The sequence below is a fragment of the Ziziphus jujuba genome, chromosome 8 (genome assembly GCF_031755915.1).
Source record: "Ziziphus jujuba cultivar Dongzao chromosome 8, ASM3175591v1".
Lineage (NCBI taxonomy): Eukaryota > Viridiplantae > Streptophyta > Magnoliopsida > Rosales > Rhamnaceae > Ziziphus > Ziziphus jujuba.
In genome coordinates, this window is record NC_083386.1 from 28,661,641 (window position 1) to 28,800,387 (window position 138,747).

Genomic DNA, 138,747 nt, shown 5'->3' on the forward strand with positions numbered 1-138,747 from the left:
CTTATTGTTACAAATTGTTTTAATATCTAATTGATTAGAGTAATGTTGATTGATGAGAAGACAACAATTAAGTAGACAAAATTATTACCAATTTATTTAGTCAAATTGAAGGTAAAATTACTCCCTATCAAATTTAAAAAATTTAGAATGTAAATTGCCACTTTGAAAATTAAAGAGCTAAATAACAAAACCCTACAAATCAAATATATTAAAATGCGGCCAATTAATCCTTTGTTAATTAACATACACGCTAGAATGTATATATAAGCAGATTTTTTACTGTGATTATTTTAATCTGTTGTTAATTTATGGAACAATATTCAGTACAATTATAGTTTATATTTTCCTATATAGCAAGTTATTGTTTTATACATAGCTTGAATCTAAAAGTATTGAAAGTTCCTTATGGCAGCTGTTAGTGTCCCTAAACCAGCATATACATTGAATCCAATAATAAATGAATATAGGGTTTGGTTACCTATATGTATAACTTTCCCAAATACGGAGCCTAAAAACATATTCTTGTCAACCTTAATGAGGAAATAGTTAATATTGCTTAACCTAACCCTTTTTCTTTTCTTGTCACAAAACATCAAGAAACAAAAGAAGAAAAAAAAAAAGAAAAAAAAGAAAAAAAAGAAAAAGAAAAAGAGAAAAAAAAAAAGAAGGTAATTTATATATATATATATATATATATATATATATATATATATATATATATACATACCTATCTCAAAAGACGACACCGAATTTGCACAACACGTGTTGGTTAATAAATCGTCATGCATGAGCAAATTACATAAAAAGTTGCATATACTTGAAGCTATTCAATTAATATTTCTACATAAAACAAAGTGGTTTATAATAGAAAACATTCCCATTTGCATCATCCATGCAATCATGCATATACATATTTAGAAACTTTTGAGTGATTCAATTTTAATTTGGATTGGATAATTTCCTATTTTCTAGCTTCTTCACATGCATGGGGTCAAGCACACATGAATTGCCATGTGGTTTACATAATATATAATGTATATATACACACTGAGATACATATATATAATGGCAAAAAATAATTGGTATAGCAATCATGCATATCAAAAACTGGCTAGACACGAACCAATTAAATAAGTGTATGTATCTAATTCAAATAATATATATTCAATATATATGTATATACGATGCCATTTGTATGATGGGGATTAATTAGCCGTAAATAGAAGCCAATAAACGACATTAATTACTTTAATTTTGTATGAGAATAATATGATATTCATTGGGTATGTAGCTAAAATGCCTGCTTCTTAAGCAACAAATCATTCTCTGGAGTAGTACTCCGACGCCCACTCAAGATTGTTGCCTTTCTCATGGTCCATTGTTTAGCATGGTGGTTTGCTCATCTTCTATCTAGATTCTGATAATTAACTGCACCAAATTCTCTCAACAGTTGACCTACACAAATATATATATTATATATATTTTATCTTAATTTCCTTTTTACTTCTTTATATATATATATATATATATATATATAAATGTAGTTTTCACACTGCACGATTTTTACTGTATGAATCCCTGGCATGGTCCACACCATTCTTGTTATTTTTGTCAACCTTTATATATATATATATATAAACATATATTATTATATATCTTTACCTTTCCCCAAAAATATATATGCACAAAAATCAAAAAGAAAAAAGTTAAGAAGAGATATTTGAGGGCAAGGTTGATGGATGAGAATGTAGATGACGGGAAATTTTTTTTTAGTCCTTTTTAACTATTTTTATTTTGTTCGATTAATAATTTATTTTAACTTGAAAAATTATTATCATCATTATTATTATTATTTTCTTAATTTATTTTATTTTTCATTAATGTTTTTGAATAAATTAACATTATATTATTTTTTGATGAGACAATTAAGTTTATATTATTGATAACAAGAATAAAAACAAATGAAAATGGACAGAAAATATAGATCCCGAATGTGGATGGGAATGAAGCATCCAAAGCACCTCGGCTTTTGGATATAAATGCATAGATTTTTGAAAACTGAGTGTTTTAGAGAGAAGATGGTGTTTGGGCGGTGGTGATGGTGGTGGTGGTAGTGGTGGTGGTGGGGATCTTTGATGGCTGCATTTCTCTGCATGTTGTTTTTTAATTGCGATGGCTAGCCACTACCCACTTTGTCTTTTACCATTTCCCTTTTTTCCACTTTTCCTCACTGCCTATATCTTCTTCTTCTTCCAATTTTATTTATTTATTTTTTTCAATCACATTTTCACAAAAATAAATAAATAAACTTCAAACATTTTTTTAAAAAAAAAAATAAAGAAAAAAAATTCAATTTTTATGATTCTTGGTATCTAGTAATTAAAGACAATTCTGATAATGTTTCAAACATACATGTATCATCGATGATGTCCATTGTCCTTTTCTTTCATCAAAATTTTTTTTTTTAAAAAAAAGAAAAAAGAAAGAAAAAAATGAATGGAGTAAATAGGAATTGCATTATAGCAACAACCCAATGAGAAAAAAATGTGAGGCATTGAATTTTGGAATGGTGAGTACGTATAAACGTACAACAATATATATGACTTTTTGATAACTTGAATATGTCCATATATAACAAGATAAAAGGGCTTTTTAAAACCTATTTATATTTTTCTTGGGATTGGAGTTTTTCTGATAAAAAATCTCTGGTAGCAGATATTACATGCTAATACCATTACCAGATGCTACCATTGCTTCCTGTTCCTGAACATAGACTGAACATAGACCTGGACCTGGACCTCCTAACACCCAAAGAAAAGTACATCATTTTTTTTTTCTTTATTTATTTTTTTACCATGGTTTTCAAAATATTGGACCACACCATTGTTGTGTATAGGGTGCATCTGATCAAAATCTGATGGCATTGGTGTTTTATTTTTATTTTTATTTGGTTTTTATATTGTGGGACCACAGTGAGGGGTGCATTTGATTCAAATCATATGGCAGCCCACCCAGAAGCCCCACTAATTTTAATTGCTTTTTTGACAGCTACTTCGGGGTTAATATAGCCCCCTATTTTTGGACCACTCTATCTATAAATATATTTTTCTAGATTTATTTTTATCATTTATTGATTTTTTCTGAAAGATTGTAGGGTGGTCCAATATTAATCATGAGGGTGGCAAGAGAAGTGTGTTGTGTACTGACTGTCCTTTACCTGCAAAATTTTGTACAACTTAGTATGTGTCATTTGAACTCCAATCAATTTTGTTTTCGCCCCATTCTCAATAACCCACATTGTGATGCGAGCTCAGAATCCCCTTATTTTCAACCATTTACTTCCTCTCCAATTGGAACCTTATTATTGGACATTTCGATTATTATTTATTTATTTATTTATCTCACCAATTTTTTTTTTTCATAATTTCATATTCAAACTAATGATACAAACTAAAAATTCTTGTTATTATTTTTATTCAGATTCGATGCCTGCCAACACATACACCCCCACGTCTTTAACCTCCATTATGTACTTTTTGGGGCATTTTCCTAAGTGGACCTGCATAAATTTCTATGATTATTGAGAAACATATATATATATATATAATTGTTATTATTAAATATGTTAATTTTTTATTTTTTTTCTATATATATAATTGTTATTATTAAATATGTTAATTTTTTATTTTTTATTTTTCCCTTGCAGAAGCTACTTATACCGAATTGTGGGTAGAACATGACAATTATTATTAAGAGAATTATTGCTCAAATGATTATATTCCTTTTAGGTAACTTACTTCTTCAAATGGATCATGCCTTTTTTTGCTCATAATTTAAGGACACAAGGAGCTTCTAATTTACGGAAAAATAATCAAAAGTCTTTTTCAATAAAATAAAATTAGGGAATTTTAGTCAATATCTGGCCCAATATATAATATTAGACCTAAGATCAAAATAAGCCCAAGGCCCAAAATCCTGATATGGGCCATCACAACGTACCTAATCTTCGGAAGAACACGAAAAGTACGAAACTTGTCGAATGCCTACACATTAGAAGCCAGGGGAAAAAAACCGAAAGAGACAATTTGCAAAAGCTATTTTTCATCCAATTTAGGATTTTCAAATAATCAGAAATACCCTTATTCACTAAAGGGGCTAACAACCACCATCTCTCTCCAATCCGCGTCATGAACCATTAACAAGAGGAGTTTCAAGACATCAAAAAGCCAAACAGAAATGGAAATAGAAAAAGAGGGCAATAATTTCAGAACAGAAGAAATTATCTTTAATTAAACTTTTCAATCTCCAGGTTTAAAATGGTTGCAGTTGGTTCAAAACCTTAAAGACTCCTCAAGCTTAAACCTCAAACTCGAGCACATTTTCAATTCGAGTATGAACTTAAACCAGAAATTCATCCACTTCAAAGCTATAGCAATATTTGCTAAGAGTCCTTCAAAACACCTTAGTCGTCAAGAGGCAGCAGAAATTGTTGGCATTTAATTTTCACATCATGCTAGAGGAGACCATACTAAGATCATTTTAAGATAGTATTTCTTTTTTTTTTTTTTTTTTTTTGGGAAATATATTTGCTGCAAAATCAAAACTTGCCAGAGAGACAGTCAAACATCTAATTTTCACATCAGAAAGCTAAAAATAACGGGGGGCATTTGGTGCCTAACCATTTCTCAAATATCAACTCTCAAAACAAAATGAACATTAGATATAAAATTTTTCCAAGTCTCAAAATTTAAAAACTGAACAAATCCTCTTAACAACTCGATTTCTAAGTGGTTACATATAACACTCAGCAATAAGCAGGCAGTACTCATTTCTTTTTCTCACCAGCTCCACCAGCTCTGCCAAAAAAAAAAAGGCATTTTGAGCATACAAAAGAATTGAATTTTTGGTTAATACTAATAAGAGAAAAAGATTGTCTGCAAGATTACCTCATCTTGCGGAGAACATTAGACATCTCCTCACGCTTCTTCTTTGCCCTCTTATGGGTTCCTAATTTCCTTTTAGCAACTTTCAATGCACGCTTATCCTTACCGACTTTAAGAAGCTCAGTAATTCTCTTCTCATATGGTGCAAATCCAGCAACTTCACGGATCAAGTTCCTCACAAAATGTACCCTCTTGCTGGTTTTCTACATCATAAATAAAACAACATTCAAGCACTCTGAGAGGATGCCTACCAACTAAAACAACTAAACTTTTAAAACTGTCCAAAACTATAAGAGTTACAATTTCTGCCTTCATGATCTAAATGTATCTCCTAGCAAAATGCCCAATGTTTGAGAGTAAATTAGAATGTTGGATTTTCTAAGTACTGAAGATCTAGAACTATTACAATATACAGCACTCTGAAAGGATGCCTAGCAGCTGAAAGAACTAAGAGTTTAAAATTGTCTAAAACAATAAAGAGTTACAATTTCTGCGTTTAAAATTGTCTAAAACAATAAAGAGTTACAATTTCTGCGTTCATGAGCTAAATATCCCTTAAAGAAAAATGCCCAATGTTTAAGAGTAGATCAAAATGATGGATTTCTATTACAATATGGTATGATTGGGATGGTTCAAACTTACCCCTTTCCTATCGGAGGGTTTTGGTGCTAGCTCTTTCTTGGTTACTATATGGCCTTTTTGTAATCCCACAAAGAGGCCACTATTTGGCTGTTTTGGTGCCATTGCGCCTGCTTCACCAACGCAAGATTTTTAGCTTTTCATTTCCATTTACAGAAAAAAAAAATGTACCAAAAAAAAACCCATAATTAAATCATATAATACAACATTATATCTGAACCGATTTAAAAATAAAAAACGCTAACGAAATTTGTTGCATTTTTAGCTCTTGTCACTGTGTAAAGAATATGTAAATCCTAAATCATATAGCAATTCTTTCATTCACAGATATATATTATGCATTCATTAAACTACAACGACGAATTAAAGATGCACAAGGTCAAAATTATCAATTTTTTTTTTCTTTCTTGAAGCACAATCAAAAGATAAACTAAATAAAATGGAACTCAGAAAATTAAACCTTTTTATCAGTCAAAGATTTTCTTTTCCTTTCTTCTATGGAGTGTAGGGTTGGAGGTTTTTTTTTTTTTTTTTTCTCCTTACCTTTAGATCAGGCACAGGTACGAAATACTTCAGGTCTGTCGACAGCAAGCAAGTATTAGGGTTTTACGGTTTGGGACTGAGTTTCGTATTTATATGAAGAAGCTTGGGAAGGAGAGGATGGAGTTGTAACGACAACGTTTCGGCCATAACAGGTAAGCGTCGTTATTGGGCTTTTAACCATCTGAGGTCCAATGGCTGAAGAATATTGCCCTTAACCCAAATCGCCATGATCGCAATTTAAGGCCCAAGTCCAAATCAAGATAAATAAATTTAAAATAAAACTTACGGAGAAGCCATAATGATGCAGCCAGCTCGGTTGAGAAAAACATGCATGGACTTTCTTGGACAAAACCATAAAAGTTCTACACAGAAAATTGAAAATTTTCAATTTTGCATAGAGAGAATGAACTTCAGAAACTGTGATGGACTACTCGTTTATCTATATATAATCAAATTTTTAAAGTACTTTCTTATTTAGTAATCTATCATAGAAATTTAATCTTACGGATATTATTTATTTATTTAGTTTAAAGGGTATTATTTCTTATTTCTAAACCAAAGGAAATTAGAATTGACCTCAAATTTAATTTGCTTTCTTGTTGTATTTTGGCTTAAGAAAGCAGAACCACAGATGCTCTTTTTTACCTCTTTAGACCTGAAGCCCCACACTTTTTGGCAGGTTTGATCTGCTAAGCCAAATTTAAACTAATGATAATTTTCAAAGTTTTTTTGTTATTATTAATTTAACCAAAATAAGATAAATAGATTTTTTGTTTTGCTTTTTTTTTTTGCCGAGAACTGGTCATTTATTCCTTAAACAACCCATCTGAGACGCAATCTATATCACTGCAAAGAAAGAGTATAGAGACATTTGCGGACAGCTTTTTTGGTGAGCTGCATTAGAGGATATCTCACAGAATAGCTGACAATCAAAAAGTTTTCATATGCCAGCAAGAGATACGACTAGAAGAGCAAAAAGATTCTTTATACTTCAAATCAAAGCAAAAAGATTCTTTAAACTTCAAATCAAACTTTCACCACTGATTTACACATTTGCAAAACACATCTCAGAGCAGATATTCTCAGGAATCTAGGCACACTACATTTAAACGATTTTGCAATCTAAAACTTGTCGAAAGAGATTAGCATTTGAAATGTTGCTTTCAAAAATTGGAAGTTGAATCAATTAAATAACAGTTGGGGTTAGACATAATCATGTCTATAAATTAGCTTGGCTAACAATGATCGACTTCTTTTCGTTGACTTCTCCTGGGGGTATGAGAACTGTAAAAATAAAATAAAAGAAAAGAAAAGGAAAAAAGGCCTAGACAAAGTGCTCGGTTGGGTATTCATGCTCTAATCCATTGTAATCATAATACAATCTCTCTCCTTTTGGTATATCTCTGTTGGCAATTAGTAAAACCCGACACTCACCGTTCACATTGTATCTTACACATTTTAAGTTCTGCTTCTTTTTCCCATCCCTGCATGGAGAACACGCATATGGCTTTGATTAGAACAAGCAAGGACCAAAATTTCATGGCTTTGATTAGAACAAGCAAGGAACAAAATTTTCTGTCAAAATAATTCTTAAGCTTGAAAAGGATGTGCTGTAATGCCTAATTATTATAGTGAGGAGAAAAATCCATGTCTCATACAAATGAACATAGTTACCATGGCTAAGCGTTAAAAAAATCTTAATTATATCTCAGCATTCCAATACCCTCATTCCTTTGCCAAGTTTATATTAACATCTATGTTAATTTTCTATAGCAAAATATTCAATTTGCACGGGACAACAAAGCACCTAAGCTAATCAGTAATGGCTATAACTGGCACAAATGGCCTTTCGAAAACAGCAGATCTATGCTATAGCAGTCCTAATTTGACATGGTAGACAATACTATCATTGCTATGAAAAGAAGACGCAAAAAATGAAGCGGAGAGTCAAAAATGGAATTGGAAAAGAGCTTACGGTGTGTGATTGTTAATGCCATTAATGAAGCGGGCAATATTACCACGCTTATCAGGACAAATGACAAGACATTTTGAAGGATTAGCAGCAGAAAGCAGTGTCATCATGCTATCCCCATCATCATTTTCACGATTTTTTAAGTAGTCAACATCTCCAGTATACTCTGTTATAATTGTCAGATCCTTTATAAATCTGTCAGCCTCAACAGTGAAACTGTTCACATCAAGAAAAACACACAATCAAGGGAAATGAATGATTAAATATGAAAAAATAGTAATCAATGTTGCAAAATTGTACTTACCCCTCGTGAGGATCAAAAACAACCAAGAGGGGTGGCCATTCTCCTCTCTCCATCATAGACTTGCACAAATTTAAAGTTTCAGTATCCTCTTTTGATAGTACCTGAAATGAAGTCGAGCTATCTATTTGTTAGATTACAGGAAATCAATTAATAAAAACAAAACTTCATTACCATATCCATACAATCAAGTCATCCGAACTTCTAAGCACTTTGGACACATTTTTAAGTAAAATTCCCATGAGGCTTAATCAACTGCATTTATTCCAATATGAAGTTAAAGCATATATAATTTGTTCACTAAAGAATCCTGGGAATATTGTTGCTTTCTAAACTCATCTTGCAACTTTATCAAAACACTTGAAACACTCTCAACATGCCAAGTTTTTCATATGAAATTGTATTGCAAAAGTCGTCTGTTTTCCAATTTACCTGCATTCCTCCACGCTCAAGAGCTGAACAATTGGCTGACCTAGGTGCCATGCCTGGCTTGTAAGTGAGCTCATTGCTAAACTCTGTGCGAGTTGCTGTCAATGCTGTTGCTAGGGATGCCATTTGTTCCAATCTCCTGGTAGTATCCTCAGTTGGAATGAATGGCAGTAATTTCCTTCTCTTCTTTGACACAACCAAGCTATTGGCGCGCTTTCGCCTCTTTCTTATGTCTAAAAATATGAACAAATATAACCAAAAACAAAACAAGTTTTTCAATTGAAACCATCATTGACCACCAAAATGAAAAGAAAAAAAGAAAGAAACACCAATCAACCAATTAATTTTTTATTCCTTTTTACCTTGAGTTAGTTTCTGTGTTGAATCTGTAGACCTTCGTATCCGAAAAAAATCAACAATTTTGGTTTGGACAAGAGGGAAAGCTGCATCAACCAGCAACTAATGTGAAATCCCAAAACTTATTCAATAAGAACATAACAAGTAGAAGATTATCATTTCAAAGTGCACCAACTGATATTGTAACAACAATTTGTTCATCCCTTTAAATCCATAGAACAACACCCATAAAGTCATTGATGTGCTTGAAGCAGTGCACCAAAATAATAAATCAATAAAATTTTGATTACGAAGAAAATGAGTCCTATTAGTAAAACCCAATGTTTATCCAACACATACGAACTAATAACTTCCCTACAAAATTAGTCAACAACCCAAAAAAAGTAAAAAGGAATTGTAAGGAAAAAAAGAATAAAACCCGAAAACCCATGAATCAAAAGCCGTAATATCGAGGAACATTAAACGAATACCCATCTTGAAGTCAACAAAACTGGACACAAATGGAAGCCCAAACCCAATGCATGTGTCATTGTCCCGAAAATCAGAAAAATAGAAAAAAAAATGAAAAATGAAAAATGAAAAGGAAGCCATGAATGTACCTTTGAGCTTCTTGTGCTTAGAGCAGGTGGGACAAAACCAAGACTCTTTGGGGACAGAAACAAGAATGGGTCTGAGGCAAAACAAATGATAACCTCTATCACACTTGTCACAGAGAAGAAGCTCCGCCGAAGAGTCCCCAGATCCACATTCCTCGCAGCAAAGGTCATCGTATTCGGAATCGGAGGAACCCGAATCGCCATCGCCGTCTCCAATCGGAGGCCGAGCTATGGGTTTCGGAGCTTGCATTCTTCTCTGTCGCTGTACCATTCTCGTTGCTTTCCTTGTGGAAGCCATAAGCTCCTAATTAGCTAATAGAGAGAGACAGAGAGAGAACACATACAAATGAAGAAGATTGGGGAGGTGGATTTTATTTTATTTTATTTCTTATATATATATATATATATATATATATGTACTTTTATTTTTAATTTTAATTTTATTATTATTTTCGTAGAAAGTGTCAGAAGTGGATGCGTTTTATGCCATTTATTTTAACGACGGACGGATTTTCGCGCGCTAATTAGGTACACTCGCGGGAAAATGAATTATGGCGCCATATCGCTTTTTTTATTTTTTTATTTTTATTTTATTCTCCTTCTTCTTTTTGTTATTTTTTTATTATTATTTTTAATTTAATTCCTTGGCGCCAAGTTCGATTGGTCTAAATTGTGATTTTGAGTCCCATCCATTAGGAGAAAAAATTGGTTGGATTCTAATGTAAATATGAATATGGTTATCCAAAACATGAATAATGAATGTTTTATAATTTGTTAGAGTTTTAATAATCCTAAAATGGCATATTCTTTGTATTTGGCTCAATAGATTTAATACCATACAACAAATAGTCCAGCAGGTTGTTTCTATAATTTGTGTATTCGTAAAATTCTTAGCCAGCCAAAAAGAACAAAATATTTATCCATTAAAAAAAATTAATAATAACAAAACATTTCATTTTTGGCGTGGTTCTAAATACACCTGAAATCGTAGTACATACACTTGCTTCGTTCGGCTTTCCATTTTGGTTTAATTTATAGAAGGGTTTTTCCCATAAATAGCCACCTTACAACTCCATTTTAGAAAAATAGCAAAATTTTTTTTTTTTTAAAAACTAGCCACTTTGGGACAAAAATATACTTGATAAAATTGAAAATTACACAAAAGGTTTTTTTTACACCCTTTCCTTTCTTCTACACAGCCGTTCGTTCGTGGGGGTGGGGTTTCTACAAAACTGTTCGTGGGGTTTCTCTAAACTCTTTGCATCTCATCGCCTCTCACTCTCATTTTTTTGTATTTTCTCATATCTCAAACTAAAATCAGGTAAAAATTTTATCTTTTTTCTTATTAGATGAAAGTAAGGAAATATGTGTTTTTTTTGTTTTTTCTCTTTCTCTTTTTCTTGTAAGTTTTATTAGTTTAGGGTTTTTTAAGCTTTTTATTTGATATGGGTATGCAAGAAATTGATTTATGAGATGTTCTATGTAATTTTAAAGATACTTTAGGTGGCATATGGTTTGAAAATGGGAGAAATTTTGTGTAAAACTGAAAAATCACGAAAAACAGTAAAAACGGAGGAAATTTGGCGAAAAAGATGAATTTCCGCCAGTTTTTCGCCAGTAGGAAAAAGCTATATTTGGCCCCAAAAAAAAAAACAGAATCAACTTTTTTAATACAGTTAATATGTTTGTTTAATATTATTCAAAATTTTATATATTTATTGATTTAGTTTAACATTATTCATTTAATTTTGTAGTAAAATGGAAGATGATGACATTGTAATTGCGGTTTTATACAATGGAACATTGGTACAAAATGATAGTGGTGATTGGGAATATCGAAATGGTAAAAATGTAATGGTTTCCGTCGGCAAGAGATGCACAAAATCAGAGTTAGAGGATGAGATTTTCAATTCTATTGAGATAGATCGAAATGAATATTTGCTAAAGCTAAAATGGATATATGGACGATGTGCAGAAAAGTTGGATCCTACAGAAATACGATGTGATAGGGATGTGAAATGCTTTCTTCAAGAAGTGAGGAATGGAGGGATGACAATGATGCGGCCTCCATTGTATGTTGAGGTGATTTCAAAAGTTGAACATGTATGTAGAAATGTTCATCAAACAGCATTTGCTTCGGATAGTGGGAGTAATCTTCATTCTTTTTCTTGTCCTCCAATTGGCGGTCGTCTACCACAAGCTTCCGGTACTGAACCAATTCAGGCTACATCTCAGGAAATTATGGTTCAAGAAACTCAGTTTAGAGATCAAGTTGATGTTCGTGGGGCTTGGACATCATTTAACATTCACGAAGGAGTTGATGTTGGAGGTGACTATGCTGAACGGTTTCCTAACGACGAGGAGTATGAGCAATTGCATCATATTGATCATGATGAGAATTACAATGCAGTAGGGGATGATGTTGGTCATAATGATGTAGATTTTGATCATGAGTTGCCGGACAATGATAATGATATGCATCCTGAAATGAACAATGAAGGAGTTGATGATGTTAGGGTTCATCGTGCTACAAGTGATCACATATCATCGAGCAACAGAAGTGGTTCTATGGCCATATTTTCGTCAAAGTTCACTGGCTGTGAGAGCATAGTAGTTGGACAATTATTTCGCAATAAACGTGACCTACAGAATAAACTGAGTATCTATTGCATGCGAGAAAATAAGGAGTTCAAGGTGACACGGTCAACTACACAACGGTATGAGGTTGTATGCTTGGAAAATACTTGTAAATGGCGACTACGTGCAACCACATTTAAAAATGGAGAAATATTTGTTGTGAGAATTTTTGATAATGTACACAGTTGCTCGTTAGATATCGTGCATCGAGAACACAAGCAAGCCAGTAGCCGGGTTATCGGGCAATGTATCAAATCTAAATATGAAGGTATTGCACGTGTTTACAAACCCAAAGAAATTCAACATGATTTTTTGCAGAAATATGGGGTGAATATAAGCTACAACAAAGCATGGAGAGGTAAAGAGTATGCACTTAACAGTGTTAGGGGATCTCTAGAGGAGAATTTTGCTAAGTTACCTGCCTACTGTTTTGAGTTAGTGTCGAAGAACCCTGGGACTGTTACACGTATCAAAACAGACGATAATAACAATTTTGTATATTTCTTTATGGCGATTGGAGCAAGCATTAGGGGATTTAAATCCCACATAAGACCCGTATTGGCTGTTGATGCAACTACATTGAAAGGGAAATACAAAGGGTACATGTATATTGCATCGGGCATGGATGGCAATAAGCAAATATATCCTTTGGCTTTCGGCATTGGAGATGGAGAGAACGAGCAAGCATATACATGGTTTTTCCAAAACTTGAAGGATGCCATCGGAGATTTTCCAGATTTGGTGTTTGTGAGTGATAGACACCCCACTATTGAAAGGGCATTACGCAAAGTTTTTCCCAATGCATACCATGCGTTGTGCACGTACCATATAAGCAGAAATATTAAAGCAAATGGACATGCGAAAGATGAATCAATAATACAATGTTTCATGCTCACAGCTAGTGCATATTTGGTTGAAGATTTTGAGTTTTATATGGGGCAAATTGAGGCAAAAAACAGTAGGGCTGCCCAGTACATTCGATCATGTGACCCTACAAGGTGGGCACGTTCTCTTTGTCCATGTAGAAGGTACACTATCATGACCACCAATATTGCAGAAAGCTTGAATGGCATTCTGCTAGATGCTAGAGAGATGACAATAGTAGCATTAATAGAGCACATACGGGATTTACTGCAAAGGTGGTTTTATGAGCGACGTACTGCAGGTGCAAAATTGACAAAGCCTGTGACTGACCATATGGAAGAGCAACTCAAACTACGAAATTTGGAGTCCATCGGACTACGTGTGAAAGCCATTAATATGCATGAATTTCTTGTGGAAGGTGAGAGTTTGAGGGGTACAGTTAATCTCCAATCAAAAACATGCTCATGCAAAGTCTTCGATCTTGATCAATATCCTTGTGATCATTGTATTGCCGCTTGCAGAGACCGAAAAATTGCTCCTTATGGCATGTGTTCTCATTACTACACCGCGGATGCATATCGTGCAGCTTATGCTGAGTCCATTTATCCTTTGTTAGATGAAAAACAATGGCATGTCCCGGATGACGTGGCAAGTCGCATTGTTCTTCCACCAAGATGGACATGTAGGCGAGCCGGTAGACCGAGGATGCAACGCATACCATTCGAAGGTGAAGATGTTATTGGACGTAGATGTAGCCGATGCGGTGGTGTTGGACATTATAGGCAGAGATGTACGAATCCATTGTCTTATGCTTCGAATTAGAAAGTTTTAATTTAGTGTTATGGTTTAATATGTTTTGATAATTATTTCATATATATATATATTTTTTGAATTTAATCCTAAATGAAAAGATGCTTTCTGGAATTGATTTTCAATCTTTAGTTTACATATCATTTTATGAAATGTCCAAATGATTTTGAAAATAAAAACAAACATATATCAATTTTATTTTTATTTAAAATGGTTATTGATTTTAAATGTCACTACATTTTTTGTTAATTCCATCTTCATCTTATATAATATTTGTCTCCACTCCCAATTTTTTTTACCCTACTATTAACTTATATAATCTATTAGAAATTGATTTTCCAAGTGGAGAAAATTAGTTTCTAATAGGAGTAAAAATTATTCAACGATTTCCGCTTGGAGAAAATGTTTTCCAACAGGAGGAAAACTATTTCCGCTTGGAGGAAAATTCTTCCACCTGGCGCAAATTTATCAAGAGGCTTCAATTTTTCTTCATATGGGATTTTCGACTGGATAAACGTTTTTCCTCCATTTTTCCTCCAGTAGGAAAATTTTTCCGCCTATAGGAAATATTTCCGACAAGCGGAAAATTTTTTAAAATTTGCAATTGAGCTCTTAAGGCGTTTGTGCATAACGGAATTCTAATAAATAAACATGACACATTTCCTATAAGGTCAATTACTTATCCTTACATCAATACCACATTGTTATCTTTGTTAAATGAACATTATAAGCCACCATTATATTTACAATTAAAAGTCAAATATAATAAATAATATGCATCTATAAACATGACAAAAGGAAAGAAAAAAGCATCACCACGCAGCTCATATGCTAAGTTCTTTGTTGTAAACCTCATATGCATACTTCTTCCTAAAGAACTCCATGTTATCTTGTGTGAATGTCAATGGTAATCTAGCATGTAAGAATTCGATGGTCTTGAGTGTAAATATGCCACAGTCACCACTACAAAAACAAACGATTATTATAACATATATTAGTATTATTAAAACCATATTCAATAGTTAATATTTATTCAACAAACATGTAAGTATTAAGAGGTTTTACCCGTTACTTTGCTGAGGGGTATTTTGTGCCAATTCACATGTAAACTCGTCAACGGAGTCTACAAGATCCGGCCGCTACTCATAAAAGGATGCAGACCGCAGTAAATATGGTAACATTATGCATAATTTCTGGAAATAAATTTGTCCCTTGTATCGGTTACCAGCCTTATCTGAATCATATACAATCATGCGATGCTCTTTTAAGTCCACGTGCCCTACCACCCAATGTATGTTGCGCTTGTTTAGTAGAATCAACAACTGTCAATACATTACAGAATTTCAGTTAGCACAATAAATAAAGGAAGGCACATGAATAAATGAATAGTTAACATTACACAATTTGGACATGTATATATTACATGATTTACGTATTTCCATGGCTTGGACTCCTTCATTCGAATACCCAGCACATATTCTTGCATTGCGTATGAGAATAGGAACTTAGATGGATTGTCGATGAACTTTCCATGACATTGCTCAATGTATACCTACAACAGAATAATTTATTAGTTATCTAAAATCACAATAGCCACATATAGGACACCTGGCCGTTACTTACCCAAAATCCTCCATCTAGCACCTCAAAACCAGGATAAAAAATATCAGGAAATTGATTGGCACGTACACGAAATAGGTAAGGCAGGACTTCCATATGCTGCATTGAAAGACGAGTTAATTTTAAATTACATCCATGCAGTTGAACAACTATCTATGGAATTTATCAAATTATAAAATAAAAATCTTGATCGAAAAATACTTACATCGTGATTCAGCTACTTCTCACTGTTTATAAGCAACTGGAAAAAGTCTTTACCCGCAGTCAAAATGTCCATATCAACCTTTGCTGCCCAACCAGACTTCATAAATTTGTCAAAATTTTTTACAAGTCGCGTGGGTACTGGTTTGTATGGGTCGAACTTCAAAGTAGAAGATGCACCAGGTAAAGTGCGCTGTAGTTTTTTCCGCAAGCCTCCGACACTATAAGGAGTTGTAATAGCTGCTGCCGCCTTCCTATCCCTCCTCCCAATATCTATGTTTTGCTTAGCACCTGCTACCTTTCTTGCACGTCTCCCGGCAGGAAACTTTGATGGAGACACTTTCTCAATAATCGTAACACTTGGTCCTGCATCGTCGTCAACATATGGCTGTGACTGTCTATCAACGGGGGTCGCATCGGGACCATACTCTTCTTTATTTTCATCCCCTTCAACGTCCATCCTATCTCCCAACCCTTCAGCACTAACTCCCACTCCTTGGTGCTTCATTAACTTATCAAGCTTGGTGTCCAAACTTGCAAACTCTCTAAGCATGGCGATTCGTAAATCCTTAACGTCTTGCCGTACACTAGCCACTTCGCCTTCAAGGATTGTTAATCTCTCTCTCAAAGGTACCTAAAAGAAATAATAATTATTAATACTTGCAATAATGAAAAAAAGATAAACATTCATACAATTTATTCAAACCTCATCATGGGATGGAGTCGTTGGAGGTTGGGATGGAGTCGATGGTTCAACATGAACATGAGTAGCAACTCCTGCAGTTGATGAAGAAGGCTGGTCTGTCGGCTTATGTCCCTTTCGCCGCCTCCCTCCTTTTCCCATAATTTCCACAGACGCCTCTTTCCGTTTCTTACTTATTCCACTTCTTGTAAGTGGAATACCTTCATCTTTTTCATCATGACTTGCCTGTGGTGGCTTGTCTCGAACAGCAGGTGCAACATTGTATGGAGTACTGTCATGATGTACATCCAATGCCAAGTTGCCGATATATGCATGCTCAACTTCAGTCACATTCATTAAGCCATGAACGGGATACTGCAAAAGACAAAAGGGATTATAATCAAGTGATTAGCAAGTAATACTAATATTCATACAAATACTGCAAAAGTGTATAAATAATATTATTATGTTGGAATGTATATTTATATATATATATATATATATATATATATATATATATATATATATATATATATATTTGTACATATAAGTGGAAGAACTCATAGACTTACATCACGATGATCGAAGAGTTCAATGGCCTTCTCAAATCTTGGCACTTGTGGAAAATGCCAATTAAGAATTCGAGGGAATGCCATGTCCGGCAACTTCTTTCCGAATGCTTGACCCAACGAAGGAATTGTCTCAAAACCCCAAATCTGTCAAACAATTAATTAGTAATGAATAAGTAACAAAATACACACCATAAATACAAGTGTAACAAACTTTAAATAATAGTGTAACAAACTTACCATGAAAGCCAAAGGAAACCCACAAAGACTATAACTCTTTGACTTGTTTAAAGCCATGGACTCTCTATGCTCAAAAGCACTATTCAACGATCTAATGGTGGTAGTATACGATAAAGTACCCCATGGATAGTTATTGAAGTACTCTAAATCGTCCACCATCTCCAAGTGATTATGAGGTGCGGTGGCCATGCTTTCTTTGCCTAGAAGAACCGTCTCTAGGAAATATAATAAAGCCAACCTCAATCTATCATCGTCGGCTTCATCATTGTCTTGACACTGTGCAGTCATGAAAGCTTCGGTTATCTCCGAATTAGTGACCTTTCGCTTTCCGCCAAAATACGTGTCACTAATACGAGTAGAGATGTTAACCTGCCTATTGGGTTCGTAACCAAACTGTAGACCTGTAATTATGGTGAATTCTCTCTGTGTAAATCTAGCACCACGCCCTCCAAAATTGAATACCATAGAGTCCTTGTCGTCACAAACACATTGCCTATACAGCATGCTGTTGACGATGTGGCCACTAAATTGTATCTCGTTGGCTTTCAAAAAGTGGCCAAAACAGCTATCCTCAAACTTCTTTATTTGGGCTGGAGTCAGTTTGAACTTAATATCTAACACGGCTTTCCAGAAGTTCGATCTACAATTAACCTTTGCCCTCGATATCTCCGAGTCCCAAAACCTTTGTTGGTAATCTGAATCCATTTATCTGCAAATCAAATACAACAAAACATAACAGATGGAGGAAACGTTTTTTCCGACACGAGAAAAGCCTGAAGGACAATTTTTCCGCCTGGAGGAAAAGATTTTCCGCCTGGAGGAAAAAATTTCCTCCAGGAGGAAAACATTTTCCGCCTGGAGGAAATTTTTTCCTCCAGGAGTAAAAAAATTACCGCCAGGAGGAAAAAAAGAGAAAATATTTTCCTCGGGGTGGAAAATTTTCCAGAACCAAAATAACATACACCTAACGGGATTTTCAAACCAGCGCATAATACATTATACATTAGTAGTGTACATTATACATTGCTTCGTAAAGATAACCTATAGATATATTATGGTTTCACATTCAAACCTCCCATTAAATTCAAACAAAAACACAACTTCACAATAGTTTTAATTTCACATTTCACATTCTAACCATGCAACACAAACATTTCTGTCACACCAAATCAAACAATATTATAAGCATAGCGCATAATGACAAGGTTCAAAATTGTAAAACTCATTCAATACAGCACAACTAAAGGTTTTCAGATAAGTTCGTTACATTAAAGCGAAATTAGTTTGCAAAATATTTTCTATGTTGTACAGAGAAGCAACTTACATTAATGGGGGACAAACCACTACCAATGCTTCTCTATCTATTTATATATATCTCTCTCTCTTTATCTATATCTGTGAGTGTATGTGTAATTTTATCAGCTTGCACTTGTAACTCCATGATCGCAAATTTTGTGCTTCAATTTTCTGCTCAGTCCATTAGTTGCTCCTCCAATGCTGAAAGAAATAGAAAATCAATATTAGTAACCATGCAGCAATCAAATTTAGCATATTATATGTGTAAGATGTGCATATGAACAAGAGCATATGAGAAATTTGGAAATTTTCCACCAACAGAAAAAAACCACAAAAAGCATAAACCCTTTTAAACAAATATAATCCATACAATTAGTTATGTCTAACCAGTCATAAGCCATATCTCAACATGAAAACCAAGAAAAACAACTAACACTCCAGTTAAAATCTCTGTTCTGGTTGCCTAATCAATTCACTCAAGTCAAAACACTCCATATCAGCAAAGATATTAGCCCATCATTGCATGAGATGTGGTATGCGATTTCAATTTGTGATAAATCCTATGATTCAAATTAACCATTTAGTGACACTTGGTTCTATCCTTTAGAACCACATTCTCATGTCAGCTAAAACTTCTGAAATGCTCAATAAGTTTGGCTGTAAAAGTATGGTTACTGCTAGAGCAGTTAATTCATAATGCATTCACTATAATTTTAGCGGGCAATGTCCTGTAACCAAATAGAAACGCAGACTTCCATAGTTAACCATTGGAATAAAAAATTACTTGATAAACTGATTTGGGGTGGTTGAGACTGAAGGCTCCCTCTCATGGCATCACATTGTCCATGAAAACAAATATTGTTATAATTATAGCTTCACAATAAAGAACTGAGCACATAGCCTAAGAACTGAAAACAAGGCTTTAATTTAGTAATGCTGGTTTAAAGCACACGTATATGGCATGGACTAGTTGCTCTAGATGTTCATGTTATTTCTACCCAAAAAATAAAAATAAAAAAATTAAACTCCACACCTCATAAAATTTGACTAGAAAGCTAGTTTCATCATCAGAAGATAAAAGAGGAAGAGAAGTTTACTTGCCAAATCTGTTCAAGCTGAAATGCAAGAAATCCAAACTTAAAAAGCTTCAAAACTCAACAATGACATCTCACCAAACACCCATCTAAAACCACATGCAAGGTTCCCATCGGATAGAGAAGCCAACAAAGAGTGATATTGATTTGGGGAAAGTAAACATGACAACTCCAGTACTCAAGTATTCTAGGAAACTAAAACTCTTTCAATCTGACATGAAGGCATATAAAAGGTCTATATACCATCCACAAACAAGCCTTTCATTGTCCTCTCAGCAAAATTCTTAAACCCCACATATTAGTAAGAATATCAAACACCTTTGATGAATATTCCTACTCATAAAAATGATTCAATTATACACATTTCCTACTTCTTTTTGAAATATTTTCCTATTTTCCAAACAATGACAGTTCTTCCTTTTATGCTTCCAGCTTCATTTGCCCAACTCTCAAATTTAGATTCTATAGTAGTAGTGGTAGTAATAGTAGTAGAAGTAAAATCCACTGCCAGTGGAAACTCAAGTGAGAGCATTGAACATGGTGATAATGGGTTAACTAGTTTTCATGAAAATCCCACCTCCTAGACCTCATAGGATAATACTGGTTTCACATGGTCAGAGTGAAGGAAACCTATATAAGATGGCTTATAGATGAGTTGCTGATCCAAAAATTGCACTGACAAAGAAAGGAAAAGCTGAAGCTGAATAATGTGGGAAAAGAATCAAAGAGATGATTGAGAAAGACAATCTTCTCTATATATCTCCCTATAGAAAAGCACATGGAACATTTGAAAAGTCCTGTTCGAGAGCACTCAAGAATTGCTAGTCTGAGAGAAGATCCTCTTCTAAGATAGCATGATTTTGGTACATAGAAGAGCCTATTCTAAGAGAGCAAGATTTTGGTACATACTACACAGATTAACAAAACCCACTTAGTTTTTTTAAAATCTTTATGTGATCCTTTGAACTGGGTTTGATTTAGATTTTTCTTTTGGGAAAAGGGAATTTTCATGATGAGGAGCACTGAGAGTAGACATTGATATTGGAAGTTTTCAGCAACTAGTTGATAGAAACCCAAAAATGAACAAGGTGATTGCCTCACATAGTCTACCCCTTTGGACTGTTTATAATGGGGTGGTACAAATAACAAATGGACGGCTGAACAGTTTGTGAGACTTAGAAACTTGGGTAATGGAAACACGGTTGTTATGGAGAAAGGTTATAGTGGAAGGTAATTTTCTTCTTCATCTTGATACTGAGTTATCAGGTACAGGGCAAAAGCATGCATTATATCTTAATTGGTACAAAATCTTCAAATAATCATACAAACTATATGTATAATGTTCTGTACACCAAAACTAGGTGAAAACAATTTATGTGGTAAATCAGACAAGTAGACATGATGAATTATCTCCTATATCTGTTATTTTTTTTCTCGGACCTTAGGAAATATGATTTCAGAGGGTGCGTTTGGCATATATAATGGACTCTCTGTATGATAGAAATATGAAATTATGCCCTAACTCTCTCTCTCTCTCTCTGTATTTCTCTTTCTGTTTTGGAAAATTATATGAAAGCTGAGGACAGTGGGGGAAGTTGCACGCACCCAAAAAGAATGCTCTGCTATTTGACTCGGAATGCAAGCAATAGTGAGCTATGGCACACTTTCTGTGTACTTGAAGATTTTAAGCAAACAAGAAGAAGAAAAAAAATGTTAAAGTTGTTGGAAGCACCGGTGCTTTCAGAGAAAGGTTACCTTGCAGCTATGGCAACGGCTAGCCCCTGGTGGGAGGACGATGACGGCGAACGGCACTATAGTGGTGCGAGGACGATTACGGCGGCAAACGGTATGGAAGGCGTTGCCTTTTATGTGTCTCCTCTGTCTCTGGTAGTTCTCAATCGAACGACTCTTGCCCACACAACAATGGACGAGGACGATGCCGGCAAATGGGAGACGAATGTCGATGAAAATGGTGGCCGGGATGGTAATTTTTGAAATTCCCTAGCTGCGTTTTCAAAGGGAAAGTAAAAAAAACAAAACTGAAATCAAAAAGGCATTTTGATAGAGAAAAGAACAAAAATATATATATATATATATATATATATATATATAGATAAGGGTACTTTAGTCCAAACGGGTAAAATATTGGTTAGTTTTAAAAAAAATAAAAAAATTTACTATTTTTCTAAAATGTAGTTGTATGATAGCTATTTATCGAAAAAAATCCTTTATAGAATTGTGGGTGTATATAGTTTAGAACTACGCTTATAAAAATAGGTTTAGCCCAAGAAATTGGGTCCGACCCAAAAAAGACCGTTCCCTATTAAAGTGCCGAAGAATGAAAACCGTGGCTTTTTCTTCATGGATCCTCTCAGTCTAAAGGCCTCCAAAATCTATGAGGTCTCCTCTACCGACTCGCTCGAGTTCGCTCGCCTGACTCGGGCACTGACTCGTTCATCACTCATTGGACTCGACGCCGAATGGAAGCCCATCCAGAACGCTACGCAGAAGTCCACTTTCCCAAACGTATCCCTTCTTCAACTTGCGTGTCGACTCGCCGGTCGACTCGATGATGACTCGGACGAGAAGGACGGTGACGACGACGAGTCGGTGGTTTTCTTGCTGGACCTGTTTTCGATTCCTCTAACAGCAATATGGGAATTGCTGAGGGACGTGTTTGTTTCCCCTGATATTCTGAAACTGGGTTTTAGATTTAAGCAGGATTTGATATACCTGTCATCCACTTTCAGCTCACATGGCTGTGCTCCTGGGTTTGACAAGGTAAGTCCTTGCTTTTTCCTAGTATGGTTTGTTTGGTTGCCGGGAAAATGTTGAAAATTTTGGTCATATATATGATTGTAATAATACGAAATTTAATTATCAAAAATAGTTAAAATTTTAAAGCTTTAATGAAAGGTTGTAGTTGTTGTTCTCCAGCTGTATGGAAATATGACGATTTTATAATTTTGTTTGTTTAACCGCTTGAATTAAGTTCTAGAGTTTTCAGTTCCGAAAATGTATGCTATATGAGATAAGGCTAGGTAATTGAAAAAGAAATTAACCCATTAGTAAAGATTCAAGCTTTCTTCATTTCTGCTAGAAAAGGTTGAATCTTGAATTGATATTTGGTTTAAATAAATGATCATAGGTGGAACCCTTCTTGGATATTACAAGCATATACAATCATCTACAACATAAGGAACCTGGAAGGAAAATGCCAAAGGATATCAAGAGTTTGGCCACTATCTGCAAAGAAGCGTTGGGATTTTCTCTTTCAAAGGTTTGGTTTCTACGTCTATGTTATGCTTGGCACTTATCTTCTCTCAGTGTTTTTTGCAGTACCTTTATTTTCTGCACTGGATTGTTTTAATTTCAAAATTGACTGGAGAAAAAAATAAAGGCAGTATTAGCTTGAATCTGCAATATAAAAAGTATCTTCACTCTAGTGACGATGTGTTACTTGGGTTCTTTAATAAGAGCTCAGTTTTCTTGTAAATGTTGTTGAACACGCTCACTGAGTGTAGAAATAGTTTATTTTTCTATTATTTTATTTATGTTGGTAATAGATTTAGTTGATTTTGATGCATTAGTAATATGCATTCTCTTGGACATTGATTGTCGAATCGTCCAAGTTATTAGAGTTACTTCCTTGGAATTTAGATCTCATTATGCTAATTGTTTGACATTTTTAGTTCCTGTGGCTATTTTTTGATGTCATTTTCCTTTTTTTAGGAACTTCAATGCAGTGATTGGTCACGTCGTCCTCTTACTGAAGCACAGAAAGCATATGCAGCTCTGGATGCACATTGCTTGCTTGATATATTTAAAGTCTTCCAAACCAAAGTCATCACAGAAGGTATGCCATATTTTATTTTCAAATTTTGAATACTAAATTAGTTTTCTCTTTCACCTTATATCTTGTGACAGCAAACTAAATAGAATTATGATGAATACATAAATCTTTGCTCTTTGGATCATGCATTACTTTTATATAACCAGAGTTTCTTTGGTATTTGTTCATTTGCATATTATATATATATATAGAGAGAGAGAGAGATTTGATCCCTTTTCTTATCTCTCAGTGGTTTAAATGCATTGGATTCATGATTGCAGGGAATTTAAATCATGAGCTTAGTGAGACGCATCCGTCTAATGTGAATATTGGGTTGAAAGAAATTCTCGAGAAGGATGATGGCTGTGATAAAATTTCAAGGCTAAAATTTTCTGAAGCATTGCATATAGTTAGAGCTACTGCTTCTTCTGATGTTTTTCAAAAGATAGCTACAGTTGATGGACTGGTCCTGAAGTCTCGACAAAGGAGTACCTTGCCTATGGATGAATCCCTGTTGAAGATTGTAAAAAAATATGGTGAAAAAATTTTGCTGAAAGAATCTGACAAGAAGCCAAAAATTACCAAAAGGAAAGGCAAAAAACGATCGTCAGTGGGTTTGATTTGCAAAGAAAAGCGACCAGAAGCTTGTGATGAACGGCAAGGACCTCCACCATGGGATTTGACCTTGGGGGGTAATGGATGCCCAAAATTTTTATGTGATGTGATGGTATGATATATCAACTTTTCTGCATATATTCTGCTTTCTTTGATGCTAAAATGTTTTAAGTTTCCATGTTTTAATGCATGGCTGAATCTGAGCTTTCCAAACAAAATATTTATCCAAAGCAGATGTAAGTCCTAGTGACCAAAACCGAATACCCTCCTTATTCTACAAGTATATCGTACTGTGCTGAAATGTCATATGGGTTTGAATGCTCATTTCTTTTTCTCTTAAATGTTGAGGCTAATGGAACATTTACTCAGGTTGAAGGCTTGGCGAAACATTTAAGATGTGTTGGAATTGATGCTGCAATCCCACACTCAAAAAAGCCCGATTCCAGGTGTTTCTCTCATGAATGTAACAAATAATCAATGCTCCTAGAGGTTTAACTTCTCCACAAAGTTTTAATGTGTTTTTCTATCCAAACTGTTGGCTTTTATTTCATGTAGAGAGTTAATAGATCATGCGAAGAGAGAGAATAGAGTGCTCTTGACACGGGATGCAAAGCTGCTGAGACATGAATATATAATTAAAAATCAAATATATAGGGTGAAGAGTCTTCTGAAAAATGAGCAGCTACTTGAGGTATGATCTACTCTTTTTACTACGAATAGCGTACTATTTTGGTTTGTTAGACTAAGCAGTACAATGTTTTTGTGGACGCTGAAATTGAAGTAAAAGCTGTTATTATCAAATCAAAGGGATATGTGGTGCTGTCCTGGCTGAAATTGCAGTTTTCTTGTAGGTGATAGAAACTTTTCAACTGACAATTAGTGAAGATCAGTTGATGTCAAGGTGCACCAAATGCAATGGTAGATTTATTCAAAAGCCCTTGTCAACTGAAGAAGCAATCGAAGCGGCAAAAGGTTTCCAAAGAATTCCTAGCTGCTTGTTTGACAAGAATTTAGAATTTTGGCAGTGCATGGATTGCAACCAGCTCTATTGGGAGGTAAAAATAATCGACTTTCTCTTTTCTTTCCTATTTCTCATTCTGTTGATGGTCTAAAGAAGCCGGGTTTGAGTATTTGAGCACAAAAATGTATAGAACTTCTCCTTTTATCTCTTAATTGATCCACCATTTTAGGGTCTAGCTCAAGTACTTATTCTTCCCCACAAAAAGATTGTTTGCTTCTGCATTATCCGCTTGTTTTATTATAGTTTGCATCTTATAATTCTGAATGGTTGTTCTACTGACATAAATACCCTTCAAGTATTCACGAAAAAAATAAAAATAAAAAAATACGCTTCAAATTACACCTCAAATAGATCCATCTATAGTTTCCAAAATATAGACAGGAGGCCCCTTTAATGCATCACTATTTTGTAACAGTAAATTTGCTTCTGAAAATGTATTCATCTGCTAAGCCAATGTATCTCGACTGAATCCTGATTTGACTTGTTTCTCCTGTTCGTTATGTGGAAAACCCCCAAAAAAACAAAAAAAGACCCATCATTTTGAAGTTGTCAGAACGTTTGACACAATATGACACGTGTATGGTGGATGCTGTAGGTAGTCAACTTTGATTATATGCTGTATAACGTGCATGTTGTCATTACAGGGAACCCAATACCACAATGCAGTCCAGAAGTTCATCAATGTTTGCAAGTTGAATGAGTGACTTAAAGTTCATAATCATTGTTGTGAACTATCAACTGTGTAACTATCCAATTTCTGCCACACAAAATTGGGCAAAAGTCTCTTTCAGTCATGTTTTGTAATATATATCATTCATTATATTAAAGTAATATATTTTTTTCGTCTTCACAAAACCAGTCCACTCACTGCATGCCCCCTATTCTGTTTTGGTGGTGCTGCCTGTTAAATTATAGTAAACAATTCGATCTTGAATTTTATTGTGGAAGAAAGCTGTGTGCGAAGTTTTGGAGAATAAAAAGAAAAACAAAGTCGCTGAGAGATACAAGTTGAGGAATATAAATGGGCTTGTGGTTTAATATATGTTTTTTCTACTTTTTGTTGCCTAAACCATATTTTTCCCTGTTAGTCAATGTTATAATCTTTTAATATAAACAATCTTTTAGATAGATCTGGGGCAATGAATATGCTACTTTGAATCTTATTGATAAAGAAGACATACCTACTATTTACCCAAAAAAAAAAAAAAAAAAAAGGACACACCTACTCATCTGCAGAGAAACTTCTTGTTTAGAGAATTGCGCTTGGAGTCCCACAAACAAACAGTTAGTCAGCAAGATATTAGAATCAAAAGTCAATAATCTATACATGTTTTTTGCCTACAATATGCTGCATAAAATATTCCAATATAGTTAGAAGGAACAAATACCCCTGAGCTTTCGGCTTTAGTGTTGTGGTATTTATCATTTTTAAGTAGGGAATGTCGAAGGAGATTACTGCCTTGACTCAAAAAGAAAAGTTGTTGGAACTGTAGCATGCAAGGCTTAGGCAAACTTTTTTATTCTTTCCAAATTTCTTAGGTTCACATTTAGAATAATGTGAAACACTTTTTCTTTTGCTAATAGAATAATGTAAAACTCTTGAAACTTTTGGTCCATCAACCATGTTAACTTGTTAGTTTGGTAATGTTTAATTTATATTTAGATGTTGAAGTTTCTTTATAAAATAAGAATTAATGTAGCTTTTGAGTTGGGTCATCAATGCACCAAGAGGAACCATAATTGGTTTAGTGATTTAAAAACTAGTTTAATCAAAATACCAGTTGTTAGGCAAAAGCATGATATTTGGTGAAGATATGTTAACCTTATAACAACAAAATAGTACTTAGCGAAGAGGAAGCTTCAAGCTCAGACTTTTTAATTAATGGATTGGATAGGCCATGGTTACTGTTTGTTTTGGGGGAGTGTCAAATGGGTCCCACATGTTGATTCTGCTCAGTGGGTTGGTGGGTCCACCTAAGTTTTGGACCACACCCCCACCCCCTCCACCTCCTACTAGGGTCTTTTTCTTGCAAAATCAGTGAGGCCCAAAAGAGGAATGTCTTCTCGATTGAGTTAGAGAGGACTGAGAATTGTTGTGCTTTTTTTTGACAAGGAAATTTTTATGGATGGGTGACAAATGACAATATTTATATGCTTTTGTTTTGGTTTGGTTTTGGGAAGGATTTCTGAGTCTGAAGTTTAACCTAATCCGATAGTTACAATGACCCAATTTTGAAATAGGTGCCTATCTACACGTTATATGGCGTAGCCTACACACCATTAGCATTTACACATCTTTTTGCCTATATTAACTTTTTTTTTCCCCCCCTTAATTTCACTAGGTTCTTTTCTATTCAATACAAATTAAATGCAAATTTCTAACTTTTTTTTTTTTCCTTAAAATATATTAGAGTAGGAGGATTCAACTTTGAAATATTAAACTAAAAGGTATTCTTGCAATTTCATGATGACTATTATTATTATTATTATTATTATTCTTTGGTTTTATACTAGCAGTCTTAATTTATGCAATTTCTTAACAAAAAAGATAAAAGAAAAACGACCCTTAGAGTTCATTTAGAGTAGTTTTTATAAATCACTTTAACTGATTTGTGTTTTGTTCATAACCATACATTTTCCAATAATAAAGTCACTATAAAATGATTTTATACAAAGTACTTTTATCTAGTTGGAAGTTATTTTAAACTTTTCAAAATCCCTTCTAACTAGACACTTTAAATTCTTTTGAATGGAGAAAGCATATCACATGTTTTTTTTTTCTTTTTTCTTCACAAAAAAAAATATATATATATATATATATGCATGTTATTGGTTGGGGGGTGGGGGGCCCAAAGTGACGTGGGAGAAGAAGACATGGCCACGTCTCAAAGCAACAGAGTAATTTGACGTAGTTTGACCTGAAGATATGTCAGATAATCAGACGGTAAGGGACAGATCCATTGAACTCCAAAACCCCATGGCATACGGCCAACGGGCATATCGAGCACGCTCCGGCTGGTGGGACCCACAGATATGTATCAGCTCACGTACGTACCAAAATATTCCTCCTTCAGTCTCACGTCACCGACACGTTTCGCGAGCAAAGAAGCTCCACTGGATGGGACATTCTCATTGCCCCCACTGTTCGCCACGTGTCACTGCCTGCTTCGTGCTGCATGTAGCTAAGCTCGATAGCTGGTTTGGAGTTCGAGCCGCCGCCGTCTCTGCCGCCCAAGATCCTGCTGTGCTAATCTTCTCAGCCGCTGAACCGCTTTTATTGATTATTATTATTTTAAAGAAACAAAAAATCTTTGTGGGAAACATGCTTTAAAAAGAAATAAAGAAAAAAAAAATATATATATATATATATATATATATATGTATTGGTAGTGCTGTTTTTTTGGTGTATAAATATATGGGGTATGGATTTGGAGTTTTGTTTTAGATTTTTTCTTGTTTTTTGGTGCTAAGATTGGAGTTCTACCAGGTTATACATAAAGTTGGTGAGTGATGTTTGGAAAAGAGTCATATATATATATATATATATAGAATTTAGATTTATATTGCTATATTCTTGTAGCTTTTTTTTTTTTTTTTTTTTTTGGCCGAAAGCTATATTCTTGTAGCTTTTAGTACTGAATAATATGGATCATTTATTTTTTATTGGAGAATTTGAATTTGGATTATGTATGAGGAAAGAATGGCTCACTATTGGAATGACTCTACACCGCATGGACTGCTTTAGTGAACAGATCTATAATCTACGTTTGTGTACGTGCTAATTAATTTTGTGTCAAAATTTAAGTTTTTCTTCTTTTTTCTTTCTTTTTTTTTTTTTTGAAAATAAAAATTTTGGTTACTCATTCATTATGATTCATATATATATATGATCAATAAGTCTCTTATGAGATCATAAACCAAGTTAGTGGTTGATTATGTTATTATAGTTTTAAAATCATTGAATTATAAAGATTGTCATAGGTTTTAAAGAATAATTGCACTTTAGTACTTTTGATATCAGGATGCTGTAATTAATGTAATTACTTTTAAAATCCACCATATTGAACATTATAATTTTGATTAGGTACATCAGTCCAATTATTTCAAAAATTTTCAATATCAAGTAACAAAAAATAATATTCCATATAACTCAGTAAAATGTAAAACATCCAATTCAATTTGAAAAGAATGGAACTTATTATACTCCACAATCCCATTAGGGATTAAAAACCATAATTATGAAGTTTATAAAATGATTAATTAACACCATATTAAAAATTGGAATGTTCAATATAATAGATTTTAAAATTATGGTTTAAATTAAAATATCATAAAATTAGATGGTAAGTACTGAAATGTAATTAATCCTTATTTCATTTGTTTTCATTTGGAACATATGTAATTGGAGCAAAGTTAACCTATTCGAATTCTATTTGGATATATAGGAGCTGCTCAATGCTGATCGATAGTCAAAACGCCATTGGTACAAGGAGCCCACGAAATTCCTTTTTCTCTTTTTCTATATGCTTTTGATGGCTAAAAAAAATATATATATATATATATATATATATATATGTATATACATACTCCATCCTCTCCTGAACAGTGCAAAATATAACTGGAAAATAATCAGAAAAAAGGAACAAGTAAAAAAGAGAGTTTATATATATGAAGGAAGCAAAAGCCACTAAATTTGCACAGTACATGAATATGGACAGCCAAAAGGTATATATATTATACGAAAGATCTTCGACTGACTAAATACATATATATATATATATATGTATATGATATTGTCCAAATTATCTTAAAAAATTATACGCAAATGTAAAAAGTATTCCCATATATAGGAGTGTAGAATGGTAATAATGGAAACACACAACTGAAAGACAAGACTACCCTCTTTATCTATCTCTTTCTTTTATCATTCTTTATCTCTCTTCTCTCTCTCTCTCTCATATAGTTGGCCAACACATGGAACCACCACACATTACCCTTTCTTTAGTGTTCCAAACTAGCTTTTAAGACCATCTGCTACACAAAAAGTGGGGTGATTTTCCTCTCCTTGAAGACTCCATAACCCTTTTATTTTTTTTTTCTCTTTTATTTTTTATTTTTTCCTTTTCTCTAGTCCACTCTCTCTCTCTCTCTCTCTCTTTTTCTCCCTCTCTTAATCCATGGATACAGCTCAGTGGCCTCAGGTAAAGTGATACCTTTTTTCTTTTTTCTTTTCCTCCAAAAAATCATGAAAATTATCACCTGAATTTTGGAGTTTACAAAACTTTCTTCTTCTGGGCTTCCCAGTTTTCAATGTTTTTTTTCTTCTTCTGAATTCTTGCTGTTTCTTTCTAGGATCTTTCATTTTATCTTAAAGTAGTAGTAGAAAGTACTGCACTTTTGTTTTTTAAAAGAATAAAATTCTCTTTTATTTTTTTCGATCAATATCTCTGATAAAGGAAAAATCCAAGCTTAAAAAAAAAAATTAAAAAAGTTATACAACATGTTGTTTTTGTTGTTGTTGTTGTTGCTGTTGTAATCTTTCAAAGTTTATTAAAAAGCAGTTTCTTTGTTTGTTTCCTTTTAACTTCCTTTTCTCCATCTGTGTCTTTAAATTTTTTTTTTTTTTGAATGACAATTACTTTTCTTTTTGATTATGATGAGGTTTTATATGTCCCTTTTTTTTCTTTTTTTTCCCTTTTCTTGTTTAGCTTTATTTTTTTGTTTTTTTAACTTTTTATATATCTTTTTTTCAGGGAATTGGAGTAATTAAGCCTATGGAGGGTTCAAGACCTATGTTAGAAAGAAGAACAAGACCACAAAAAGATCAAGCTTTAAACTGTCCAAGGTGCAATTCAACCAACACAAAATTCTGCTACTACAACAATTATAGTCTATCTCAGCCAAGGTACTTCTGCAAGACTTGTAGAAGGTATTGGACTGAAGGTGGGTCTTTGAGAAATGTTCCAGTGGGTGGAGGTTCAAGGAAGAACAAAAGATCATCAACTACATCAACATCAACATCATCACCATCTTCAGCAGCAAAGAAGCTAGCTCATCATCTTCATGATCATGATCATATTCATCATCATCTGAACACACCAAGTAGCACCTTCCCCCAATCTGCTTCTCAAAACCCTAAGATCCACCATGGTCAAGATCTCAACCTAGCTTACCCACCAAGTGATCAGGACTATGATGGTATTTCTAGATTTGTTGAAGTACCTTATACTACTACTACTACTACTACTCATGATCAAAATAAAAGCCAAAGCCACCATCATCAAAACCCTAACTCTTCAATATCATCAACTTCATCACCTTTCTCTGCTATGGAGCTTCTCAAGACTGGGATTATTGCTTCAAGGGGTTTGAACTCATTCATTAATCCTATGTCTGTGGTACCGAATTCGAATACAATGTTTCCAACTGGTTTTCCTATGCAAGAATTTAAACCGAGTTTAAATTTCGGTCTTGATGGGTTTGAAAATGGGTATGGAGGTCTAAATGGGGTGCAAGAGACAAGTGCAAGGCTTTTGTTTCCTAATGAGGAATTGAAGCAGGTTTCAGGAAATGCTACGACTACTGCTACTACTACTGAGTTTGATCAGCAAAATAGAGGGCAAGGAGATTCTGGTGGGTATTGGACTGGAATGTTAGGAGGAGGATCATGGTAAATAAAATCCCACCCCCCAAAAAAAAAAAAAAAATGAAAAAAATAAAAAGAGCAACTGAAGGTCAAGAATTAATGGTGTTTTGGTTTTTGCTGTTCCTTTTTTCACTTTGTTTTGGTGTCTTTGATGATCAAACTAACAAATAGGGTACATGGGGTTTCTTTCTTTCTTTGCTTCTCGTTTCTTTCATGGTTGTACTTTTTCATCGATCTTTTTTTTTTTTTTTTTTTTGAAAGGGAATTCTCTTAATTTCTTTTCCGTCCTCTTTTTTTTTTTTTTTTAATTAAATTTTTCTTTAATCTTTTGGAAAAATATGGATGTGTTTGAAGCTTTATTTTTAGGTTGGGCTTCAAAAGGATTTTTCTTGCAATGCTGTGTAAAAGGATAAGAACAAGAGGCCAAGGGAAAGTCTTAATTTCCATAATGTAAAATTTCTTCATTTATAGAGCTTTGATCGTCTAGAAGAAATTATACAGAAAGACTCCTTCTTGGGCTTGCACGCCACGGCCTTTTCGCTCTCTTGTTATATGTTTCATATCTACCACAGCAACTAGCAGCAAAAGAGAGTTTTCATGAATCAGAAGAAGTACAACTACTAGTACTGCTTTTTATGTTTTCCATATCTCTGCTACCAAAATAATTAATCTTCCATATATGTTTAATTATTTTTATGTACGCATTTTAATTAGTCAACAGAACAAACTTAATTGACTTATTTTATTATTATTTTTTGTAGTTGTTGTTGTTTAATTAGCGCACTGGGATCTGTGGGCTTGATTATTGGCAATTTATTTTGGATTTTTTATTATTATTATTATTTTTTTTCTTTTACAACTTTCAAAGTGAATATAAGTGGAATGATGGCTGTCAATCTCTTTACAGCAAAAGTTCTCTCTCCCTTTTTCTTTTTCTTTCTTTTTGGCTTGGCAAACAGGTCAGAAATGTCAGGTCTTTTCAGCACCAATCTGGGTCTTTGAGATTCTTCTTCCTTCAATTCCCTCCCATTAAAATAACCACCTTGATCAACAAGTCACAATAGGTATCTCTGAAGAAAGAATAACCAGAAGCAAAAAAGCTAGGTCATAGGTATGACTAGGTATGACCCATCAAACTATACTTTCACATGCTCTCTATACATACATATTATATGTATGATAACATTTTGAAAATATTAATTAAGCTTTTTAGGCACTAGAAAATAAGAAAGAGATTAATTGAGAAATTTTTTTCTGGGTTTGATGAGGAAATTGGGTTTATAAATTATAATGATTTCCTTTAATGGGCACTCAAATTGGCAGTCTCAGTCATGGCATTGTGCTCCATTTTCTGGAAATGATAATTACTACTCTCCATCATCATCATCATCATCATCATCATCTCCTCCATATTCCATTCTTTCTTATATTTAAAGACAAAGAAGCCCTAGCTTGACTGGCATTTCTCCCTTCTTTGTCTTTCATGTGGGACCCACAAACATTCTCCTCGGTAACCATGCCCGGGGGGTGAAGAGAATAATCTAGCTATATAGCTACTACTACTACTATCACCTTCTCTCTCTGCAAAACCATGCATCCAGATGTAGACCCCTCCCCCATTTCCCATTTTTTCTTTTTTAATTTAAATTTTTATTATTATATTAATTATTACATATGGACCTCCTTATATATAATATTTTTAATCTATTTAATCTAAGGTGTCTAGCACTAGGGTTTTCCTCCTTAGGTGGAGATGCACCACCCCCACCACACCCATCATAGATGATGATCTTTTTTCTTGCTAAACTTGGCCATCTACTCCAAATTCTCTTTTCTTTTGCTCACACAAATTTGTCAATGATTTGAATATTTTGTACCTCGAAAATTTCTAGCTATAGCTTAGCCATAATATGTCGGTGGGAAATTTAGGTTTACTATTCTTTGGGCTACCATAAAGGCAAAAGAAACTAAAACTATAGTAATGATCAATATTTAATTAAGAGATCCCAATATTAAATTACCTACTATATAACTAGTTATAATGATTTCTCATTATTTTTTATTTTACCATTATATGTGTGTATATATATATATATATCCAATTATCATGACGTTCATTTTTATCATTCTATAGCAGGTTCTTAATTTAGATATGTACACGTTCATATAGATTAGTCACTCATCAAACCACTATATACACACACACACATATATATATATATATATATATATATATATAATAGACTAATTGGCATTTGTCTTGCTTAATGTCAAAGTGATACATATATCATTGGTATTGCTGCAAAGGAGACTTGTAGAAAGCCTAGATAGGAAATTAAATAGGTAATGGCAATTAATTGGAAAACGATATTAAACTTCTCTTTTTTGATGAAATTAAAATCCACCCTTTTTCTTGCTTGATAATAATAATCGAATGTCTGTCTACGTTTTTGATCATATATAAACATTTTCTAATTGTCTATACGGTACCTAAAATGATGAACGGCAGGTCACTTTCTAGAACCCTAACTATATAATAGTAGCCATGGCAATGCCAAACTTCGTTTAGACTATGATGGACTAATAGGAAATTAATATTTATAACATGTACAAGATGAGACGGTTATACATCTATTATATTCATATATATTCTTTTCTTTTTTTTTATATATAAATATATATTCTTAAAAGTCAATTTTTTTTTTCTTTTTCTTCTTCAAATGGTGGTAGTTGATTAATTTGTTCGTACTTTATAAATCATCAATTTAACAAATTATAGGAGGAAAAGAAGAAAACCATCATTGTTGTTTCTGGATTTAAGAAATTTTTTTGTTTGCAAGACTTCTAAAGTGATTTAGGAACATAGTATTTCTTTCTTTATTATTTTCCTCGAAGGAACCGCCGGTTTGGGATAACGTGATTAAGAATGAGATGTTGCAATTTCGCATTTGTTTGGTTAAACTAAAAGATACGTTTTATCTCCTTTTAAGTTGCATAAAATTAAAAAAAAAAAAAAAATGGAAGAAAGAAAAAACACATGAAAAGGTTCTTCTTTTAAGAACGTTGTTTTGCATAAAAGTCAATGGTTATAAATATGTTGGATCTGTCCATTACCTTTCAAAAAGAAAGATGCTAAATTAGTTGGAAAAATGTTTATATTTTATAATTATCTTTTTGTACTTGGAATCTATAACCATTTTGCTTTTACTATAGGAGCGTTGCTTTATTCTGCTCCAAACGGAAAAAAAAAAAAAAAGAATGTTACTTTGTTTTTTTTGGGAGCTTTACTTAAGTTATTAAACATTCTTTCTTTTTATCCAAAAAAAAAAAAAAAGAAAAAAAGAAAAAAGGAAAAAAACTCACGGGTAATAAGAATATGATTCATGAGTGACTAATTTTTGAAAGTTTATCCTTTTCCCTTTCTTCTGTTGACTTTGAAAATATGTCCTTTATAAATTAATTCCGACAAAGTTATAAACCTAACATATACCTCATAAAACAGAAAAGAAAAGGAAAAATAATAACGGGTAAATTGCAGAAACTTATCCTTCTAGTTTCATTATTATTTGTTCATTTATAATACCATTCATTTTTCAATTTTGGCAGATACTTTCCTTTGAATTTCAAAATGATCATTGCATGCCGTGACTACCCCTCTTAAGTTAACTGAGCCGGTTGGTGTTAAAATTATAACTTTAAAAGACTAAAGGGCCTCTTACTAAGTGGAAAGACAGACTTTTTTTTTTTTAAAATGAAAAATAAATACTGAAAAATAAAAAAAATAATTAATAATTTTTATTTTTATTTTTTTTTAAAAGTATTGCGGCCAAAACCCTTTGTGCTAATCTTTGACTCCTTGAATTTGGTATTGACAATGATGAAGAACTAACGAGCATCTTGGATTTTGTAATTTTAATTTAAGATATATCAAATGCAACGCAATTTATTAGAGTACAAATTCAACCCATTTTAGGTCATCCACGTTTACTAGAACAGCCAAAATTGAAATTTATTAAACTAGCTTTGTGGGTTATTACTACTAATTCATCATCCATCTTCACATTCATTTTGAAGCCACCTTCTCATCCACCATTTGAGCAAAAAAAAAAACTTTAAGGCTCCGGGTTTATATACACACTCTCATTTATAGAGAATATCTCACTCAATTAAGATGTATATACATATGATGTACTGAAGCTTCTCTCCTGTTTAAGAGCATTGGAAACTCTTCAAATTTATCCATAACTTATTTTTTCATATATAATCACCTTTAATATACTTTATTATAGTCCATATGAAAGTTTTCTTTATTTTCATGTGTTAAACCTAAAATTAGTGGTGAGCTTTTTTTGAATGATAGTTTTAATTTTCAACTAACTTTTGTGTTGAACCATCGGCGAGCTTTATTTTGTTAACTACTCATAAGGAGTATTGTTTGCCTAGTAAGATAATCAAGGTGTTTTTTTTTTTTTAATTTTTTTAAATGAGGTTAATTATTCTTGTCTTTTTTTAAAAAAAGTAGACCTAGTTAGTTAATAATGTATTTTATTTACATTAGAGATTGATAGGAAGATAGTCATTGCAATGATTTTAAAACTCAAATGGAAGTATATGCAAAAATTTAAAAATAAATGGTATATGTGAAAAGAAAAAAAGAAAAAAAGAAAGAAACTAGATGGTTAAGTTTTTGTAATTTATCCAAAGAATAACCATCTACCCTTTAAATATACAAATAATTAATATTGTTCAAAGTCAAAGAAAATTGCTCGAAATATACAAATAATTAATATTGTTCAAAGTCAAAGAAAATTGCTCGATTAACAACAAAAAAAGGGTTTTTTTTTTTTCTTCAATAATGTGGAAAAAAAAGGAAGAAATTTAATGTAAAAAAGTAAAAACAAATAAATGGTTAAAAAATTTTTTTGCAAAAAAAAAAAAAGAAGAGGCTATATTCGCTTTTCTAGCCCAACCATATAGTTGTGTGAAGGTAACAGTGTGCTACTTGCTATGGTGGTTTGGGTTCGAAACATGCACATGCACGAATCAATATGATATTGACGCATGGTTTGCTTTCCTCATAATTTTGGCTATGGCTTCAAATTTTCATGTAGATTAAGCTACAGCATAGTGATTGATGTTGGATTCACAGACAAAGATGTCTGCCCAACTCGTTAAACCCATCACTCACCATCAGCTGCCAACTTCTTCACAACTGAACCGTGGTTCCAAGAATCCCCTTTCTCACAAGCCCACTGGCATTTCGTTTCATAGACGAGAGCCGACCAGCCAAACCATGCTCATTTCTCTGCAAACAGATACCCATGCCTTCATATTTGATAAACCAGTAAATTCTACTTCATATGCTACGGTTCTCGAATCCTGTAAATGCCCACATTTGGGAAAACAGATTCATGCCCACACCATCAAAACTGGGTTTCACGGAGTCGAGTTTGTGGGTACCAAACTGCTCCAGATGTATTCGAGATGTGGTTGTTTGGAGGATGCAGTTGTTTTGTTTGATGGTTTGCCCCTAAGAAACTTGTACTCTTGGACTGCTATTCTTGGTGTTCATGTTGATCATGGCTTCTTTGACGAAGCGCTTTTTCTGTTTTTAGAGTTGCAATTGGAAGGTATTGGGTTGGAATTTTTCGTGTTTCCATTACTGTTTAAGATTTGTAGTGGACTGGGGGGACTAGAACTGGGGAGACAATTCCATGCGATTGCGATAAAGTTTCAATTTTTTGCGAATAAATATGTGGGTAATGCTCTGGTAGATATGTATGGCAAATGCGGAAGCTTAGATGATGCCAAAAAAGTTATAACGAAGATGGTGGAGAAGGACCATGTTTCATGGAATTCTATTATCACAGCATGTGCCACCAATGGGAGGGTGTATGAGGCATTGGATTACTTGAATAGAATGCATTCGGATAAGTTGACGTCCAATCTTGTTTCTTGGAGTGCAGTTCTGGGAGGCTTCTCACAGAATGGTTATGATGAGGAAGCCATAGAGTTGTTGTTCAGAATGCAAGCAGCAGGATTCAGGCCAAATGCACAAACCTTGGCGAGTGTTCTTCCGGTTTGTGCTAGACTTCGAAGACTAGGTATGGGGAAAGAAATCCATGGATATATCACCAGACATGGTTTTTTGTCCAACCCTTTTCTTTTAAATGGTTTGGTCGACATGTACAGGAAATGTGCTGATATGAGAAGTGGTTTCAAGATATTTTCCAATTTTTTGATCAAAAGCACACTCTCATACAATACCATGGTTGTTGGGTATTTTGAGAATGGTGACATCTCCAAAGCCAAGGAGTTATTTGATCAGATGGAATCAACAGGCGCCGAGAGGAACTTAGTTTCCTGGAACTCAATGATTTCAGGGTATACAGACAATTTTTTGTTTGATGAAGCGTTAGGAACGTTTCAAGAATTACTGTCAGAGGGGATTGAACCTGATTCGTTTACTCTAGGAAGTGTTCTTACTGCTTGTGCTGGTATGCCATCCTTTAGACTAGGGAAGGAGATACATTCCCAAGCTATTTTAAGGGGTCTGCAGTCTAACTCCTTTGTTGGTGGAGCTCTAGTAGAGATGTATACTAGATTTGAAGATCTACCGGCTGCTCAGATGGCTTTTGATGAAGTAAGTGAAAGGGATATGGCTACTTGGAACATTTTGATCTCTGGCTATGCCCGTTGCAATCAAATAGAAAAAATCCAAAATTGTCTTCAAAAGATGAGAGAAGATGGTTTTGAACCGAATATATATACTTGGAATGGCATACTAGCTGGTTATGTGGGAAACAACCATTTTGACTCGGCAATGGAGCTGTTCTCTGAAATGCAAACTTCAAATCTAAGGCCTGATATATACACAGTTGGAATCATGTTACCAGCGTGTTCAAGGTTGGCCACAATCGAGAGAGGTAAGCAGCTTCATGCACATTCAATTAGATGCGGGTATGACTGGGACGTTTACATAGGAGCAGCTCTTGTAGATATGTATGCAAAATGTGGAAGCTTGAAACATGCATTGCAGGCTTATAACAGGATTACAAACCCTAATTTGGTCTCCCATAATGCCATGCTGACTGCATATGCCATGCATGGATATGGGGAGGAGGGAATTACTTTCTTCTTCAGAATGTTGGAAGATGGGTTTAGACCGGACTACATAACTTTCTTATCTGTTCTTTCATCTTGTGTTCATGCTGGATCAGTCGAAACAGGTTATGAATTCTTTGCTTCGATGCAGTATTACAATTTGAAACCCACACTAAAGCATTACACATGCATGGTTGATCTTCTAAGCCGTGCAGGTCAGCTTAATGAGGCTTACAAATTCGCCAAGAAACTTCCCATGGAACCCGACTCGGTTCTGTGGGGTGCTCTGCTTGGAGGCTGTGTTGTCCATGGTAATGTTGAGTTGGGAGAAACGGTGGCGAAGAAGCTAACGGAGTTGGAACCTAATAATACAGGGAACTACGTTTTGTTGGCTAACTTGTATGCTTACAAAAGAAGATGGAATGATTTAGCCAGAATAAGACAGTTAATGAAGGATAAAGGAATGCATAAGGACCCCGGATGCAGTTGGATTGAAGATAGAGATGAAATCCACGTGTTCCGTGCTTGTGATAAATCTCACAGGAGAGCAACAGAGATATATGACACCGTGAATAATCTAATTTCCCATATAAAAACAGCTAATTTGTAAATTGTAATTACAACAGATGAGAAAAGAAAATACGGAAAAATTGTTTCTCTCTGTTTCTCTCTGTTTCTCTTGTAGTTGTAGAGAATATATACGTGCACAGTTGCAACTCATCTCTTAAAAATTCTCCCTTAGTTATTAACCGTTACTGGAAACTAACATACAAACTAATGGACAAAATATGCCTTCTAAGGCACCTTCTATAGAAAACAATGGAAAAATATTTGTTGATTGTCCTAAATGCTGACTCAGTACAGGTCCAAGGACTCAAGCACTCGGCGTGCTTGGATGTGCAGTGCCGTTAGTCTTTGTTCTGGATCAAGGGTTGAGCCAAATTGACTAGCTGCCCATATCAAGGAGGCAGATTTCTCACCCAGAAGCCGCCTTATGTCTTCATGTATGGTTGCAAGGGGAGGCCTATCTCTTCCATTTACATGCCCAATGAGCAGAAGCAAGAACTCTCCACATTTCAACCTAATCAGAAGAGAAAGACAAACACTTATCACCGTGAATGAAATACAGATAACATTATTAAAGTTGGTCCTAAAATAAGGGAGAGGATCCACATGCACTGGCTGAAAAATAAAACCTGAGATTTTCATCCACTTGTTTGTCCCTTATGAGTTCTGCAACTTTTTCAATGCCATTGCATGCTTCAAAATCCTGAAAATAGACATACAAACATGTTATATATTGATAACAAAAACCTGAAAGACTCCATCACCGATGAAATATTGAATTATTGGCTAACTTTGATCATCTGGAACTAAAAACACTGGCATAGAGAGCACAGTACCAACATATTAATTTTATTTATTTCTTTGCATAAAACACACCATTAACAAACTAGTAGAAGCCAAATATATATAAATCCTTTTTTATCTAACAAATATATACGTGTTCATATATATATATATATATATATATATAATTGGTCAGCAGTTGTATAAGCTAATAGCTGTATAAGTGTCAATATACCACTTGATTGGCTGATGAATCCAACATTATCGAAATTAAAGCATCTAGGCATGCACCTTGCTCAAGAGCTCCCCGGAATGATAATATGTTCATCAATACCTACACCAAATAAGAAAGCTTTCAGTCTAAAAATGCAGAACCTGCACACAAGAAAACTTGTTGGTTCTTGCCCTGCATATTCAATGGCAAATCTTATTTCCATTCATATCATCCAATATTGGAAAGCTATGGCCTACATTGCAACTGAGATTCCATTAAACATGCTAAAAACGCTAGATATTTATCAGGAGATTCTGAAATAATCAAGTTATAGAAGATCATAAAATGTTGAACCATTCAGGTACCTGAATAGCTTTATACTGATGAGTCAACACAGTACTCTCTCTATGGAGCAGACAGCAACCCTCTAGAACTCGCAAAGCAAGTGAAACTTCAGCATCAGTTGAAGGACTGGTGAGCTTCATGGGTTGGACACCAAAAATATGATCCAAATTTGTAACAGTGTCATCCACTGAATCTTTCAATGAATGTTGAAACAGAACCGGAACCACTGCACATCGCAAAAAAATTGCCTTTGATAAAAAATACCAACTTTACTTATTCTTTTTCTAAAAAATTTTCTTTGAACAAAAAGTTTATTCTTTGTTATGCACATTTTTTTTTTTTTAATTTCTTTCTCCGTATTCTTCATATTCTTAGACAACAATTGCGACCATTATGGCTCAGTTAAGCTGTCACTGTTTGAAAACTAAGTTGCATTAATTGTGAAAAAAAAAAAAAGTGAAAAAAAATCGTGTTTACTTTTTCGCTTTCAATACATTATCTCGCCAAATTATACCAAAATCCACACTTTTCTCGTTTAATGGATAATCGGCCATTCACAAATTTCTTTCTAACACATTTTCTCGGCAAAAGATCACAGATCAAAAATAAATCGCTAGCACCAGAAAATCTCTCTCCAGCATTTCAACTCTAAGACCTTAAATTAAAGTAAAAAAGGTAAAAAAATTCTCCTTCCATTCGACGAATTTTCTCAAACAGCAAAAAATTGAAACACGAATAATAAAGGAGGTGGAAACCTTGAAGCTCAGGGACAGATTGTGTCTGGGAGAAGAGGTGAATGGTGGAGTCGGACTCGGCAACGGATCGGAGGAATTTGAGAAGACTCTTGAGGCCGCGAACTCGGAGGAATGAGAATTCGGCACGCGCGTCCCTCAGACCGCTTCGGAGAGCGAGTGTCACCTCTCGATAAACTCTCTGCTCCATCAACGAGCTCACTAGCTCTCCCACCGCCGTCGCCGGGTGCTCAGCCTCATTTTCCGGCGATCCCTTCTCCGGTTTAATTGCCTCGCTCCACAGCGCCTTCTTCAAGTACATCTCTCTCAGTCTAACTAATCCTTCTCACTCTGAAAGATGTCGTCTTTTACCTCCGAAACGAGCACAGCTCAGATGCCGTTTCTTTTATTTGGGCCTCACCGTTTTAGTTTGGGCCCAAACAGAAAGCCCACATTTGGGTCGGTCCATTAATGAACGAAGGGGAAGGAAACTAGGAACAGAAAAGATTGGAAGGGAATAGATACCTACTCTTATTATGGAAATACCAACAATTATGAATTATGAGATTGGTTGAAACATGCTTTTCTCAATCATGCAATTCTGCAAAGATTTATTTTTTTATTTTTTATTTTTTCTAATTATTCTCAAGTTATAAAAGAACTGATTTGACCAATCACCAAATTTTCAATGATAAAATAGATGAATTAAAAACAATACTATATTAGTCAACAGGCTGCATTCTTAGCCAAATGTGATTTGTCCTAGCATTATTATATGCACAACCAGTTTTCAGTCAGCATAAGCCTTTCAAATCCCAAACCACTGCTGGTACTCTTTTTTCAGCTCACAACAAAATCATATTTAAAAGAAAGAAGTAGAGGAAGAGGAAGAGGAAGAGAATTGCTAAGCTCTCAATAACTTCAATCCCAAAAAAGTCTTACCAGTTTCTAAACAATCAAAGAGAACATGATATAAAGTTCTCTAATCTAAAATATGAATAAGAAATTTGGGATGTTTTGAGAAACTCCAAAATGTTATTAACACATGAATTTGATAATCCAATTTACAGCTTCCAAACATAGTTCCCAACCAGAATGAACAACCAACAAACAAATGAAAGATTTTCAAATAGGTGAGTAGTAGTTCCTGTACAAAAGTGAAAAAGATTGCAAAACCAAATTACACTTGCTTAAAGTTGTTGGAAAATGAAGACGGATCGAGAAATCTTCTGCTACCAATTCTCTTTCACAATTTTGGACTTCTCAAGTATGAATTTGCCTTCCTTGTATTTCTGTGATGCCTCATAAGCACGTTCATACTTCCAACCCAACACTTCACGACAATCAGAACAATAGATGTCGGCAACCGTATGCAGACCAGTCAAGAGATGTCTGTCTTCTTTTGGCCCTACAACAATGTTCATAGCATGCGAGAACAGAAAAGCTCGGCCATTTCTTCCCTAAGAATAAACAAAATTATGGAGAAAAGTTGACATTTTTGGAGCAATACTAGCTTTTTCCACAGCAAATCTGACTGAAATATAATCAATTATGCAGATTTTTATAACACAGACACGAGAATTAGAGATTAAAGATCAGGTCTAGTTTAAAATTCAGCTCAATCCAGTTCATATACTATAATTGTCTGATCCGGTATGAAGCATGAAAAATATATGAAATTGTTTCTCATATTGATCAATGAGACAAAGGACCTCAATCCAATCACTGGCATACAAAAATTTCAAGTTTTTCAAACATGGGTCGTCTCTATTCATTTCTTTAAGAATTCTCACCCCTTTTCTGGAAAACCAATTGATTCCCCCATATGGGTATCTCCCACAACAATATTACCTTTTCAAAAAGAGTGACAGTCTGTGAAGAACTCAAAAAGGGGGCAACAAAAAAAAAAAAAAAATAGAGAAAGAAGAAAAAGAAAGAAACAGTTTTTCTCAGACTATTAGAGGTTTCTCACCTGAAAAGCCTTAGAAATTATATCGTCATGAAGGGAAACAGGGTTTCTGCAATTACAACAGCTGTACAATCTAGGCCCTACCAATTCCGCCATTAATCAATCAATTCAGCTCTATAAACCTCACCGCTCACCGACTCAGAGAAAGACGGAAAAACTATTATCACAAAGAGGAAAGGTCAAGAAGTAGGAAAAAAACCCATTTTACAGAACAAGAAGAAGGTGAAATTAAAAAAAAAAAAAAAAAAAAAAAAAAATTACGAACTGAAAGGGAAAGAGAGAAAACTAATATTTCTTTACCTAAAAAGAGATCAATGATGACCCAAATGCCTGCAGCAAAAGATAAGAATAACTCAAAAGGGTTAGCGTGCAGAATTAGACCAAAGTGGATTATAAGATTGTGCAAAGATTCCAAAATCGGATATTAAAGTTTCAAAGAAAGGACTATAGGCTTGATAGAGACAAGATTGTAAATGAAAGAGTAACCACAAGAACATTAAAAAAAAAAAAGAAAAAAAAAAAAAAACTAAAAGCCAATAAAATTGAAAAGAAAAAAAAACCAGTTTTAAAAATTAACAAAAAACCCACTAAAGGAGATGAAGAAAATTGGAAAAAAGTTCGATTCTTTAAAATAAAACTCACGGTAAAATCAAAAGGGAAAGAAGACAGGAAAAAAAAAAAAATTCAACTAAATTGAGTATTATAATGGGTGTGGATGAGGATGTAACCTGTATTACAAAAATCAATTTTTTAGACAATAAAAGGGTTATTAATAATAAAATTGTAGGAATTCGAGAAATTTGCTTTTATTCTTTACTTGGAGACTGGAGAATTAAAGAATTTATGTTGTGAAAATTGCTTACCAATTAACCTCTACAATCAAAATGAATAAATTGATTTACCAAAAAAAAAAAAAAAAAAGTAAATTGACAGAGAAATCAAATTACAAGAATGTAATAAGTTCCTTCTTTTTATTTTATTTATTTTATTTTTTTTTAATGCTTTCTTGCGTGTTTTGTTTTTCTTTTTCTTCCTTAAAACTAACCTGACCAGTGACCACTGTTAGTAGCTGTACATGATTGCTTCAAACTATAGCACAGAGTTTAAGAGAGAGATTATAGAAAGAGAAAGAGTGTAAGAAAAGGAAGAGGATTTTACGCGCGCAAGGAGGTTCCGCCGTACCACGCGCAGGTTGACGTTGAAAGTTGATGGTGGAACAAGCCTGTTGCCAAATTTTGCTTAGTGGGTGTGACTGACTTTCTCGCAAGGTTGAGTCTTGAGTGGGAATGGATCAAGTTTTAAGCTTTCTCAAGGATTCTATACGGTCATCAATGGTGGAGATATTCACCAAAAGCAGGGGATCAACAAAATTGGTTTCTTGGAATATGTTTGATTTGTTTTGAATGAGGTTCCAAAGATAGACTCATGGAGATCAAATGCCCAGATGTTGAAGAAAATGCCAAAACAGGGGAGGAAAACAGAGGCTTTGTTTTGGGGATATGATTGTCTTTTCATGGTATTAATAGGTTATGCTTCACTTATTATTATTATTAATTTTTTATTTACATTTTTTTTAATTGAGATAATGAATTTCTTTACCTAATCACCATTCATATCATGGAGTGAAGACATATGGATAGTCACTTCCGTGCTCTCATTTGTGTTTGACTAGTTTTTATTCGTTCCTAATAGTCAATTAAGGTGATAGAATGTTTTTTCTTTTTCTCTTTTTTTTTTTTTCTATATTTGTTCAAAATATTTATTAAATTTTTTAAAAATAATTTTCTTTGTTTATGGTATTTTATCCAACGTTAATCCATGATGGAAAAAACCCATCTAAATGCTTTGCAAGTCCTTGTTTTTTAACCCTGCCTTTATTTGCATATCCTTAGGTGTGTAAAAATTATATGCTTTACTCGAATAAAATTCTTACTCATGCATTTCAATTTTCAAATACTGTGCTACCAAACCGACAACTTGAATTCGAAGCATAATTGCATTTAACTGCCTTTAAAAAAATGGATATTCACCAACCTGGTAAAAAGTCTAAAGGGATATTCACGAACCTGGTAATAGAAATTTTGGATCTTTAGCTTCACTACTTTGGAAGTGAGTCTTTGAGACACTGTTGAAAGCCTAGAGGAGAAAAAGGTTTCATATACATTTTAGATTGTCATTCAAATATATAAATATATAGTATTGATTCTTAAAGGATAAGTGTTTCCTAAACATTTAGATTTGATTAAGATAAATATTTAAAATTTAGATATGATGGAAATAATTACAATAAACCATATATATATATATATATATGTCTACTTTTCCATTTCACTATCCCAATCTTATGTAGTTAGTCAATTAGATCTGAACCTGTTCTCGTGATGCATCAGTACGAGTTTTAAGGTAGTGGTTTTCGTACACTTGTTTAACAATGTGGTATGTTGTTAATTTTTTTTTGTTTTTTTGTTTTTTTCATAAACTAACTAGGAAATTAGACCCTGTTCTTCATTTCTGGCACACACTAATGTTGATAATACATAATTTACTACATGTATGCCATAATAAAGCTTTCATCAATCTCTTTCAACTTTTTTGGACAAATTAAGAGTAACATAATATGTAATTAGTTCTCCAGCACAATAAGTATGAAAAAGACCAAATCACCCCAGTATTACAGTGTTTTATTGTTAATATATATGGTGGGGGTAGATTAGTCAGTAAAGCTAGTACTCTTTGGCAATCATGGCTCTCTCGAGGATGAATTTCCCTTCTTTGTACTTCTGTCTGATATCATAAGCTCGTATGTATTTCCAACCCAGTACCTCTCCACAGTTGCTGCAAGATATATCAGCGATGGTATGAACACCAGAAAGCAGATTCCTCTCCTCACTTATTCCCACTATGATGTTCCTTGCATAAGAGAACAAATAGGCTGGTCCTGATTTTGCCTGATTAATATAAAATAACCCATAGTTTATATGCCAAAGTGATTGATCTATATGTTCAAATATGTATGTAGCAGATATAATCCATCACTTAATTCACAAGGAAATTGGTCAAATGTACATAGCAGGGTTCTGAAAAGGGTATGCACCAGGAAAGGTGCTCAAATTACAGATTTCTGCAATTTCCTTGCATTTTCAGAATCTCTGGTTTTCAAATTAAACATTAAGATTTTCTACTTGGATCTGATAAAGATTTTATAAATTAGAAACCCAAAAAAAAAAAAAAAAAAAGTAAAAAGTACTCATGAATTTTTTTTTTAAATTTTTTTTTATTTTTTTGATGAATAAGTAATCATGAAAGTTTAGTTTTTTTTCCATAATATGGCTATTTTTTACTAGTCAACGTATTGATCATGTATAGCAAACAACTTTAGCAGATCATAGATTAAGATTTAATAGAAGCATATCATAATATGCAAACAACTATAGAAGATTATGGATTAAGATTTAATAGAAGCATATCGAAGATTATAGATTAAGATTTAATAGAAGCGTATCATAATATGCAACCAAATCACCCCAGATTATAGATTAAGATTTAATAGAAGCATATCATAATTTGCACTTATTTCATGTGTGTGTGTATTTCACCAGAAAGTCTTTTGAAAGAAGGTCAAAACGCAGGGCAACAGGGTTTCGACAATTTATGCAGCTGTAGTAGGAATGACAATCAATTTCCGCCATTGATGAACTGAGCTAAGAAAAATGGAAGTTGTAGAGCAGACTTTGGCAGCAGATCCGATCTCCGAAAAGCTGACTTTGAGGACTTAATAATGGCTGTAGATATATATATAGTAGCTTGGGGAGAAAGTAATGATATGGATATAATATTGTAAGAAAACAATAGAGCTTGAGAGCTTGACAAAGACAAGGTTAGGTGGAGTGAGAAAGAATACTGAATACATATCTCTCTTTAGGGGAGAAAAAATAAATAAATAAAAGAATTCGAGAGTGACATGCGCCGATTTTATTATATTTTTAATTTCCTTTTTTATTGTTTTGTGAGACAACTTCTTCTCCAAGAAAATTAGCTTAGTCACTTCGTAAAATTTTCACCATAATTTAATGGAAATTCGTAGTAATGGTTGATCTAATTTCTCGACCTGTAACTTGAATTTAGGATGAAAAATATCATTTTGTAGGATACTTCAGGTGTGATTTTCTTGCCACATTGAGTGGGATCAAGTTTGAATGTTATTTAATTATTTTGTGATGAAGGGTGCATGATGTTATCAATGGTACAAATATTCAGCAAAGCAGATAAACAGACAAGGTTGTGGGTGTGTTTTCTTTGATTTGAATAAGATATTAAAGATGGATTCATGGAGAATATGTGAGGGCAAAAAATGCCAAAACAGATTTTTTTTTTCCTCCGAGGGCGAGTCTTTTCTTGTTTAACAAGGTCAAGGTGGTATTTGTTATTATTTATTTATTTTTATCATAAACTAACTAGGGAGTTTTCTTGTTTAACAAGTTTAAGGTGGTATTTGTTATTATTTATTTATTTTTATCATCAACAAACTAGGGAGTACAATTTCATGTGTATGTATACATATACATACATACATTTGCATATATATTTTTATATATATGTCACCTTATATTCTTTTGAGACAAGATCAAAACGCAAAGCAAATTTATGCAGCTGTAGTAGAGACGAGGATGAGCATTAAAGTGCAGAGCAACAGGGTTGCAATAGCAGGACCAAACTTTGTTGCTCTTTTCTTTTCTCTTCTTTGAAGTATCTTGTGCACTTTTCAAAACAATTTTTGATGTTGCTGCATTCGTAGCTGATTGGTAGACTACATTCCTTATGCTCTCTTCCCTCTTTCTATAGGCAAACACTTCATAAATAGAAGGAAGAGGTTCTTTGCCACGAACACTCACCCTAGCTTCATCTAATTCCGAGGTAAGACCTGCAAGGAACTCGAAAAACCCTCTCTTTTTCGACCATCTTGTTGTACCGAAAGCTGCCATTAACACAGTCCCATTCAGCAGCATGATAATATAGGTCTAGTTCCTGCCATATTCTGAAATTTGTGGTCACATCTTGGTGGTTCCTTGTTTCGTCTCACGGATTCGAGTCTTAATCTCAAATATTTAAGATGAGTTTGCCCAATTCGAATAGGTTGCAGCAACAGCATCCCACATCTCTTTTGCCGCGGTTAAGAAAAGATATGTTTGACCAATATCAGGTTCCATGGAGATAACCAACCATGCCATAACCATGGAGTTATCTGCTTCACATGTGTGAAATGCTATCTCGTCCTCCGGTTTGGGTGGATGGATGGAACCAGTAAGGTATCCTAGCTTCCCTTTTTCGCGAATTAACATCTTCACGGATTGGGACCATACTACATAATTTTGACCATTCAGCCTGTGTGTTGTTATTTGAAGTGATGGAGTTTCATCAACAGCTTGTTGAGTTGAATTGTTTCTAGATGATTCTCTCACATACATGATAATTACACAGCAAGTGACAGATGCTTAAGATTAGACTAAAATGGAGAAAATTCACTTTCTATTAACTCATCTCTTTGAGTATTCCTGGTACAAAATGTATAAATATACATACATATCTAGATCCCGTTACAAGTTGGATTTGAATTTCATTCAAAACAGTAGAGATAATAACTAAATCTCCTAGATAATTGTTTGTTTAAATTTAATAATGTTGACAAAAGAAAAAAAAAAATTCAAAAGTGGCAGGTCCTGATTTATGATCCTTTTATTATGAATATTGCTAGGTACCAAATAATCTACCATGATAAATTATATTTAAATTAAACTTATGTTTTGAATGGTTAACTTGTCTTGATAGATTAGTTAATAATACCTCTAGTAATACTCTTATTATTTTATATTCAAATTACACTTATTTTATAACTGGTTAGCTTATATTGATAGATTAGTACTTAATAACTCTAGCAGTACTCTTTTATTATTTTTTTAATCATGCGCTTAAGCTCATGCATAGTTACTTTGTAAAATATTTGTTGAAATTTGTGAACATGACATAGTGGCAGTTCATGGTAATTCTGGATAATCCTGTTTATTTCTACACTGTTAGGATTTGAGTTTATTATACATATTAAGCTATTTGTTATGTATATAAAGCTATGTCTAACACTAGGACACATTAAGTGTCACTTTTTTGCAAGCTGTATGCTATCATCAATGGTGGAAACATTCAGCAAAGCAGAGATACACAAAAATGGTTTCTTGGAAAATGTTTTCTTTTGTTTGAATAAGGTTCCAAAGATGGATTCATGGAAAATATAAGAGGGGAGAAATTCCCAAACAGGGGAGGGGAAAGAAAGAAGCTTTTTACTAACTTATATTTATCTATTTCTTATCATAAATTTCCATTTTTCCACCTTTGCGTGCTGTTTTGGTTTTTTGTTATTCATTTATTTATTATAACTCCACATTATTCTTTACATATTCACTATTTATGATGGAGTGATGCGAATAGAAAGTTCTTCCTGTTCTTACTAGTGGCCAATTCAGGCTATAAAATGTTTATTTTATATTTTCTAACATCTTAATTAAATTAGAAAGAAAAATAACTTTTTGTTTATGGCATTTATCCAATTTTAATGCATGAGAAAACGACCTATCTAATACTTTTCAGTCCTTTTCTTACCCTGACATCATAATTTTACGTAGTCTAAAGTTTCTTATACTTTTTTGGCTTTTGATTTTATTGTCCCTCATGGTGACAAAATTATGATCATTTCTTTACTTAAATAAACAATACATTTCAAATTCCACGAGTTACCTATTCTCTTTACGGATTACTTGAATTCAAAGCAACCTTGCAATTGCACTGCCTTTGAAAAATGGATGTGCAATGATCCTGCATAACTATAGACTTACTTAATAATTAAGGTAATTGGGTCTAATTACATTTATGATTTTAAAAAGAGAAACCAGTGATCCAACTGGCTTTCAGGTCATGTATATATATATATATATATATTTTTTTTTTTTTTACCTTATCTTCATCTTCTCTCTCCCAAATTACAGAATATACATAGGTCTGAGTTTTAGCATAAAGAGCTGGATTATTTGCTATATGGATTTGTTCAATTTGTTGGAAAGAAAGCTTTCAGCTTGACAAATCGATACTGGTATTGTTAGCCCCTTCAACTTTTGGTAATAAAACTTGCCTAATAACAACACATTACCTGAACAAAATCACGCCAAAGCCCCAACTAGTTAAAGCTATAGCTAGGCTTCTACTAAGGAAAGCAAAATTTAGAATGCCAACCAAATCACCGTATTAAAAAGAAAACAATGATCATATTCCAGAACTTGAGAAATTGATGAGGAAGAGTTAAGCTTTTTAAAGACACATTCACTCTCCTTTTCAACTTTTTAGGACAAATTATAACAGGGATTAACATAAAAACATAATTAGTTCTGCAATACCATAAGTTTGAAAATGATATAAACATCCAACACAGTTTGCAAACATTTGCATAGAGATGTATACATATACATATTAGCTACAACTATATTTATTGGAGATCCAAGAAAAGGAATTATTATTGTGATATGTAGGGTAGGGGTATTAATTTGTAAAAGCTAGTATTCCAAGCTCTCAATGATGAACCTTCCTTCTTTGAACTTCTGTTTGACCTCATAAGCTCTGATGAACTTCCAGCCCAGTGCCTCTCCACAGTTGCTGCAATAGATATCGGCAACTGTATAGACTCCTGTGATGAGCTTCCTGTCCTCCCTTTTCCCCACTAAGATATTCATTGCATGAGAGAAGAAATATGCCGGTCCGGATTTTCCCTAATAATTACATACTCAATGTTAGTTACACAAAAATTTGGTCATTCATATATGGTACATATCAGACTCTGATCCATATTAAGAAACTGACCATCGTTTTCATTCTAAATAACAGCTTCAGCTTTATAAATAGGCTCTCTCTCTATATATATAAAACTCAACTACCTGATTAGAGACAAAAGCATCATATATATCACATATAGGAGCAGAAAAAAGAGAAAGCAGTGGAAGTTTCATTTCACCAGGAAGTTTTTGGAAAGAAGATCAACATGCGGAGCAATAGGGTTTCTACAATTTATGCAACTGTAGTAGGGATGACCATCAAGTTCAGCCATTGAGAAACATCAGAAAAGCTCTAATTGAGAAAATACTATATATGGCTTCAGACCCAATTGGCTAAGGATATGTATAAACAGAACAACAGAGTTAAGGAAATGAAAATAATGAAACAATGGGTGTTATCCATGACTTGACTATCAATCTGAATAATAGAGGTTGATAATGACAAGGTGAGGTGGTGAGAAAATGCCTACCGCTATGACTGGAAAAAGATAATAATAATAATAGTAATAGTAATAATAATAATAACAAAAGAAAAAAGTGCCAAAAAAACCATTAATTTACTATGACTATTGTTATTGTTAATGGTATGGTATGATTTTCATATATATTGAGATTCTTTTTTGGACTAACAACATAGCGATTTAGGAACTCCAAAATACAGTTTTCAACAAATCTCATTCTCTTCTAAAACTTATCGTTCTATCATATGATTCATTCATCCGGTTTGGGTGGCTGGATGGAACCAGCAATGGCGGAAATATTCGGCAAAGCAGATAAACAAAGATGGTTTCTTGGAAAATGTTTTCTCTGATTTTAATACGGTTACAAAGATGGATTCAATATTGGAGTGTATATGTGGGGAAAAAATCTCAAAACGGGGGAGGTTAAAGAGCGAGGCCTTGTGCAGGTGTATATGTTTGTTTTTTTCATATTAATATGGATTTTCATTTTTCTCGTTTTGTCTTGTTTTGTTTTGTACTTTGTTTTTTTTTTAATTTATTATAACTCCACGTTATCCTTCACATATTCACTATTTAAATATTTATGATGTAAGTGAATGCAAATAGAAATTACTTCCTGCTCTTACTAATGGTCAATTCAGGCTACAAAATGCTTATTTTATATTCTCTACATATTTATTAAATTTCAAAGAAATAGAAGTCTTTGTCTATGGCATTTATCCAGTATAAGAAAGGAACAAAATGCAGAATCGCAAGAATTTATGTATATTAATTCACTTATGCTATGTGTATTTGTTCACTTTGTTGAAAAGAAAGCTTTCAGCTTGACAAATATAAACTGGTATTGTTAGCTCCTTGAGCTTTTCTTAATGAAACTTACCTAACAAAGACAAAACTGAGCTAAACAAAACCAAGCCAAAGCCCCATCTGGTTAAAGCCATAGCCAAGCTTTCACTAAGTATAGAATGGAGTTAGAATATTTAGAATGCCAACCAAATCAACATATCATCATTTTCTAGGAATTGAGAAATTGATTAGGAAGAATTGAGCTTTAAAAGACACATTATCAAATCTCCTTCCAATTTTTTAGGACAAAATAAGGGGCATTAACATAAAAACATAATTTGTTCTGCAATGCCATAATTTCAAAGCGATATAAACATCCGACAAAGTTTGCAGACATTTGCATATAGAAGGAATACATATAAGCTACAATTATATTTATAGAAGCTCACATAAAAGGAATTGTTATTGAAACATGTAGGATGGGGGGCTTAAATAGTAAAAGCTAGTATTCCTTGACAATCTTGGCTCTCTCAATGATGAACCTTCCTTCTTTGAACTTCTGTTTGATCTCATAAGCTCTGATGTACTTCCAACCGAGTACCTCTCCACAGTTGCTGCAATAGATATCGGCAACCGTATAAGCTCCCGTGATGAGCTTCCTCTCCTCCTTTCTCCCCACTGTGATGTTCATTGCACGAGAGAAGAAATATGCCGGTCCGGTTTTTCCCTAATCATTACACGAAATTTGTTATGAATATATGATTCGGACATCTCATATATAAATACTCTCTGATCCATATTAAGAAAATGACCATCTTTTTTCCATCTAAATTAAAGCTTCAACTTTATAAACGGAGTCTATATATAGAACCCAGATACCCGATTAGAGACAAAAGCATCATATATATGACATATTTTGCATAAAAGGGGTGGAAAAAGAAAATAGTAACAGCAGAGGAAGTTTCAATTTACATGAAAGCTTTTGGAAAGAAGATCAAAACGCAAAGCAACAGGGTTTCTACAATTTATGCAGCTGTAATAGGGATGACCATCAAATTCAGCCATTAATAAACAGCAAAAAAAGCTCTAATTGAGAAAATACTACACATGGCTTTCAGACTTAGTTGGCTAAGGATATATATAAACAGAACAACAGCAGGGTAAGGAGAGGAAAGTAATGAAACATTGGGGGTTATCCATTACTTGACTATTCTAAGTAATTGAGGTTGATAAAGACAGGTTAGGTGGGGAGACAATGCCTACTGCTATGACTGGAAAAAAGTAAAATAGAGTAAAAGAATAAATAAAAATAATAGTGATAAAAGAATATAAAAGTGCCAAAAAAATCCTTTATTTTTTATTCTTGATGGTATGATTTTCATATACATTGTGATTTTTATTAGGACTAGTGACAACATGGCTTTTCAGGAACTCCAAAAGAGGGTTTACGACAAATCTCATTCTCTTCTAAAAATTATCAGTCTGTCATGATTTATCCATGCTTATTAAACAAAAGCAAAAGCTAAAAAAAAAAAAAAAAAAAAAAAAAAAAGAACTTTTAAAAATAATGAATAAATAACAAAAGCAAATAGGGTCTTAAAAGGTGCTATCAACGACTTTTAAAACATGCATAAATCTTATTTTTAGATACAATTGCCGGTTACAGATTTATTTAAATACTCTGTTTTTGTGGTCGCTAAAGTCAATTTTGGCTACCAGCCATTAATGTTTTTCTGGGACAGAGCATTTTTTTTTTAATCTAATTTAAATAAAAATATATTAAAACAGATTTGATTATTCATAATATGCAATATGCATACACGGATTCGACAAGGATTTGACATATTGCATTTGCATTAGGACATCAATCCCTAATTTTACACTAAAAACCTGGATAACTTTTCAGATCAAATTTATTTCATCAAAAAATTAAAAAAAAACTTTTTTAGAACAAATTTTAAAAGATATGCCTCATCCAATTGCATGTAATAAGCGATTTTAAAATTGAATACCTGCATTTTAAAACTTTTTTAAAATCCATGCAACTCTAAATTCTTAGATAAGATTTAAAAAAAAAAATTGTTATTTTTAATCAATGATATAGAGCACAGTTTACCTCCCAGTGCTCCGCTCAGTATCTAGTCAAAATCCATATAAAAAATTCCAAATGAAAAAACCATATGATAAAATTTAATTAATCTACATAAAAAGGTGGACATAATGTACATATATGAGACTTTGGTTGACAAATTCACCCTAATAATAGTAATAATAATAATAATGACAAGACGTTGGTTGACAAGAACAGCACAAACATGAAAAAGGATATATGGTAAGAAAATTCCAACTAAAGAATAATGGGTATCGCAAAAGGGGTGGAGAAGAAAAATTGGAATGAAAACCATAGGCTTACCGTTAACCCATTTGAATTTAGGCCATGAAAGCGAAGCACATTAAACAAAACATATATATACAAGCAAAGTAGGCCAAAAAATTAAAAAATTAAAAAAATAAAAGCATGCGTGACAAAAAACACTTTGTCGATTCCATTATAGTACATTTAATAAACAACGAAGGTTTTTGTGTTTGTTTCCTGCTTGACGAAATGACTCACCAAATACCTCATCCATTTATTGCTTTAATGCAAATTCGTAAAAACCACTTAATATGTGTGCCGTGTACGTTTGGCGTTTGATCAGGAGCCCTTCTTCTAGGCCAACAATGGTGGGGGTCAATGTAATACGTATTTCCGACAAGCACAGCTTTGGGCACAGTTCACGAAAATGTTTAAAAGGTTTCAATTTCACTCAAATTGGTCCGGTTGTTTCTCCTTCTACCCACTGGAACTAAGCAATTAATTAGCCTGTTCCTCTCTCTCTCTCTCTCTCTCTATATATATATATATATATATATATATATACATATTCAAGAAGTGGGAATTGTATTAACATATTAAAGTTTCATTTATATATGATATTGCAGACTTTAATTCAAGAGGCATAGATTTGCTGGTGGTGAACGAGCTTATGAAACGTTGTTCCTTTATCGGCCTGTGAATTAATCAAACTACTATATATATATATATATATAGTTTTATTGTAGAGAAAATTATGTTTTTTTGATAAAGTGAAAATCTAATATTAAATATTATTTTGGAATGGTTAGTTTTACAGAAATGTAAATAGATTAGCTCTGTAAGTATGTTTCGTGAAAGAATGTGTGGGGATCCAGTCTTTTATCTTCTAAAATTCTAGCCTATTAGGGTTTTACCCTTAGAAACCATAGAGAAAGCATTATAAATAGTTGCTCATTTTTTATTTTTGTATCACATAACATACAGTATAGAAAATACAGATTTTGAGAGAGGCGTATAAATTTTATAGTTATAATGCATCTTTTTTCTCCATTTTCGTGCCTTTTGTCTCTCTTTATTTTTCTGTATTAATTTTGTATTTTTAGTATTAAAGGATCACAATAATTGGTAGCAGAGCCCAGATTTAGATATAGGGTTCACCGTCAAAACGATCAAAAAAAAGTATTTGCGTATACCAGAAGGTCGATCTCGTCGAGACAAAGAGAATGAGCCCAACTGGACCTCCATCCACCGTTGAACGCGCCCTTACGCGCCGGTCAAAGTTTTTATGCAGGTTTTCACTCACTGGTCAACGACCACATGCCCTACATGCACCCAGGCAGAGCTGAGCCGAGCCAAGCCGCAACCAAGCCTAGAAGAGCCGCAATCGAGTTTAGTTCTGAGACGAGCCGCGTCGAGTCCGAGCCGATCCATTACACGTGTTCTGCCAGCTCGCTGTCACGTGGTGCCATGTCATCCGATCTGCCACATCATCCGACACGTTAGCACTGGTCCAAGACTTTTATGAAATTATAGAAATACCTCTATATTTTTTATATTTGCAGGTTTTCCCATAAGTTTTGATATTTGCAGTTTGACCCAGAACTTTTGGAAATTGCACTTTGGCTCCAATTTTTAAAGATTCAGATTTTGACCCAAGAAGAGTCAAACCCAACGTTTTTTACCATTCCGGACGCATTGGTGGACTCTATTTTTCTGAATTCAGCCCCAGTTTTTTACAAGACAAGATGTCAGTGGATGAGTTATATTCGGGAGCGATGATCAAGCTTACTGCCACCAACTATGCACTTTGAAGACCTCGGATGGAAGATTTTCTAAATTGCAAGGACTTGTTTGACCCTTTAGATGCCAAAGGAAAGAATCCTGATCCCACCAAAGAAGCAGAATGGAAGAAGATGTACAGGAAAATGATGGTCAAATCCGCCAATGGATCGACCACAGTGTCTTCTATCATGTTGCACAAGAGACAGACACATACACCCTCTCGAAGAAGTTGGAGGACATGTACCAAGCCAAGACTGCTCAGAATAAAGCCTTGTTCATGAGGCATTTGGTGAATTTGAAGTTTAAGAATGGAACTTCTGTAGCCGAGCACACCAGTATATTTCAGAACTTGGTAAACTAATTGTCTGCGGTGGAGTTACAACTAGGGGATGAAAAATAAGCATTTTTACTTCTTAGCTCTCTTCTAGACAGCTGGGAGACACTAGTAGTCTCTCTCAGTAATTCGGCCTCTAATGGCAAACTTACCATTACTATGGTGACTGATGCCCTATTCAACGAGGAGGCCAGAAGAAAGGACATTGGCAATGATCAAACACATGCCCTTGTCACAAAGAAATGGGGGAGACAGCAAGAAGGTACTCATGACAGGAGGAGAGGCAGGAGTCAGAGTAGAGGCACATCCACAGATGGAAGGAGGCCAACATACAAGTATCATTATTGTGGTCGAGAAGGACACTTAAAGAAGTATTGCAAGAAGATGTTGCAAGAGCAGGGGCAAAAAAACAATCAGCCGAAGAAGGATGGTGAAACTTTAGTTACCGTCAGAGGAGAAGTGGCATATTGTTCCACACATGAAGAATCGTGCCTTCACATTTCAAGCCAAGAAGTCAAATGGGTAGTTGATACTGAAGCATCCTACCACGTAACTCCACATATAGAGTTTTTCAAAATGTATAAAGGAGGAGACTTTGGCACAGTGAAGATGGGAAATAACAACTTCGCTAAGATCGCTGGAACTGGTGATATTTAGATAAAGACCAAATTCGGACATATAATTACTTTGAAGGATGTCCAACATGTTTCAGACCTTCGGCTCAATCTGCTCTCATGAATAGCCTTTGACAAGGAAGGCTTCGACAACCACTTTTACAACGGCATATGGAAAATGACAAAAGGTGCTATGGTTGTCACTCAAGGACATATTTATGGAATACTTTACAAGACTCATGTGAAGATTTGTGCAGATAACCTCAATATTACAGAAAGAGAGGTATATCAAAATCTGTGGCACTAGAGACTTGGTCACATGAGCGAGAAAGGGTTGTCTACCTTGACAAATAAGAAACTTATCATTATTTCCAAGGATGCCGTGTTAGATCCTTGTAATCATTGTTTATATGGTAAGCAACACAGAATCTCATTTAAGTCCTCTTCAACGAGAATATCAGAGTTGCTTTGTCTGGTGCACTCTGACGTTTGTGGTCTTTTGAAGGAGGAATCTCTAGGTGGCAACATATATTTCATAGCCTTTATAGATGATGCTTCTCGGAAGGTGTGGGTTTATTTCTTGATGATGAAGGATCAAGTTTTAGATCACTTCAAAGAGTTCCATGCCATGGTAGAGCATGAGACAGGAAAGAAGCTGAATTGTTTTCACTCAGACTGTAGAGGACATGGCATTCGGCATGAGAAGACGGTCTTTCGCACCCCACAACACAATGGTGTAGCCTAGAGAATGAATCGGACGATTATGGAGAAGGTCAAAAGTATGATTAGTATGGCTAAGTTGATAAAGTCATTTTGGGGAGAAGCTGTTTTTGCCACCTGCTATTTGATTAACAAATCGCCATCAGTACCACTAAATTTTGAAATTCCGAAAAAAAGTGTGGTCTGATAAGAATCCCTCATACTCTCATTTAAAAGTATTTGGATGTTTAGTCTTTGCACATATATCCAAGGAGCTTAGACAGAAGCTCAATGCAAGGACTACTCCATACATCTTTATTGGATATGGAGATGAAAAATTTGGATATAGATTATGGGATCCAAAATCAAAGAAGGTTATCAGAAGTAGGGATGTAGTATTGCATGAAAACCAGACTATAGAAGGCATTGAGAAGCTAATGAAGTCTTCTAGTACCAGTGCCCATGATTTTGATCCTGATCCAGCACCAGCACAACTAGCCATAGATGACGATGAGGTGCATAGAAAATTACCAGAAGCAGATAATGAGAGAGAAGAGGATATTGAGCAGGGAGATGCTCAAACATCAGGAGCTGCAGGACCATCACACTTGTCAAATGATGGTACACCTCTCCGAAGATCTGAACGAGGCCATATTCCGTCAAAGAGATATCCAAAATCTCAATATATTTTGCTTACTGAAGAGGGGGAGCTAGAGAATTTGCAGGAAGCTAATTCCTATCAAGATAAAGAAAAATGGCTGCATGCAATATAAGATGAGATGGAGTCTTTGCAGAAAAACCATACTTATGAGTTGGTTGAGCTTCCAAAAAGATAGAAGGCATTGAAGAACAAATGGGTATTCAAGCTCAAGAAAGATGGCAACGGATGGGTGGTAAAGCACAAAGCCTGATTGGTCGTCAAAGGTTTCCTTCAGAAGAAAGGAATTGATTTTGATGAGATTTTCTCACCAGTGGTGAAGATGACTTTGATACGAATTATTCTCGGTTTAGTAGCCTGTTTAGACCTAGAGCTTGAGCATATGGATGTGAAAACAAGGTTCCTTCATGGTGATCTACATGAGGAGATTTATATGGAGCAGCCAGAAGGTTTTGAGGTTTCAGGAAAAAAGAACCTCGTTTGCAAGCTACCGAGGAGCTTGTATGGCCTCAAGCAAGCACCTAGACAATGATACAAGAAGTTTGACTCTTTTATGGTGAATCAAGGATACAAGAAGACTGATGCAGACCAGTGTGTTTATATTCAGAGATTTCCAGATGGAAATTTCATTGCACTTTTGCTGTATGTCGATGACATATTGATCGTCGGACAAGATGCAATGAAAATTAGCCAGCTGAAGAAGGAACTTTCTAAGTCATTTGATATGAAGGACTTGTGACCAGCTCAACAGATTTTAGGAATGCAAATAGCTCGAGATAGAAAGAATCATAAGTTATCTCTATCTCAAGAGAAGTATGTTGAACGAGTGATAAAGAGATTTGACATGGAGAAGGCCAAACTAGTCAGCATTCCGTTAGCAAACCATTTCAAGTTGAGCAAGAGATCGTGTCCTTTATCCAAAGTAGAGATGAGGAGATGGCTTCAAAGCCTTATTCTTCAGCGGTGGGAAGTCTAATGTATGCAATGGTGTGTACTAGACCAGACATTGCTCATGCAGCTGATACCGTGAGCAGATTTCTTTCAAATCCTGGAAAAGAACACTGGGAAGCAGTCAAGTGGATTCTCAGGTACCTTAAGTGATGTGATTCCGCCCGAGCCCGCTCCACCGATAACCCGCTGGGGTGCTGACTCGACACGGATGAAGACTAGGCCAATCACAAGAGCTCAAATTAAGAGATTTAAGGGCAACCTGGGAGTATTTATACAGAGGGTAATCAATCTCAACAGAGCTTATCCATAATTGAAGACACAAAGCCTATTCTAAGCATCCAAATGGTGGAAGCCGATACGGACCCGGGTGACGGTTTTGGTACATTTTTGGAGTCCGAGAAGCATGAAATGGTTCCAATGCTTTATGGGTTTAATACATATGCCTAAGAGGTCATGGAATCAAGTTAAAGCAGCCTCAAATACAATCAAAAAGGGCTTGTATGGACAGCTTCAACAATTTGGCCGAATTTGCTGTATTGCTTGCTGGCTTTACTGTATTTTACTGTATTAGCCTTTTTCTTATTTTTCCAAGCATGGGCAACGTGTGGGCCTTCATATTCAGTTTATTTGGCATCCTAAAAAGCATCTAGAAGCTGATTTGGAGCTCAATTTGGTCAAAGATTGGTCAAAGTCAACTTAGTCAAAAAGCTAGTATTATAGTTTCCTAATTTGATTCTACTTTTTGTTTTAGGAAATTACCATAACTTTTTAGTTTTTATTTCTGGAAAAATAAGTTTAGGAAAGTTATTATTTTATTATTTTCATTGTAAATTAATTAATTCCTAATTCAAAATAAAGGAATTAATTAATCCAAATTAGATTAGGAAAGGAGTGAGAATTTCGGCCACCATAGAACTCTTTATTGTGTGGCCTGTTTTACCTAGGGTTTTTAGGGTTTACTTTGTTTCTTTCAAAGCCTATTTAAAGGCTTATTTTTCAATATGAAAAAACTTTGATTTGATTGAGAAAATACTTGTGAGATTAATTATCTCTTTGTTCTTTGAGAACACTTAAAACACCATTAGAGAATTGGTTGTTTTAGCTTGACTTATCAATAGGTTTTCCATCCCCTATTGTGGCGTCTACATTATACCAAGGTTTCTAACCACAGGTTGGTTAGGGGTTGAGGTCCATTCCATTAGAACTTGAACTTAATTGAGATCCGGGCTAATATAATACGGGTTTAGGAACAGGTCGTCCTAGGTTCGTATCATTTGGTATCAGAGCTAAATTTTGTTCAGGTTTGATCTATCTTTATTTGCTTTATTTGTTTTTGTGTTATTCTGCAATTTTAGCATTAGGTTAAGGTTGCATCCATCCTATACACGTTCAGCATCTTAAAAAAAAAAAAAAAAAATTCATTCCTAGTTGAATTAGGATTTCCTAGTTTTATCGTATTTTTGTTTCCTAGTTTGTTGGTTGTCTTTTATCATTGTTCTTGTTAATTTGGTTTTTGTTGATTTTTCTTTGCTGTTTTAGTCTTAAATATTTGCATTCATATATTCAAAAAAAAAAAAAAGAAAACAAGAAAAAAAAAAAAGAAGTTTGCGGCAACATTTAAAAAAAAAAAAAAACTGCACATTTTGTTTATTTGGAGGTCACGGGTTTGGTGTTTGTTTTGGAGTTGGAATTGCAGTTTTGGTAATTATTCTTGCTACTACAGTTGTTTATGTTCTGTGAGTGAAAAAAAAAAAAAAGGTAAAGCCGAATAAAAAAGAAAAAAAAAAAGAAGAAAAAAAAATATTTCGGTTTGTTGGAGTTTGATTTGTTTGCTGAAAATTTGTTGGAGCTGCTAGTTTTTTATTATTTATTCAATATTTGAGTTGCTGGAGAATTATTTTTGCTGCTGGATATTTGGATTTTGGGTGCTTAAATTATTTGGATTAAAATTAGATAAAGGAATTGATACAAAACTTGAATTACAAGAACAACAACCAACAACACTTTTCTATATTTTTGTTCTCTTTGATTCTTGTTCGTATTTGAATTTCTTTTTCTGGAATTTTATTCTTGAACTCATAATCTACTACCATCTGGTGCAGTTTTCAAAAATTCCAACGTTTCCCCATTATTTTGTGATTTCTTGTCTAGAAAGCCGAAAAAAATTAGGATTTGTTGGATTCTTTCGGTATTGCTTACTTTTTGCTACTGTCTTGTTGATAAATTTAATTAAAACATACTAGGGATCTAATTGCTGTTTTGTAGGTGTTTTAATTAGAACTTTGAGATAATTCATTGAGTGGAAAAAGGCAAGAGTGTGTGAGCTTAAAAGAGGGTAAAAGCCGAAACTAGTGTGCAAACACGAGTGTCGAGACCTTGTTTGAGTGAAACACATGAGGGAGTGAATATTGTGAGGATTTATTTTATTTTTGCAATATTTTACTAACATGGCAGATTCTAGAATAAGAAGAGGGGATCCACCCTTGAGGATCAATGAGGAAGAGTCCGTAGCATTCCATGGCGATGACCGAGCTACCGGGAGTGGAGACCAAGTGGATATGAGAGTTGTCTTGGAATCAATACAGCGGGTTAATGCTCAAGTTGAGCATGTGAATCAAAGAGTGGGAAGACTAGAAGCCTCATAAGGAAGGCCGAATACAAGAAATAGGCAAGAATTCCATGGAGGACGAAGCCGAGGACGAGGAGGTCGCGAGAGGCCGAGAGAGGAATTTGATGAGGAGTCATTCGACGGCGACTTTAAGGAAGGTATGGACGAAACCTTTGCTGTCCAAGATAGAGCTGGCCATGGGAGATATAGGAGGGAAGATACAGATGATGATTTGGGAAATATCAAGGTTAACATCCCACCTTTTATGGGTAAAAGTGATCCCGAAGCTTATTTGGAGTGGGAAGAAAAGATGGAGATGATATTTGACCGCCATAATTATTCAGAGGCTAAGAAGGTGAAATTGGCAGCAATGGAGTTTGGCCATTATGCACTCCAATGGTGGACCAATGAGCAAAACACCCGAAGGAGAGTTGGTGATGACTTGATCACTACATGGCGCCAAATGAAGGGAGCTATGAGGAAGCGGTTCGTGCCATCACATTATCATAGGTTGCTGCATCAAAGGCTTCAATCCCTATCTCAAGGAAGTATGTCCATGGAGGATTAATACAAGGAGATGGAGATGCTTATGATGAGGTTAAACATGAATGAGGATAGAGAAGCAACCATGGCAAGATTTCTTGGTGGTTTGAATCGTGAGATAGCCAACCAACTAGATTTGCAACAATACTTGGAGTTGGAGGAGATGTTGCATGTTGCCATTAAGCTTGAGCATCAATTCAAGAGGAGGGGTGTAAGATCATGGTTTGGAGGTGTTTCCAACAGTGGAAGGTCCAATTCAAGTGACTGGAGGAACAATCCCATCTATGAAAGCAAGCTAAAGCCAAAAGTCAAAGAAGAAAGTTCAAACTGGCCAAGGAAGGATACTAGAACCAAATCTGTCCAAGCACCAAAGAATGAGGTAAAATTAGATCCTAAACCTTCTAGAACTCATGATGTTATGTGTTTTAAGTGCCAGGGAGGAGGACACATTGATATCCAATGCCCGAATAGAAGAATCATGGTGTTAAAGGGCAATGACGAGCTAGAATCGGAAAGTGAAGAAAGTGAGGATGAAGCCAAGCAAGAGGAGGAGGACTTGGAGGATGAACCCAAAACCTTGCAAGCATCCAATGCTGAATTAAACTTGCTTTCTAGGAGAGTACTTGCTGCATACAAAGATGAGGATGAAATTCAAAGAGAGAACATCTTCCACACCCGATGTGAAATTCAAGGTAAGATTTGTAGTATGATTATTGATAGTGGAAGTTGTACAAATGTAATTAGTAACATTGTAGTTGATAAATTAGGCTTAATAACTATTAAACATCCAGAACCTTATAGATTACAATGGCTTAATGATGGTGGTGAAATAAAAGTGAATAAACAAGCCAAAGTAAAATTTAATATAGGTAGATATGAGGATGTAGTTTTATGTGATATTGTACCCATGATTGCTGGACATATACTATTAGGTAGGCCATGGCAATTTGATAAAGATGCTACTCATTTTGGTCGAGAAAATAGTATTGTTTTTAGGTTTAAAGGGAAGAAGGTCAAGCTGGAACCATTATCTCCTAAAGAGGTTTACAAAGACCAATTACAAATGCAACAAAGGAGAGAAGCCGAAAAGCTTAAGGAAAAAGCAAGTATGGCACCAACGGCTTCACCATCCTTTCGAGAAGGTAAGAATGAGGTTGCTGATCAAGATAAGGTTTCTAAGACTCATATTGAGTGGAAAGATCAAGGAAAAGCCGAAAGAGAGGGGAAAGAAAGTGGCAAACCCGAGACCTTGGAGAAGGAAGAGAAATCTGAAGGTTTGCGCCAATCCAAGGGGAAAAAAGAAAAAGAAAGAAAAGAAAGGTTAAGTAGCAACTTTTATTTGAGTTTAGGGGATATTAATAAGGTTATTGGGTGTAAGAAACCTTTGCTGGTCATCATTTATAAAGAAAATTATTTTAATGATCAAACTAACTTTGAAGAACTTGAATTGCCAAGTTCAATGATTTCTTTTTTGAAGGAATTTGGAGATATCTTCCCAAATGAAATTCCAAGTGGACTACCATCCAATCAAGAGGGACAAGGTGAGCTTGCTGTCCAAGGTAAGTCTTCTAATACTCAGGTTGTGTGAAAAAATTTTAATAAAACCAAGAGTGAGAATTTTGGTGTAAAAGCCGAGAGTGAGGAAGGTGAGATGGCCGTGAGTGAGAAAGGAAAAGGAAGACAAGAAAGGAAAAATACAAATTTTTATCTTAGCTTTGGTGATGTTAATAAAGTAATTATGAATAAGAAATCATTGCTGACCATGAATTTTAAAGATACTTATTTAAAGATGTCTTTATTGCATAGAACTTTATCTGCATTGTTGAGAGCTTTACTTAGTGGCAATTTGAAAATTTGGAAAATATTGTTCGCTAACTTTAAAAAGTGTAATTTTTACCATAATGAGCATGTATTTCTAGATTTTGTTGTAATAGTATTTGACCTAGGAGAATTGTTTTGGTTGCACTTACAAAATGAAAGGTTTCCTAATCAAAGAAAGTCAAAGCTCATGCCGCCTATGGATGGACCTTTTCAAGTTTTGGAGCCCAATAACAAGAATGCCTACAAGCTTGATTTACTAGGTGAGTATAACATGAGTGCTGCATTTAATGTTGCTGATTTAACTCCTTTTGCTGCAGGTGATGATCTTGATTTGAGGACAAATCCTTTTCAAGAGGAGGGGAATGATGTGATTCCGCCCGAGCCCGCTCCACCGATAACCCGCTGGGGTGCTGACTCGACACGGATGAAGACTAGGCCAATCACAAGAGCTCAAATTAAGAGATTTAAGGGCAACCTGGGAGTATTTATACAGAGGGTAATCAATCTCAACAGAGCTTATCCATACTTGAAGACACAAAGCCTATTCTAAGCATCCAAATGGTGGAAGCCGATACGGACCCGGGTGACGGTTTTGGTACATTTTTGGAGTCCGAGAAGCATGAAATGGTTCCAATACAGATGCCTAAGAGGTCATGGAATCAAGTTAAAGCAGCCTCAAATACAATCAAAAAGGGCTTGTACGGACAGCTTCAACAATTTGGCCGAATTTGCTGTATTGCTTGCTGGCTTTACTGTATTTTACTGTATTAGCCTTTTTCTTATTTTTCCAAGCATGGGCAACGTGTGGGCCTTCATATTCAGTTTATTTGGCATCCTAAAAAGCATCTAGAAGCTGATTTGGAGCTCAATTTGGTCAAAGATTGGTCAAAGTCAACTTAGTCAAAAAGCTAGTATTATAGTTTCCTAATTTGATTCTACTTTTTGTTTTAGGAAATTACCATAACTTTTTAGTTTTTATTTCTGGAAAAATAAGTTTAGGAAAGTTATTATTTTATTATTTTCATTGTAAATTAATTAATTTCTAATTCAAAATAAAGGAATTAATTAATCCAAATTAGATTAGGAAAGGAGTGAGAATTTCGGCCACCATAGAACTCTTTATTGTGTGGCCTGTTTTACCTAGGGTTTTTAGGGTTTACTTTGTTTCTTTCAAAGCCTATTTAAAGGCTTATTTTTCAATATGAAAAAACTTTGATTTGATTGAGAAAATACTTGTGAGATTAATTATCTCTTTGTTCTTTGAGAACACCTAAAACACCATTAGAGAATTGGTTGTTTTAGCTTGACTTATCAATAGGTTTTCCATCCCCTATTGTGGCGTCTACATTATACCAAGGTTTCTAACCACAGGTTGGTTAGGGGTTGAGGTCCATTCCATTAGAACTTGAACTTAATTGAGATCCGGGCTAATATAATACGGGTTTAGGAGCAGGTCGTCCTAGGTTCGTATCATTAAGGGTACATCTAAAGTATGCTCATGTTACGAAGAAGATGGTCCAGTTCTACATGGCTATACATATGCAGATATGGTCGGAAATCTTGATAGTAGGAAATCTACTTCAGGTTATATTTTACACTTTTGCTAGAGAAGCTGTGTCATGGCAGTCAAGATTGCAAAAGTGTGTAGCTTTATCCACAATAGAAGCAGAATATATTGCCACAGCAAAAGCCAGTAAAGAAATGTTGTGGTTAAAGCGTTTGCTCCATGAACTGGGCATAAAGCAGAACGACGATAACATACATTGTGACAGGCAGAGTGCTATGGATTTAAGCAAGAATTCAATGTATCATTCTCGGACAAAACATATTGATATCCGCTATCATTGGATACACTATGTGACTGAGTATAAACTGTTCAGGTTTGTGAAGATTCACACAAAGGAGAATCTAGCAGATATGTTTACAAAGGTGGTCACACCAGAGAAGTTGAAGCTGTGTAGAGACATAGCTGGTTTAGATGGTGGGTGACCATCAAGTTTTTGAAATGCGGCTGGAGGTGAAAAATTGTTATGGTCCAGCCTTTTATCTCTTAAAGCCCAAGCCCATTAGGGTTTCACCCTTAGAAATCCTAGAGAGAGCATTATAAATAGATGCTCATTTTTCATTCTTGTATCACATAACACATAGTATAGAAAATACAGATTTTGAGAGAGGCTGAGAGAAGTTTTTTGTTGTATAAATTCTATAGTTATAATACATCTTTTTCTTCTTAATTTTCGTGCATTTTATCTCTCTTTATTTTTCTGTATTAGTTTTATGTTTTTGATGATCAAAGGATCACAACAGAACATGCATGACTGTACAAAATTGACCATTCCAAAATAATATTTAACATGAGATTCTCACCTTAGGGAGATAACATGATTCTTTTTATAGCAAAATTGTATATATGTGTTGATATATATATATATATATATATATATATATATATATATATATATATATATATATATCCCTCCTATATACTGCTGCATTGAAACGTTGTTGCCCATCACCTCTTTGCAACAAACGGCTTGTTCTACTCCGTTTGACGTCCTAATTACAATTATAATTATAATATGGTTATAACCATATATTACTAGCTACATGGAATTAAATAAATACATATTGAATCTAAATTTTTTTCATATATATATATATATATATATATATATGTGGCCTATAAAATCATTATTGAGTAGAAACTTCAGGTTGTTTTTTTTGTTGGGTGCTGGGTAAAATGTCGCTTCCGCCAGCCTTTCAGCTCGTAATGTTTGCACTCTTTGATTGAGCCTCTCCACCATAGTGTGAATTGGGAGCGGCTCCGAAAAGCGAGGACTACTTAAAAGCTTTCAACAACGTCAAAAACAGCACCAAAAAAGTAAACTATATATGGTTGCCCACTGATCTGGTCATAGGTGAAATCCAATCCCTTCACTTCTCCGAAGTGAGAAAACGAGCGGCAAGCTGAAAAAGCCATTTCGTTGCACCCTTTTATAATAATAAGGTAAGCCTGATAGCTCCAGCTTAAATGTATAAGCGGCCAGTTTTTCGGTTGCAAATATGTGATAAAGAAGAAAGTTTGAATCCAACAGCAGCAGGAATGAAAGAAGGTTTCTGAACCTCTTTGCAACTGCAGTAGCATGCCACATCTCATCTGTGTTTATTTAATTAATTTATTCCAACTATTATTGCCATTTTGCTAGTAAAATGACTATATAATTATAATTCTTATTAGGACATCGAGCTGAACCCAAGTTGTTTGTTGCAATGAGGTGATACGCAACGTTCATATCCACCAGGATTGCATGTGTAAGAATTTTTCATAATCAGAATCTTCTTGACAGCCAAAAAAAAAAGGAGGAAGGTTTAATTCTGAACCTCTGGGTCTGTCACCCAGCTTATCCATGCCTTTTGTATTAAAACCTGCAATATTTACATATGCAAATATATAAATCAAACATTAATATATTTTAATACAATTTCAACTTCTTCTTCAAAATGTTTATAGAGCGAGAGGCATGCTAGTTACTTGTTCCAGCACGTAGAAGGAGAAACAAGCAGAGACTTGTTTGAGTGAAACTGAAACCTTCCAACATTTTCAAAACTATGAGTGATGTGGTTTAAATCTGGAGCTACCATATAAATAGGGAATTATGGAGCATTTGAGTACTATAATTATCCATCATTTATAGATTAAATATGAAGGCATCTTTTTATTTAATTTTATTTTACTTTTTTTCTGAATAACGTGGGTTCTATTAAAACAAAAAAGGCACCAAAAAATACATATAGCCAGAATCAGGACTACCCGTACAGCCTCTCTTCTGAATCCTGATTCATTATTATACAAAAACATAAGGAAACCAACCTGAAAAGGATCCAAAGATCCCACAAAACACACTTAGAAGCAACTAGGCCATTGACAGTGTCGATGAAGCAAGCTTATTCACTTTCCTAGGAATCCAAATAAAGGAAACAAAAGAAAGGGAACAAGGCAATTTCAGAATACACTTCAAAAAATGTTCTGCACACCAGGGAATAGATGAACTCCCTCCCTGGCCTATTTAAACTGGATATGAATAACTGGACTGGCGTTGCTCTCCACACACACATTCTGCCACACCCTTGGTTGATAATATATGAAGGCGTTTTATTTGCATGGGGCAACTACTTAAGATCAAAAAAATGTGGTACAACTCAACGTCACCTAATTGCAAACATTTCACATCTCACATTAATGTTCCAATATTTCACGTTAATCTTTCCAACCAACTAAATATCAACCAATCTGCAAACACATCAAATATTTCGCATTAATATTAAAAGAAAAAGAAAAAAGAAATGATACTTTGATTGCTCAAAAATAAGGTTGTATTACTGATGTGTAATTTTTCCAACAACACCTATTAGCCTTTTTAGATTTAACAGCAGAAATCCCTGATGGAGAAAATGCTTTACATGGCTCCAGATAGCCCCCTTTTTTTTTCAGCCAAAAAAAAAAAAAAAAAAAAAAAACAAGGAAACAAAAAAACAAAAAACTCAAAGGTGGTTTTTTAACTTTGGATAAGGAAAGGAAATTTGCATGCCAATCTTATGATTTTCGTTTAAGCCATTTTTAATTGGAATTAAAACAAAACGTTTAAATGGATTGAGAACTAGGACTACATTTGGTATACAGAATACATATTCTTTTAAAAATAAAAATAGTTATTCATAGAAATAAAAAATAAAAAAAAATTGATAATTTTTATTTATATGTTTGGTAAAATATTAATTTAAAATTAGGTTTAAGCTTTATAAATTTTTTTTTTCAAAAAATTCAAATTTGTAAAAATTGATTCAAAATTAAATTTTATATTTATTTATATATTTTTAGTATGTGATAATTAATTTAAATTTAAATGTAATAAATATATTTTAAAATTTATCCAAATTAAAATATAGAAATATGGATTCTGATGTGTTAATAAGGAATTATTATTCTTTTAAATGGAAGCATATTTATTCCTATAAAATAACTATTATCAAATTTAAAAACTTACCAAATATAAAAAAAACAAAATCTATAGAATAGAAATTCTATTACTATCTCTATTCTATAAACCAAACATATTCTAAATTGGAAACGGAAATTAAAAGTAAAATTAATTAATTATTTTTATTAAGTAATTACTTATGTACCAAAAAAAAAAAAAAAACTAATTACTTGTTATTTTCCTTTTTAGCCCTCTTTTTGTTTGGAAATGAAAAATTCTTTACTGCATTTTTCTTTTATAATACTTTTCCTTTCTTTCTTTTTTTATTTGTAATTTTTTTTCTTGTTCGGCTTTTTTGTGGCTTTGCCTTTTGTTACCTTTCTTTTTTTTTTTTTTTTATGTCATTTTTATTTGTAATTTTTTTCTTGTTCTGCTTTTTTGTGGCTTTGCCTTTTGTTATATATATATATATATATATATATATATATATATATATATATATATATATATATATATATATAATTTCTGTTGCCACTCATTTTATTGTCAATTAAATCCCAATTATTCCAAAATATACAATCAATTTTATTTAGTCTAATTGGTAAAAGCTAGTATTCCTTGACAATCTAGGCTTTCTCAATTATGAACCTTCCTTCTTTGAACTTTTGTTTGATCTCATGAGCTCTGAGGTACTTCCATCTCTGTGCCGCTACACAGTTGCTGCAATGCAATAGATATCAGCAACTGTATAAGCTCCTGTGATGAGCTTCCTTTGCTCCCTTTTCCCCCATTGTGATGTTCATTTCACGAGAGAAGGGATACGCCAGTTCGGAATATATACTCAATGTTAATCACACGAAAATGGTTATAAAGTAAAATAATAATTTATAATTTCATAGTAAAATCGGTAACTTAAGAACATTATGGAAGTGAATGCTTCACTTGGAAGAAAGCTCATCATCGGCTAAAAATGGTTGGCACGTTGCCAAATGTTAGCTGGACTTTATATGTATTTTTATGTATTGAGTGGGGAGTTGACATGTGTATTGCAATTAATGTAATGATATCAAATGGTTTATTTAAAAGCACAGAAAGTTCACCTGCAAAAGTTTTAAAACATGGGCCTGGGCTTGTTTTCTAACTTGGACAAGAATGGCGGTCGCGAACCTTTTCTATATGAGCTTGTGCCAACTTGTTTTGTAATAATTTGAGAGAGCAATAATAACGTGCATCTATTTTTCCTTTAGCTATTCCTTCCAATGGAAATCAGTCTATTCCACTCATTTTTCTTTCACAAAATATATAATTGTTTGGCCTCTTCCACTATTTTACAAATATACTAGCCTCCATAACTTTCCTTATATTATCCAACAAAAATTTGGTCATTAATATATGATCTAGACATCTCATAAATATCATACTCTGATCCATATTTTTAAGAAAATGACCATCTTTTTCCTTCTAAATTACTGCTTCAACTTATAAATAGGCTCTATATGTAGAACTCGGATACCAGATTAGAGACAAAAGCATCATATATATGACATTATTTTCATTAAAGGAAAAAAGAAAAAAAATAGGGATAGCAGTGGAAGTTTCATTTTTACCAGGAAGTTTTTGGAAAGAATATCAAAACGCAAAGCAACTTGGTTTCTACAATTTATGTAGAGCTTTGATTGTCCTAATATTTGGGCAACAAAGTATTACACGTCTGCATAATCTTATTTTTGGGCAATCAAATATCAGACCTAAGTTGCTCCATATGCATTTTAACAAAAATAAAGTTGCTCCATGCAGATGAAATTGTAGATTCCATGTAAATATTGCAGGTTTGAGTTCACAAGAAGGCGAATGCATGGGGAAGTGTTGCAATTATGGGGCTGCAGTTACAAAGAGGTTCAGAAACCTTCTTCCGTACCTCCTGCTGCTGCTGGATTCAAACCTTCTTCTGTATTCAAACCTTGCAACCGAAAAACTGGGCTATGCATGCATTTGATGTCTTTTAAACCAAAAAAACATATGTGAGTGGTTGATTACTGTTAGATATTTAGCCGTTTGCTTCTTTGTTAATAATGTCCTATTTGTTATGGATTATGTTAGTGTTTGACATCAATATATATATTTATATATAAAATAAAATGATAGTGGTTGGTAACAACTCTCCTTGTACACATGAATGAGAATTTACAAGCAGTTGATTTCCAAGGATTTAATTAACTGGTTTACTTTCCCTATAAATAAGTGTGCAGAAAACAAATTCCGGGAAGCTTTTTGGTTAAATTAAAAAAAAAAAAAAAAAAGAAGTGAAGAAAGATATTCCATAAGCGTTGATTTTTTTCTATTTAAATCCTATAATTAAAAAAAAAATAAAATTGGTACGTGATTTTCTTTAAGCCTAAAATACTGGTGGGAATTCTTTTGTGTTTTTCTTTTGTTGAATAATTACATCTCTTTATTAGTTTCTAAATGTTAAAGAGGTCGTTTAAATGGATTTGATTTGAAATTTTCTCTAAGCCGAAGATGCTGACGATAATTTATTTTCTAATGTTATTTACCAAATACTTCAAACTTGAAGTGATCCTATAAAAGTTATTTCTCTGTCTAGATGCAAAATTAAAATGAACCAAATTAAACCTCAAATAGTTCATTTTTCTCCATAGTCGATAACTGTCAAGATCTAAAGAAATATTATTTCCAAATTTTTATATAAAGAGATGTAATAAGTGCATCTTATTAGAGAGAATGGCAATCTAGATTATGATATGGTAACACGACTTAAAAACGATACGGAATAAATGGATTTGGATCATAATTGGATCAATCCGTTTAACACGATTATTAATTGTATCATTTTCGGATTAACCTGTTTAATTTGAAATTGAACTGGTATGACTTATTTATTAAACGTATCAATTTCAACCCGATACAATTATATATTTATATACCTATTACAACCTATTTAAATTATAATTTTATCCATAATATAATATTTAATAATTAAAAAATATTTTAAATTAAAAACTTTATAAAAATAATTTTCTATTATTAATTTTTTAAAGACAAAAATAAATTTTTAATAAACAAAAATAAATAGATTAATTTTCAGGTTAACGAGTCAATTTTAGTTTAACAGATCAATAGGTCAATACGATCCATTAAAGTAATCGTGTTAAACGGATCGTGTCATGTTGACCTGTTTATAAACAGATCAGGTTAATATTTTAGATACCTGACATGATTAATAAATGGATCGTATTCAAATTAGATATTTTTGACACGATTATTAAACAGATTAACACAAACATGATTTATAAATACGATCCATGAATACGAATTGTCAGGTCTACATCTTATGGTTCCTTAAACTATAATATTTTCTTAAAAAAAAAGAAAAATAAAAAGGAAAAAAAGATTTATATTTTTTTTGAGTGGAAAAAAACCGTTAACTTTGAAAGTAATATTTATTGCCTAACAATTATATCCTAATTATATAAAGATCCTCGGAACGTCAGCAATAATAGACAAAATGACAAAAATAAAATAGAGTTTTTGCAGAGACAAAAACATGCACAAAACAAAAGCTATTACAATTTTATTTTATTTTTATCAATAACTTTGGGGATCGACAAATTGACAAATATAAAATAATCATTCACCCTCAATCTCCAAAAAGATCACCCAACTTTCTGCAATACCTGAAATATAAAGGGGATATATAAAAAAAAAGAAAAAAAAAAGAAAAAGGAAAAACACAGACACAAAAATGATTAAAGAAAAATTAAAAACACTCGAAAAGAGGTAATAATTATAATAATAAAAAAGGAGGAAAAAAAAAAAAAAAAAAAGGGGTGGAAAACATACCAGAAAGCCGAAGACCTTGCTGCTCTGCACGCACGGCTTTACTTATCACTCAGATTCTCTCGGGGCTTTGTCAGCTCCTCCATACCAATTTCTTCGTTTTACATCCCAAACTCTTAGCTCCCTTATCTCTCTCCCTCTCTCTTTCTCTCAATTTTTCAGTAAAAACCCATAAAAAAACCTTGCTTTTTTACTTTATTTAACGCATGGCCGACTCTTATTGGAGGTACAGCGATGCAAGGCAGCCGCCGTCCTCGGGGATCACACCCATGGTCGGGAAGCGGCCTCGTTCCGACTATGGTATGTCAAATTTCTACCCTAGTTGTTCAATTTCTGCAGATTGGTCTTCAATTTTGTGTTTGCCAAAGCTAGGGTTTGTTAAGATTTTGCCCTTTATTTGGGTTGTTGGAAAAAAGCGTATGTAATGCTTGTTTTGTTAAGAAAATTGAATTAAGCTTGAGAAAGTTTAACCGGGTTTTGTTGGTTTGGTAAAAAAGGGGTATCTTATACCACAGTATTGTTGTTATCTAGGCAACCCAATTGAGTTTTGATGTATTTCCTTGTGGGTTAGTCCTTATTAAGATTTTCTGGGAATCATCTATTATCATTCTGTCGGCTCTGTCATTTCTGATGGGAAAATGAGCTCGGGCTTAAAGCGTTATTAGACTTTTGAGATGCGTAGTTAGTGCATGCATGATATTTCTGAGAGGTAATTTGCCTGAGTTTTTGGACAATTTACATTATCCATTTATTTGATGCGTAATAATATAATGCCTCTGTGTTACGTTATACATGAAACAAAAGCGTGGGAGCCTGATTTTTTGCTTGTGTATGAGATTTGCATTTCAATTGTTGGGGGGAAGGTTGTGATGTCTCAATTGATAATTTATTATCTGGTAATTGTAGAGGATTTATGATAGTTGTCTAGTTGTGGGTTTTTTTTTTAATGAATTCTTAGCATATTGAAATGCCAGTTTGATGGAAGTTGTCATTATGGACAGCCTGCATTCCAAATTTGAAGTGGCCCAGCTAGGCGTATTCCTTAAAAAAGAAGGAAGTTTTAGCATGTTACGCTTTTCCATTAACAGGCTAGGAATTGCTACTTATGTCGCAGCTGATATAAGGCAGGGAAAGGTTTTAAGAACAGTGCATTTTTGTGCCTATTGTTTATGGAAACCAGGGTGTTTACTTGGTTTGGCAGATCCCACTTGTATGGGGTTGGTTTGGCAGTTCCCACTTGTATGGGGTTCTTTTAGAGTGGCATGATATACTTCTTTGTGTTAGTAGTCATTTGAGTATACACCAAATTCAATTGGAAAACATTCTTTTGCCTATTATGTGATTGTTTGTATTTAAATTATTCTTGAATTCACTCGTATGATCTTTTCTTGTAGAAAGTTATGATTTTTCAAATGATTTTTTCGCTACTTAAATCTCAAAAGTGAATTCCAATATTTGGTTAACAGTACCAAATATTTCCTTTCCTTATGGATTTCCAATTAGTCTGTTACAAGCTTGATTATTTTGCATTATGATATGTTGGTTCCTGACATGAAGTAAAGTGGCTTCTGCTATTTTGTTAATATACTGCATCGTTCTTACTCATTTTAGCTCATTACTAAAGTATGCCCTTGATCTTGTAGATGCCAGTAGCCATGACCTGCCCAGTTATTTTCCCCATGATGATGACAGAGGCGCACTTCGTGGAGTTAGGGATACTGAGTCCATTAATGCATCATATGACCGTTACTTACGCAGCTCGGTACTTTAATGTTAACTTTTGGATCTTGGATACCATTCAGTGTGGGTGTATAAATGGTTTAATTGCTAATTTAACAATATGTTTCAGCAAATTTCTTCTTATGGTGGTGGGCAGTCTGCAAGAACCTTAGGTGGGGCAATACCTAGTCGTTCTGTTGATGATCCACGTATTGTGGGCATTGGGGGTGTTGACCCAGGGGCAACTGTAAAAGACAGGAACCTGGGATTTGGAAGTGCAAGGCCCGAGGTTCCCCTCCCTCCTGATGCTACCAGTACACTATTTGTGGAGGGATTGCCTGCCAACTGTACGAGACGTGAAGTAGCTCGTATCCTTTTAGTAGCTGCCATATTTTTCTTCTATCATCATTTGTGTCTCTTTCTCTTATCACCTCTTGCACTTTCGCACTGGTATTCGCCCTTCACTTGAGGTTCACAGATATTTTTCGCCCTTTTGTTGGCTACAAAGAAGTGAGACTTGTAAGCAAGGAATCAAGACATGTAAGTTTGTGTTTCTATTTTTATGGCAGAATCAATACTTATTTGGTGATGGATTCACTAATTATGGAATTTTTCAGCCTGGAGGAGATCCTCTGGTACTTTGTTTTGTTGACTTTGTAAGTCCAGCCCATGCAGCAACTGCTATGGATGCATTGCAAGGTAAGAATGCATTTTCTATATCTGTTGTAGTGATTCTGGAACGGTATGTTCGAATCCAAACGAATTTAATATTTAGTTCTGATGTCATTTCTGTTATGCCATCAGTGGAGTTGTCTATTTGTTTAGAAAGTTTACTTCTTTACTTCATTTCAAGAAGAGGAGCTGGCAGATTATGCATGATATTGGTTCTTTTTGAAGCCAAAACAAGATTTTCTTTTATTTTATTTTTAAAATTTCAAGATGGAGCTTTAAGTATGTTGTCAAAAACTAAATTATTATTAGCTCTTTTGATTAATCCAAAAATTTGCTGTTGTAAAATTTGCCCTGGCTTTGCTGGTAAATGTTGGTGGGGTAGGGTTTCTCAAATTCATTGCTAGTGATACTTGGCATATAGTGATAAATATGTGTTAGGAAACAAACATTCCTACAATTATTTAACTATAGGAGACAGATAAGTTTGGATTAGCAGTCTATAAACTGTGAAAAGCCTACCATATGGGTCTGTTGCACTATAATGCGGTTATAACATGATTTCTAGATTAAAGACAAGAAGTTGGCAATTATATTTAATATGTTTACTGGAGTTCAACATATGCCAGTTTCATCTAGTAGTTTACAGAGACTGGTAAGGTTGTCCGACCATCTAGAACGACCGTGGTTTGTCAGTATATTTTAGTTTTTATTGCCTTCTCATTTACGGCTTCAAACTTTCACACTGCTTCTGCATGTTATATATTTACCTTTAAAGGTGAGGTTCCCCCATTGATTCTATGCATTAGATTGAGGTAAAACCAGGTAAACTTTACACTGATGAAGTTAAGTGACCTGTTTTGCCTGTCCTTTCTTGGGCATACCTTTTTTCTCGCCATAAAAGGATATGAGGATAATAAAGTGATTATGCACTTTGCAACGACTCTTTCACGTTTATTTAAGTATTAAATTGAGGTAATGATTACACGTCTTCATCATCTGTCTGCTCATGCCCTGGTTCATCGTTCAAAACGTGGCTAGTTGTTACAGCGTAAATTGGTCCAGCTCGATTTTGCAGGTTATAAATTCGATGAGCATGACCGCGACTCGGTTAACTTAAGGTTGCAATTTGCTCGCTATCCTGGTGCGAGGTCAGGTGGCGGGCACCGTGGCAAACGTTGAAACTATGCGGTTTTTCAGGTGACTTGCGCAATTTTTTGATCGGCTTGACCCTTAACTTTTACATAGCCTTAGGTGCTGAGTTTGCTGATGGACAAACTTAATTTTAGAGGATGAATCACGCTAAACCATGGAACGAATGTTCTCTGTAGGATTCACTTGATTTGGAAAGGTTGTGATAATGAGGGGCGAAACAGCAGTTGCAGTCAACAATTACCGGCACATAGTTAGGACCAATTTGAATCATGTGGTTTTCGTTTTAAGTTTGGAGCGATATTTCTAGAAACGGAGTGTGCTTTTCTGTTAGACAACAGCAAACTATATATTCCTGTTAATTTTGTTCTGTCTGCATAGTCGTAATAACAACTTCATAGTTGTCGTTAGATACTGCTCAATTTTTATTAGAACTGAACACGATGAAACTGCATTTGTCTATGCTTGGGACCACAGAGTGTGCGAGTAGGTGCTGTAAGCATTGTAATCACAAAAAGTAGGTATCACAAAGTTAGCAGTATGTTTTAATTTATGTGTTTCCACGTTCCTCTCCAAATTATTCAACATTTTATTCAATAAAGGAATATGATTCCATGTGCCTGATTTCTTGTACTACAGTTCCCCCCCCCCCCCCCCAAGTCGACAGGAGGATTCAGGTTCTGCTTTGTGCACTGTTGAAGTATATTGTTCAAAGGTTTTTTTACCGTTCATGAAATTTTCAAAGCCTAACATTGCCTGTGCAGTAAGCAAAAGGCATAATTCCGATGAATTTTGACTGTGCATGTTCTGGATACGGTAAAGTTTTCATGCTTGTCTACTACTAGTTTTCTTTAGCCATGGTGATGTGCTGGTTGGATGTCTCTTTTCCCACAGACCGTTTGGGTAAATAGAATTATTGAGAGTTTATATTTCATGCCTGCTAATTCCATACAAAAACTGTATTTTCTGTATGCTTGATCAGTTTGGTTTAGATTCATAGTTCTAGACATTGATAGGGCATATGTACTTACTACTAGCGGGTTCGTTATTAGAGCTGCTTGGAAAAAGATGGTTTGTAGTCTGCATATAGCATATGGGGCATTGCAGGTTTGCCAACTTCCAAATTGTTTAGGGGTTGGAGTTGAAAATTATGCGTGGCAGTGGGTGGTGGTTTGGTGCTTGTAAAAAGATGCGTTGACTAGTTTCAAAGCCACTATTTTCTTTGGCAAAAGGTTTAGAATTTTATCCTCCAACCCTAATATAACAATAAATAAATAATAATAAAAGATGCATTTCCATTTTCCACCATGCAACTTGTTTAGGGTTTGGAGTTGAAAACTAGGCGTGGCTTTAGGTGGTTTGGTGCATCTAAAAAGATGCATTTACTACTGGCGAAGCCACTATTTTCTTTGGCAAAAGGTGTAGAATTTTATCCCCCAACCCTAATATAAAAATAAATAAATAAATAATAACAATAAAAGATGCGTTTCCATTTTCAATCATTTTGGCTTTGGCAAGATGATTTTCCACAAGTCATGCTGTCTCCCTGATTATTTCCACAGCTGGTAGTTAACGAATAACTACCATGGACAATGATTATAAGCACTATTTAGAGGTTCCAACTATTTGAGAAGAGTTGTGGAGCACTTGTTTTAAGAAGGCAGTGAGAAAGGCTAGAGGTTGAATAATGATGAGAGGAGTTTTGTTATGGTGGAAATGGGTATTGAATGGCAAAATAAAACATTAAATGGGTTTGAAGTGGGAACAGGATTTGCAGTTTTTAATATTGAATGGGATCATATTGGCTCTTTTTCCTCATAGCTCATTGAAAAGCTCCATGTGCTTTTTGTCTTTTATAATAATTAATAATTAGTTGGATTTGCTTATCACAGAAGTGGCTGTGGGTTTCTATTTTCCAAGCATATAAGTTTATGGTTGTAGACTACCAAGTCTTCTAGAATCGGATAGCACACGAGCTTGACCTCTTTTTATGTTTTTGTAAAATTTTCCATGCATTTAAACTTAGCTGCTGGAACGGTAGGGATATTTTTGGCAATTTGGATGGATGAGACTGCCTCTTTCTTTTGGGTAGGTATTTGATTAAAATGTGGGATGGATATTCTTATCCACACAAGTACAATCTTATTTGAATGATATTTTGTCGTTTAACTGGATTTTAATGGGTGGAAAATTATGTATGTGTACGACTAGCCATTACTGCTGTCAAATCGTTAGCCTGTCGAGTCATTCACCTATCACTCCTTTAAAACGACCGCAAAAAAACAAAAAAAAAAAAAAAAAAATGTTTGCTCGGTTATTGCTTTCATTATAAGGACTTGAACAAATAATTTATAAAATAGAATTTTATATGGGATAGAAATTTGAGTAGGAACATTTTGGTGTCAACGATTGCGTTTTAGTTTCTTTCAACGGCAAGAAAATAATAGAAGTTATAAATCAGTATAACCATGATGATATTCCTTTTTCGCTGAGATACCTTGGGAAATTAAATGGTTTTGATTTTGGAGAAATAAAAGTAACTATTTAAATATTAGAAAAAAGAAAAAAATAATAAAATAAAGTAATTATATATGTGGGACTTGGAAAGAGAAGGACGTCGTCGTTTCCTCGTTACGCATAACGTATTTTCTTTTTCCAATGATGAAAGCCTAAACAGTTGACCCCCTTTTTTTTTTTGTGTTTTTCTAAAGAATAATTGACGTAAATGAGGATTATCAAAATATTTAATTTTCTTTTACAGATTGTATAACAACGGGAGAATTATTAAAATATTTATTAAATAAATGATGTGAAAATATTTATTTTTTATTCATAAAAATGATTTATTAATATTTAAATTATATTAACATTTTATGAATAATATATTAATATATATTATTTTATCAATATTTTGATATACAATTTGGTATCTATAACATTATTAATTTTATAATATAGTAATTTTAAAATGAGATGTGAAAATCGATACAAATCAACAAAATAATAACATGTTATTATCAAGTTTTAAATTTTGATATTAATGAAAATATTAAAAAGTTCAAAATATAAAACTATCTATAAAAATATTAAAAATTATCAAATATCAATTAAAAATTAAAAAATAATGAAAATTTTTAATTTAGAAAATGAAATTTTTTTTGGAAACTTAAAGATTAGTTTATTTAATCAATTAATTATTAAATTGATTATATAAATTATAAAAAATATTGAATGGATATTATATTTTTTTTAAATCAATTTATTTATGTTAAGAGTTAATGATTATAAATATATAACTATTAATGAAAAATTAAAAAATATACATTTGATAAAATTATTTATTAATTAAAATATAATAAAATATCTAGTATAATTCCATTAGATATCCTTATTTTTTAATAATTGCATATTCACTTTATATCTTTCAATTTTTATGTACATTTTAATTTTTATTTATTTTATAATATTTATACAAATATTAAATTTATTATTACAAAAAAATGTCTAATAATGGATAAGTAGACTTGTGATTTGTAATATTAGTTTTTCTCAAACAATGAAATATGTAAATTCATTTGACGAAATTTTGGACAATATTTATTAAATATTTTTTTTATTTGCTTAAATTTTGTAAGACAATTAAAATATAAAAAAAAAAAAAAAACTATCAATAAAGTTAATTGAGTAAAATATCTTACAAAACATCAATAATATTTATAAATTTTTTAATAAAAAATTATAAAATATTTTATAAATTTTCATGAAAATTTTTTAAATTTGTACAAAAATTATGAATTTTTTAACGAAGTAAATGAATTAATATGGATATTTTAACGGAAATATTTATAAAAATTATAAAAAAAATTGAAATTTTTTGTAGATTTTTAAAAAATTTATCCATTTTTATTTAAAATCTAAATTTTCTTTTTATATGCTGAAAAAAAAAATTCTTTTTTGTATTTTTCAAACTTTGATATCACCAGCTAAACAATTTGATGCCCGCAATAATATTATTTTATAGCAACTTCCTATGTTTTAAAAGACAGAAAAAAGAAAACAAAACAAAAATAAGGGGAATATGGATGTTATTTTTTTCTTGATCAGAAATACAGTAAGGAAAAAGAGGTTTTCCATTTTTGTTAGATCGTAGAAGGAGGAGCTTCGATTCTCTTGTTGGCTGTCTATCATTTGCCGCTAAATTGTCACTAATTTTGTGATTTTGAGTGGTGGAGCTACGTGGGTGAAAAGAAAAGCAGCGTACCAAAATTCTATAATGTCCATTGAAATAAAACATGATTGATTACCTGTTCGTCTCCATCTATATCCATCTAGCAACAAAAAGATTCACTCAACAAAGTGAAATCTATCCCTACTATCCTACCTACCAAGAACCAACCCAAAAACACAAAAAACTTTAATACAAACAATATATATATATATATATATATATATATAAACCTACTTAGCACACTTTTTCTTTAGTATGAAAGTACGGTCATTTAGTGCCCAGCACAACTAAATGGCCAAAATCCCATGTGAATGCAACTTCATATCACTCAACCCACCCATAAGGCAACCACTTATTTACCAAAAAAAAAAAAAACTTTGTTAGTACTCGTGTATATAAAATGTTTATTTTTTATTCGTTTTCAAATTTCATAATTATCTTTCAGGATTCTGGCTGAGAGTTTATTGGTTGAAACAGTTGGGACCCTCCTTAAAAGTCTGCCAGCATTTCAGAATCGCACGTGGCTAGGAATCTGCATTCAGTTGTAATCCTACTTATACTCAACCTCTTGCTACTAAGTAGCAAAGTATATACTCTTTCCAGTTAATTAGGACTCTTTTTGAACTCATTCACAATTATAGCAATGACTCCTTTTTGTTTTTGTTTTTGATCCTTCCCTGCCTTGTTCTTTTTTTTTTTTGAGGCTGCAAAGGATGTGCACAGTCTTTACATCTTAATTTTGGACCTTTTGTATCTTTTTTTTTGTAATTTGATCAACTTTGGAGATAGGTTATTGAACTTTGGTTAATGACCAATGGCTGCTTTATCTGAAACTGCAACTGTTGGGGGTTCTTCTGTGGAGGGGGAAGATGAGGAATGCCCAATTAAACAAGTGGCTTTGACAGTGCCTAAGACTGATGATCCAACCATCCCTGTGCTCACTTTCAGAATGTGGGTTCTGGGTTTGTGTTCTTGTGTTTTGCTGTCGTTCGTGAACCAGTTCTTTTGGTATAGAAAAATGCCACTGTCCATCTCCTCCATTTCTGCTCAGATTGCTGTGGTACCTATTGGCCATTTGATGGCCAGGACTTTGCCAACAAGACCCTTTTTCAAGGGTACAAAATGGGAGTTCACCATGAATCCTGGACCTTTTAATATTAAGGAACATGTTTTGATTACTATATTTGCCAATTCTGGTTCTGGAAGTGTTTATGCTGTACATATTTTGACTGCTGTTAAGCTCTTCTATAAGAGGAAATTATCCTTCTTTCCTGCCTTCCTTCTTATGCTTACTACTCAGGTTTGTTTCTCTCGTTTGTCTCGTTCTTCTATTTCATTTCTTGTTTTTGATTTTATATTACAGGTGTACATTTCCATTTTCATTTATGTCATTGTCGAAAATGAAGAAATATTTTGGAGAAGTCTGTCATGCTTTTGGCTTAACGTAACCTAGTGATTTTATCCCCTAGAATAAAGTTCATGTTTTTGAGATCCATTGTTGCTGATACATATGTACATATATATATATATATATATATGATAAGGTGAGGATGCTAACACAAGTTAGTATCCACACCTGAGCCGGACTGTATATTTATATCACTGTGCCTGCTGCCAATTCAGCAATTATTTATATGTATATATCACAGAGGTTATAATCTTGTAGTTGGTATTCAATATTCATGCTGTATTAATTACACAGGTATTAGGATTTGGATGGGCTGGAATTTTCAGGAAACACCTGGTTGAGCCAGGGGAGATGTGGTGGCCCTCTAATTTGGTTCAGGTTTCTTTGTTCAGGTAAATTGTGACTTGTACCAAAATATTCCAACAATCTAATATCTTGGTTTTCCTAGAATCCTATATATATATATATATATATGTATCTTTTTTTTTCTTTTCCCCCTTATTTTAGTAAAATTCTCAACTTTGCAGAGCTCTACATGAGAAAGAAAAGAGACCAAAAGGTTACACGACTCGCACCCAGTTCTTCATCCTAGTCTTGGTCTGTAGTTTTGCTTACTATATCATTCCAGGCTATCTCCTCGTAATGATAACATCTATATCTTGGGTCTGTTGGCTTGCTCCTAAATCTGTCCTGGTCCAACAAATTGGTTCTGGATTAAATGGTCTTGGTGTTGGTTCTTTTGGGATTGATTGGGCTACAATTTCTGCGTACCTTGGTAGTCCATTAGCCAGCCCATGGTTTGCCACTGCCAATATTGCTGTTGGATTCTTTTTTGTGATGTATGTTATGACACCCCTCTGTTACTGGAAAGATGTTTACAATGCCAAGACTTTCCCAATATACTCTTCTAATCTTTTCACCACTAATGGTTCGAACTATGACATTTTGAGCATCATTAATTCCAATTTCCATCTCGACCGGGATATGTATGCTAAGGCAGGACCTATACATATGAGCACCTTCTTTACCATGACTTATGGTCTTGGATTTGCTGCACTTTCTTCTACAGTGGTCCATGTTCTTCTTTTTAATGGAAGGTAACGGCTCATGTATCATTTTGTGAAACTTCATTCTCCCCACAAACCAACCCCCCTCACTTTTTTTTTTTGTTTTTTTTGTTTTTTTTGTTTTTAATACAACTGAAGCATGAAAAAAAGTAGTGATTGAAATCGTAGCTATTTTCTCATGGAAGCGAAAAAAACCAAACTTATATTCAACCTTAAACTTGAATCCAAAACTCAAATCGTTTGCGCACATGTTGTCATACAGTGACATATGGAGGGAAAGCGTAAAGGCCTTTGGGGGGGAAAAGAAAATGGATATACACACAAGGCTTATGAAGAAGTACAGATCAGTGCCCACTTGGTGGTTTCTTATCGTCCTTGTGTCGAACATTGCTCTTATCCTCTTTGCTTGTCAGTACTACAATGAATCACTCCAATTGCCTTGGTGGGGTGTATTGCTTGCTTGTGCCATTGCTATTGGGTTCACTCTTCCAATCGGTGTCATCAGTGCCACAACAAATCAGGTAATAATAATAATATCAAACTATACTTTTAAGCTCAGTTTCAAAACCACTTGTCCAAAATCGATATTATACGTCAGTTTATAACTCTTTAATTAATGGGTTTTGTGCATGTTTTCTGGTAAAAATAAAAACAAAAAAAACAGTCACCAGGTTTGAACATCATCACAGAATATGTTATTGGATACCTGTATCCGGGACGCCCTGTTGCCAATATGTGCTTCAAAGTATATGGCTATATCAGCATGGTTCAAGCTCTTACTTTTATACAAGATTTTAAGCTGGGACACTACATGAAGATTCCGCCGAGATCAATGTTTATGGCACAGGTAATTTTTGTTATTTTCCTCAGGATCTCAAATCTGTATTGCAGGGACAAATTTTTTTTTTTTTTTTTTTTTTGGTCATATAAAAACTAAAATTGTTGTATGATTATATTACAGGTTGTAGGAACAGTCGTGGCAGTAATTGTATACCTGCTAACTGCATGGTGGCTGATGGAAGAAATAACCAATCTCTGTGATGTCTCCATGCTGCCACCTGACAGTCCTTGGACCTGTCCAATGGACCGCGTGTTCTTTGATGCATCTGTCATCTGGGGACTCGTCGGGCCACGTAGAATCTTTGGAAACCTTGGCGAATATGCGCTGGTGAATTGGTTCTTCCTTGGTGGAGCTGTTGCTCCTTTCCTTGCTTGGCTTGCACACAAGGCTTTTCCAAAACAAAATTGGATTCGTCTCATCAACATGCCAGTCCTTTTGGGTTCCACATCCATGATGCCACCAGCTAGTGCTGTCAACTACACTAGTTGGCTCATTGTAGGATTTATTTCGGGGTTCATTTTCTTCCGTTATAAACCGGGCTTGTGGAAGCGCTATAACTATATTCTTTCTGGTGGACTTGATGCTGGAACTGCTTTTATGTCAGTATTGATATTCCTTTCTGTGGGATCTAAGAACATTGCTATTAACTGGTGGGGAAACAATCCAGAGGGCTGTCCTTTGGTTTCTTGTCCAACTGCTAAAGGAATCGTTGTGGATGGCTGCCCTGTCTTCTGATTGAAGATTTTAATAAATCTATGGCTCTATAATTTTTCGATCTTTGCTTCTTCTGTAAATAGTTTCTTAGGATTTTTATGTGGCCATCATTAAGAAGAATTGATAAAGGCATTTAGTTATAGGGTTTGTTTTTTAAATCTTTTGGACAGTAGGCAGGTTAAGGGAACATTGTTCTCTCTTTTGAAATGATTTATTGTTCTTTTTTCAATCTCATTAAGTAATTCAGAAGTTGCATTAAAAAAAATAAATAAATAAATATCAACAACATTATTTCTTGGTTTTGATTTTTTTTTTTTTAAATCATTAAAAAGAAGAGAAAAAAAGATGAGGGATATCGACTATGGAGCATATAGTGAACTAAAAAATTATGTCTAGAATTAGAACTGAAATCTAAAAAAAATAAAAAATAAAAAATCTCACACAGCATTCTATCATTCATTCCTTAGAAATTTAAATTATAACAACAACAACAACAACAACAACAATGTATCAAATCTCACACCTTATTATTTACAACAAAAATCAAGTTCCACCTACATTCACTGAACATCTTGTGCCAAAATAATCTGAATTCAATTGGCTAACTATGAGCTTAGCTTTCCATTCTCTTCGATATGCATGTCACACCAATCGGTTTTTTGTGATTCTTTATTCTAAAGTACAATATAAGTGACAAGACATTTTCATATGTCAAAAGAAAGAAGACTGATTACCAAGCAAACCCAATTGAGCCAGTATTTTGGCAGCCAGAGATTTCATATCTCTAATATCACTTGCTTTCTGTTGAGCAATGTCAACCAATGACATTTGAGCTGAGCTTCCATATTTTTTCTTTAACTCATCCAGTTGAAAAATCCTCTCTAAGGTTTTCAGACATTTCCTTTGCAACACTACAGAATTTGAATTCAGTAATCTTATAATTGGCGCAATGGCATTTGCATTGTCAAGCACTCTGCTTCCATTCTGTGGTTTATCCTCATCAATCAATGTCAATAGTGCATCAAGAGAAGCTTCACAGGCACCAAGATCTGTCTCCCCAACCATTCTAACAAGAGGATCCAGGGCTTTAGCCTCTAAAAGGCAGAATGAAGACTCAACCTCACAGATGCCCAAGTGTGCGGGACAGCCAATTTCCGGTTTAGAAAAGCAGCACTGCAGAATTCCATTCTTCCTTACTGGCCTGCTCAAGACATTTGAACTTTCTGAAAGTTGTTTAAGTGCAATGGCTGCTTTTTGTCTTGTCAAAGAAGTTCCAGAAGTCAACAAATGTACTAGTACTGGTATGATGCCAGCTTCAGCTACTGTCTTCTGCCATTCCTGATTTGTTGGGACTGTAAAGTGGTAAAGAGCTCCAACAGCGTTCTCTACAACCTGCCTTCTGTATGAAGCATCTATATTCCCATCAGTGAGACAAGCACAGATTTTAGGAACTGCACCGGCATCCACAAGACACTGAGTCATTTCTAGGTTCTTTGGCAGATTGGATACAATACCCAGCGCAGAAGCAATCTCCTCAACATCATTAGATGTTTCAATGATCCTGAGCAAGGTCTCAATGCATCTTTGACCAACATGTTCTTGGAATGTGCTGTGATCACCATCTTTAGTCAGGCAATAGAACAAATTCACAGCATTTGCTCGAACTCTATGAGTTGCAGCCTCACATAATTGGACCAGTACTTGGACAACAGAGAGCTGTGTATCACAAAAGACATTGCAATAGTTAATTTCAAATGATTTTTTTTTTTTTTTTTTAAATTACTGGACTGGAAAGAGCCTGAACCTCATTAAAGAGGGGTAAAAAAATATGTTCTGATCTGGGATAGTAAAGGTAATCCTTATAGAGTGGAAGAGAAGAAAAGTTTAAAATCTCCCCTAGAAAGCAAAGTTCATTACCCAGGACCCTTGTAGCCCGTGGAAAATGGTGTCTTTGAAAAATGAATAATGGACTTGTTTCAAGTTTTTGGTTCAAACAAAAACAAAGGTATGGGTGGAGTTTCTGAGAAAAGAGGCTACTATCCCCTTATGTATCCCACTATTCGCCCAAATGTAAAGTATGACAAATACAGCTGCTTTAATGAGAATTTTGGGCCAATTTTTTTATGGTGTTTCTTGTTCAAGATCCTAGGAGAAGAAACAAGGATATTTACCTGTCTTAACTTCATTCTGACATCTGAACCAGAAGGAGACTGGCACAATGCATAAAAGGTTTTGAGAATGCTTGGTTGGATGTCAGGACCCGTCAAAGATACAAGGGAGAAAAGTTTAAGAATGTCCTCATCAGATTCCAACAACAACACCTGCTCATGATTGACTTCTTGAGTGGATGTTGATTCAGAGAGATGCATAATTGTGGCAGCTACCTGTTCACGCAACTTTGGTTCTGCTAAGCTGTGACGATACAGAAGTTCAAATAGCGGTCCAACTGCACCTTCTTTAATCATCTGCTGGCCATTTTCTGGTAGATTAGAGAGGTTCAGAAGAGCTCTAACTGCCACTTTCTTCATGTCTATATCTCCATGTGAAAGCATTTGGACAAGCGGTGGTAGTGCCCCATCCTTTACAATGGATAATTTATTGTGATCTGTCAACTCTATCTCTGCCAGTGTTTCGGCCATGACCATCCTAACTTCTTCACCTCCTGCATCAAGAAAATGTTACAACAAAACCAAAATTTACAAACTAACAAAAGAAGAAAGTATAAAAATAGAAAAAAAAAAAATGACATTTTCCTGGTGAAAGGATACAAGTTTAGCAAGCTTCATACATTTGAAGATTAATATTAAACTTCAAACTTTACACCTGCATTCATAGAACTGAAAACTTGACATGAGAACTTGAATGCTATTATTGTTGAAAAATATATACATACTTTTCTCATCCCAACAATACCCTAGAAATGGAAGAATTTGCCAAAAACCGATAAGACAACTTACAACTAGAAACATGCAGTTCTCCACATTCAGTTTCTCTGTTAACAATTTGATATGCTTTTGTTAATGTTTTACTTTCTCATCTTTCTCATTGTGTCTAATTTGCAGACTACTTCTTATATGAGTCGTACTGTCAAGTGCAAGTAGGGTGCTTTGAAGGGACACATGATGCAACAACATTGAAGATCTGTACCATACATAAACTATACCTTAACTTTGAAAGGAACAAACATTGATGATGATGATTTTTTTTTCTAAATGCTTTTATAGCCGTTGTTATGTCTTATAGGCTTATAATAATCTCAAATTTCAAATATAATCAAACTAGTAAGGGAAAAAAGATAAAGAAAGAAGGACCTTTGATGTTAGCCATTCTGCTTATATGAATTTAGGATTAATTTTAAGAATCAACTACAACAGGATTAGTGGTGACCAAATTTAAAAACATATAATGAAGCATCTAACTGCCTGTCTTTCAAGCATACCTGAAGAAAGAAGCTGCAACATAGGTTTAAAATAATTTGCTCTGGCCATTTGTTTAACATTCTGATTGAGGAAAGCTAAATTCTCCAAAAGCTCTTCTGCATCTCTGGCAGCATGATCATCATCACTGCTTAACATAGTCACTGAGAGAAGTATACAGCCTTGAACGTTTCCCATGCAATCTCGGGCTGCACTACTTCTAGATAATTCTAGTAACAAATGCAATGCTAACTCACTCTCCCCAACTTTGCGTGCAAGTGAGCGAACAATGGATTCTAGTGCATTATCCACTTTCGTTATTTTTTCCTGCCAAAATTTAAGTAGATGAATTTGGAACTGCATTATTCTGAAAACAAGATAAAACTAAAACCTTGAAAAGTATCACTTTGGACCGAATTCAAGCTTATTGATGAAAATGTTAATCGGTTTTAGCCTTATCAATCACAATATAAAAGGGTTTCAAATATACCTTATTCGCTTCACTATCCGCTGCAAGCATCGAGAGAATGACAAGAGCATGCTTTCTAATTTCTTGATTCTTTTCACTGAGAAGTCCAATAAGAACCGGTACATAGTCCTCCATTATTACCCATTCTCGATGCAACTCTCTTTCCATACACAAACTTTGCAGCTTGTCTAAGGTTTGAAGCACTTCTTCTCCTTCACTTGACAGGAGTTTGGGTTTCATAGAGGCTATTGTAATGATTGTGTTCCTCTCCTTCCATTCTTCAATAGATTGTCGGAGAGTTTTATTAGGACGAAGTACTGAAGTGTCCAAGGGAAGCATTGTTATGGGACACAGAGTGTTCCCTTCTGCAAAGCACTTTTCTATGGCACTTCTTTCAAATGTTTGGCCAGAGGAAGTTTCTACAGGATCCACCATAATGTTCTGAGTGATTGGGCAACGAAACCGCGCCAGTGGTGCCAATGGTTGGCCACCCATAGAATTTCTTTTTTCAAGATATTTCTTCTCCTTTTCCTCAGCAGATGATGTTGCATCAGCTTTCTCAAGCAATGCTATAATCTGTTCCATTTGTAAAGACTCTGCAAGTTCTTTCCTCAGATTGACATCTTCTATTTCGCATCTGAAATCTTCGAATTCTTTCTTCAATTGACCCTGCTCAGTGGAGATCCCAAGTGTCTTAGCAATCAGAAAGAGCAAATCGTTTGCATAAGACCGAGCACCATTCCTTTCTTGTATTCCCAACTCAATTTTGGCCAAAATTTCTTCCTCAACCACAGCTGCTCGAAACTCGGTATCCAGCATATTCTCACAAAGATTGCTAAGCTGGTCTTTAATAGCAGAAGAGACATCCAACAAAGCCAGAGGGATTAGGCTAAGTGCTCTACTAATCTCTTTTGTACTCCTATCTAACTGCTTTGCAATCTTCCTGCAGTTGACCAATAGATATACCTTGTTCCTCTTGGTGCAATCCATAGCTAGCTTATTGGCAACTTTAACCTCTCGGTGAAGAATCTCTAAAGCATTTTTTAAGCTCTCAGGATTGTAAATATTTTGCAGTGGCAACTCTCTTAAAATAATTGAGGTCCTCTCCAAAAATCTGGAGAATATCTGGAAATTCTCTTTCTGGAAGATAACCTCTTTGGATGCATGAATAGTATCAAATAAAGAAATCACAGTCTGAGAGACTAACTCGGACACTGGAACAAGTGCAATAGTAATCATCGTTTCCTTGGCCATAGCTGATTAGAACAAAAAGACCACCCTTTTTTCCCTAGCTGAACCACACACACACAATGCAACCACAAAAGGTGGAAGCCTGATCAAGTTGCTGCTAGGAAAAAGAAAGAAAACCCAATTAAAAACTCCAATCATGGTGATAGTACCTACATTGTGACTATTTCAGAAATAACCCAGAATGGGGTTTTGTGGAAATAGATTAAAAACAACCTAAAATGGGGTTTTGTGAAAATAGATTAAAAACAACTTCAATTATAACAAACAGAAAATGGAAGATAATTTTAATCGAAATCTGATTTCCTATTAATAAGTTGAACAAGGCAAAGACTTCTGGATCATCAAGTAAGTAGTAACTCCAAAAACTTATATTCAAAGGCAATCCAAGTATTGTTGACCGGTGGCAGCTTCAGAATAGTCATTACAAATAAATAAACACACACACACACACACACACACAAAAACAAAAAAAAAATAGAAATTAACTTGGTTACAATTGTAAATAAACACACACATTAGAATACAAAAAATGATTCTTTTATCAGCAAACAAACAGGTTAATAACATATAACTACTGCTAACCAAAGAGAGAGAGAGAGAGAGAAAGAGAGAGTGGGAGCTGACCTGACATGGCAAGTCAAGAAGAACCTTGGTTTGGTCGATTTTCCGAGAAACATGGCATGGCGAAAATTCTTTTCAGTAAAAAACCAAACCAGAAAGCATGAAGGCAGCCTTTAAGAGCTACCATTAAACAGAAAGCTTGTTTGCATTCCCTGCAGGAAGAAAAGAAAGGACAAAAAAAAAAAAAAAAAAAAAGAAAGAAAAACAGAAAATGAAAAATAAGTATATGATCAAGAAACAACTTTTTTCCAAGTCTTTTCCGCAATTTCATTTTCATGTTCATTTTCTTGGACTTTTCCAAGTCTTTTTCTCTTGAGGGTCTGTACAGGTACCCAGTCAACGATTTTTTCGCTTCTTTACTAATAGCCTTGTCTAACATGTACCAACCAACCAGGTTCCGCCACGTAATAAAGGCGTTCTTGTTTTTGTTTAAGGTGTAGCCAAATTTGACCCACTGGCATTGGGTGTAACTCACACGCTCACGGTAATCCATTTTGAATACCGCGTTTGGACTAAAACTATTCTTTATATATGAGTAAAAATGGCGCCAATATAACGGTTAATTGACTTCCTTTCTTTCCCCACTTGTTTGGACACGCCAATACCCTAACCCTGGTTTGATTCTGTCAGCCTTAACTTTTTTTCTTTTTCTTTTTTTTGTTTTTTTGGGTTTTTTTTTCATTTTTCAGGGAAATGTACAGCCTTAAAGGATTTGATAAAAATTGTATATAATAAAAATTTAATAATGTTAAATTTATTAAAATATTCATCAAATTTATTTTTGTTAAATGATATAACAAATAGTATTTAATTGATTTATTTATTTAAAAATTTATTTTTTTATATTTAAATTATATCAATATGTCAATCAACAATAATTTAAAATATATAATTTAATAAATAAATTTAATAATTATTTTGACAAAAGTAACATTATTGACAAAGATTAATTGTTTAGAGAAATTAGGACCTCTAAGCTAGTTTTGACCAATATCAAACCTTTGTAAGCATTCATTTACTTGTTCATATAGTACCTTCATCATACTTTGTTTTTAAATCACTAGATCTCAAAAAAATTTGAAATACGAATGGTATGGAATAAAAATTTTGGAAAATCGCAAGGTTTTGGAAAGATCTGGACCAGATAAGCTTTTTTATTATCAGTATTGTTATTAATATTTTTTTAGTAAGTACTTAGGCCAATGGTACTTATCCTTGCCTAAATGTGGACAAATAGCTAGAAGTTGTGGAGATTAATTAATGAATGCTTACCTTTTTGTTGCATTCGATATGCTTTTCTATACCCGTGTCTTGACTAGGTGACTAAAACAACCCAGCAGCCAATGAATATAATTTGTTCAATAGATTAGTTGTCTTCCTTCTAACGTGTTGATTACAATGATTTAGACATCATTAATTGTTGCTTCAAAGTTTTTCCTTTTTTTTTTTGGGTTTTTTTCGTTTTTTTCCTTGGCCTCAAAGTGAGGATGCCATTACATATATTTGATATCTTAAAGGCAATTAAATCATTGAAGGTAGAATATGATCATCAAAAAGCGTGCAATGCTGACAAGTGTTTAAAAAAAAAAAAAAAAAGGCTTTTCTGCCACAGGAAAAGGTACTGTAAAATCCAGTCATACATCGTTACTAAAAAAGAGTCAATCTGCTAATTAAATTATTGAAGCATCTTGAAAATATATATGGACATTGTTTTAGTAGTATATAATTAACAATTTTAGGTTATGTATATAATATGGATAGGATTCCCATATACACTGTTAAAGATCATATTCAACGTATAATTGTAAATTCAGGAGAAAGAAAGACCAGGAAAAAAATGAAAACTAAAACAAATTTCCATGAAAGGGAAATTTTGATTCACTGACTTTTGTAACCACATAAATCTATAGGGGTGTCTGTATCACTGACTTGTTGAATTCTATTTTTTCTGAAAGGAAAAGTATGCCATGTCTAGCTACTTGATTGGGGCTTGTTTAAGATATTGGTAGGAGGAAATAAAGAAGGGCAAGTGGGTGCCAAAGGTGCAAATAACACAGCTTTCAATGTCCACCTATGACTTAGCTAGGACAGCTAAGATAGTACTATTTATCAAATATTAATCACAGATCGGTGTAATAATATACATATATGGTTTAACTAACTTATAACGTGTTTTTTTTATTTAAAGCCTCGTTTTTGTTTTTATCTATATATATATATATATATGTGTGTGTGTGTGTGTGTGTGTGTGTACGGACCAACTAATGATGTTTCCTATTACATGATTGATAATAGCTAGATCCATGGAATATGAGCTCCCATAAATCAAACATTAACGGTTTATTTCTGAAATTTGCTGTTTTTATCTATATATATATATATATATATATGTGTGTGTGTGTGTGTACGGACCAACTAATGATGTTTCCTATTACATGATTGATAATAGCTAGATCCATGGAATATGAGCTCCCCATAAATCAAACATCAACGGTTTATTTATGAAATTTGCTGTCTCTCTAATGGTTTTAATTTGAAGAGAATTCTATGATTAGTCAACGCTCATTTGACTACGAGGTTTGCTATAGAATGTTGCAGGGAAGCAAAATGGTTGGATTGGTGAAGAAAATAGTCAACTTGTTATTATTATTAGTATTATTATTATTATTATTATTTTTGTCAAAAAAAGTGTCAAGATCTGTGATGAATCAGGGTGAACATTTACGAGAAACAAGCACATTTTCTGTAAAAGTAAATCTCAGAAAGTTCAGCATGGAAACACAAACTAAGGAAGAAAATATATAGTTGATGCATATTATATATGAAGAATCTAATTAAATTAACCCCAAGAACAAGTAATCTACAGAGAATTTTGATAATTCCCAGCTGATCATTATGCAGCTGCCTTTAGCATATGTTTGAGATACATTTCCATGAAACCAAGCACAAGCACCCATAAATATTAAACCATATATATACAAAGTCTACAGATATATAGAAGAGGATGAACAGTACTGAAGACTTTACAAGAGGGGGATGGAGAGCCAAAACAAGCTTCTATGTAGCTTAATGCATGAGTTGCCTGCAGAGATGCTTCTTGGCTAATATTGGAACTCAAAAAACAGGAAAAACCTTGATAATATGCGAAGAAGCATACAAGAGTGATATTGATTCGGCTCGTCGTCTCTCAAACCTTAAACTTGGTGCCAGTATTGGTGGAGAGATGAGCCGAATCAATATCACGCCATGTCTACTTCTGCAGAATGGCTTATTTTCTATAAGCTTTAATTTCCTGTGACAAACAGAGAAATTAATATGGCTTTACTTTGATGGATTGAAGAGTTGGGGGGGTTTGTTCTCTATATATAGAATTAGAAAGTGCTACCAAGAGGGGTTTGTTCTCTCTACAATCAAAGGACTAAGGATTTGGGATAAGGAAAGAATATTTTATCATGATATTGATCATCTAGATTAATTTAGAATCCCACTAGCTATCATCACTATCAATATTTTGCTAAAAATGAAAAAAAAAAAAAAAACTCCTTATTTATACAATGGAGGATTAATTCTATAATTCCTACCTCTCAGGTGCACTATTTACTATGTCACCGATGAGATACAGTAAACATGTCACCATATTGAATGATTATTAATGGTCATTGAATGAATATTTCCGCTATATTATTGATTATTGGGTATATGGAATTCAAATTCGAAGTTTTTTTTTTTTTTTTTTTTTTTTTTTTGCTATTCCCTACGCCTTTTCGACCTATTAAATTTGAATTTATGTATTTATAAATACAGTTAAAGTTTTTAATCGTTGGAGCTATCATTTCGTCTTGACTATGCTATTGAGTTATTTTATATAATCAATTTATAATATTTTTTTCTTTGAGAATTTGCTTGCTAAAGACCATATTTCATACACTTTGCCCATGCTGTTACCAACTTGCTTGCTGAAGACCATATTTCATACACTTTGCCCATGCTATCACCGACGCATATATACAATATGTATGAAACAATACGTATTTAGTATGCATATACATATATCATATGACCTTAAGGTCATATTCTTCTCTCTCATTTATAAGCACATCCAGTTAACTTAAAAATGTGAGTAGTTGAATCATACTATTTAGAAATTACATAAAAACAATAATAATATTTATTAACTTTTGTTAGGCCGCCCCCCCCCCCCCCCCCCCCCAAAACAAAAAAAAAAGTGCTCTTTTTCACCCAGCAGTACGGACAAGTGAAAAAAAAAAAAAAAAAAAACTAATCTTCGGCCTAGAGGTGGAAAGCATAATTAGGAGAAAACAGTACGTAAAGTTGACGTTGAAATTAACAAATCGTGCGTTGGAGTTAATGGCAAGCATGCACCTTTAATCCCCTTGAATATCAAATTACAGGATAAATCTAAGCCATTAAGACAACAGAATCTTTCTTTTTCCGTCTAGGAAATAATTCAAAGGCTACTTACTCTTTTTTCTTCACTTTTGTTTGTGTTCTTTGGAATTGAACAATGGATCCGATCTATTTGTAACAAATCTAATGCATATATATATATATATATATATACAGTCCGTTTATGGTGCGGATCAGATGACAGTTTTTTATAATATTGGTGACGATTTTCTAAGAAACCATCGTTAATACTATGAAAAACCGTCACTAATACTATGATTCTCATGCGGACCGTCCTCACCATAGAATTTCCGTGTATATAGATATATCTCTGTGTGTGTGTGCGCCCAGGCGCGCACGTGCACATGCGCATTAAAAAAGGGATTCAGTCAAAAAATATATAGCTAACTTTAATTATTTTGGAAAGGAACTTTCTACATTGCATGGTTTTTTAATTTTGAATTTCTTTTGTCATACATTATACAGATTCACCACACATATATATAAGATTAGATTTATATATCAGCTCCTTAAGTTTAGCTTTTTGTCTGTATCAATATTTGTAAATATATTGCATAATAGATTTTCTTCTGTCATATATTATTGGACATCCATTTTAAACTTAAAAACCCCCTCAGGTATAAGAACGGTCTCTATATTGAAAAGCTCATTTTTTTTACCATTAGCTAAAACTTATTTCAGTTACAGATTATAAAGAATTCCAACAACTGCTTCAAATGTAGTATGAGAAAGTATCGGTTGTGGAACCTTGATATCCATGGTTTTATCGGCTAAATGGTAATTGGCACATACAATACAGCTGATCACTTATATATATATAGTTGGAGTTTTTTTTATTACGCGGATGATTCGCATGCAGCATCCAAAATTAATATTTTTTGGATGCAAGATTACACATAAAAATTGACATTTGCATAAAAAAAAATATCAATTTTAAATACGATCTACCGACCATCTACGTTCTAAAATTATTTTATATAGTTATATTTATATATATACTATGAAATTGGTCTGCACGTGCTTTGATTATCAAAGGAGAGAGAGAGAGAGAGAGAGAGGAGGGGGTGGAATTTCTAAAACTGGTAGGACGATGGGATGCTTTCTACTTGGGTTTTGTGCAAATTGTGGAATTCAATTCTAATGGGAAAGAGTACTATAGATTCCTATATGGAGAGATATTGTCCTTGTTACCAATTACTTTAGTTATCCAACTAAAGTAAAAGCTAATTCACACACTCACACACACACACACCCCAACCAAAAATATTTATCTTGCAAGAATCATATAAGCTGTATGTCTTCCAAAGGAGGTGGCTACTGAGGGTTTTTTTATTTATTTATTTATTTTATTTCTTATTTTAAGAATTCTTTTTGCTGAGATTGAAAATATAAACAAACATATTTACTTCAAACATGTGGTCCCCCTTATCAAAATCAAGAACCAAACGAAAGGAGTTCACCCACCCACACAAAACAAAAATATTTATGTTGCAAGAATCATATAAGCTGTATGTTCCAAAGGAGGTGGCTGCTGAGTATTTATTTTATTTTATTTTTTAAAGAATTCTTTCGGCTGAGATTGAAATTATAAATAAACATATTTACTTCCAACATGCGGTCCCCCTTATCAAAATCAAGAACCAAACAAAAGGACTGGTCCTTATGTAAAACACATAATTATTTATATTTATACATGTTTGATTTTATAAAAAGTATCTTCCTAGTTTATAATTGAAGTCATGCTAATATGATAAATCATTAAGTGATATGCCACTCATATATCTATATATATAAATATTAATGACTCCTGTTATAAAAAAAAATATACATATTAACAAGGAGAAAAAGTAAATCTAGAATGGGGTCACATTTCTTCTCTATCAGTACCATTTGTTCAATCCACCACTTTGGGTAGTGCAACAACAAGCATTTATTCATTTGTATGCCAATTACTCTTCTTTGTTACTTCTTTTCTTTGTCTTCTAGAAAGCTTTTTCCATCAATGGTGATTTACCAATAAAGTTTTAGAGAACTTAATCATTCTGATATTTTAATTTCTTTTCCCAAACACAATGTATGTTAACATAGATTGGAAGATATGTATATATATATACCTATAATTGTTGTTGCTGTCGAATAGGGGAATATATACAGAATCGTCAACCCTCACATTGTGCAGTTGACTTTATCAGCAGCAATAACTTTTTGGTGCAGAATCATTGGGAATGAAATTTCTTAGTTGAGAGCTACATTTCATGCTCATTGGACTCACTGAAAGCAAAATCATCCACTGTTGCATGGTTTACTCCACTATTGCATGGTTTTCCTGTGCCTCATATCATTACTCTGGAATCTGGATCATCACCATTTTCTGATATCCGATATACCTATGAATGATTTCCAACCAAAAAGCTGAAAGTGAGTGTGTATATATTATTACCGTGGTGTATACAGAACTATAGGGCCTTATAACCTTTCAAGCAGCCCAAGGAAAGAGACAATCGAATCATCCTCTGTAGGCTGGCCCAAATCCTTTAATTTAATAAAATTATAAAAAAATGAAAAAACTGTCTGGTTCTTTGCCCCGAAAGCAATCTCTCGGCACTCAAAAGTCTCAACGCAGAGATCAAAATCAAATGCTGGTGCAGCTTTCAAAGCCTTTCATAATAATAGGGTTTTAGATCTTGGGAGGTGAGAAGAAAAAAAGAAAAAGAAAACATCACTGTAAACCGTAAGTAAATTTTGGTTATGGATGAAACTGTACGGCCACTACTATACGAGACTCGTCGTCACGTTTCTCGCCCTTACACTCCCAATTATCCTCCTCAACAGGTTCCTTTTCCAATTTTCCCATTTCGTTTTCCTTCTTCCTCAAGAATTTGAAACTTTCTGTTATTTTATTATTCCAGTTCCATTTTTTCTTTTAAAATACTTTCTACTGAATTCAGGCAAATGAAGGTGCTAAAGGCAGCATTCGGTCGCTGCTATCAGTTCGAGGTACATCCAATTTCGTTTATCATTGTAGTATTTTGTGAACTGCGAAACAAGAAATTTTTTTATTTTTTATTTTTTATTATTATTTTTTTTGCTCGATGTAAATATTGAAAGAATTTTGATGTGGATTTTAAACTACGGCAATTTTGAATGAAATTCTTCTGGCATTTGTGATTGCTTAATGCGACGTTTTGGTAATTTGGTGTGTTTGATGGATATCACAAAAAATTCCATTTTCTGCATGCTTTTTGATGATTGATTGGTGGTTGTTCCATGAAGGTCTGAGTCAGCTGAAAGAGAAATTGACAGAGTACAAGCAACCAAAAAAGTTGAAAAAATTGACATCCTTATTTGTGTCCCCAAGAGGCGAGCGTGTGGCTGTGGCTGCTGGAAATCATATAACGATCTTGCGCAAGGAGGATGACTACACTGTGCCATGTGGCATTTTTGCTGGTAAGATTTACTGCATGATTATTGCATATGATGATATGTTATGTTGCATCATATACAAATGCCATAAACAGAATTAGAATCTCTAGTTGAAAACTTGCTAAGTAAACCTGCCTGGCTACTTTTGCTTTTGGAATGTTTAAAAGAATGTGATTATTAGGCTCTTTCCTCGTAAATACATTGATGGCCTATTCAAATGTAAAACATTATTATCAAAGATCTCCAGGGGCTTTTTTCCGGGACATATAACACAGACTTTTTGTTAGTTTTAGTGAATATCTATGTCAGGCACTTTATGTTCACTAATCCTTCTCTAGCCTTTAAGAATTAGATTAACATCTATGCACGGGTGAGAAACTTTGACAAGTGAATAGTTGAATAAGGAAATGGAACACTTAGGACAAGCATAGCGAGGGGATCATCCTTTTAGTGTACATGCATCAACTTTTATATAGGCCAGGTGGGGTGATTTCAATTTGACATGGTTTTAGATTGACTTTGATGGTAGAGTTTTGAGTGTAAAAAATATATGCTTTGTTTATTAAAAACTTTGTTAGTGAGATTTCTAGTTGATATTGTATTTAATTAAAACAATTCTAATTTGTAATACATCCATCAGGTAGCAGCCTTGTTACATTTACAACTGGAGCTTGGTCAGAAAGTCATGATATTCTTGGAGTTGTTGATGACACAGATACATTATATTTTATCAAAGCAAATGGTGAAGAGATAACAAGGATTATGAGGAGGCATTTAAAAGTCTCTTGTCCAATTATAAGCCTAATTGCAGACGATGATTCCGATGTACAGAGATCGTGCTTGTAAGTGCATTTATTTTTTCCTGTCCAGCATCTGTATGAATTATGCATAGAGAAATATTTACGAAGAGCAGCTTTTTGTCGATCTTGAGTTTGTTATTGGAAGGTCCATGCCATCGCTGAGTTGCAAGTACAACAGAAAGTTGACATGAATATGGTACTTGTCTAAGTTAAGTTTGTTTCCAGGTGTAGCTTCGGTATTTTTACATCTGATGGTTCCCTTCAGCATATCGAGATCAGTCAGGACCCAAATGCCTCTATCAGTTCTGCATGCACCTCACGTAATGGCTTAACTCTAAACGGGCAGTCTCCTCACAATATTTTCTGTGTCGACTATCATCCGGAATCATTTTTGGTTGTTGGTGTTAGTGATTCTGTCAGCATCCCTATAACTTCCGGTGGAAATTCTGGTATTTCTTCTACTTTTTTCACCATTTAGTTCTGGTGCTTTATACTTAATATCTTGGTTTTTTCAAACATTTACGTAGTTGATATCATTTGTTATAAATTTATCTTTTTCTTCCTGCTATGTCAGAAAATCCTTTATAATTTGGCGTTTTAAATTTAGCTTTTTGATTCTGCTGGTTTTTGCATTGCATCCTTCATAGTTTGTTAAATATCTTGGTAGTTATGTACCACTGTTTATCATGCATTTGAAATTTATGAATATCATCAACCTTTCTTTGGTACTTACTTAAGTCCTAGTTACTTTTACTCTCGTAAAAAGATGAGATTCTGCGACGAATATTCAATTGATTTATTTATAAGTATAGAAGAAAAAATCGGGTATATCAGTTCCTTTTTTTTTTTTTTTTCCTTTTTTTCCTCCCCCCCCCCCTCTTCTCTCTTTGTATCAATTAATTATTTATATCTGTTCCAGGATCTTGTAATCTTTCTCTTTGGCGTAGAAGTAAGATCATGGATTTAGAGCATTTGTGCTCTATTCAGTTTGAGGGTGTATTTTCCAAACCTAAAGGCTATAGAGGTTTTCTAACATATCCAAAGGTGCTGATCTCACCACAAGCCAAATTTGTTGCTACCCTAGATGTAACAGGATGCTTACACATTTTTAGGCTAGATAAAGAAGTCTTCTCATTATCAAATTTTACTAGCAGAGAGAGACTTGGCTCACAGGTTACCGATAATTTGTCAAATGGAGGGAAGGAAGTCCTAAGTGATATTTTGGATTTTACGTGGTGGTCTGATCATATTCTAACCATTGCAAAAAGGACTGGCATTCTTTCCATGCTTGACATCCTTGATGGTTCAAAACTTAAGGAAAATGATCCTTTATATTCTACGACCGTTTTAGAAAGAATGCAGCAGTTTCAAGGAAACTTATTTCTTTTGGAGTGCATATCATCTAGCAAGAGAGAGAACCTATCTAATGATAAAGGAAATGATGATTCACACTGTATAGAGCAGATAACTGACCACAAATTTGACCACTTTGATATTTCTAGGCTGAGCTGGAGTTTGATGTCATTTTCTGAGAGATCCATAAATGAAATGTATGGTATTCTTATTAGCAATAAAAATTATCAGGCAGCCCTTGATTTTGCTGATTGTCATGGGTTGGATAAAGATGAAGTCATGAAATCACAGTGGTTGCAATCAGCCCAAGGAATAAATGAAATAAGTTTGTTTTTATCAAAAATTAAGGATCAAGGTTTTATACTTATGGAATGTGTAGACAAAGTCGGACCAACAGAAGATGCTGTGAAGTCTCTGCTTGAAATTGGGCTGCGCTTAACTAATCAGTATAGGTTTTCTGAACAAGAAGATTATGAATGTAGCCAAATTTGGGATGTCCGAATGGCAAGACTTCAGTTATTGCAATTCAGAGACAGATTGGAGACATATATTGGGATAAACATGGGCAGGTTAGATATTTTTCAAGAACTCGTTTAATTTTGGAATCTATATTTTTCAAAGTGGTGAACTTTCTAATGCAATACATAGATCTCCACATGTCTTCGGCAAGATTGGCCTTAGCTTGTAGACATCAAGGATAAGAATATGATGTACCAATTTAGTGTGAATTTCCATTTAATCATATTGATGCACTGTTTTTCATATGCTAAGGGTACTAATTTAGTGTGAATTTCCATCTAATCATATTGGTGCACTGTTTTTCATATGCTAAGGGCTATGTGGTTATGTAATTATTTCCTCACAACTCAAAACCTGTTCATTAATTACATCTGAGATTATCTTGTTATAGAATAAGGATGACAAGGATAAGCCATAATATATATGTCATATAGTTATATCTCTTTATGGCTGTTCATACCAATTTGCCAAAAAGAAAAAAAATAAAATAAAAAAAAATGAAGAGAGATGAAAACTGCTTCTATAGATGAGAAGTTTCTGCAAATCACTTGTCATCTTCTCTAAATCTTCATGTTCTTTGGACTTGATTGAATAATTCTCTTTATCTTTAATGCCAGGTTCAGATTATTGTGTCTCTTTGATAATTACAATGTATCTTAACATCCAGTTTCTAGTCCATTGAATGAACTCTTTAAAATTTAGGGTTTTAGTTGTGTGTATAATTTCATTCTTGTTTCCTTGAAACTTTCCTTTTTCCTAATGTTGCTAACACTCTTAATGTTTAGCAATAACAAACCATTGGATAAAACTTCAATTCTTGTACTGTTCCTGCAATTGTTCATAGTAATTAACGGTCAATAATGTAGTTTTGTGCAGATTTTCTGTGCAGGAGTATGCCAAATTTCGTGTTATGCCTATCAATGAAGCTGCTGCAAAACTTGCTGAAAGTGGAAAAATTGGAGCCTTAAACCTCCTGTTCAAGCGGCATCCTTATTCGCTGGCTCCTTTTATTTTGGAGATTTTAGCTGCTATCCCTGAAACACTTCCTGTACAAACATATGGGCAACTTCTTCCTGGGAGATCTCCTCCTGTGAACACAGCTGTGAGGAAGGAAGATTGGGTTGAATGTGACAAGATGGTAACCTTTATTAATAGCTTACCTGAAGATCATCAGGTTGGTATCCAAATGCAGACTGAACCAATTGTCAAACAATGCCTAGGATCTGTTTGGCCATCGATTAATGAACTTTTAACATGGTACAAGAATAGAGCTAGAGATATTGATAATTTAAGTGGGCAGCTAGATAATTGCCTTTCCTTGCTTGATTTTGCTAATCGCAAAGGCATCTCTGAGTTTCAGCAGTTCCGTGAGGATATCTCATACCTACATCAACTTATTTACTCTGATGACAGTGATGGTGAAATAAGTTTGAGTCTTGTTACATGGGAACAATTATCTGACTATGACAAATTTAGAATGATGCTCAAGGGAGTTAAAGAAGAAAATGTTGTTGACAGACTTCGTGATAAAGCTCTTCCATTTATGCGGAATAGGCTTCATTATACAATCTCAGCCTCTCAAGGTCAGGTGACAGAGAACCATCTTACTACAAATCTTAATGAGGCTGACTCATTTCTGGTTAGATGGCTGAAAGAAACTGCTTCAGAGAATAAATTGGATATTTGCTTAATGGTGATAGACGAGGGATGCAGAGACATTCAAAATAACAGCCTTTTCAACGATGAAGTTGAGGCTATAGACTGTTCTCTGCATTGCCTTTATTTGTGCACAGTAACGGATAAGTGGAGTACCATGGCAGCAATATTGTCAAAGCTTCCACAAATGCAAGGTATTAAACTGATAAGAACTGATACAGAACTTGATGAAGTAGATTCTCTTATCTGCCACTATTCTTTAATAACTTGATTTCTTTTATTATTTTTGTGTTTTTATGATGTTTAATTTTAATTGTATTTTTTGGGGGGGTGTGGGGTAGAGGAGAAGATAATTAAGCTTCATATCCTTTTATTGTCTAGATGCTGAGCCAACATTGAATGAGGCTTCAAATTTTTTTTTCTGTTTTTTTATTTGTTGAACGCTTTACCTGTTGACAACTTTTATGCCCGTTTCTTAATAAAAAAAAGTTCTCTTCTGCCTTCTTGTACATTGAATTCATGTTAGATTGTGAACCTATCTATTGAAGTACGGGCAAAGTGCACAGAGGTTTTCGTCAACCTGGATCAGTTGATACTATTCTTTGTACTCTCAAAATTGAGATGAATATGTTAACGTCTTTCTGTGTGTGTTCTTATAGGACTGATTTTGTTACCTTTGAAACTCTCTCTCTCTCTCTCTCTCTCACATCTTGAATCTTGAGCGTAATAGAAAATTTCTGACTGTACAGGTAGTAAAATATCACATGAGGGCCTAGAGAGAAGACTGAAACTGGCAGAAGGCCATGTTGAAGTAGGAAGGATTCTGGCTTTTTACCAGGTTGGTCTATTTTAGGAAGAGAATGCTTGTGCACCTTGGTATCTTATGTAAATATAAATAATTTGTTATCATTGGATAATGGCCACGACTATTGGGCTTGTTGCAGACACATACTCTTTGTTTGAAAAAATATGAAGTTAATTAATTAGACACATACTATTTCAATGAGTTTGTGGACGGAAAGATGAATTAAACTGTCTTGGACATTATTCTGGTGTTTATTAGCTTGGTATTTACTTTTGAGTGATTTTCTGGTATGAGTAAGATACTTGTTTAATGTGACTGATTGTTGCAATTCTATGTTCCTATTGTTGATGTTTTCGCATATAATTGATTGGAATTCTTTTGTACAGGTCCCAAAACCAATGAATTTTTTCCTTGAGTCTCATGAAGATGGGAAAGGTGTAAAGCAAATTCTTCGCCTTATACTTTCAAAATTTATACGCCGACAACCTGGTCGATCAGATAATGATTGGGCAAACATGTGGCGTGATATGCAGTGCATCAGGGACAAAGCATTCCCTTTTCTTGATTCAGAGTATATGCTAATGGAATTTTGCAGGGGATTGCTCAAAGCAGGGAAGTTTTCTCTTGCTAGGAATTATTTAAAGGGTACACATTCAGTTACTTTGGCATCAGAGAAGGCTGAAAATCTTGTCATTCAAGCTGCAAGAGAGTATTTTTTCTCTGCTTCTAGTCTTTCTTGTCCTGAAGTAAGTATGACACTGGATAATATTCTATGATTGATGATGTTGTTCGAGTGTTGGTTAATACTTGAACTTATGACTTAAACTGTCTGTCTCATGCCACTTATATTATATGTGTGTCTTGCAGATTGCATCTGTATGACATGACATTATTTGTCAATCTTCTATCATAATGTTAATTGTGATAAATAAGTTCAAGACTTACAATATTTAGTGCATGTTATGTGTCCGATCAGGAATGAGATATTGCTTACAGTTATTAATTACATAAGCTTATGAACAAAAGACCTAACAACTGCTATTTTCATTCTCATTGTCTTTGTTTCATGTTTTTGTAATAACGTAATGTCTGGTATCCTAATTCCTTTGTCATCCATACAAGTAATGCCATAAGGATGTACTCTTATTTCCAGTAAAGTTCATGTATTCTAACAAAGTTGTCTTGTCAACGACATTCAACTGCCTACATAAGCTAATAATTTTCCACTTAGTTCAACACAGACCAATTTCAATAGCCATATCTAGTTAGCTATTTTCTATCTTTGGAAGTATATTTGGTAGTTTGTTATCATCATATATTTGGTAGTTTGTTATCATCATACTGTAAACCTATTGACTGCATGGCTGCAATTTGTTTCAGATCTGGAAGGCTAAGGAGTGCTTGAATTTGTTTTCTGGCAGCAGAACTGTGAAAGCAGAGTCTGATATTATTGATGTAGTTACAGTTAAACTTCCCAGTCTAGGTGTGACACTTCTGCCAATGCAATTCAGGCAAATAAAAGATCCAATGGAGATCATTAAAATGGCAATCAAAAGTCAAACTGGAGTATATTTACATGTCGATGATCTTATTGAGATTGCCAGACTTCTTGGGTTGAACTCTCTAGAGGATGTATCAGCTGTTCAGGAATCTATTGCTAGAGAAGCTGCTGTTGCTGGTGATCTGCAATTGGCACTTGAACTATGCCTTGTTTTGGCCAAGAAAGGACATGGTCCAGTTTGGGATTTATGTGCTGCCATAGCAAGAGGTCCTGCACTTGACAATATGGATATTAATTCACGAAAGCAGCTACTAGGTTTTGCTTTGAGCCATTGTGATGAGGAATCCATTAGTGAATTGCTGCATGCATGGAAGGATCTAGATATGCAAGGTCAATGTGAGATATTAACGATGTTGACAGGGTTGACTTCCCCAGACTTTTCAATTCAAGGTTCCTCAATTATCTCGCATTCAGTTTGCAGAATTCAAGATTTAGCTGACCTAAATGATTGCTTTGATGTGGTTGAAGGATCTAGCCCTGATGATCAGGAAGTACATATCAGTAATGTTAGAAAAGTTATTTCTGTTGTTGCTAAAAACTTTCCAATTGAGAATGGAAGCAATTGGGAATCAATTTTGATAGACAATGGAAAAATTTTGTCTTTTGCTGCTTTACAACTTCCATGGTTGCTTGAACTAAGTAAAAAAGCAGAATTTAGTGAAAAGTTGATTCCTGGAAAGCAATATGTAAGTGTGAGGACACAGGCTGTATTGACTATTCTGTCCTGGTTGGCAAGAAATGGCTTTGCTCCCAAAGACAGCTTGATCACCTCTCTGGCAAAATCAATTATTGAACCACCTGTCACTGAAGAGGAAGACATAATTGGCTGCTCCTTTCTGTTGAATTTGGTGGATGCCTTTAATGGGGTTGAAGTTATAGAAGAGCAGCTTAGAAGACGGAAGGATTACCAAGAAATTTGTAGCATCATGAATGTGGGGATGCTATATTGTTTATTACACAACTCAGGAGTTGAATGTGAAGGTCCTACCCAACGGAGGGAACTGCTACTGAGGAAGTTTAAGGAAAAACACAAAACACCTAGTACTGGTGATTGGCTATATTTATTTACTTGACTTTAAGATTGCATACCTTTAAACAAATGAATTGTCTACACTGCCTGTAATGCTAGAATGATTTTTTATATCACAATGCAATGACTGCCTTTTTCATTTTGTGTCACTATCTTATATTATTTTTCTTGTTTCCAGACGAAATTGGAAAAATTGATGAGGTACAGTCTACATTCTGGAGAGACTGGAAACTGAAATTAGAACAACAAAAGAGTGTTGCAGATCATTCCCGAGCATTAGAGAAAATAATTCCTGGAGTTGACACTGCACGCTTTCTGTCTGGGGATTCCAAATACATTGAGAGTGTTGTTATCTCCTTAATTAAGTCATTAAAGTTTGAGAAGAAGCATATTTTGAAGGATGTTTTAAGATTGGCAGATACCTATGGCTTGAATCGAACAGAGGTATGCATATTTCCGAGCATATTATAGGAGACTATGTAGATTAAGCTTTTTGAACCTTAAGGTGATGGTTTTCCTCCGTTATGTGCAGGTGCTAATACAGTATTTCAGTTCTCTCCTTGTTTCCGAAGCCTGGACCAATGATGATATTATCCGTGAAATCTCAGAATTCAAAGGAGAGATAGTTGGCTTTGCTGTTGAGACCATCAAAACTCTTTCCCTGATTGTCTACCCTGCTATTAATGGGTGCAACAAGTTGCGACTTGCATACATATTTGGCCTCCTCTCTGACTGCTACCTGCAGCTGGAAGAAAGCAACAAGTCATTGCCAATGATACACCCAGATCAAGCTGGTTTATCTAATATTGGATTTTCTCGATTTTATAAGGTAATTGAGCAAGAATGCAGAAGAGTTTCATTTTTGAAGAACCTTGACTTCAAAAACATTGCTGGATTAGGTGGTTTGAACTTTGAGCACATAAGTCGTGAAATCTTTAGTCACCTTGATGATAATAGCTTGGAAGCATTGGCAAAGATGGTAGAAACCCTTGGTGGTATTTATAGTGACCCAGTGTCTGGTCTCATATCGTGGCAGGATGTCTATAAACATTATGTCCTGAGTATGTTAGGGACTTTAGAGAGTAAAGCTAGAAATGAATTGGTCATCAGGAATCCCGAAAACGTTCAGGGCCTAATATGTCAACTTGAGCAAAGCTATGAAATTTGCGGAAAGTATATCAGGCTCTTGGCACATGCAGATGCTCTGGACATTGTGAAGCGGTATTTTACAGTAATAGTACCTCTTTATGGTTATTGTGACACTCTTCCTGATAACTCAACATGGCAGGACTGCCTTATAATCCTCTTAAACTTTTGGATGAGGTTAGCTGATGAAATGAAGGCAATCACATCCGAGGAGAGTGCAGGAGAAAATCTCGGGTTCAATCCAGATTGCCTAGTAAGTTGTCTAAAGGTTTTCATGAGACTGGTGGTGGAGGACATTATTGCACCAAGTCAGGGCTGGGGAACGGCTGTCGGTTATGCCAATTATGGGTTGATTGGTGATTCTGCTTTTGAAATTTTCATATTCTGCAGAAGTATGGTGTTTTCTGGTTGTGGGTTTGGAGCTGTTGCAGAAGTATTTTCTGAAGCAGTATCACAGTCTCCAACCAATCTCAGTTTGGCTGGTAAAACTGAAATCCAAGATCTTCCTCATCTGTACTTAAGTCTTTTGGAACCCATTTTACAAGATTTGGTGGTCGGTGAATCACAAGAACACCAGCATTTATATCATTTACTTTTCTCTCTGAGTAAATTAGAAGGTGATATGGAGGATTTGAAGCTGGTCAGGCTAAAAGTTTGGGAACGAATTGCCAAGTTCTCTGATAATCTGCAGCTGCCAGGTTCTGTTCGTGTTTACGCTTTAGAGCTCATGCAATTCCTGACGGGTACAAATGTCAAGGGTTTTTCTGCTGAGATTCAATCCAATCTTACACCGTGGCAAGGATGGGATGAGGTGCACTACAAAAATGAAAAAAGTGAAACTATTGCCAGTGAGGGGTTGACAGACCATAATGATATATCTGCCACGCTTACAAGTACATTGGTTGCACTTAAGTCATCTCAGCTCGTGGCAACCATCATGCCCACCATGGAAATTACCCCTGATGATCTCTTAAATTCAGAGACAGCCGCTTCTTGCTTTTTGAAGTTGTCTGGTGTCACCCAAACTGATTCCCATATTGATGCTTTGTTAGCTATTTTGGGGGAGTGGGAAAGGCTTTTCATGGCAAAGCAAGATGAGAAAGTCTCCGTCGAAGCATCTGATGCAGGAAACGGTTGGAATGATGACAACTGGGATGAAGGTTGGGAAAGTTTCCAGGATTTAGAACCTCTCGAGGAAGAAAATAAAGGGAGCTTCCCTTCTGTTCACCCTTTACATGTTTGTTGGAGGGAGATTTTCAAGAAACTTATAATGTTTTCTCGGTTTAAAGATGTGCTAAGACTAATTGATCAATCTAATGCAATATTGCTCAATGAAGATGGTGCAAGGAGTGTGAGCCAAGTTCTACTTGAAAAAGATTGTTTTATGGCTTTGAAGTTGGTTCTATTAATGCCATACGAAGCATTACAGCAACAATGCTTGGTTTCTGTTGAAGACAAGCTGAAACAAGGAGGATTCACAGACGCAATTGGTCAGGACCACGAGTTGTTAATGCTGATATTATCCTCTGGAATCATATCTGGTATCATCTCAGAATCATCCTATGGTACCACTTTTTCCTTCATCTGCTATTTAGTTGGGAGCTTCTCTCACAAGTGTCAAGAAGCCCAATTATATAGGATTACACACAAAGGATCGAAAGAAGGTGATGACAATGAAAGAGACTTGCAGGTTTTCAGGAGGATCCTTTTCCCCTATTTTATTTCCGAGCTTGTGAAGGCGGATCAGCAACTTTTAGCAGGACTTATTGTTACAAAATTCATGCACACAAATGCATCACTAAGTCTTGTTAATATCGCAGAGTCCAGTCTTACTAGGTTCTTGGAGAGGCAGCTTCATGTACTGCAAAATGATAAGTTGGTTCTTGATGAGCTGAGTTCACATCAAGCGTTAAAGAATACGGTTTTACGCATGACAGGCAAACTTGAAACTCTCATTCAATCTGCATTGTCATCACTTTCTACCAATATTAGATGAGAAAGAAACTAAGAAGATTTTCTTTTCTTTATCAAAATCATTGATGTAGCATTTGAAAGTTGTATATAAAATGAGAGATTGGAATTTTGATTTCTTTTTTTAGATACGAGTGTGTACACTGATCATTTGAGTTTTTCATTCGGAACAAGACATCAGGGGATGGAGAATTGGAGAGCAATTTTTTTTTTTTTTTTTCCCTTTTTCAAGTATAAATAATGTAAGATATTAACTTTTTTTGGCCTGCTAATTACAAGCATTTTCTTTTTTATCCAATTTATTATTTTTTTGATCAGATTTATTGTGCATAAAAAAAATAAAATAAATAAAAAAGGAAACAAAAAAAAAAAAAAACATTTTTTGACTTTCGGCGGTAAATTTGTAAAAAGGAGGGGTCAACGCATCTGTATATTGACGAATCTACACGCGCTGTCGGACGAATCCAAGTTATATAGAATAAAGACAGAGCGAGTAGTTATAATTTCATAGTCGAGAGAATGGGGACTGTATTAGAAACAAGCAAAACAATCGAAAAAAAGTCACATCAGCTATTTACTTTGGGCAATGTAAAAGTAGGAAATGACGTGAATTCACAACAAAAAGAAAATAGGATTAAATCATCAAAATAAAAAATAAAATAAAATAAAAGTTAGAAGTTTCAGGAATTCTTTAAAAAAAAAAAAAAAAAAAAAATTCTTGAATTATCGTTTTCGTGTGAATGGAGAGATTACCAGTGGACATCTGTCTGAAGATATTCTGTTTCTTGGATCATCAAAACCTTGCCACTGCTCAACAAGGTCAGTCACTCTCAATCAAACAAATTCTATGTTCTTCATTTTCTTAATTTGTTTTATATTCCCCAAGAAAAAAAAAAATTGGGTCTTTTTTTGGTATTTGCATTCTCAATTCTAGGTGGGAATCTGAACTGGGGTTGAGTTTTTTATTTTTTTATTTTTATTATTATTTTTTTTAAACAATTATGCGTTGTGCTATTGGATTTGATATTATTGATCTTGGTTTCTAATTTTGCTCTTTATTCTTTCCTTCCTACAAACAAAAGGACCAAAAAAATTTAAGGGAAGATTAATCTTCTCTTAAGAGAAGTATGATTGTTTAAAAAAAAAAAAAAAAAAATTGAGAAGTATGAACTGGGTTTCTTCAATTCACTATCTTTATGATTTTATGGTACATGTCGAGATAGCTTCAGCTTGTTAATTTTGTTTTAAGAATTGTCTGGGTCATTTTGATGGATAATTGATCTCATGGAGTCGCACATACAAAACGTATCTCATTTATCATCTTTGCTGGATTTTTGCAGAATTTCAAGATTTTTAAAGATTCCATTTCACAAAGCAGCTGTTTTAGATTTTTCTCTTTTTTAAGGTTTAATTTCATAAAGCAGTTTTTCATATTTTTGGTCAAAAAGAAGCTTCACTCTTCCCTACAGAACTACAAGAAGTGGTGCATTTTGAGTATTTACTCTTGCCGTTTGTTTTGTAGTCCGTCATTCTATATAAAATTTGTAGCTGTCCAACTGAATGGTCTAATTGGGAAAATACTAAATACTGGAATCTATCTATCTGATTAAGGTCCCATATCTGTGTTATGTTTTTTTGAAAGAAATATGGATTTGGGTAATGACTGAAACTTTATGTTTCAATTGTTTTCTTTCTATTATGGATTCATAGCTTGAGTTCCAACTCATAATTTGTCATAAACATGGCAATTGTCTGTTGCAAAGTTTGCAGGAAGTGGAAATTTTTAGCCTCAGACAACAATCTATGGTCCACTTTATTCAAGGAAAGATGGGGACGAGATCATGCCGCATTCTATGCTCCCGTTAGTTCAAAGTTGTGGAAAGATGTCTATGAGGTCCAAGACCGTTGTGATCGAATTGGTTTGTAAGTAAAAAGCTTCAATTAAACTGATCTCTTTCTTGTTCTATTCAGTTCACAGAAAACTCATATACACAAACACAAAAACAAACACAACCATGACAGAGAAAACTCTTACATGGCATGTTTGTACTCTTTGTCTTGTCTACAAGACAAACAAAAACTCTTACATTAATTTTTTTTTTTTTTTTTAACTATTTGTCTTGTCTACATTATGCGAATTCCACATAAAAATGCTGTAGAAGGCTTTGAGAACTCAATTATCAAGAGTAATATTCACCATGATTTTAGTACAAGATATTGACAATTTTCAAATCAGAGCTCTTGTTCTGAAATTTTGGATATGGGCTTGATGAACGTAGCTGAGTGCACCACTAGTTACCCAGTCATATTTGATTAGTTCAATACACTAAGTAGAAAGAATCAAATATGTTTGGAAGATTAAGATTTGATGCTTATTTTCCTTTGGAACTTTCTCAGGTGTGTTCAACCGAGCATGTTCAGTGACTATTCATTTTTTTTTTTTTTTTGGGTGACATGTATTTGTGTCATAGATAGCGCACCAGTTCCTTAGCTTGACAAATGAGTCTTATATTACCAGGGGGTTGAAGATAGTCAGAGAAGGCAGTGACTACTATCTTGTTCACCAAGGTGAAATCCAACGCTATTTGGGTTCAAGGAGACAGAGGAAAGGGGTGAATAATGGTAGCCCTCTGGGTTTGAAAAGAGAAGTCATTGGAGAAGGATCATTACAAGAAGAGGATTCTAATGAAGAATCCTGCCGAGGGATTTTGGACAAAATTCTTTTCTTCATAGGAGACTTGGAAGTTGCTTCAACAGAAGCTAAACGCAGCCGAGTGCTGTGAACAGTTCTTGAAGCATTAGAAAATTCATCTGTAAAATTGCTCTGTATTTTAATTTTGAAATTTGGTTAGTGTGGATTTGATTAATGTAATATCTATTCTATTCGTTATCATCAATAAAATTTGATTTACCTTTTTGATTGTATACCTTTGGCCTTACTATTTTACCTGAAGTATTATTCTGTAGCTACTTGGTTTATGTGGTTTCATCTGTGAAGAAAATTGTAGTTTTTATTAGTCTTTACAATTCACTGGTAGGCCAAAATTGATCTGTAACCAAAATAAAAAATAAAAAATAAAAAATTGCAAATGAAGAATTAATCCTTTTCTTTTCTATTTTAAGCGTGGTGGGATTCAAAAATGGTCATTGTTTGGGCTCCTTTGGGTATTAGAATTTGCAGCCGTTGGTTTAATTAGGTTTTTAAAGGTCTCGAACTAGCGACCATGAGGTTTCATAGGCCATTTTGTGAATGGAATTTTTGTAGAAGTTGTACAAAAGATGTTTAGGAAAAATATAATATAAATGTGAACCGCGTACATTGACCAAACAAAATTTCCTTATGGTATTTATAACTCTAAAAATTCAAAAACTCCAACTATCTGAATACTCTGCAAATAAGGATAAAAATAGTAAAATTAGAAGTATGCATCTGCAGCATCAATAAAGATACAAACTTTCCAAATTGCTTGTTGCACAAGGTAAAAGTAAAAAACTAAAAACCATAAACAAAATGCTTTAAGCTAATCATTGCTTCAGTTTTGAGTTGGATCTTAATGAATAAAAATGTAAGCTATAGATGTTGTAGAAAAGAATAATAACACTGGCCACGTACAAGAGCAGATTCTTCTTTCCCGACTTTAATTGCTGAAACTAATGCACTATAGGACTGATTAATTTGACAGCCAAAAATTTCTTCTTCTTTTTTTTATTTTTTTATTTTTTTTTAATTTTTCCCGAACTTTCAAGTGATCCTTCTTCTTCCTCTCCCATTTCTTTGCTGGGCAGACCACTATTTTCTTATACATTGTCTTCACTGTTAAATGAACACTTCTTCAAATACAGGAATTGCAGCAGTATATAGTATGAATCAGATGGTTTTCAACCTCTAAAAGAATCTGGTGGTCTGTCGGCTAGAGCTTAAACTAGACATTCAATGGCTCTGCCTCGGAGTCCCTTTCCTTCATTGCCCAATCTTCTATCTCTGTAACAAAACCACAATTGCTAAATATAAGCACCAAAAAAATTCATTAAGACTAAGTGTCTGATAATTTAGAAGGACTAGAGAGACCGAGTAGTATCTTACTTGGCTTGTCTGCAAGCCCCAGGAGCCGCCTCTGTAAGAAACATGCCACCAAGAGGAAAATCGAGCACATACCAAACATTACAGTGATTGGGAACGCATTAACCTTCAATTACAAACAAAACAAAAACAACTAGTTAGTACTTAGTCATAAAGAAAGAATAAAGGGAAAGAACGAAATTCAGACTCTTTTTTCATTTTTGGTATGGGGTGATGGGGGCATTATTTCTGGTTTAATATTTCCCAGATGCCAACAAAGGGTGGAATTGTCCACATTCATGTCCGGATTAATGAACTCTACTGGGTCTCAAATCAACTTAAGGCACTTGACCTTACGTCAAGCAGAAACTAAGAAATGTCCAGTACGAGTTCAATTTGATGTAAAGCCTGCAACTTACATTGTAGAGCACAATGCAGACAAATATATTCAGAGGAATACGGAAGAAGTTCATAATGGTACTCCTGGCCTCCTCAGGAATGTATTGGGACCTCATCTTCATGATGGATGGCCAGAATATTCCAACACAAGCCTCAAAGGTACAGAAGCCAAGAAGCTGGAAACAACCTGAAAATGAGATGCTCCCACCTTTGACGTTGGAAGGTGCTATCAAGAACTGTTAATAACTCAGTGAAGTTAGAGAACAGCACAAGAAATGATAATTGAGGAAAGAAACCACATATTGAATCCATAACATACATTTGCCAAAATGGGAAGCAGGAGAGAAGCAGAGGAGATGGCAAAAACAATCTGCATGTAGCTCTCCACTCTAGGCGATGAGCGAGCCATCAACCGAGATGCCAGGGAGCTTCCCAACATTGAAGCCAACATGAATGTTGCGAAGATAAAACCATGTGGAATGTCCTCATCATTTGGGCTTAAAGCAGGAGTCCAGAGAAACACAAAGGTATACATAGAACCTTCAAACAGAGACTGTATTGCGCCCAGAAGTGCAATTTTTTCATCTGCAGCAAACAAAAGGTGATACAATATAAGAGAAATATAACATACATATGAAAGGGAAAAAAGAAATTAAGAAATATTAAAATCTTTTCAAGAAAATAGATACTTTTATTTATTTATTTTGTAAAAAGAAAACAAAAACTTAGACCATGATGAAAAGAAAAAGTAAATATCAATTACCAAAAACTTGGCCCATAAATGCACGCTTGCTTAATTTTCATATTTTTGACATATAAAATTATTGAGTATTGAAGAAAGAATTTACCATGCAACTATACAATGATCAGCAAGCAACAACTGATACTAAATCCATAGAAAGCATGTGCCTTGTAAATGCAATCTCCAAAGCCTACCATTAAGTATATGAGAACATTGTCTAGAAGAACAGTATGCTCATCTACTGTTCAAACCTTAGGACCTTACCAGAAGCGATGGCCACAGCAGCACCCCTGAATTGAGTAAGCAAGTCCTTGCTCTCTGAAGGATCCCCATAGTTCTCTGACCACGATGATAAAATGATAGCCATGCCAATTGCAAGAAAGCACGCAGCAGCATCAAAGGGTGCCACAGGCCCAAGAGCCAGTGAATCAACAAGTAGGTTTCCAAACAAACCAGAGACAATAGCAACAAGGCCATTGCCAAGAAATATTGCCTTCGAGAATGTTATTGATAACCATTGTTGTTCAAAACCCCTCTGCAGAGATAAAATGAATAATTACTATCATATAAAGGAAATGAATGAAACACTAAGAACGCAGATTTTCAGCACACACATAATACCATCAGGTCAAAACAACTACCCCTTACCTTGTTGTGTTCTGCAACAAGCCAGGATTCAAATGCCGAAAACAGAAGAGACGTGGCAATACCTCCCAAAACACGTCCCAACATCAAAATTTTATATTGAGGAGAATGTTTGGTGATACAGCTTAGTATGTAAGTTATACAGTAAGTTACACATGCCCTCTTCCGACCCCTGAATTTGATGCATGAAGGCAAATCAAATATAAAATACTACTGTTTCCCATAAAGAATGAAAATTATATTACCAAAAAAAAAAAAAAAAAAAAGTAATAACAAATTTAAAAAGAGAATATCTCACTGTTTATCAGCCAGGGATCCAACAATTGTACCAAACAACATGGAGGAGCCAAAACCAGCAATAAAGAGCTGCCCAATCTCACCCTTACCATAGCCATACGTACTGTAGAGATAGTAAACATAAGGACCCTGCAACCAGTCCCCCGCTGTTACCACACAAACAAATACAGTAATCAGATTAGTAATTTAATTTTAAACAGTAATTTCAACGCTGCCCAGAATAATTATTGCAAAGTTATAGACCAGATAATCACATAGCAATCAGATCCAAATTGTGATTGCTGAAAGGTTCACAAGACCCATTGACAAATTATAGTGTCATGTGTAAATGTCAATTGAAAAAACAATCATACTTCCACAGAACTAGCATTTATACCACAACTACATCAACAAGAAAACATAAATAGCGTCAAATAAATACAGTGGTAACCGGTTATAAGAGCCGAAATCCAACCTACTACATTAACATTTTCTATTTTTCAAAAGCAAGTGAACTACTTTCAAATCAAATCAACCCCTATAAATCAAAAGCAAAACACCAAAAAGAACATATTATGAACACAGATCCGTTGTCCTCTTAATTGCACTGTGAAATCTACTACAAAATCCCAGATCAGATCCAAATTCACAAAACCCAGATACGTACATTAAAAGACATGCATATACATAGAAAGTCATATCAAAAAGAAAAAAGAAAATTGAAGCGGGATCTAATGTGGGTCAGATCTAACAAGGAAAAGAAAAGGGTACCCATCATAAGAGAGTAAACGAGAAGGTAATTGTTCTTGAAGGAACTGAAAGCTGGTGAGGTATTGATTCGGTCTTTGTTGTTTTTGCTCAGCTCCAATGCTGCCACAACAGCCCCTAACCCTCCAAAAACCAGGTAGTAAAACATCTCCATTGTGGCAAGATAGAGAGAAAAGAAGAAGAACACGAAGAAGAAGAAGACAGAAGCAGCTAATTGAGCTCCAAAATCACAACCAGTGAGTTTCTGAGGACCCTGCAATATATTTATATATATATATATAGACACACACACACCACCCGAAGCAGAAGGTGAAGAAGAGGAAGAAGAGTGAGTGTGTTATCCTCTGTTTTGATATTCACGCTTAGAAAAAGCAAGATTGCAATTTAATGTATTTGTACGTTTGACTTTTTATAGGATTCAAATATTGACGTACAACAGGTATAAGCATAATGGCGCAGGGAACAAAAGGGAGAGAGAGTAGGAGATAGATCCAATACGACGCGTTTTCAAAAACAGGTATTTTTTTATAATAATTTAATGGGAGATAAATTGACAGGTGGCAGGACGTGGGTCGTCAGATTGGAGTATATCGTGGGTGTCGGTGGTTTTAGGACTGATGATCTGAAAAACATAAAACGGTACCAAATGGCAATGGCACGTAGATCTTTGTACTCTCTGTGGAGAATGGGCATAGTGGGCCCTACTCGATCAACTTGTCTGTACTCTTCTACCGTTTTGCCTATTAATTAAGAATTCTTTTTTCCATCAATCAGACGGAAGAGATTGTTTGTTGTACTAGTAGTTGGTAGGATAGGATGATCATTCAAAAGTCCAAGAGTTTAAACCAATCAAACCCATGTCGTTTGAAAATTTAATTCTTTTTGATTTTTTTTTTTAAATATATTCAAATTCCAATGTACGAAAATATATCCTTTAATTTCAGTCAACTAAGTTATGTCTAGATTTATAACAACAATAATTATACAGATACCATATAATCTAATCTAATCTACTAATAGAAGTTACTAAAACTATGTATTATTATTATTTAATCAATTTATATTTAATAATATTTATAAATGTTCATTTATTTACTTTTAAATTATATTGTATATTAACCGATTGTCCTAGATAATTATTTTGGATTCAAATCTCTACATCATGAAAAAATTGCTAATTATATAAATGATATTATAGAATGTAAAATTTTAATCACCCCCAAAATAGGATCTTTTGTTTTTTTTTTTTTATTTATATTTGTTTTATCAATTATCAAATGAATTGAATTATGGGGGAAAATACTTGACTTTTGATGAGGAGAAGAAAGAAATGTATTGGGTTTAGTGCAGTTTGTTGATTGAAAAGATGGGACTTCTATTTCTTTGATTGCGGACCAAGTTTTAAAAATATAAGATTGTGACAAAATAAAAATAAAAATTAATAATAATAATAATAATAGTACTTATTTTTTTGTTAAAGTGAAAATAATTAGTATTGAAAGATGGATTTAATGGGTTTTTGATATTAACTCTTCCAAATTCACTTTGGGATTTATATTTTTATGACAAATGGATACAAAGCATAAGACAATTTGTTGGTTTTTAAATTTTTAAATAAAAGTGGAGGTAAAGTCAATTTATTGGAAGGTATATATCAATTCTTTAAAAGGTGTTGTAAACTATCACAATTGAATGATGCTTCCTAGACAAAGAGACATGCAAATTTAAAACTAATAAAAATCATGATTTTCAAAGTCAATGTGCTAGTGCTAGTAGTGCCCGCATGGTTAGTATTTGACCTAAAGCAAAAGAAAATAAGATGCGCCCCTTAGATTAAGGCCAAAGGCTCTCTATCCAAGCTCTTCCTACTCATATTTACATCCCATGGAGATATTTCCAATCCAACCTCAAGGTATTTATTTATTTGTTTTTGGTAATAAAGCCAACCTCAAGGTTGGCTGTGAAAACTATATAATCCGCTGTAATAAGATGTAGTTAGCTGGGAAGAAAACTTAGTTAGACAACAATGCCAGAACGAGAAATAATATCCTATAAAAACGTGAAGAGTTTTAAATCATTTTATAAAAAGCCAAACTATTTATCATTTTAAGGTGTTGGAGAAAATCTCGTAGACTAATTGTTTAAATCCACACATTTAGATCATTATAAGATTTGGGTCATTTATAGACACATTATGGGATATAAAATTCAAAATCAATGACAATTCCCCTATATTCGTGGTATGCCCCCATCAAATGCTGACTAAACCTTAGCCCATTTCTTTACCCTTTTTTGCCACAAAAATTGGTTTATATATATATATTGATGTTGTATTTGGCTCCAACATGTCCATTAAAACTCAGATTTTTAATGGTCTAACAGTTAGGTTGGACGTACTCATGCACTGCCACATGGCAAATGTGGGTCCCTTGACTGCCATGTGGCAATGCATGGTGTTTCCAACTCAACCATAAGAGACTTTCCTGATTGGTTTGCACATTTTCCTTTTTCGTCGTTGCCAAATAAGGTTGAAGATAAGGATATATAACCAAGCAAAATAAGATATATATATTTGACTCAAAAGAAACATATTGAGCATCCTCTAGATGTTGCCTTGGCATGCAATGATTGGTAGCTTACAAACAAGATGCACAAAGAGGAAATCCAGAGGATAATTGTTTCAAGTTCCGTTGCTTGGTTGGCACAAAAACATTTAGATTTTGCGAGTCATCTGCATTAAAAAACAAAAGGGTGAAGATGAATCATATCCAAATTTCAACAAGCCCTCTAAAATATCAACCACAAACTCAGATTTTTATAGATATAAAAATCCACAGTACCCATGGCCCAGTCATTTTCCTTCATGATCTTCAATCAAAACACAAGCAGAAAAGAGGAAGTTTTGAACTAGTTTTTGTTCTTTCCAAAATAACAATTTACAAATTAAGAAAAAAAAAAAAAAAGAAAGAAAGAAAGAAATTTTTGGGATAAAACCCAGTGGCTGATTCTGTTTGAAGCACTGAAAAAAAAAAAAAAAAAAAAATGGCTTCCCTTACTTCAATTACCAGCTCATACTCAAATTCTTCTTCTTTACATCCAAATATCCAACCCTCTCATCAGCAGAATCTTTATTCTTCCCCATGGTTGACAGTGGGATCATTTGGATCCACAAAGATGAGATTTTCATCGAGAAGCTTACCACAGGGCATTAGAATCTATAGTGCAGCAACAAAACCAGCAAAATCACCTGGTATAACTCTAATAGAATCCCGTTGTTCCTTGATATTTGAATTCTCTTATTAATTCAACTCTCATTTTGGCTTCTTTTCTTCTCTGCTCTTCGAGGGTTTAGCTGAAGAAGACTGGAAGATTAAAAGGGCATATTTACTAGAGAAAAGGGTAAAGCTAATTCTAGCCTTCTTGCTTTTTTTTTTTTTTTTTGGTTGTCGCTCTGTCTCTCTGTGCACATACACATCAAACTTCAATCACAACAAGTTTAATATCGTATTCTTGTTTTGTTCAACGATTTGAAGTCATGAATAACTCACCATGAATATTAATGAGATCAGGAAGGAAAGAAAACCAAAGAAATTATTGTGATCAGTTAGGAATATAACATTGATCAACCCCATGTATAGCATAAGCTTTCTTCTTCGTAGGTAAGGAGTGTAGATGTGAAGGAAGCTCTGAGGCTTCAGAAAGAAAACAACTTTGTCATTCTTGATGTGCGACCTGAAGCAGAATTTAAAGAGGTTGGTTTCTTGGTTTTTAGTCTATCTTATAAAGTCCTCCATTCATCAGAACTAACAGAAGAGAAATTCAGAAATTATTAGATAATATGATGATAATAGAAGTGTACTTAGATCTAATTTTTCTGATATTTTTAGGCTCATCCACCAGGTGCCATTAACATACAAATATACAGGCTTATAAAAGAATGGACAGCATGGGACATAGCTCGTCGAGCTGCATTTGCATTTTTTGGCATCTTTGCTGGGACAGAAGAAAACCCAGAATTCATACCAAGTATGAAGTTGAAACCTACTTGTTCTTTCATAGTTGTTGCAATATATGTGTATAATTTTTCTCATACTTGCAGACTTCAAAATAACTAAGATGTTATAATATGATAATTAATAGGTGTGAAATCAAAATTAGATAAAGATGCAAAGATAATAGTGGCTTGCTCTGCTGGAGGTACAATGAAACCAACCCAGAATCTCCCTGAAGGTCAACAATCAAGGTGATCGAACTTATATAGCCCTTTTCTCTGTCAAAACAAAAAAGAAAAAAAAAGAAAAAAAAAAGAAAAACACTGTATTATATAAACTTACGGATTTTGATAATATTATACACATACAGGTCTCTGATAGCGGCCTACTTGCTGGTACTGAATGGGTATACCAATGTGTTCCACTTAGAAGGAGGCCTATACAGCTGGTTCAAAGAGGATTTGCCATCCGTTGCAGAAGACTGAAGTATTGGTCTGATGGTCTCAAAAAAACAAAAGGAGCCAAAAATTTTTGTCCCTAACGAGAATCCAATGAATTATTTTATTATGATTTATGACCAACATGTACAATTCATGAAGTATCTGATGTAAGTCTTATAAATTTAGATTTCGATATTGGAACATGAATCTCCATTTGGCACACAAATTATGAATACACAGAATAGCAGAAGAGAGTTTATCATTCAATCAAGAAAACATAACATCTTGAAATCAGTATATATTTTGAAGAAAATTTCTAGGTAGCCATGGATCTGCTATGCTTCAAATCATAAAATCTTTTTTGCAGCATTACAGAACATAAATGATACTTAGTGAATCCACATTCATAAATTATAACTCTCGGTTTGAAATTGTTTTCAAACTATAAATTAGGTATACACAATCGATGACCTTCAAATGTACTTTTTTTTTTTTTTTTAAATTTTATTTATATCTATATCTAATGTCTTAAGAATTTGACAAAAACTTAGAATCTAGAAGCAATGAGTGTCTCTAACCTATTCACAACATTCTTCCTCAGGACTTGATAAGATGGAAATAGAACCAACTACCAACTGGGCGTTGTTTAGGTGGATATATAATCATTTCTGATCATGATGACAATTAACACAATATATGCCTTCACTTCTATTAATAGCTCCATCCACACCGATCTTATAACAAAGTTATCTCTGATAGTCAAGCAAAAAACATATGGGCCAATAAAGGAGGTTCTATAGGGTGAGAATGCATTCCCAGCTCTTTACAAGGAAACCGGCTATGTGGAAAATGGAACTTATCGTAGTGCTAAAGGCATTCATGATTCCCGCTCCCTTCTTCATTTTAAGCCAGCTTAGCTATATATGCATTTTTTTTTTTTTTTTCCTGGACATCCCAACAATAATATTTAGCATCCTGTAACCATATGATGTGTATATATATATATATATATATATATTTTGATCAATATATAATATTTTAGTTTTCTATTCACACCCAGCTTTTTTCCCACCTTGATGTATATATGAAGCATTTGTTATATTTTATAATAACAGAGATGAATTAAAAGAAATGGTTCATTTAATTGGTGATTCTCAGTATTATTAAAGTCAACGCTCGGAGTTTCTCTCCTTGTATCGTGCAAACTAAAAGTGAAAGAACGTGGCTCATTATACGATAAAAATGTTAGAACAAGGCACTCGTTCTTAATTTTGCCTATTAATCAACTTATTTCCCTTCCGATTCAAAAACTTCTTATATAATAAATTGATCAGAATTTGTGATTACTGGAGAAGTGCTCATAATATTGAAGATGCAAGCTAGTGTGATATGTGAGCGTGAGAAGGAAGTGAAGCAATTCACTCAAAGCAAAGCTGGTGTCAAACGGAATCGTAGACTCTGGGATATCCACTCAAAGCAGGGAGATTTGCAACCCCAAAATGGCAATAATAATGTTCATGATAATCTCCAAGTCCCAGCCATGGATCTCAAAGGCCCAGTGCTGATTATGAGAGCGATGAAATTGGGAGAAAAGAGATTGTGAATTGCATAATAAAAACACAGCAGAAAAACGGAGTTTCTTTCGGATTATCGACCATGGAATTCCACTTGCTGATGACATAAAGGGGATGATGGAGAACTGTAGGTCGTTTTCACAAGCAGACTCAGGAACTCAAGAATGAATGATACTCGCAGAATTTTTCAAAGAATGCCGTCAGCTTCTGCAAAAATCCACTAATCAAAGTGGACAGGCCTGGGGATTGGAGGGACACCTTATACTGAACGAGTAGGGTACCATATATCGACGTTTCATCATTTCGTTATCGATAATTAACACGGAGTTTATTTAATTATATAGATAGCTAGTTGAAGTTTGTAGGAACTTTAGTAAGCCATGGATCTGCTATGTTTCAAATCACTAACAAATTTGCATTAGAGAAACAAACACATTTACTTAACTCACATTCACAAACTAAACTCCCGATTTGAAAGTGTAAATTCTAAATACACCACCCCAGGTTTTAAATATACACTATACGGCCTTCAAATGTTCTTGATATTCCAAAAATTCTAAGTGTCTAAGAATATAACAAAATTTTGAATCTAGAATCAATGAAGCAGCCATGAGCAGCCCCAAAGATGTTACAAAAAGAAGATGGTTTTGTATGTCTAAGAATTAAACAAAATTTAGAATCATAAGAGTCAATGACGCAGCCAGAGTAGCGCCAAAGATGTTACTAAAAGAAGATGGTTATGTATATGCTGAAAATACAATCTGTTTTGAAAAGAATACAAAATTGGCTTTTGTAACTACCTCACCTAATTACTGGATGCAATCATGCAGTCTCAAAATTCCATGCGAAGCAAATATGGTTAGAGAATATTCATCCCTACTAATCATGCAAATGAACATGATAGTCAAGCTCACAACATGCAATGCTGTGAATCGAGTGTCTTAACATATCCAGAACATTCTACCTTAGGACTTCAATGACATTCTCGCCATAGCCAGAGCACCTTCAAAAGATCGATTTCCACCAATAAATCCGCTCATGTGAACAAAAACACAGCCTGGGATCCCAGCAACCTCGGAGAGTTTGTCCTTTTCCAAACCCCTCCACAGAAATGGTAGAGGTTTCTGACTCTCAAATTTATCAGGGGACACTGCCACTGCCTGAACTCTCCAGTTTTCACTCCTGCCATCCTGGGAAAAAATCAAATAATATGAACTATACTTTGAAAGCCATAATTCATATTCCAGAATTTACAGACAACATATAATACATACTAAGAAACAAATAGACCGTGCATATATATACACATGATCCAGCGCCACAAAGCACATCCACCCACCCCAAACAAACACAAGAGAATCTCAAAAAGAGGAGACAATTCCCTCTTTTGCATCTATATAGTGGCAAACTGATACCTGGTTGTAAAATGTCATGCCATTTGGCTATGCATACCTGGTAAATAACATATTTGATGGAAGGGTCGATCTTCATTTCCTCCTCAAGCTCAAATATGTGAAGCTTCCACTGTTTAAATACAACTAAAGATTAGGCAGGGAAACAGACTCATGGAGAAAACCGATAGACACATATGAATTAAACAAAGAAGAATAGAATTCAGTAGGTCTTAGTTAAAAAGGGGCAATGCCTACATACAGGACAAGACCTGGTCAGCACCATGATTTCTCCGCTTGGATCAACTTTGTCTCTTTCTGCAAGACACTCCATTACAATTAACCATGATTTTGCATGGAAATGAAGGGTCTGCAATACAGAGATAGTCTTAAGTCTTAAAACTTAACTGATCAATGTGATAATGATTTATAACACGACCAAACTAGCAAAGGAGCTTATGTTATATACCAGACCTCACAAAATTCTTTGCCGGCTAGTGTCATGGCACCTTGAAAGGCCTCATTTGCTCTCTCGGAGGAGTGATCAGGATCCATCCAATCTAGATTCAATCTTCCAATCCTTGAAGATAAGTTAGTATTGTTCACATATATAGGAGGTTGGTCAGTGTCATATTGGTTGATTCCATTATCCACAGCATCAACTGACTATCACATCGAAAAATATATTTTAAAGTAATAAAACCAGCATACAAATATACCAACACCCATAAGAAAAAACGAAAATTGGAACAAGTATACAGAAGATTATCAGATACCTCAACAAAATTCTTATAGACTGCTAGAAACAACCTATAAACATCTGGGTGACCCTCATCAAGCTGAAGCTCCTTTGCAATTATCTCCACCCCATAATGCTACGTAGTATATACAAAACAATAACGAAAATGTCACATACAGTCCCTGGAACAGATTAAAAAAAAATAATAATAAATAAATAAAAAATCCCAAATTGCATAATAAAGTCTTTAACACCCAGAATAGCTTCTATTGTCTTGGCTCTACATGTGTGTGTGTGTGTGTGTGTGTGTGCATACCTTATAGACAAGGCCAGCACTACTGAGTTTAGTAGTGAAGCCATGACCAAAAAGTTGGTGGAACCCTTTCTGGTGATGATCGAAACGGTCTCGGGTCGGGTCGTAAACACCCCCAACGTCGACCACCGCGTCCAATGTGTCCAAATCCTGACAATTTCCATTGCCTCCCAAAATTAGGGAAAAAGAAAAAAAAAATCAATTTGCCCAAGTTTCATATTGGGAGGAAAAAGTGACAAGCTAGTAGAACCTGGGGGTCGCGTGTGCGAACGACACATGCGCCGGAGAATTTGTGGGTTTGGCGAAGCAAGAAGCAGGCTAGAGCTTCGTCGCAGTGAAAGCTTCCATTGCGAGTCCCGACTCTCTTCGTCGATATCGATGATGATGATGATTTACAAAATGTCGAACACAGTGCAGTGCTGGTCGGAGAAGCTTTGGTTCTTGACCTTACCCGTCGCCACCAAAGCGACGCCGTTTTGCCGAATAAACATCCCGCGTTTGCCATAGCTTCCAGTGTTTTAGAGAAAGGCCGAGGTAACATGGAAACTGGTATCCACATGCTTAGATGGACCAGGTTGATGGGCCATTAAATCTGAACTTTGGGCCAATTAAACCCTTTGGGCCTATCTGCGAAAAACTTTTAACAAAAAGAGGAAAAAAAACAAAAAACAAAAAAGGTTGTTCCAGTGGTTGGTTGAGTATCCTGTTTATGCGAAGATTTTGAATAATTTATAAATTATGTGATTTGTTAAAAAAAAAAAAATCAATTTTAGAATTATTAATTCCAAATTTGAAAATCCCATCAAATTAAGAAAAGTAAAAAGAAGATCTGAACATATTTTAGTATGATGATCAATTATTATCAACTGGCATAATATAAAAATATTATCGTGATAAGTTCATATTACACCTCTAGCCATGTAATGTGACAACCAAATATCATTATATAAAAATATTATTAATTTGTGATTCACGTTGTTATTTCCACGTTACGTCAAGTCTTCGAGTGTAAAATTATGGCTATAAAACTTATTATTTTTTTTTGGTAATATATGGCCGTAAAAATTAAAGAATATAATAGCATTCCTCTTTCTTTGAATTTTCATCTATGGCTATAAACCTCCTTTCTTAACTTTCCATCTAAAAACTTTTATAAATTTAGGAAATACATAAATGTCACATGCAAATATAAGTTCAAGTCACGTAGAATATAAGAAGATTTTGAATAATTTATAAATTGGATATTTGTTAAAAAAAAAAAAAAACTTTACAATTATTAATTACGAGTTTGAAAACCCCATCAAATTAAAAAAAGAAAAAAAAAAAGGTCCAAACATATTTTAGTGTGACGAGCAATTATTATCAGCTGGTGTAATATAAAAATATTAACGTGATAAGTTCATATTACACTTCTAGCCATGTAATGTGTAACACTCCGTTCCAAAGTACATCGGAAATTTCTCAAGTTGATCAAAGTTGATCGTCGTTGATCGAGAATGGTTAAACATTGACTTTTTGACTTGGTAAGAATTCTAAGTTGACTAAGGTACCATTGCGAAGTATGCATCAATCCGAGTTCGTAGACTAGTAGCACGTCGAAAACAGAGCTACAGTTTGAAAGTTATGAGTAAAATAAGTTGAGATCCGAACTGTCTGAGGGTACTAGAGTTGACTTTTTATTCTTGTAAAATTGAGCTTTGACTTATGTATAGTTGTGAAATATTTGTCGATACTAGTTCGTAGATTAGCGGCACATCTGATTTGGACATGTGGTTGGAAAGTTATAGACCTGTGAAGTTTTTCCGAGATTGTTGTTACTATTCATTGATCTATGAGTGTGCATGAACAGCAACGCCACGTGTAACATTATAAAGGATGCCATGTGTCATGACAAGAAAATGCCATATTTCAGACAGTTAATTATTATATTATTTTATTATTATTATTTTAATTATTGACATTATTTATTTTTGTTTTTATTATTATTATTATTATTATTATTATTATTATTAGCATATGATATATTCGGACAAGTATTACAATCTACAGGCAAGCAAAATACCCATTGGGCAAGTATAATAGTCTTTGGACATGTGAGATAGTTCTTGGGACAGCTGTGATTATGTGATAGCCCTTGAACAAGTGATTACCTTCGGATAAATATGACAGATGATATTAATACTATTTTTATTATGAAAAAGATTGTTATTAATATTATTGTTGTTGATGTGATGATTGTTTTACTTTTCTTCTTATATTACGTATCGTTATATTTTGTAACATGATATTTGAAATGTATGGCAATAAGTGGGTGGTGTGGGCAGACGTGAATGCTTAAAGATATATTTGGTTGTTTATATAGTTGATTATTTCTATTGCATATATATATATATATATGTGTGTGTGTGTTTTATACAAATTGTTATTGAAGTGCTGCCATTGTGAAAATTATTATAGTAAGGTGGGAAGGATAAGGTGATATCATATAGGAGTGTATTTTTATGCAGGTAAATTTTATGATAAATCATTCCCTTAGGTGATATGCTATCGGATTTTCCATTGGAGGATTCAGTGGTGTTTCCTTGGGATCAAAGCTTGTTCAAGGTTCCAGTGAGGGGTTTTGAATGGGTCCTGACATAATGTGACAACCAAATATTATTAATTTGTGATTCACGTTATTTCCACCTTACTTCAAGTCTTCAAATGTAAACTTATGGATATAAAAATTGCTATTTTTTATTCGTAATATGTGGCAGTAAAAATTAAAGAATATAATAGCATTTCATTTCTTTGAATTTTCATCTATGGCTATAAACCTCCTTTCTGACTTTCCATCTAAAAGCTTTTATAAATTCAAGAAATACATAAATATCAAATGCAAATAAAAGTTCGAGTCACACAGAATATAGAAAAATTTTGAATAATTTATAAATTGGATGATTTGTTTAAAAAAAAAAAAAAACCAACTTTACAATTATTAATTACGAGTTTGAAAACCAAAAAGTCCGAACATATTTCAGTGTGATGATCAATTATTATCAGCTGATGTAATATAAAAATATTAACGTGATAAGTTCATATTACACCTTTAGCAATGTAATATGACAGCCAAATATTATTATATAAAAATATTATTAATTTGTGATTCACATTATTTCCACTTTACTTCAAGTCTGCAAATGTAAACTTATGGCTATAAAAATTGTTATTTTCTGTTAGTAATATATGGCTGTAAAAATTAAAGAATATAATAGCATTCCTCCTTTCTTTGAATTTTCATCTATGGTTATAAACCTCCTTTTTTGACTTTCCATCTAAAAACTTTTATAAATTCAAAAAATACATAAATGTCAAATGCAAATATAAGTTCGAGTCACTCGGAATATAGAAAGATTTTGAATAATTTATAAATTAGGTAATTTATTAAAAAAAAAAAAACCAACTTTACAATTATTAATTACAAGTTTGAAAACCCCATCAAATTATAAAAATAAAAAATAAAAAAATCCGAATATAGTTTAGTGTGATGATCAATTATTATTAGGTGGTGAATATAAAAATATTAACGTGATATGTTTATATTACACCATTCATATAATGTGATAGCCAAATATTATTAATTTGTGATTTTGTTATTTACACCTCTTTAAGTCTTCAAATGTAAACTTATGGCTATAAAAATTGTTATACCATATGACTGTAAAAATTAAAGAATATAATAACATTCTTCCTTTCTTTGAATTTTCATCTATGGCTATAAACCTCATTTTTGACTTTCCATTTAAAAACTTTTATAAATTTAAGAAATACATAAATGTCACACGCAAATACTATGTCAATTAGAATGTACAGTTAAAATCCCAGCAGTCAAAAAAAAAAAAAAAAAAAAGAGAAGAGAGTTGTGCCATTTATAATGCATGTGTTAATTATACGTTTCTAGTTATATAAAATTATTTGGGGCACACAAGATTATATGTTATTTTAATTAATAGACAATTTATATCTTCAGAATTAAAATTTTTTTGTTATGACCTAACATAAATGTGATTATACCATTCCCTAGGCTAATTACTTATAGATTAAATTTATAGAATATTGTTATAACTAACCACAGAGTGATTTTGTCAAAAAAAAAAAAAAAAACACATATGCGCTTACAGATCCCCAGCTAATTAATTCATATTCAACTTACAAAATATTTTTTATACCAATAAAAAAACACAAAATACATTTTATATATAAGACAATGCAAGCGTCCAGCTAAATATAATAAAAATATTACAAGTTGTGAGGAATTAATTATCCATAATAATTAAGGTCAATGGTCCGGCTACGCACACCAATAATTACATTATTTATCGAAACAGTAGCATGGAAGGTCTCGTTGACTCTTTTTTATTTTTTATTTTTATATAAATATGCATGGCTACTCTTTTTTGGTCCGAAAGCTAGCTAGCGGATAGAGAGGCGGGTAAAATTTGCTGAAAATTGAGAGATGAAGATGGAAGACAATGAGGATGAGCGAGCGCGAGAAGGAAGCGGAGGAGTTCCTCCAGAGCAAATCCGATGTGAAAGGACTTGTAGACTCTGGAATTACCAAGGTTCCCAGAATCTTCATCCATTCACTGCCCCAACAATGTTGCACTGCTACTCCCAAAATTAATCATGATGATGATCATAATGATATTGTCTAAGTCCCAGTCATCGATCTCGAAGGCCTAGCTGATGTTGATGATCAAATTAGAAGAAAGGAGATTGTTAAAGACATTGAAAACGCAGCGGGGAAATGGGGTTTCTTTCAGATTATCAACCATTTAATCCCACTCTCTGTTATGGAAGATATGCTTGAAGCTACTCATCGTTTTCACGAACTGCCCAAGGAAGTCAAGAATGAATGGTACTCTATTGATTTTACACACAGTAATGTCAACTTTTTCAGCAACCCTCGATTCAGACCAGAGAGGCCTGGAGATTGGAGAGATACATTACGCTGTTACGCCATTGAAGATGAACGCAACATGGAAGCAGTACCCCAAGCATGCAGGTATCCTCTTTCTCTATATATATATACGTATATATAAATATGTTATTTAAAGCTTTTATTCTGTGTTGTATTCTCTGATATGAGACATTCGCATTGTTTTGGAGGACAGCATCGACTATCGAAGGAAAAAAAAAAATATGATGATCCATGTTAATTAACCAGTTATATTTACTTTTTCTTTACTATTTTTTATTTTTTTATAAATTTTTTTGGTATGGTTGAAAATGGTGTGATTTTAATAATGCAGAGAAGAAACGAGAGAGTATTACAAAGTCTTGGTGGGAACCGAAAGATATTAGGTGGATTACTATCAGGAGCACTGGGACTTAGCAGTGATTACATAACAAACGCGGGTTGTTTGAACTCCATGTCACTCTTCTATCAATATTACCCAGTTTGCCCGGAGCCCCATTTGGCTTTGGGCACCACCAAGCACGCAGATAGCACCTTTTTGACCATTCTGCTTCAAGACACAACTGGTGGTCTCCAAGTTCTTCATCAAAACCATTGGATTGATGTGAAGCCCGTCAGAGGAGCTTTTCTTGTCAATATTGGTGACTTAATGCAGGTTCATTAATTTTACTATCATACTCGTAGAACCCCATTACAATATGAGCATTAGCAATCCTTTAGGTATGAAAAACACTATCTTTTTCCAAAAGGATTACATGTAAACCCCTACCATAATAATGTAGGGATCCACACCGTACCCCATCACATCTAGGCTGCATATATATAACATACATAGTGAAAAAGAAAAATTGGTCAAAATTAAGATTAAAATATTATATATATAAAGCAAGCTTTATAATAAGGAAATTATATTATATTATAATATATATGTTTAAATTATTAAAAATGACTATACTCGAATATATATTTCTTCTTCCATTATGTATAGCTACCTAGTAATGACAAGATGAAAAGTGTGAAGCATAGAGTTTTGGCTACACAAGGAGTGAAGGCTCGAGTATTAGTTGCATGTTTCTTCAATTCTGATGACAAGCTCAAACCATATGGACCAGTAAAGGAGCTTGTCAGGACCTGTCCAAAATTCCTTACCGGAATCCTATACAAGCCCTGATCCCAGGGAAACTGATACGAACCTAGGACGACCTGCTCCTAAACCCATATTATATTAGCCCGGATCTTAATTAAGTTCAAGTTCTAATGGAATGGACCTCAACCCCTAACCAACCTGTGGTTAGAAACTTTGGTATAATATAGACGCCACAATAGGGGATGGAAAACCTATTGATAAGTCAAGCTAAAACAACCAAATCTCTAATGGTGTTTTAGGTGTTCTCAAAGAACAAAGAGATAATTAATCTCACAAGTATTTTCTTAATCAAATCAAAGTTGTATTCTTATTAAAAAAATAAGCCTTTAAATAGGCTACAAAGCCATGAAATAAAACCCTAGAACATAAAGAAAACCGGCCACCACACATAAAGAAACCTAGTTGGCCGAAACTATACTTCCTTTTCTAATCTAAGTTTGATTAATTAATTCCTTTATATTAAATTATGAATTAATTAATTTACAATGGAAAGAATAAAATAAAAACCTTCCTAAAGTTATTTTTCCAGAAAATAAATAAATAAAAACTAAAAAGTAATGGTAGTTTCCTAAAACAAAAAGTAGAATAAAATTAGGAAACTATAATACTAGCTTTTTGACTAATTTGACTTTGACCAATTTTTGACCTCTTTGAGCTTCAAATCAGCTTCTAGATGCTTTTTAGGATGCCAAATAAACTGAATATGAAGGCCCACACGTTGCCCATGCTTGGAAAAATAAGAGAAGGCTAATACAGTAAAATACAGTAAAGCCAGCAAGCAATACAGCAAATTCGGCCAAATTGTTGAAGCTGTCCGTACAAGCCCTTTTTGATTGCATTTGAGGCTGCTTTAAATTGATTCCATGACCTCTTAGGCATATGTATTGAACCCATAAAGCATTGGAACCATTTCATGCTTCTCGGACTCCAAAAATGTACCAAAACCGTCACCCGGGTCCGTATCGGCTTCCACCACTTGGATGCTTCGAATAGTTTTTGTATCTTCAAGTATGGACAAGCTCTGTTGAGATTGATTACCCCCTGTATAAATACTTCCAGGTTGTCCTTAAATCTCTTAATTTGAGCTCTTGTGATTGGCCTAGTCTTCATCCGTGTCGAGTCAGCACCCCAGCGGGTTATCGGTGGAGCGGGCTCGGGCGGAATCACATCATTCCCCTCCTCTTGAAAAGGATTTGTCCTCAAATCAAGATCATCACCTGCAGCAAAAGGAGTTAAATCAGCAACATTAAATGCAGCACTCATGTTATACTCACCCGGTAAATCAAGCTTGTAGGCATTCTTGTTATTCGGCTCTAAAACTTGAAAAAGTCCATCCATAGGCGGCATGAGCTTTGACTTTCTTTGTTTAGGAAACCTTTCCTTTCGTAAGTGCAACCAAACCAATTCTCCTGGGTCAAACACTATTACAAAAAAATCTAGAAACACATGCTCATTATGGTAAAAATTACACTTTTTAAAGTTAGCAAACAATATTTTCCAAATTTTCAAATTACCACTAAGTAAAGCTCTCAACAATGCAGATAAAGTTCTATGCAATAAAGACATCTTTAAATAAGAATCTTTAAAATTCATGGTCAGCAATGATTTCTTATTCATAATTACTTTATTAACATCACCAAAGCTCAGATAAAAATTTATATTTTTCTTTTCTTGTCTTCCTTTTCCTTTCTCACTCACGGCCATCTCACCTTCCTCACTCTTGGCTTTTGCACCAAATTTTCCACTCTTGGTTTTATTAAAATTTTTCCACACAACCTGAGTATTAGAAGACTTACCTTGGACAGCAAGCTCACCTTTTCCCTCTTGATTGGATGGTAGTCCACTTGGAATTTCATTTGGGAAGACATCTCCAAATTCCGTCAAAAGAGAAATCATTGAACTTGGCAATTCAAGTTCTTCAAAGTTAGTTTGATCATTAAAATAATTTTCTTTATAAATGATGACCAGCAAAGGTTTCTTACACTCAATAACATTATTAATATCCCCTAACCTCAAATAAAAGTTGCTACTTGACCTTTCTTTTCTTTCTTTTTCTTTTTCCCCTTTGGATTGGCACAAACCTTCGGATTTCCCTTCCTTCTCCAAGCTCTCGGGTTTGCCACTTTCTTTCCCCTCTCTTTCGGTTTTTCCTTGATCTTTCCACTCAATATGAGTCTTAGAAACCTTACCTTGATCAGCAACCTCATTCTTACCCTCTTGAAAAAATGGTGAAGCCGTTGGTGCCATACTTGCTTTTTCCTTGAGCTTTTTGGCTTCTCTCCTTTGTTGCATTTGTAATTGGTCTTTGTAAACCTATTTAGGAGATAATGGTTCCAGCTTGACCTTCTTCCCTTTAAACCTGAAAACAATACTATTTTCTCGACCAAAATGAGTAGCATCTTTATCAAATTGCCATGGCCTACCTAATAGTATATGTCCAGCAATCATGGGTACAATATCACATAAGACTACATCCTCATATCTACCTATACTAAATTTCACTTTGGCTTGTTTGTTTACTTCCATCACACCACTATCATTAAGCCATTGTAATTTGTATGGTTCAGGATGTTTTATTGTTTTTAAGCCCAATTTATCAACTACAAGGTTACTTATTACATTAGTACAACTTCTACTATCAATAATCATACTACAAATCTTACCTTGAATTTCACATCGAGTGTGGAAGATGTTCTCTCTTTGAATTTCATCCTCATCTTTGTATGCAGCAAGTATTCTCCTAGAAAGCAAGTTTAATTCAGCATTGGATGCTTGCAAGGTTTCAGGTTCATCCTCCAAGTCCTCCTCCTCTTGCTTGGCTTCATCCTCACTTTCTTCACTTTCCGATTCTAGCTCGTCATTGCCCTTTAACACCATGATTCTTCTATTCGTGCATTGGCTATCAATGTGTCCTCCTCCCTGGCACTTAAGACACACAACATCATGAGTTCTAGAAGGTTTAGGATCTAATTTTACCTCATTCTTTGGTGCTTGGACAGATTTGGTTCTAGTCTCCTTCCTTGGCCAGTTTGAACTTTCTTCTTTGACTTTCGGCTTTAGCTTGCTTTCATAGATGGGATTGTTCCTCCAGCCACTTGAATTGGACCTTCCATTGTTGGAAACACCTCCAAACCATGATCTTACACCCCTCCTCTTGAATTGATGCTCTAATTTAATAGCCACATGCAACATCTCCTCCAATTCCACATATTGTTGCAATTTTAGTTGATTGGCTATTTCACGATTCAAACCACCAAGAAACCTTGCCATGGTTGCTTCCCTATCTTCATTCAAGTTCAATCTCATCATAAGCATCTCCATCTCCTTGTAATAATCCTCCACAGATCCATGCCCTTGAGATAAAGATTGAAGTCTTTGATACAGCAACCTATGATAGTGTGATGGTACGAATCGCTTCCGCATGGCTCCTTTCATTTGTCGCCATGTAGTAATCAAGTCATCACCAACTCTCCTTCGGGTGTTTTGCTCATTGGTCCACCATTGGAGTGCATAATGGCCAAACTCCATTGCTGCCAATTTCACCTTCTTAGCCTCTGGATAATTATGGCGGTCAAATATCATCTCCATCTTTTCTTCCCACTCCAAATATGCTTCGGGGTCACTTTTTCCCTTGAATGGTGGGATGTTGATCTTGATATTGCTAAGATTGTCATCTGTTTCTTCCCTCCTATATCTTCCATGGCCAGCTCTATCTTGGACAGCAAAAGTTTCATCCCTACCTTCCTCAAAGTCTCCACCGAATGGCTCCTCATCAAATTCCTCTCTCGGTCTCTCGCGACCTCCTCGTCCTCGGCCTCGCCCTCCATGGAATTCTTGCCTATTTCTTGTATTCGGCATTCCTTGTGAGGCTTCTAGTCTTCCCACTCTTTGATTCACATGCTCAACTTGAAAACTAACCCACTGTATTGATTCCAAAACAGCTCTCATGTCCACTTGGTCTCCACTCCCGGTAGCTCGGGCATCGCCATGGAATGCTACGAACTCTTCCTCATTGATCCTCAAGGGTGGATCTCCTCTTCTTATTCTAGAATCTGCCATGTTAGTAAAATACTGCAAAAATAAAATAAATCCTCACAATATTCACTCCCTCACGTGTTTCACTCAAACAAGGTCTCGACACTCGTGTTGCACACTAGTTTCGGCTTTTACCCTCTTTTAAGCTCACACACTCTTGCCTTTTTCCACTCAATGAATTATCTCAAAGTTCTAATTAAAACACCCACAAAACAGCAATTAGATCACTAGTATGTTTTAATTAAACTTATCAACAAAGCAGTAGCAAAAAGTAGGCAATACCGAAAGAATCCAACAAATCCTAATTTTTCGGCTTTATAGACAAGAAAACACAAAATAATGGGAAAACGTTGGAATTTTTGAAAAGTGCACCAGATGGTAGTAGATTATGAGTTCAAGAATAAAATTCCAGAAAAAGAAATTCAAATACGAACAAGAATCAAAGAGAACAAAATTATAGAAAAGTGTTGGTTGTTGTTCTTATAATTCAAGCTTTGTATCAATTCCTTTATCTAATTTTAATCCAAATAATTTAAGCACCCAAAATCCAAATATCCAGCAGCAAAAATAATTCTCCAGCAACTCAAATATTGAATAAATAATAAAAAAACCAGCAGCTCCAACAAATTTCCAACAAACTGAAATATTTTTTTTCTTCTTTTTTTTTGTTTCTTTTTTTTTTAATTCAGCTTTACCTTCTTTTTTTTTTTTTTCACTCACAGAACATAAACAACTGCAGTAGCAAGAATAATTACCAAAATTGCAATTCCAACTCCAAAACAAACACCAAACCCGTGACCTCCAAATAAACAAAATGTGCAGTTTTTTTTTTTTTTTTTAAATGTTGCGGCAAATTTTTTTTTTTCCTGTTTTCTTTTTTTTTTTTGAATATATGAATGCAAATATTTAAGACTAAAACAGCAAAGATAAGTCAACAAAAACCAAATTAACAAGAACAATGATAAAAGAGAACCAACAAACTAGGAAACAAAAATACGATAAAACTAGGAAATCCTAATTCAACTAGGAATTATTTTATTTTTTTTTTTTTAAGATGCTGAACGTGTATAGGATGGATGCAACCTTAACCTAATGCTAAAATTGCAGAATAACACAAAAACAAATAAAGCAAATAAAGATAGATCAAACCTGAACAAAATTTAGCTCTGATACCAAATGATACGAACCTAGGACGACCTGCTCCTAAACCCGTATTATATTAGTCCGGATCTTAATTAAGTTCAAGTTCTAATGGAATGGACCTCAACCCCTAACCAACCTGTGGTTAGAAACCTTGGTATAATGTAGACGCCACAATTGGGGATGGAAAACCTATTGATAAGTCAAGCTAAAACAACCAAATCTCTAATGGAGTTTTAGGTGTTCTCAAAGAACAAAGAGATAATTAATCTCACAAGTATTTTTTTAATCAAATCAAAGTTGTATTCTTATTAAAAAAATAAGCCTTTAAATAGGCTACAAAGCCACGAAATAAAACCCTAGAACATAAAGAAAACCAGCCACCACACATAAAGAAACCTAGTTGGCCGAAACTATACTTCCTTTCCTAATCTAAGTTTGATTAATTAATTCCTTTAGATTAAATTAGGAATTAATTAATTTACAATGGAAAGAATAAAATAAAAACCTTCCTAAAGTTATTTTTCCAGAAAATAAATAAATAAAAACTAAAAAGTAATGGTAGTTTCCTAAAACAAAAAGTAGAATAAAATTAGGAAACTATAATACTAACTTTTTGACTAATTTGACTTTGACCAATTTTTGACCTCTTTGAGCTTCAAATCAGCTTCTAGATGCTTTTTAGGATGCCAAATAAACTGAATATGAAGGCCCACACGTTGCCCATGCTTGGAAAAATAAGAGAAGGCTAATACAGTAAAATACAGTAAAGCCAGCAAGCAATACAGCAAATTCGGCCAAATTGTTGAAGCTGTCCGTACAAGCCCTTTTTGATTGCATTTGAGGCTGATTTAAATTGATTCCATGACCTCTTAGGCATATGTATTGAACCCATAAAGCATTGGAACCATTTCATGCTTCTCGGACTCCAAAAATGTACCAAAACCGTCACCCGGGTCCGTATCGGCTTCCACCACTTGGATGCTTCGAATAGGCTTTGTATCTTCAAGTATGGACAAGCTCTGTTGAGATTGATTACCCCCTGTATAAATACTTCCAGGTTGTCCTTAAATCTCTTAATTTGAGCTATTGTGATTGGCCTAGTCTTCATCCGTGTCGAGTCAGCACCCCAGCGGGTTATCGGTGGAGCGGGCTCGGGCGGAATCACATCAGAAACCCTACCGGACCCTCCAATGGAAAATCCGGCAGAAACTTCCCTAAGGGTTGGACTTAACACAATTTTTCTGCACTGAAAATACACTTCTATATACACCCCTTATTCCTCCCACTTTACTACAAAATATTACTACAAATTTCAGCACTTCAAATAAATGACAGGGAACTAATGTAATAATTAAGGAAATATATCCTATGGTATACAGGGCATCATAAGATACAATTAAGTATGAAAGTTTTACAACAAAGTAGAAAGAAAATTATATAATAAGAAACGAAGGAAAGAAGACTTCTCGAAGTTCCAAAAACGATCAAACTGTCGAGCTCACCCTGATCGAACAATGTGTACCACCTGAGTCTAAGGGAACGAAATTTGAAAACATGAAATGCTAATCATCTCAGTGAGCGACCCAGTCTACTAACTACTAATAATCAAGTAATTTAGCAGTAAGCAAATGAATAAGTAATTATTAAATAAATAAATACGTGAATGGTTTAGTAATAATGGTTGAAAATAATTTTTCTCTCAAAACCCTCACGGTCACTCAGTTGGAAATGTTCCCTTTTTAAAACGTTTTCACAAAATCCGATGTTTTATGCCCAAGATTCAAAAAAATAATTAACCAATAATTTACAAATAAAGCACAACAAATTAAGAATCCAAAATTAGAATGAGGATAATAATAGAAATGAAAATGACTTGTGTAACAATCCTAAAAGAATAATAACATATCATCAACAGATAATACAAAGATATCCATGATA

At 34.1% G+C, this 138,747-nt stretch overlaps 20 protein-coding genes and 1 long non-coding RNA gene across 28 annotated transcripts in view; 9 read left to right on the forward strand and 12 right to left on the reverse strand.

The window, feature by feature from the left end:
• Positions 1-4,648: 4,648 nt before the first annotated feature.
• LOC107421808 (large ribosomal subunit protein eL36x) lies at positions 4,649-6,273 on the reverse strand. 3 transcript variants are annotated; one of them, XM_016031137.4, is made up of 4 exons: positions 6,126-6,273; positions 5,586-5,692; positions 4,947-5,146; positions 4,649-4,856 (listed from the first exon to the last, which is right to left on the reverse strand). In XM_016031137.4, the coding sequence occupies exons 2-4, from the start codon at positions 5,685-5,687 to the stop codon at positions 4,826-4,828; spliced, it is 333 nt and encodes a 110-aa protein (XP_015886623.1). In that variant the 5' UTR covers positions 5,688-5,692; positions 6,126-6,273; the 3' UTR covers positions 4,649-4,825. The 3 variants fall into 3 exon arrangements, with proteins under 3 accessions (XP_015886623.1, XP_015886625.1, XP_015886624.1); XM_016031139.4 differs by having other exon boundaries at positions 5,586-5,695; positions 6,126-6,258; XM_016031138.4 differs by having other exon boundaries at positions 6,043-6,184.
• Positions 6,274-7,280: 1,007 nt separating this feature from the next.
• Positions 7,281-10,142, reverse strand: LOC107421822 (histone-lysine N-methyltransferase ATXR6). Its single transcript, XM_016031153.4, has 6 exons — positions 9,784-10,142; positions 9,190-9,270; positions 8,831-9,060; positions 8,402-8,502; positions 8,101-8,313; positions 7,281-7,609 (listed from the first exon to the last, which is right to left on the reverse strand). The coding sequence occupies exons 1-6, from the start codon at positions 10,076-10,078 to the stop codon at positions 7,450-7,452; spliced, it is 1,080 nt and encodes a 359-aa protein (XP_015886639.3). The 5' UTR covers positions 10,079-10,142; the 3' UTR covers positions 7,281-7,449.
• A 4,608-nt stretch (positions 10,143-14,750) lies between these two features.
• LOC132804929 (uncharacterized) lies at positions 14,751-15,256 on the reverse strand. Its single transcript, XR_009640152.1, has 2 exons — positions 15,157-15,256; positions 14,751-15,054 (listed from the first exon to the last, which is right to left on the reverse strand). It is a non-coding gene; the product is annotated as an uncharacterized LOC132804929 (long non-coding RNA).
• A 672-nt stretch (positions 15,257-15,928) lies between these two features.
• LOC132805106 (uncharacterized) lies at positions 15,929-17,250 on the reverse strand. The gene is made up of 4 exons (XM_060819897.1): positions 17,167-17,250; positions 16,676-16,969; positions 16,253-16,414; positions 15,929-15,952 (listed from the first exon to the last, which is right to left on the reverse strand). Exons 1-4 carry the CDS (start codon positions 17,248-17,250, stop codon positions 15,929-15,931), a joined length of 564 nt encoding a protein of 187 aa, XP_060675880.1.
• A 4,871-nt stretch (positions 17,251-22,121) lies between these two features.
• Positions 22,122-26,103, forward strand: LOC107421806 (uncharacterized). The gene is made up of 8 exons (XM_016031135.4): positions 22,122-22,574; positions 22,942-23,073; positions 23,526-23,649; positions 23,907-24,352; positions 24,610-24,686; positions 24,796-24,931; positions 25,092-25,295; positions 25,906-26,103. The coding sequence occupies exons 1-8, from the start codon at positions 22,155-22,157 to the stop codon at positions 25,963-25,965; spliced, it is 1,599 nt and encodes a 532-aa protein (XP_015886621.3). The 5' UTR covers positions 22,122-22,154; the 3' UTR covers positions 25,966-26,103.
• Positions 26,104-30,224: 4,121 nt separating this feature from the next.
• Positions 30,225-32,667, forward strand: LOC107421807 (dof zinc finger protein DOF4.6). 3 transcript variants are annotated; one of them, XM_016031136.4, is made up of 2 exons: positions 30,225-30,462; positions 31,015-32,667. In XM_016031136.4, the coding sequence occupies exons 1-2, from the start codon at positions 30,439-30,441 to the stop codon at positions 31,933-31,935; spliced, it is 945 nt and encodes a 314-aa protein (XP_015886622.1). In that variant the 5' UTR covers positions 30,225-30,438; the 3' UTR covers positions 31,936-32,667. The 3 variants fall into 3 exon arrangements, with proteins under 3 accessions (XP_015886622.1, XP_060675282.1, XP_048325362.1); XM_060819299.1 differs by lacking the exon at positions 30,225-30,462 and adding an exon at positions 30,556-30,573; XM_048469405.2 differs by lacking the exon at positions 30,225-30,462 and adding an exon at positions 30,598-30,922.
• Positions 32,668-36,833: 4,166 nt separating this feature from the next.
• Positions 36,834-39,621, forward strand: LOC107421840 (pentatricopeptide repeat-containing protein At2g13600). The gene has a single exon (XM_016031178.4). It carries the CDS (start codon positions 37,042-37,044, stop codon positions 39,619-39,621), a length of 2,580 nt encoding a protein of 859 aa, XP_015886664.3. The 5' UTR covers positions 36,834-37,041.
• On the reverse strand, positions 39,573-42,519 carry LOC107421841 (uncharacterized). Its single transcript, XM_016031179.4, has 5 exons — positions 41,676-42,519; positions 40,941-41,146; positions 40,597-40,695; positions 40,208-40,281; positions 39,573-40,092 (listed from the first exon to the last, which is right to left on the reverse strand). Exons 1-5 carry the CDS (start codon positions 41,971-41,973, stop codon positions 39,867-39,869), a joined length of 903 nt encoding a protein of 300 aa, XP_015886665.1. The 5' UTR covers positions 41,974-42,519; the 3' UTR covers positions 39,573-39,866.
• A 145-nt stretch (positions 42,520-42,664) lies between these two features.
• On the reverse strand, positions 42,665-45,004 carry LOC107421797 (protein yippee-like At4g27745). The gene is made up of 4 exons (XM_016031125.4): positions 44,779-45,004; positions 43,921-43,950; positions 43,624-43,777; positions 42,665-43,111 (listed from the first exon to the last, which is right to left on the reverse strand). Exons 3-4 carry the CDS (start codon positions 43,714-43,716, stop codon positions 42,884-42,886), a joined length of 321 nt encoding a protein of 106 aa, XP_015886611.1. The 5' UTR covers positions 43,717-43,777; positions 43,921-43,950; positions 44,779-45,004; the 3' UTR covers positions 42,665-42,883.
• Positions 45,005-46,151: 1,147 nt separating this feature from the next.
• LOC132805003 (protein yippee-like At4g27745) lies at positions 46,152-47,356 on the reverse strand. Its single transcript, XM_060819647.1, has 2 exons — positions 47,217-47,356; positions 46,152-46,568 (listed from the first exon to the last, which is right to left on the reverse strand). The coding sequence occupies exons 1-2, from the start codon at positions 47,307-47,309 to the stop codon at positions 46,344-46,346; spliced, it is 318 nt and encodes a 105-aa protein (XP_060675630.1). The 5' UTR covers positions 47,310-47,356; the 3' UTR covers positions 46,152-46,343.
• A 3,859-nt stretch (positions 47,357-51,215) lies between these two features.
• On the reverse strand, positions 51,216-51,763 carry LOC107421823 (protein yippee-like At4g27740). The gene is made up of 2 exons (XM_016031155.4): positions 51,671-51,763; positions 51,216-51,428 (listed from the first exon to the last, which is right to left on the reverse strand). The coding sequence occupies exons 1-2, from the start codon at positions 51,761-51,763 to the stop codon at positions 51,216-51,218; spliced, it is 306 nt and encodes a 101-aa protein (XP_015886641.1).
• Positions 51,764-53,009: 1,246 nt separating this feature from the next.
• LOC107403409 (protein yippee-like At4g27745) lies at positions 53,010-53,907 on the reverse strand. Its single transcript, XM_016031151.4, has 2 exons — positions 53,711-53,907; positions 53,010-53,465 (listed from the first exon to the last, which is right to left on the reverse strand). The coding sequence occupies exons 1-2, from the start codon at positions 53,801-53,803 to the stop codon at positions 53,241-53,243; spliced, it is 318 nt and encodes a 105-aa protein (XP_015886637.1). The 5' UTR covers positions 53,804-53,907; the 3' UTR covers positions 53,010-53,240.
• Positions 53,908-73,749: 19,842 nt separating this feature from the next.
• Positions 73,750-78,102, forward strand: LOC107403406 (RNA-binding protein 1). The gene is made up of 7 exons (XM_016010287.4): positions 73,750-74,241; positions 75,585-75,703; positions 75,791-76,028; positions 76,139-76,200; positions 76,278-76,359; positions 77,408-77,529; positions 77,661-78,102. Exons 1-6 carry the CDS (start codon positions 74,148-74,150, stop codon positions 77,509-77,511), a joined length of 699 nt encoding a protein of 232 aa, XP_015865773.1. The 5' UTR covers positions 73,750-74,147; the 3' UTR covers positions 77,512-77,529; positions 77,661-78,102.
• A 4,177-nt stretch (positions 78,103-82,279) lies between these two features.
• LOC107421811 (oligopeptide transporter 6) lies at positions 82,280-86,025 on the forward strand. Its single transcript, XM_025075749.3, has 6 exons — positions 82,280-83,009; positions 83,412-83,509; positions 83,645-84,214; positions 84,447-84,705; positions 84,849-85,031; positions 85,146-86,025. The coding sequence occupies exons 1-6, from the start codon at positions 82,524-82,526 to the stop codon at positions 85,758-85,760; spliced, it is 2,211 nt and encodes a 736-aa protein (XP_024931517.2). The 5' UTR covers positions 82,280-82,523; the 3' UTR covers positions 85,761-86,025.
• A 222-nt stretch (positions 86,026-86,247) lies between these two features.
• On the reverse strand, positions 86,248-91,752 carry LOC107403411 (U-box domain-containing protein 43). Of its 3 annotated transcripts, none has more exons than XM_016010294.4 (5): positions 91,500-91,752; positions 89,646-90,916; positions 89,179-89,482; positions 87,911-88,401; positions 86,248-87,455 (listed from the first exon to the last, which is right to left on the reverse strand). In XM_016010294.4, exons 2-5 carry the CDS (start codon positions 90,876-90,878, stop codon positions 86,451-86,453), a joined length of 3,033 nt encoding a protein of 1,010 aa, XP_015865780.3. In that variant the 5' UTR covers positions 90,879-90,916; positions 91,500-91,752; the 3' UTR covers positions 86,248-86,450. The 3 variants fall into 3 exon arrangements, with proteins under 3 accessions (XP_015865780.3, XP_015865779.3, XP_015865778.3); XM_016010293.4 differs by having other exon boundaries at positions 89,646-90,972; positions 91,500-91,751; XM_016010292.4 differs by having other exon boundaries at positions 89,646-90,969; positions 91,500-91,750.
• A 6,740-nt stretch (positions 91,753-98,492) lies between these two features.
• LOC107406349 (MAG2-interacting protein 2) lies at positions 98,493-110,317 on the forward strand. The gene is made up of 12 exons (XM_016013461.3): positions 98,493-98,756; positions 98,873-98,921; positions 99,198-99,371; positions 99,988-100,189; positions 100,373-100,596; positions 101,067-102,069; positions 102,896-103,869; positions 104,425-104,513; positions 104,867-105,226; positions 105,861-107,088; positions 107,250-107,515; positions 107,604-110,317. Exons 1-12 carry the CDS (start codon positions 98,673-98,675, stop codon positions 110,211-110,213), a joined length of 7,263 nt encoding a protein of 2,420 aa, XP_015868947.2. The 5' UTR covers positions 98,493-98,672; the 3' UTR covers positions 110,214-110,317.
• Positions 110,318-110,835: 518 nt separating this feature from the next.
• Positions 110,836-113,113, forward strand: LOC107407255 (uncharacterized). Of its 2 annotated transcripts, none has more exons than XM_016014515.4 (3): positions 110,836-111,007; positions 111,952-112,111; positions 112,707-113,113. In XM_016014515.4, the coding sequence occupies exons 1-3, from the start codon at positions 110,929-110,931 to the stop codon at positions 112,969-112,971; spliced, it is 504 nt and encodes a 167-aa protein (XP_015870001.2). In that variant the 5' UTR covers positions 110,836-110,928; the 3' UTR covers positions 112,972-113,113. The 2 variants fall into 2 exon arrangements, with proteins under 2 accessions (XP_015870001.2, XP_048326015.1); XM_048470058.2 differs by lacking the exon at positions 110,836-111,007 and adding an exon at positions 111,192-111,844.
• Positions 113,114-113,584: 471 nt separating this feature from the next.
• Positions 113,585-117,357, reverse strand: LOC107407254 (uncharacterized). The gene is made up of 8 exons (XM_016015521.3): positions 117,082-117,357; positions 116,333-116,477; positions 116,038-116,206; positions 115,654-115,924; positions 114,967-115,232; positions 114,668-114,883; positions 114,273-114,375; positions 113,585-114,170 (listed from the first exon to the last, which is right to left on the reverse strand). Exons 1-8 carry the CDS (start codon positions 117,230-117,232, stop codon positions 114,112-114,114), a joined length of 1,380 nt encoding a protein of 459 aa, XP_015871007.1. The 5' UTR covers positions 117,233-117,357; the 3' UTR covers positions 113,585-114,111.
• Positions 117,358-119,853: 2,496 nt separating this feature from the next.
• On the forward strand, positions 119,854-121,777 carry LOC107403407 (rhodanese-like domain-containing protein 14, chloroplastic). Its single transcript, XM_048470299.2, has 6 exons — positions 119,854-120,328; positions 120,431-120,477; positions 120,738-120,830; positions 120,966-121,104; positions 121,219-121,321; positions 121,441-121,777. Exons 1-6 carry the CDS (start codon positions 120,121-120,123, stop codon positions 121,553-121,555), a joined length of 705 nt encoding a protein of 234 aa, XP_048326256.1. The 5' UTR covers positions 119,854-120,120; the 3' UTR covers positions 121,556-121,777.
• Positions 121,778-123,598: 1,821 nt separating this feature from the next.
• LOC107403408 (MYG1 protein C694.04c) lies at positions 123,599-126,061 on the reverse strand. The gene is made up of 7 exons (XM_016010290.4): positions 125,778-126,061; positions 125,531-125,677; positions 125,252-125,350; positions 124,950-125,141; positions 124,738-124,845; positions 124,537-124,608; positions 123,599-124,274 (listed from the first exon to the last, which is right to left on the reverse strand). The coding sequence occupies exons 1-7, from the start codon at positions 126,030-126,032 to the stop codon at positions 124,050-124,052; spliced, it is 1,098 nt and encodes a 365-aa protein (XP_015865776.2). The 5' UTR covers positions 126,033-126,061; the 3' UTR covers positions 123,599-124,049.
• Positions 126,062-130,022: 3,961 nt separating this feature from the next.
• Positions 130,023-138,747, forward strand: part of LOC107403401 (1-aminocyclopropane-1-carboxylate oxidase homolog 7-like) — a 23,416-nt gene continuing 14,691 nt past the window's right edge. Inside the window, exons 1-4 of the mRNA XM_048470871.1 lie at positions 130,023-130,128; positions 130,223-130,554; positions 130,819-131,139; positions 131,473-131,595. Coding sequence (XP_048326828.1) covers positions 130,023-130,128; positions 130,223-130,554; positions 130,819-131,139; positions 131,473-131,595 — 882 coding nt within the window. The remainder of the gene's footprint in view (positions 130,129-130,222; positions 130,555-130,818; positions 131,140-131,472; positions 131,596-138,747) is intronic.

Excerpts from the sequence above, each read along its gene's own strand:
- LOC107421806 (XM_016031135.4), top strand. The coding sequence starts at position 22,155 with ATGGATCCTCTCAGTCTAAAGGCCTCCAAAATCTATGAGGTCTCCTCT. Across the intron at positions 24,687-24,795 it reads TCAAAAAAGCCCGATTCCAG|AGAGTTAATAGATCATGCGA; the intron begins GTGTTTCTCTCA and ends TATTTCATGTAG. Across the intron at positions 25,296-25,905 it reads GCAACCAGCTCTATTGGGAG|GGAACCCAATACCACAATGC; the intron begins GTAAAAATAATC and ends TTGTCATTACAG.
- LOC107406349 (XM_016013461.3), top strand. The coding sequence starts at position 98,673 with ATGGATGAAACTGTACGGCCACTACTATACGAGACTCGTCGTCACGTT. Across the intron at positions 99,372-99,987 it reads GCCATGTGGCATTTTTGCTG|GTAGCAGCCTTGTTACATTT; the intron begins GTAAGATTTACT and ends TACATCCATCAG. Across the intron at positions 103,870-104,424 it reads AAAGCTTCCACAAATGCAAG|GTAGTAAAATATCACATGAG; the intron begins GTATTAAACTGA and ends CTGACTGTACAG.
- LOC107421808 (XM_016031137.4), bottom strand. The coding sequence starts at position 5,687 with ATGGCACCAAAACAGCCAAATAGTGGCCTCTTTGTGGGATTACAAAAA. Across the intron at positions 5,147-5,585 it reads AACCCTCCGATAGGAAAGGG|AAAACCAGCAAGAGGGTACA; the intron begins GTAAGTTTGAAC and ends TTTATGATGTAG. Across the intron at positions 4,857-4,946 it reads AATGTTCTCCGCAAGATGAG|AGCTGGTGGAGCTGGTGAGA; the intron begins GTAATCTTGCAG and ends TTTTTTTGGCAG.
- LOC107403411 (XM_016010294.4), bottom strand. The coding sequence starts at position 90,878 with ATGGCCAAGGAAACGATGATTACTATTGCACTTGTTCCAGTGTCCGAG. Across the intron at positions 88,402-89,178 it reads GTTGCAGCTTCTTTCTTCAG|GAGGTGAAGAAGTTAGGATG; the intron begins GTATGCTTGAAA and ends TTCTTGATGCAG. Across the intron at positions 87,456-87,910 it reads TCAGAATGAAGTTAAGACAG|CTCTCTGTTGTCCAAGTACT; the intron begins GTAAATATCCTT and ends TGTGATACACAG.
- LOC132805106 (XM_060819897.1), bottom strand. The coding sequence starts at position 17,250 with ATGGCATTCCCTCGAATTCTTAATTGGCATTTTCCACAAGTGCCAAGA. Across the intron at positions 16,970-17,166 it reads AACTCTTCGATCATCGTGAT|TATCCCGTTCATGGCTTAAT; the intron begins GTAAGTCTATGA and ends TGTCTTTTGCAG. Across the intron at positions 15,953-16,252 it reads GTGTTACGATTATTGAGAAA|TTGCTTATAAACAGTGAGAA; the intron begins GTGTCTCCATCA and ends GACTTTTTCCAG.
- LOC107421823 (XM_016031155.4), bottom strand. The coding sequence starts at position 51,763 with ATGGCTGAACTTGATGGTCATCCCTACTACAGTTGCATAAATTGTAGA. Across the intron at positions 51,429-51,670 it reads TTCTTTCCAAAAACTTCCTG|GGAAAATCCGGACCGGCATA; the intron begins GTGAAATGAAAC and ends TGTAATTATTAG.
- LOC107421822 (XM_016031153.4), bottom strand. The coding sequence starts at position 10,078 with ATGGCTTCCACAAGGAAAGCAACGAGAATGGTACAGCGACAGAGAAGA. Across the intron at positions 9,271-9,783 it reads TAAGCACAAGAAGCTCAAAG|CTTTCCCTCTTGTCCAAACC; the intron begins GTACATTCATGG and ends TGGTTGATGCAG. Across the intron at positions 8,314-8,401 it reads GTTTTTGATCCTCACGAGGG|TTTCACTGTTGAGGCTGACA; the intron begins GTAAGTACAATT and ends TGATGTGAACAG.
- LOC107421841 (XM_016031179.4), bottom strand. The coding sequence starts at position 41,973 with ATGTACTTGAAGAAGGCGCTGTGGAGCGAGGCAATTAAACCGGAGAAG. Across the intron at positions 40,696-40,940 it reads ATCAGTATAAAGCTATTCAG|GTATTGATGAACATATTATC; the intron begins GTACCTGAATGG and ends TATTTGGTGTAG. Across the intron at positions 40,282-40,596 it reads ATTCATCAGCCAATCAAGTG|GATTTTGAAGCATGCAATGG; the intron begins GTATATTGACAC and ends GTCTATTTTCAG.
- LOC107407254 (XM_016015521.3), bottom strand. The coding sequence starts at position 117,232 with ATGGAGATGTTTTACTACCTGGTTTTTGGAGGGTTAGGGGCTGTTGTG. Across the intron at positions 116,478-117,081 it reads CGTTTACTCTCTTATGATGG|CGGGGGACTGGTTGCAGGGT; the intron begins GTACCCTTTTCT and ends GTGTGGTAACAG. Across the intron at positions 115,925-116,037 it reads TTGTTGCAGAACACAACAAG|AGGGGTTTTGAACAACAATG; the intron begins GTAAGGGGTAGT and ends TTATCTCTGCAG.
- LOC107407255 (XM_016014515.4), top strand. The coding sequence starts at position 110,929 with ATGGAGAGATTACCAGTGGACATCTGTCTGAAGATATTCTGTTTCTTG. Across the intron at positions 111,008-111,951 it reads CCTTGCCACTGCTCAACAAG|TTTGCAGGAAGTGGAAATTT; the intron begins GTCAGTCACTCT and ends TCTGTTGCAAAG. Across the intron at positions 112,112-112,706 it reads CGTTGTGATCGAATTGGTTT|GGGGTTGAAGATAGTCAGAG; the intron begins GTAAGTAAAAAG and ends TTATATTACCAG.
- LOC107421840 (XM_016031178.4), top strand. The coding sequence starts at position 37,042 with ATGTTGGATTCACAGACAAAGATGTCTGCCCAACTCGTTAAACCCATC.
- LOC132805003 (XM_060819647.1), bottom strand. The coding sequence starts at position 47,309 with ATGGCGGAAATTGATTGTCATTCCTACTACAGCTGCATAAATTGTCGA. Across the intron at positions 46,569-47,216 it reads TTCTTTCAAAAGACTTTCTG|GCAAAATCAGGACCAGCCTA; the intron begins GTGAAATACACA and ends TATATTAATCAG.
- LOC107403407 (XM_048470299.2), top strand. The coding sequence starts at position 120,121 with ATGGCTTCCCTTACTTCAATTACCAGCTCATACTCAAATTCTTCTTCT. Across the intron at positions 121,105-121,218 it reads AAACCCAGAATTCATACCAA|GTGTGAAATCAAAATTAGAT; the intron begins GTATGAAGTTGA and ends GATAATTAATAG. Across the intron at positions 121,322-121,440 it reads CCTGAAGGTCAACAATCAAG|GTCTCTGATAGCGGCCTACT; the intron begins GTGATCGAACTT and ends ATACACATACAG.
- LOC107421797 (XM_016031125.4), bottom strand. The coding sequence starts at position 43,716 with ATGGCGGAATTGGTAGGGCCTAGATTGTACAGCTGTTGTAATTGCAGA. Across the intron at positions 43,112-43,623 it reads TAATTTCTAAGGCTTTTCAG|GGAAGAAATGGCCGAGCTTT; the intron begins GTGAGAAACCTC and ends GTTTATTCTTAG.
- LOC107421811 (XM_025075749.3), top strand. The coding sequence starts at position 82,524 with ATGGCTGCTTTATCTGAAACTGCAACTGTTGGGGGTTCTTCTGTGGAG. Across the intron at positions 83,510-83,644 it reads GTTCAGGTTTCTTTGTTCAG|AGCTCTACATGAGAAAGAAA; the intron begins GTAAATTGTGAC and ends TCAACTTTGCAG. Across the intron at positions 84,706-84,848 it reads TCAGTGCCACAACAAATCAG|TCACCAGGTTTGAACATCAT; the intron begins GTAATAATAATA and ends CAAAAAAAACAG.
- LOC107403409 (XM_016031151.4), bottom strand. The coding sequence starts at position 53,803 with ATGGCTGAATTTGATGGTCATCCCTATTACAGCTGCATAAATTGTAGA. Across the intron at positions 53,466-53,710 it reads TTCTTTCCAAAAGCTTTCAT|GGAAAAACCGGACCGGCATA; the intron begins GTAAATTGAAAC and ends TGTAATGATTAG.
- LOC107421807 (XM_048469405.2), top strand. The coding sequence starts at position 30,890 with ATGACAATTACTTTTCTTTTTGATTATGATGAG. Across the intron at positions 30,923-31,014 it reads TTCTTTTTGATTATGATGAG|GGAATTGGAGTAATTAAGCC; the intron begins GTTTTATATGTC and ends TCTTTTTTTCAG.
- LOC107403408 (XM_016010290.4), bottom strand. The coding sequence starts at position 126,032 with ATGGCAAACGCGGGATGTTTATTCGGCAAAACGGCGTCGCTTTGGTGG. Across the intron at positions 125,351-125,530 it reads GTGCTGGCCTTGTCTATAAG|CATTATGGGGTGGAGATAAT; the intron begins GTATGCACACAC and ends TATACTACGTAG. Across the intron at positions 124,609-124,737 it reads TGCTGACCAGGTCTTGTCCT|TGGAAGCTTCACATATTTGA; the intron begins GTATGTAGGCAT and ends GTATTTAAACAG.
- LOC107403406 (XM_016010287.4), top strand. The coding sequence starts at position 74,148 with ATGGCCGACTCTTATTGGAGGTACAGCGATGCAAGGCAGCCGCCGTCC. Across the intron at positions 75,704-75,790 it reads ACCGTTACTTACGCAGCTCG|CAAATTTCTTCTTATGGTGG; the intron begins GTACTTTAATGT and ends AATATGTTTCAG. Across the intron at positions 76,201-76,277 it reads TAAGCAAGGAATCAAGACAT|CCTGGAGGAGATCCTCTGGT; the intron begins GTAAGTTTGTGT and ends GGAATTTTTCAG.